Genomic DNA, 129,490 nt, shown 5'->3' on the forward strand with positions numbered 1-129,490 from the left:
GGGATACAGAAATGCTGAGGCATAGGAGCACATGTACCCCAATGTTCATAGCAGCACTCTCCACAATAGCTAAAACATGGAAAGAGCCTAAGTGTCCATCAACAGACGAATGGATCAAGAAGATGTGGTTTATCTATACCATGGAATACTACATGGCAATGAGAAACAATGAAATCTGGCCATGTGTAGCAACATGGATGGACCTTGAGGGTGTTATGCTGAGCGAAATAAGTCAGGCAGAGAAGGACAAATACCATATGTTTATTTACTTTTAAGAACCAACTTTTGGTTTCAATGATTTTCTCTGTTCTCCAATTCTCCATTTCATTGATCTCTTCTCCAATTTTCATTATTTCCTTCCTTCTTCTAGCTTTATTTTTAGTTTGTTCTTCTTTTTCTAGCTTCTTAAATAGAAGCTTAAGTTACTTAAATAGTAAATTTAAGTTGTTGACTTGAGATCCCTCTCGGTTTTCTAAATGTTATAGCTATAAATTTACCCCGTCCTGCCATGTTTACATTGTCTGATCCATTTTAATATGATGTATTTTCATTTTCCTTTATCTCTAAGTATTTTATCTTCCTTGTGATTTCTTCTTCAATCCACTGGTTGTTTAACATTGTGCTGTTAAAATTTTTAATTGCCTGGGTGGTTCAGCGGGTTAAGTGTCCAACTCTTGATTTCAGATCAGGTCATGATCTTGTGGTTCATGAGTTTGAGCCCTATGTCAGGTTCTGCGCTGACAATATGGAGCCTGCTTGGGATTCATTTTTCCTCTCTCCCTGCCTCTCCTCTGCTCATGTGTGTTCTCTCTAAAATATAGATAAATAAACATTTTAAAAAACAGTGTGCTATTAAATTTCCAAAATTTTCTGAGTTTTTCAGTTTGCTTTTTTTGTTAATTTCACATTCTTTAAGAACATCTTTAAGATAATTGTTTCATCTCATTGTGAACAGAGAAGATACATTGTACATTTAAAATTACATCTTTTAAAAATTTTGTTGAGACTTCATTTGTGACCTAACATATGGTCTATGCTGGAAAATGTCCTCTGTGCACTTGAGAAGAATGTATATATATACTGCTGTTATTGGGTGGAAAGTGTTCTATATATGTCTGTCAGCTACAGTTCGGTTAATGTGTTGTTTAAGTTCTCTATTTCCTTGCTTATCTTCTGTCCAAGTTTTCTACTCATTGGTATTGTGGGTGCAATATTGAAGTCTCTAACTATATTTGTAGAAATGTCCTTTTCCCCCTTCAGTTCTATCCATTTTTACTTCACATATTTTGATGGACTGTTATTAGGTGCATAGATGTTTATAATTGTTATATCTATTTCTATATTGAGTTTTACTAACATATAGTGTCCTTCTTTGTGTCTTACAAACTTTTTCCATTTAAATCCTATTTTATCTATTCGTGTAGTCACCTCTGCTTTTTTTAGTTACTATTTGTATGGAATATCTTTTTCTATCTTTTCACTTTCAACTTGTTTATATATTTGGATCTCAAGTGAGTCTCTTATAAATAGAATATAGTTGGATCATGTCTTTTTATCCATGTTACAATTTTTGTCTTTTGATTGGAGATTTTAATCCCTTTATATTTAAAGTAATTGTAAGCTAAAGAGGAAGTTGCTTTTGTCATTGTTCAATTCTTTTCCTGTATGCCTTATAGATTTTTGTCTCTCATTTCCCGCACTACTATCTTCTTTTGTGTTTAGTTGGGGTTTTTTGTTTGTTTGTTTGTTTGAAGTGAAATGTATAAATTATTTTCTCATTTCCTTTTGTGTATATTCTATAGCTATTTTCTTGGTGGTTACCATGGAGATTACATTTAGCACTTAAAGCTATAATACTCCAGTTTGAATTTATATCATCTTAACTTCAATAACATAAAAAGAAATCTCTGTTCTTTACAGCTCTGTATCTTTTGGTTGCTGATGTCACAAAATTACATTTTTATACATGTGTTTCCCTAAACATAAAGAAATAATTTTAAATTCATTAGTCTTTTAAATTATGTAGGAAATAAGATTTGAAATTACAAACAAAAGTTACAATAGCACTTGCTTTTACACATATAATTTTTTCTTTAAATGTAATCATCTCTTCAATCATGTAGAAAACAAAAAGTGCAGTTGCAAACTATTGTTATAATAATTTTTGGTTTTGGAATCCCTGATGTATTTTCCTTTATTGAGGTCTTTATTTCCCCATTCTGCTCACATTGCTATCTAATGCCCTTCCATTTTACCTTGCAAAGAATTCCTTGAGCACTTCTTGTAGCACAGATCTAGGGGTCACAAATTCTTTTGGCTTCTGTTTATATGGAAATGTCTTTTTTTTTTAAATATTTTTCATTTATTTCTAGGAGAGAGAGAGACAGCGTGAGCAGGGGAGGGTCAGAGAGAGAGGGAGACACAGACTCCGAAATTGGCTCCAGGCTCTGAGCTGGCAGTCAGCACAGAGCCCGACGCGGGGCTTGAACCCACAAACCGCGAGATCATGACCCAAGCGAAAGTCGGACGCTTAACCGACTAAGCCACCCAGGCGCCCCTATATGGAAATGTCTTAATTTCTCCCTCACTTTTAAAGGATAGTTTTGCTGGGCATAGCATTCTTGGTTGGCATATTTTTTTTCTTTTAGCACTTTGAATATATTGGTCCACTGTGTTCTGTCCTCCAGCATTTCTGATAAGAAATCTGTTGACAGTCTTATTGAGGATCCCTTATATATGACAATTCATTTCTCTCTTGCTGCTTTTAAGGTTCTCTGATCAAGATAGTAGTACAGGAAATGAGAGACAAAAATCTATAAGGCATACAGGAAAAGAATTGAACAATGACAAAAGCAACTTCCTCTTTAGCTTACAATTACTTTAAATATAAAGGGATTAAAATCTCCAATCAAAAGACAAAAATTGTAACATGGATAAAAAGACAAGATCCAAGGGACTTTTGAATGTTTGATTATAATGTGTCTCACTGCAATTCCCTTTGAGTTCATCTTACTTGGAGTTTGTTAAGCTTCTTTGATGTTTATATCCATGACTTTGATCAAATTTGGGAAGTTTTCAGTCATTATTTTAAAAAATATTCTCTCTTCTTCTTCTTCTAGGACTCCTACAATGCATATGTTAGTGATGTTAGTGAATTTTATGGTGTCCCACAGGTACCATAAGCTCTGTTCACTTTTCTTCAACTCTTTTTCTTCCAGTTCCTCAGATTCAATAATTTTCATTGTCCTGAGATCAAGTTTACAGGTTCTTTCTTCTGCCTACTCAAATCTGCCTGTGAACCTCTAGTGAACTTTTCATTTCAGTTATTATACCTTTCAGTTCCAGAATTTCTTTTTTTATTTTGTTTTTCTATTTCTTGATAATTTCTATCTCTTTATTGATATTTACATTTTGTTCACACATCATTTTCTTGATTCTCTCCACATCTTTCTTTATCTCTCTGAGCATCATTAAGATGTATTTATTTTAAAGTCTTTGTCTAGGGATGCCTGGCTGGCTCAGTTGGTAGAGGATGCAACTCTTGATCGTGGGGTTGTATGTTTGAGCCCCATAGAGGGTGTAGAGATTACTTAAAAATAAACTCTGTTTTTAAAAAAATACAAAAAAGTCTTTAAGACAAATAAATAAAGTCTGTCTAATAGGTCTGCCATTAGGACTTTTCAGGGACAGATTCTATTGACTTATGTTTTTTCTTTGAATGGGCCATACTTTCTTATTTCTTTGTATGTCTTATAACTTTTCGTTGAATTCTAGACATTTGAATCTAGTAATATGAAATTTACTGTGAATTTGAAAGCAAATTCTCCTCCTTCCACAGAGTTTGCTGTTTTTTATTACTGTTTTTGTATTTTTGTTTTATTGCTATAGGCTGTCTCTCTGAAGAGGAGCAGATTGAATTATAAACTTAAGATCTTCTCAGGTCTTTTCTGAGCCTCTAAATGGGCATGTGTGATCATTTTCTAATTTTCCTTTTATATGCAGTTGTTTTTGAATGTCCTAGTCTCTGATTTCTGGCTCCCAAAAGGGGAAAAAGCAAAAAATTAATAGAGTGAAAAGAGGACAGTAGCCCTTTAGGACCTTGGATGTCACTTTAGCCACATGAAGAGAAGCTTCCGATAATGGAGGGAGGTATAGCAACAATAGCTGCATGCCTCTTTGACTACATATCTGTGATCAGCAGTAGCAATCAGTGATCACAGATCCTTGGTATTTGGAGGACAGGAAGACAGTCTTTCTTGACCACCATGGCTCCTGTAAGCTGTATGCAAGCTGTTCTAGGAACACATGCACAGCTGCCTGCCACGTGGAAGATGGGTAGCTGCTACTGTGCTAAGAGCTGAAATTGACCAAAATTAACCAATTTTACCATCCAAGTATTTTAGTGGATGTTACAAGCCTTCAATAGACTCCAGATCTCCAAAATAGCTATATCAAACATATTCTTCCAGCACAATGGATGTTTAGGTAAGGAGACAGATTTTTGATGCTTCCTCCTCTGTCATCTTCCCAGGATCCTCCTCTAAACTCAGATTTTTAAAAAATGTTTATTTTAGTTTTTGAGAGAGAAACAGAATGCAAGCAGGGTGGGGCAGAGAGAGAGGGAGACACAGAATTCAAAGCAGGCTCCAGGCTCTGAGCTGTCATCATACAGCCCAATGCAGAGCTTGGACCCACAAACCACAAGATCAGGACCTGAGCCCAAGTTGGACACTTAACCAACTGATTCACCTAGGTGCCCTAAACTCAGATCTTTTAATAAAAGGTTAGAAAAAAGCTAAAGAAAGAATTTGGGAACTGGAAGTTAAGTTCATAGAAATTATTTAGAATGAAGCATTGAGATATATAAAAAATGGAAAATATGAAAGAAAGGTTAAGAGACATGAAACATGAATTTGAAGATACATATGTATTTAATTAATCAGAGGAAAGCACAGAAAGAATAAGGCAAAGTCAATATTTGTAAAGATAATGGCTAAACACTTTCAGAACTGATGAAAGTTTGGAATGTGTTTCTAGGTGGTGTTCCTCAGTAAATACATAACAAAACTTGCTCTTCTATTATATTGTTGTGGGTGTTAGAAGGACTTGGGAAATTTTTAAATTTTATTAAACCAAGATTACATCACACCACCCCCTGAGCTAAAATACGGTTTAAGTGTGATAATGCACTGCAAAATCAGCCTTCACTCTTAATAGGAATGATAATTTCCAGCCCAGCTGAAATGGAGCAGAGGAAGTTCTTTAGAACACTGATTTCAGGTTAAGATTCCTTTGAAATCTCCCAAAAGAGCCATGACATTTCATTTTTAAAAATCAGTATTATTGGTGAAAAAGCATAACTTCCTCAGAAGATGAAAAAGAAAATCCCACAAGGTTTTACATCAACAACCTAGGCTAAGGCGCCAGAAAAATTTCACATGCTGTCTTGTCATGAGTTACAATCATTGTTCTGGGAATTTTCTCAGGGCTTGGCGTTTTTCCTTATAAACAAAACCACATATCACTCTTGAAACTGTCTGATAACTGGAATGCAAGCAATTGCAGCATCTTCTTCAAGCCAAAGAATGATACCCAGTGCCTCCCATAAACCAGGAGTTTGTTTCATTCTTCATTTCCTAGTGGAGCTGCCTCCACTCCGGACACATATGGAGAGAAACATCCTCAGATATCTTCAATCTGGCCCCAGGCATCTCACACATGGACCTCAGCGGTCCTTCCTCCTTTACCCCACAGAGCCTGATCTCCACCTGGAGATCAAGGATAAGGTCTCTGAGGACCTATTAGTGTGGACATGAGTTCTTTAAGATCTCTGGATTAAGTACCCATGGCTTGTACAGCATGTCCCTTGTTTATAAGTTAATTCTGGGATAAAGTTTACAAGATAAAGTTTTGACCTCTTGGATAAAGGGATGTAAGCTCAGAGATAGTTTAAATAAATCAGGCCAAAACATAGAAGAAATTATCATTAGCAAGCCTCCCAGTCATCTTTTTTTTTCTTTCTAGTTTCTCTCTGTTAATATCAGCTTAGTGCATCTCTTCATTAAGTAGTTTTGATCTCTACATGCTCCGAACACAGAGCTTTCTGATTCCTCCGGACATAGATAAGGGACCATCCTACACTTTTGTCTTGTAACCACCACTCCTGGTTGTGGTGCTGGACCCTCTCTCACAGGTACACAAGAGAGACCACAGTAGGATAGGCAGTGGGTGGGGCGCCTGGGTGGCTTAGTCGGTTAAGCATCCGACTTTCGCTTAGGTCATGATCTCGCGGTTGGTGGGTTCAAGCCCCGCGTCGGGCTCTGTGCTGACTGCCAGCTCAGAGCCTGGAGCCTATTTCAGAGTTTGTATCTCCCTCTCTCTCTGACCCTCCCCTACTCACGCTGTCTCTCTCTCTCTCTCTCCTAGAAATAAATAAAAAAATAAATAAAATAAAATAAAAACATTTAAAAAACAAAAAAGGATAGGCAGTGGGTGACTCACAGGTATTCTTAGCTGCCTTGACAGTCTTCTCTCAGTTCAGTCTGGGATCTCCCTTTCCCCAAATTCTTCTCTACTCCAGCTTCCTTTACTTTCACAAATACTCTTCTTTTTTTAATTTTTAAAAATTTTTAATTTTTTAAAAAAAATTTATTTCTGAGGGAAAGAGAGAGAGAGACAGCATGAGCAGGGGAGGGTCAGAGATAGAGGGAAATACAGAATCTGAAGCAGGCTCCAGGCTTTGAGCTGGCTGTCAGCACAGAGCCCAACATGGGGCTCAAACCACCAACCTGAGCCAAAGTTGGACACTTAACAGACTAAGCCACCCAGGCTCCCCCACAAATACTCTCCTTTGTTCATAAACCTTCAGTGATTTCCCATTGTCTTAGTGATCAAGACCAAATTTGTTCCTTTGGTTTTCAAGGACTTCCTTAGTCTGAACTCAAATCCCACCCTGATTTCCAACTTGTTTGCTCTAGTGATTCTCAACAAGCAGTGCCCTACAGGGTTTTTGGAAATGCATGCCACAAGGATGGGGTGGTGACTGGCATTTAGTAGGAAGGGTCTATGCATATAAATTGCCCTTTAATGGGACTCCCAACAGTCCCACACAGTGAACAATTATCCCAACCTGATGCCAGCAGTGCCCCTATTGAGAAATGCTGCTTGATTCTGGCCAAACTTGTTCACTCTTCATCCATCAAACCAGTTATGTGTGTTTGTCCCTGCTGTTCCTTCCCACCTGGAATTTCCCTCCTTTCCTCCCAGCTTATCTGAGTTCTACTATTCATAAGGCCTGACTTTGCTTGAATACCCTCCTGAAGCCATCGCACCTTCTGAACCCTTGAAGCAACTGTCATCTACCATTGAGAGGCTAACAGTCATGTGAAGGACGTGGAATCTGGAGCCACACTGACCTGAGTTTGGTCTCATTCTGCCACTTTACCAATGTGGCCTGGGGAGAGTCACAGCTTCTAGCCAAGTCTCGTTTCCTCATGTCCAAAGTAAAGGTGATAACAGCATCTACCTTAACAGGTTTTATGAGGATGAGATGCTACATGGTACAGTAAAGTGCCCGGATTCACCTGGCATGTAGTAGTAATTCCACTAATGCTCTACAAGTTTTAACTTTTTTCAATGCAATATATGTATTCAATAAACATGTGTGGATATAACATTTTCCCCTAAGACTGTCTGTGGAGTTAAAGCACTAGGTCCCATCATTCTAGACAGAGATTGTGTAGGCAGAGACTCATTTTTAATCAGTCACATAAAATGACTTAGAACATGAGCCACTGGGAAATAACAAAAGAAGAGGAACCCCTGGGAGGCAGCATCCCCTGAATTTTGACTTTACGCTAATGCTGAGTATAAAACCAAAGCGCAGGCTTAAAGAAGTCCACTCTCTGAAGTATGTGCACAGCCCAAAGGAGACCTAAGAAGAGAAACAGGGACCCATTTGAGAGCAGTGCCTACTCAACTCATGGACACCACAGAATGGGAACAAGGCGCTGTCTCTCTGACACAGTATGTCATAGCCAAGCCACCTCCAGAGCTTCTCTTGGCCACTTCCTTCTTGCTCTATGCACTGTGAAAACCCTCAGTTACCTTGGAGTCTTTCCAGCTTGGCTTTGCTCATGGCCTGAGAAACATCATTGTCTCCTAGTCAAGGAATGGCAGATATGGTCAGAGAACAGCTTCACTGCATTTCCCTAATGACATAGAGCATCACAGATATTCAAGGAAGTGTGCAAGTGTAGACGCCAAGCAGACCCAGGTTCTCTGGCCTGATCAGAAGCCCAAGTCCCAACAAGCTGTGCACTGGCTCTTAGCAAGCACTCAGGGACTAAGTGATGAAGGCTGAGAATATGACTCACTCAGTAACCCTTAAGAAGTGAAAGTTGATGGAATTCCTAATAAGAGATGACTAAGAGAAATATTGTAAATCAGGGACCCTTATCCAATTCCTTCTTACAATTTCCTACTTTTAAAGCTAACCGCACTCCAAAACTCTACGATGACCCATCAAGAGTATTCTAGCCCACCTCCCTCCCACCCCCACAGAGAAACAGTTCAGGCATGAGGCACTGAATTTGTTGCAATTTGAAGACAAGGAAGTGGTCCCAAGCAGACCCAGGTCAATGGACTGATGGAGCACACTGTACCTTCCTGTGTGGGAGGAAAAAGGAGGAGGACAGGAACTGAGGCCTGGCTCTGCCACCAAGTGGCCAGAAGGTTCTGGGCACCTCACACAGCTTCTCTGGGTGTCTGTCTCTGTATTTATTCCATCAGAACATTGTCCTATAAAGATTACTTCTATGATCATGATGATTTAGTTAAATACCCAACTGACATTTTTACCTGAAGGATTGGTAAGTAGTTGGGGTGATTACGTTGTTCATTAGACTGTTGACTCTTCCCACCCACCATCCATAAAGGACCTTGAAGACATCACCCAGATACATCTGGGGGGCCTCAATACGACCAGGTTATATGCTTCTGGCTTCAAGTCCTGGCTCAAGCTCAGCTCCTGACACCTGTCATCTATCGTTTGCTCCCCTGGACTGTCTTTTCTTTGTGTGTCCACTGATTCTGCTCCCAGGCCTGGGACAAGGCAAGCTAAATCAGGGCTCTGGCCTGAGGAGAGGGATCAGATGGCATTTGTGATTCAAAGGCCAGACTCAAGAAGATGCAGTGACTCCACTACCCACAATCCATCAGCGGTGGATGGTGTTCAGTCAGAACACTCATGTGAGAAATGACAAACACCAACTCAGGTTCTTATTCTTAGAAGGAAGGTACAATGAGCGCCCTGAGCAGAGCTGGAACAGATAATGATTGTACAACACATGCTTGTAGACACCCCTTTCAATGCAGAGTCCCACCACAAGTTATGAACGGAGAGCCATGATCATTCGCGCTCTTGGGGAATCTGTCCAAAAGAACCAGGCTGAGGAGTCCTTCCTGGCCAAGGACAAACACAGCCTCTCTTCCTAGGAGCTGGAGAAGATTCAGTGTCAACATGGGGAAGAATGAGTCCTTCTCTAGCCCACCTCCAGCAATGCAGGCACACGTCAGGGGCCAGCTAGATGCCTCTTCCCGGCCGTCACACTTCTGGCCTCCTCAACTCAGAGGTTTTACTAGAGGACAAAAACCTTAATGAATTAGAGCATAGATCAACATTCTAAATTCCTCAGATCATTTTTGTAAGATTTTCGTGTAACAGAAAGAGAAATCATACAGTAAAGAGCACGTCTCTGGTGTCTCTTCCGCTTCTTATAGGGACTCTAATCCCATCTTGAGGACCTCACCCAGAGGACCTCATCTAAATCCAATTACCTCCCAAAATCCCAACTCCTGATACCATCACACTGGGGGATTGGGGCCTTAATATCTGAATTGGGAAGGGGGAGTTCACAAATGTTCGGATCATAGAAAACATTCAAGTTCTATGTCATCAGTATCACTGGGGCATGTAGAACATGTCTTTTTGCTGCTCAAAACCTTTTCTGGCCACAGCTCCCTCCCTATGCAATAGCCAAGGAAGCAAACCATGTGTAACCCCCTTTTCCTACTGGGTTCCTGGGCAGAGTCAGAAGGGTAAGGAGGTGGCAAGGGGGTGGTGAAGGGAGGCAGACCTTAATTTGGGGATTTGGTGGTTTTAGACATAGATCCTGAGCTTCCATCCCAACATTTGGTATATGGCTGGGGGTGCAGGCCTATACTCAGGCCTTCTAGAAGGCCTGTACTCTTCTGGACCAAAGAGTAGAGCAGGGACTGTTCCTGGGCCAGCACCTCTTTCCCTGCAGGAACACATAACTTGGCAGCATCTGAGGCCTATGGCAACAGATGAGCTAGTGCCCTGGCTGGGAGCCCTACAACATCAGCTAAGAGGGTTCAGAACTGAACCTCAGCCCGGGTTTATGGGGCTGGTTGCCTCTCCTTTACATCCGGCTCAGGGCTTTGCTTGATTTATTCTCAGGATATGTTTACAGCCAGAGGATCTTCGTTCCTCACCCATCCAGTGATTCTCACCTATTTCCTTGATCGCATCTCCCCTACGCCCCCTCCTCCACCACTGCTGTAACACTGGCTCCTGGGAACCTAGACAGCAGAAGAGATCATTTCTGCCAACCCGGCTGGCATGGGGGAGGAGCTGGAAGTTTCTGTCGGTAATAGGCTACCTTCTTCCCTTGCATCAGCTTGAAGAGGCTGCACAACCCACTTTTCCTGGAATTTGCTCATCTGCTCTTGTAATCCTGGGCTGAGTGATGTAATTAATGCCTCTCTGTCCCCCACTTCCTGTAATGATTTCTTTTACAGGCCCCGTTGAAGCCGGAGGCCCACCAGACGTTTCCATTTTGTTCCTTCCATTTCTCCCTTCACCATCGCCCTTACAATCCATCCTGAGACCTTCTGAATAAAGCCAGAACAGCACATTCTTGTTTTTGGCTCACACTTTTCTCTGGTTGAAAGCTCACTGTGTTTCCCTACAAACCGAGAAGCTTCATGTTGAGTATCTCTGAGAAACTCTTACTCAGTTGATTACAACATTGCTGAACTTTTGGCAGAACGTATGTTTATCCATTTAATTATCATTATTAAGTTTCTCTCCCACTCAAATTTTTGGCTTTACATATTATATCATTTTTGGCTGAGTGTCCATGGCTTGGGGGAGGGGGTCTATAGAAGGGTAAAAAGATACAATTACTCCTATTGACTATCATGCTGTGTACTTAAACCTTCATTTTCTCCCAAGGGTAAATAATTAAGAGCTATCCATGGAACTAAGCAAATATTCCTTTCTTTAAATCAATTTCCTTTTCTTCCCTTAGTTTCCCTTCCATTGTTTCTGTCCTCACCAACTCTTACTCATGCCTCAGTCACTTCCTACTTGGGTTAGAGATGGTTTTGTCTCACCACTGGTCTCAAATGATGTCTTTTGAATATTTCAGAAGCCAGACAGACAGCAGGACCATTGATTCTACGTTCTGGAAGATAAAATTTTAGTCATCTGCTTTACTCACTCATGAAGCACACTGAAGGATTAAAATCCTAAGCACTTATTCAGACTTCCAGGGTTTTGCTGTCCTAGTAATTACCATAATTCATACTTCACCTGTTATATATGCCTTTCTTTCCTTGGCGTATTTGTGGGTGACCATTTCTAAACCACTGGTCAGGGGAGACAATAGAGGAGCTATGAATAGCCCTCTGTGGGAGGCCCAGGCCTGCCTGCTTTCCCACCCAGATCCATGGCTCCCTTGCCCTTGAACCCACCTGTCTCCACGGCATGGTGCTATTGGAGGGACTCTCTGACACCCTGGGGTGCCTCAGCCTGAAAGGACCCCACATTTGGCTCTGCTCTAATGCCCATTGCCTAACAACTATCTGCTTCTTTTGCTCACCAACACGCCCCACCAAAGTTCCCTGTTCTAAGCCTGCTTCCTAGGACCAGCGCAGAAAGCTGGAGCCAGAGCTAGTCCACAGTTCTCAGGGAGCCATGTTCTCAATGGGTCTGGGCCCATGCAGGGACATGTCTTCTCATGACTGGGATCCGGAGAGTCTTTCCCTTCTCTTTCTCCTCTAGTAAGTGGACCTCAGAGAACCAGCCTTCTCTCACCACTTCTGTCTGGGCCTTGTCCCTACTGCCGCAGAGATGGCTACCTGAACACCAAGACTGTGTGTGCTCTCTGGCCAAATATGGGATGGTCCTGCCCCACCGGCACTACACTTCCCACCTCCCTGGTGTCCAGGAGAGGCCATGTGACTAGTTCTTGCCAATGGAATGTAAGCAGACATGCAGAGTCATGTCTAGGTTGGTATCTTCACAAAGCAGATATGACTTCCCCACACTCTGCTCTCCATTTGCTGGCTAGAGAAATAGCAGGTCAAGGGAAAGGCAGACGGCAGAGATACAAAATGGAAGGGCTCCAGCCCCTGACATAACATATGGAAGAAAGTCACCCATTGACCAAGAATGTCTGCCTTGGACCATTGCATGAGAGACACAAAGGCCAATTATGCTAAACCACTGAGAAGTGGGGGACCATTTTTTACAGTCTCTGGTATTACTTCCCCTTCTCCAGCGGCCATCTGTGGCTCCCTTTGCCTCTGGGGCTGCCGTCTATTTTCCCAAGGGGCTAATTTCCCCACAACAGCTGAGACCGCACCCTGAGGGCAGGCGGTAGAGCCAGTTTGGAGCCTCTACACCTTTGGGTGAGGTGACTTCCCCTATGCCTTTGGGGTTATTCCCAGTGTCTCTCTCCCCAAAGGGATGTCTAACAGGTATTGCTCTGGGTGCTGTGAGGAGGCTGGGGCTCATTCCCCTCTAGGGGTGAGGCTAGGCCATCTTAGGGTCAATTTCCCAGGTACACACCTGCACCCTGACTCCACGGTTGCCTGGCCTGTCTCTGTCTCATTCTTCTACCTGCTAAGTGGCATAATGACGCCTGCCCCACAGGGAAAGTGTGAGGCTTTCAGAGGATGAACCCCCAGAGTTCCAGGTAGTAGAGTGATGGCTCAGGAAATGTTAGCTCCCTTCCACATCCACCCCCTCTTTTCTGAGGAAGAAATCCAGATACAAAATCTTAACCGTATGGCTGCAGATCGCCCAGAGAAACAAAAGAGGGGAAAACCCCCTAAGAATCCACGATGGCCAAGCCAGACAGGGCAGGTCACTTCTGGCTGCTCCCTTCCTGCTTGGGGGTGAGCTCAGCAAGACTTGCAGCATTCCAGGGAAGTGAGCTGTCAGGGCCAGTTGTCCAAGCGGCCTGCGCCTTGTCAGGAGGGCCATCCCAGGCCCATCATGACTGCTCAGCAAACTCCCACACCCCGCCAGGAGCCTCAGGAGGGGCTGCAGGTGCTGGACGGCAGCCCGAGGGGCCCCTTCACAACACCCGCCTCGTGACAAGAAGGAAGCTGTCACCCTGGACAGCTCTTTAGAACAACTCCGTCACAAAGAAGGGCGCCCCCTGAGCTGTTGGCAGGAATGCAAACTGGTGCGGCCACTCTGGAAAACAGCAGGGAGACTGCCCCCCAAAATAAAAACTATTAACTGTTACAAGCTACAATTCACACTGCTGTCTAAAATCCGACCTCTGTACTCCGGAGCCGAAATATGTAGCTGGAAGACAGAATGTAGCTGGAAGACAGAGTTTCGTGGTAAAGAAGGAAGAGACTATCATTTTGCCAGGCAATAGGAGGCTGCAGTAGCTAATGCCTCCAAGACTGCAAGTTGTCCAGGGTAAAAGGCTGGGGGGTTCAATAGGAAAATACAGGATCTGGGCAGTTTCAAGAGGAATCTGCTATGTGCTGCCAGCCACGTTCTTGTGTATTGGAGGCGGTCTTGTGACTAGCCAGTGCTGCCATCAGAGTCTCATTACTAAGTATCAATATTGTATCAATTGATACTAAGTATCAATATTGAGGAACTAGTTCTTGGAACAGAGGACTGTGCAGGAAAGCAAGTGAGGGGTGGGGGAGGCTTCCTCAAGAATGAGGAAGAAATTTGTTCAGTTTGAAGTCAAGACTTGCTGAAGCATCAGTGTATCTGCCTTAATTTCCATTCATGTTTACATTTCTATAGGGGTTTCAGCACTACTAGACATTTACACGAAATATACAAAAACACTCATTCGAAGGGATACATGCACCCCAATATTTATAGCAACTTTATTTACAATAGCCAAATTATGGAAGCAGCCATGGACTGATGAATGGGTAAAGAAGATGTGGGATATATATATGTATATATATATTACTCAACCATCAAAAAGAATGAAATCTTGCCATTTGCAATGACATGGATGGAGCTAAAAAGTATTATGCTAAGAGAAATAAGTCAGAGAAAGACAAATATTATATGATTCCATAGTTGGAATTTAAGAAACAAAATGAGCAAAGAAAAAAGAGAGAGAGAGAAAGATAAACCAAGAAACAGACTCTCAACTATAGAGAACAAACTGATGGTTACCAGAGGGGAGGTGGGGGCGGGGGGTGGAGGAAATAGGTGATGGAGATTAAGGAGTGCACTTGTGATGAGCACCGGGTGATGCATGGAAGTGTTGAGTCACTTGAGCCTAATATAACACTGTAAGTTAACTATACTGGAATTAAAATAAAACATTTAATGAAAAAATAAAACCAACAGCCCCTTTAGGGCCCGCAGCTACCTCTTATCTTGGGTGCAGAATCAGCACTGGACTTCTGCTTAAGTGGGTACGGTCCACGGCTTGGCTCTGAGAACCCCACAGCTACTTTCCCACCAAATGTCTGACAAGGAGGGAACACACTGGCTCTTTTCCTGGACGGACTTCAGCTTGCCCATCCTCTAGGCTCGACCCTCCCCTTTTCCCACCTTGCCCCCCACATCTCTTTGAGCACCTGGGCAGCCCAACCGGGATACCCTAGGAAAGACACTTCATGCTCTGAGTTCAGGAAGAGTGTCCGCCAGAGCCCAGACAGAGATGCCTGCTTGTCATCTGTCATCTGTTCGAGCCTGTGACCTTGTGTGGAAATCCTTCCGCCTGAACGCTGCTTCCCGTAAGTCTGCTCTCTCCTCCAGAAGGGTCAGTGTCAGTGAGACACAGCCAAGGAACCAAAGTCCACTGGATGTTCCTGGTGACGCTGAACAGTGATTCAGGACCTCTCGTTGAAAATGCGGTCAAATACTGTACGATTAGGTTGGACCTCTTCCACCGAGTGCCGATAGCCTTAGAATATCAGCCAGGGGAAGTTCAATTTGGGAACAACGTTTTGCTCACAAGTGGAGTCACCATCTCCTTATATTCACGAGCATTTGGGGAGCTCAGGATGTCCATCATCCCCCCTTCCTGGCGGGAAGTTGGGAGGCTAAGAGTGAGGGGAGATGTAAAAAGCTCCATTCTTACTCTACAGGGATGCTTCACTGAGGCAGCTTTTCCCCAAAAGACTGGCCGGGATCCGAAAACCTCTTGAGGCCGGCTTCTAGGAGTGAAAGGGAGAAGCTAATTTCTGTTGGAGGGGCTAACTGCCCTCTTCTGGACTGATGAACCTAGATTCTCTTCCACATCTGCATGGCCATTTGCCATGTATGGAGAGAGGAAACCCTTCCTGTCCTGTCTTCTGTGAGGATGGAGAAACTTCTCCACACTTGGGCTCTAACACCTTCAAAGTGGCCCACACCCCAGCAAGGTCCCCCAAATTAAAAAGGATAGGTAGTCTTTTAAGCAGGGGAAAGGGACAGGAGAGAACATGTGAACTGCAGTTCTGCATGACAGAGGTGGATGGAAGCAGGACATCTGCTCCCCCAGGACCCCTTACTAAGTTTGGGGGCTATTAGTAAAATGTCAACCACAGCAGGGTCCACAGAAATCTGATCCCTGCCCACTCAGCTGGCCCCCAAGTGACTTACACGTTTATAAAAGACTCTGTCAGAATCTACAATAAAAGATTATCCAAATAAATAAGATTTGGAGTTTGAAGCTAGCGCAATACGTGGTCTGGAAATGCCAGCTGCTTCTCGAATGACAGACCCAACCCTTCCTTAAAACATCCTGCTCCACTTGACAATAAAATACTATATCAAGGATTTAAAGCACTCTTTAAAATTTTCTTTAACATTTATTCAATTTTAAGAGACAGAATGTGAGTGGGGGAGGGGCAGAGAGAGGGAGACAGACTCTAAAGCAGGCTTCAGGCTCTGAGCTGTCAGCACAGAGCCCCACATGGAGCTCAAACTCACCGACCAGTGAAGTCATGACCCGCTTAACTAACTGAGCCACCCAGGTGTCCCCCGGGTTTAAAGCATTCTTGATTTGTCGGTGCTGCAAAACCGTCAGGCTTCAGAGTTTTTTGACAAAGGCAAAATTTTCAGGTGGTACCTGGGTAAGTCAGTGACACCAATTGCTTTGTTACCAAAACAGCAGTGAACTTGAAGGAGCAGCCCCACTGCTGGTGATTCCAGAGGATCCTGGCTGCTCCTGCCCCCAGGAAGTGCACATTCACCCTGCAGACACGACACTTGGGTGGCAAAGGCTTACAGGCGGAGGAGGAGGAGGAATTTACACCCTAGGCAGCTCTTGGTGTTCCTGTGTGCAAGGCCTGGCCTTGTGCTTCAAGTTTCTTTGCAAGTGATACAGAGAGGACATTCAGAGAGGACATGCCATGTGGTTTGTGAGAGAGACTGGGACTGGATCCCACAAGCATCCACGTCATATGAGGCAAGGTCGTCCGAAGGAACGTGGGTGCAGTCTTTGGTGCCTGTAACCCCATCCTCACCCCCACTTCCTGGAGAATCTTTTCATCTCTGTCCCCTCCATAATCTGGTGAAGTGTGTGAGGGCTTTCAGGGAACGGACTGTATTGTGACCAGCTGCCTTCACATTTTAATCATCACGTACTCACCAAGTGTTGCAACACAATCGTCCTTATTCATCCATTCTCTTAAAAACTGCTAAAAAAAGAAACAGCAAACCCCAAATGAAGTCTTTTGCCACTCCACAACAGAAAAGGAGACTTAATTACGGTTTCAGCTGATCCCAGGAAATCACCAGGAATGTGACATTTTAACAGTCAATCTGTTAAAACTTCCTGATCAACACTAGTGAAGTTAAATGCATGATAGGAAAGGAAAGGAAAGGAAAGGAAAGGAAAGGAAAGGAAAGGAAAGGAAAGAAAGGAAAGGAAAGGAAAGGAAAGGAAAGGAAAGGAAAGGAAAGGAAAGGAAAGGAAAGGAAAGGAAAGGAAAGGAAAGGGAGGGGAGGGGAGGGGAGGGGAGGGGAGGGGAGGGAAAGGAAAGGGAAAGGGAAGAAAAGGAAAAGAAAAGGAAAGAAAGAAAAGGAAAGAAAAGAAAAGAATAGAATCCTGGTGTTCACTTCTTCCCCAAAGAAGATAATCTGGCCTGAAAGAAACCTTTCTTTTCTTTGGCTGACAACCCCTTGCCTTCCATTATGTACCATTCCTGGAAGCGTCTCTTTGTTTGCTAGATGGGATGTGGACAGATTAAGGAATCCCTTAATAAAGCCAATTAGATCTTCACATTTTCTGGTTGAATTTCATTTTTTTACAGAAATTTGCTGAGCACCAGGTGCTGAATGAACAAGACACACGGGGCTGGTGACCATGAAGTGCACAGTCTGAAGGCGGTAGAGTCCCGTAAGCAGGGAATAAAGACACCCCACCACAGCTGGGCAGCAGAGGAGGCTTCAGGTTGAATGGGAGGTCTCCACTGAGGCCTGCAGAATGTCCAGTATAAGATGGGGGCAGGGAGTCTGAAGTGGGGCGGGTGCCCAGGGCTTACCATGCCACCGTCACACCAACGGGGGGCTCAACACAGGCCAACAGAGTTTGACCTTCACCTCGGGGCACCATCAGAACACAGAATTTGCTTGCAAGTGCCAGGTGGGACAGCTACAGGGCTCATGGATTCTGAGAGACCATCAATTTTCTTTTCTTTTAAAAAAAGTTTATTTATTTTTGAGAGAGCATGAGTGGGGGATGGGCAGCGAGAGGGGGAGACACAGAGTCGGAAGCAGGCTCCAGGCTCTGAGCTGTCAGCATAGAGCCCCACGTGGGACTTGAACTCATGAGCAGTGAGATCATGACCTAAGCTGAAGTCAGATGCTTAACCAACTGAACCACTCAGGTGCCCCTGGGATACCATCCATTTTAAACCATAACCCATTTCAGAAATGTTAAAATATGGAGGTGTCTGGGTGGCTCAGCCAGTTAAGTGTCCAACTTTGGCTCAGGTCATGATCTCGTGGTCCATGGGTTCAAGCCCCATGTTGGGCTCTGTGCTGTCAGGTCAGAGCCTAAGCCTGCTTCAGATTCTGTCTCCCTTTCTCTCTGCCTTTCCCTCACTCATGCTGTCTTTCTTTCTCTCTCAAAAATAAATAACTGGGTGGTTTAGTCAGTTAAGTGTCCGACTTCAGCTCAGATCATGATCTCACGGTTCATGAATTTGAGCCCTGCATCGGTCTCAGTGCTGACAGCTCAGAGCCTGGAGCATGCTTCAGATTCTGTGTCTCCCTCTCTCTCTGACCCTCCCCTGCTCACACACTCTCTCTCTCTCTCTCTCAGAAATAAATAAAACATTAAAAAATTTAAAAAAATAAACATAAAAAAAGAAATGTCAAAATATGAAAAAATGTACATATTAAAATATGGTAAGTGGAAGTTTAGGCCACTGCATGAAGTAAAAATTATAATCAGTTCAAAGCCACCCAAGCATCTGAGGGGTGGGAAGCCCCAAGCAGGGGGCACAGGGCAGGGGTTGGGGAGAGAAGGCCCACATACAGCATCACTTGGGGGAGACAATCTTGGCTCCTTCATTCTCTTCCCTCAACACTTTTGTTCAGACCAAACCAGATAAGAGTAAGCCTCAAGAGCAGACTTAAAGTAAAATAAGTAAGTAAGTAAGTAAGTAAGTAAATAAATAAATAAATAAATAAATAATAAAAATAAAAAGTCCAGAAAAAGGCTCTCTGAACCGGGTGTGGAAACAAAGGGAAGCTTATGTATACGAGCCCTGTCCCCCGCACTCTCACCACAGAACTGCCTTTCTAACCCCCAACTCAACAGCACACCTGACCCCCCAAACCATCCCTTGCTCTGTCTCTTCCCCCCACTACACGTGGCCGCAGGGGTCCTGCTCGTCCCCTGGACACTCGGCATTCACACACTGTATTTCTCTGTGGACATTTTACCCAATTTTAATATTTCTGAAATCACGATGTCCCTTAGAACGGATGTGTACATTGAAGATGAGGGTGCTTTTTCCCCACTGAAAAGTCATTAAACTGATGGCATATCTCATAATTGTTTACAGTCTAGAGGCTTGGACTCTGGGATATTCAGTAATCCACAGGCCCAGCAGATCATGCCATAGCAACTCTGTGGTTTATTAAAAAAAAAAAAGGCACTTGGGCTTTTTTGTTTTTAAATACTGCTGTCTCCAACTGTCTCCCCTTTTTGCTTATGTGCAAAAAGAACCACTAATAAACAAATTCCAACCTCTATTGGGTAATTCCTGTTAAAAAGAAAAAAATTGAGGAGTATCTGAATGGTTACAGGAATAAGAGTCACAGATATTTTAGGGAGTGCCTTTGCACCCACATTTAACGATACAATTTTGGCAGAGTGAGGAATGACCACAGCAAAGCAAGGTTGGGCATTAGGCTGGTTGCAATTTGCTCTGCTTGCTGGCTGTCATTTGATGGTGTCTGTTGACACACAGCATCTTAGTTGTCTTCACAGTAGCCCTGTGACCACTGTCCAGATGTGGAAACTGAGTCTTGGGGATGGAGGGGGCTACCTGGGGCCACACGGCATGGAGGAGGTGTGCAGTAGGACTGAAACACAGGTGCATGTAATTCTGCAGGGCCACAGAGACTCCCCAGGGACACAGCACTCTCAGGGATTTAACCCAGATGCAAATCAGCTTTCCTTAACCCTCCTTCCCTGGGAGAAATTTGCATGTGTGTGTAGGGGATAAGGAAACTTCCTTCTCCCCTGCAAGGTTCTTCCAGCTGGTTTAGGAATTAAATTGACCTGAGCCAGATTAACAGGAGGAAAATTCAAAGTTTTATTATGTGCGCACAGAGGCACAGTAATAAAATTGAGACCCAAAGAAATAACCAGTGCAGGCAGTTTTTATACATTTTAGACAATATGCTTGTGAGGAATCAACAGAATAAAGAAAAAAAAGGTGTTTGGGAGCTTTAATTAGCAAGGAATTCTAAGTGGAATTTGAGCTGAGGTGGTAAATTAGAAAAAAAATAAGGTTTCTAAAATTTTCTCGGTTTTGAAGTCCCTATCTCTGGTGATGAAGTCTTTACTTCTTAGTACAAGAAGAGTACTTTTTACTATATTTGTTTATTTTTTGTTTTTTGAAGTTTGTCTATTTTGAGAAAGAGAGAGAGAGAGATAAAAGGAGTGGGGCAGAAAGAGCGGGCAGAGAGAGAATCTTAAGCAGGCTCCAAGATGTCAGTGCAGAGCCTGATGCAGGGCTTGAACTCACAAACCACGAGATCATGACCTGAATCAAAATCAAGAGTCAGACGCTCAATGGACTGAGGCACCCAGGCGCCCCAAGAAGGGTATTTTTTGTAGGGGATCTCTTTCCTGCTTTCAGGGGGATAGAGGAGGGTCTGAATGTCCTCATTCCAGCTGTTTTCCAAGTAGCTTCAATTCAAATAATCAATATGATGCCATTGTAGCACATTTGGGGGCAGGGTGCTCTGGGCCCCTGTCACTTCCTTGTGGCATAGCACTTCTGTATTCAAGAGGGGTCCCTGAGTGGAGGTCAGATCATGAGACTTTTCTTCCTCTCCATCTCTGCCACTGACTCTGTGCTGGGAATGGCCCCTTGGCAGAGCTCAACACTTTCTCATGCCTTCCAGATATTAAAGCAGCGAGGTCCATGCTGAAACATCAGCCTCTTATCTGGCTCGCTTCAGCCCAGCCCATCCAACACTTGCTTCCCTGGAGGTGGAGAGACCAGGAGCTGTCTTTCCTTCACCCCTCCCTCTGTCCACCTTCTCTAGCCCCTGAAGCTGGGGCTTGGGAGATGATCAGGGATGTGTCAGGACCACCCACTGCCTTGCTCTGGTTCTGCCCCATGCAAGAATGTGGAATGGAAGAGGGGTGGTGTCCACCTTTTCCTCAGCCCAGGGTGCCTGTAAGTCCTCCTGCAAATCTCAGGCAGGATCAGGTTCCAATATCTAGATCACATGCTCCCTGAACTCCACATCCTATGCCTTATGGGCTGGTGGTCCTATGGCTCAGCAAGCAGTCAGCTGAGCAGACAGGTCCAGGTCCCCTCTTTCGGGCACCCCAGACTCCTGGATGAATACCAACTACCATCTCCTTCACTTGGCTGGGTTGAGGAAAGGCACAAAGGCTGCCCCTCCCCACAAGGCTGCCAATGCAAACTTGACTTCCCTTCCTGCTCTCCAGTTCCCTCTTCTTACAGACAGAGGGGCAGGGAGGTCACAGTGCAAGGATGCTGATGGTGGCCCTGTGGTTCTGGAAGCTCTCAGGAAGCCCTCAGGGGGCTCCCTTTCCAATACAGAAAACTCAGACCTTCCATTTGTAGATGTGGCCTTGTGCCAGAGCCCAGCCAAGGCCTATGGGGAAAAGCCTCCTGACATGTTGTTACAAAGGAGAGGGTTAGGTAGCCAGGGATCAGAGCTCATGCTCCTTATGCACCAGCTTACTCATTCTAACCCTTCCATCTTCTTATCTCCCAAAGCCACAGGTAAGGCCTATTGCTAATACTGGGTCACAATTTTCTCATGGCCTCCTACTTTGATGAGCAAACTTTAAATGGTGAACCTCATCTTTCCACCTAAATCCAGTGTCCAAAGACATTGTAGAGCTTTACTAGACCAAGGAGGCCACAGATAGATGAGGTTCAATGGGCTGAACTGTGCCCCCCAAATTCCGAGGTCAAAGGCCTAACCCTCGTACCCTAGAATGTGCCCTTATTAAGAAATAGGGTTGGGGAACCTGGGTGGCTCAGTTGGTTAAGGGTCTGACTCTTGGTTTTGGCTCAGGTCATGATCTCACGGTTCTTGAATTTGAGTGCCACGTCAGGCTCTGTGCTGATGGTGTGGAGCCTGCTTGGGATGCTCTGTCTCCCTCTCTTCTGCACCTCCCTTGCTCATTTTCTCTTTCTTAAGAAATAACTTACTTAATTAAAAAAAAGAAATAGAGACTTTGCAGATTTAACCAAAGATCCTTAGGATAAGCCTTAATCTAATATGACTGGTGTCTTTATATGACAGGGAAATTTGGATGCAGAAAGACATACACACAAGGGAGAACACCATGCAAAAAGGAAGGCAGAGATGATGGTGATTCTTCAACAAGATAAAGAACGCCAAAGATTGCCAGCAAACCACCAGAAACTGGGAGAAAGGCCTGGAACAGATTCTCCCTCACGGCCCCCAGAAGGAAGCGATCCTACTGACACTTTGGGCTCAGACTTCCAGCACCCAGAACACTGAGACAATACACTTCTGTTGTTCACACCTCCTGAGTTGTGGTACTTTGTTACAGTGGCTCTAGAAAACTCATACAGTCACCAACATCCTGGATTCTCCAGAAAAGTCACAATCCCAAACGTTTTAAATCTCAGTCCTCAAAAGCTGTCAAAATGTTCCAGAAATTCAAATTCTTTCTCAGGCTGCTTCCAAGACTCCCAAACAGCATAAAAACTGACTGAGGGACAGGAAGTCTTGATGTAGGGTTCAGAAAATATTTCACCACATGTGTAGTTCCGTCCACAAAAGCCTGCCTCGTTAGGACTCACTCTACCTAGCAGGAGAGGCAACCATGCTTTCCTTTGCTTTCCAAACAAACATGACAGCATCGGGGCTGGGTTGACTCTGTGGGAAGGCCTAGAGAATCTCTGTGGCACCCCGAGACTTGGTCACCTCCTCGCGGACAGAAGGCTTAAAGCCCTGCAGGAGTGAGCCAGCACGCATACATGACACTCCCAACTTGGGGGACCAATTCTTGCTCTCAAACCCTGTCCTCCACATCAGTGCCTAAGTGCCCACAGGAGGCCAGCCCTATGTGAACCACACACACACATGTCACTGGGTGACTTCAGACCTCTGGACGGGTTCCTTATCATATGTCACTGCCTGTCTGTGCTTGAATATATCTCAGACTGGCTGGTTGTGATTCGATCCATCACAGTGACACAATTAGGATGGTTCTAATAAAACCAACAGCTCATTTTCCTTGGGAGTGTGGGGAAGACATTTCCAGAAAACTGAAATGCTGCTTTTATGCACCCTGAAGTTTCTCAAGCCAGAAGGCAATGTGTGTTTGGGTGGTGCTGCTTGGTGTAGGTGTGGAGGCTGGGCTCTCTGACTGTTGCCCACCTTCGGCTTGACAGGCTGACAAGGAACCCAACACCTCTACACTGTGAACATTGCTTAAGAGTCAACCCTGGTCTGAAGTGGAGAAAATGATTCACAGCGAAATGTGCCAAGACGGCTTCCATCAAAACCAAACCCACAGTGGTTTGTCTTTGGAGGAACATCACCTGGGCTCTGGGTGAGTTTTTGAAACACCACAATAATGTTGGCCAAGGGCTCAGTTAGACCTAACGTTGCACCATTTGGCCCACAGAGGAAACTCTGAGAGTGTCTCAGACAGACAGACAGACAGACAGACGTGGGCCACCATCCCACCTCCACCACTTCCCGACTATACGACTCTGCCTCAGTTTTCTCATCTTTACCCTGTGGTAATAGAGTACCACCTGATAGAGTCATTCTGAAGGGCTAAATGAAATAAAGGGTACACAGAAACACACAGGCATGCATCGATGCACTAGCATTGTGAATAGTTTTCAATAATCACAGCCTTCAAGCCGTTGGCAGCCTCATGGAATCATATAGTGCCAGGGAAGAAATGATGATCTGAGGGGAAGGCCACATTGCAAGGTCAGAACAAAGCAGATGCCAGCACTCAGGCCTCCATCCTGCACTCAGGGAGCTCTGCCCTCGTAAGGAGCTGGGAACACTACACATCCTCATGCTTTCTCCTTATTAGACCCCATAATTCTCCATGTCAGGAGGCATGATTTTCTTTAATATAGAAGCCTCTTATTTTACAGGAAGAAAATGATTTAAAAATACATCTAGGGATGCCTGGGTGGCTCAGTCGGTTAAGTGTCTGACTTCAACTCAGGTCATAATCTCATGGTTTGTGAGTTCAAGTCCTGCGTCGGGCTCTGTGCTGACAGCTCGGAGCCTTGAGCCTGCTTCGGATTCTGTGTCTCCCTCTCTGTCTGCCCCGCACCTGCTTATGCTCTCTCTTTCTCTCAAAAATAAATAAAACATGAAAAAAAATTAAAAATGGCATCTAGAAATGGCCACTTAGGTTAATTGGGAGCATAGACACATAATGGTTCTCTATCCTCCACTTTTCCCACCACATTTCTGAATGGGTTTGTGTGTGTGTGCATAGAAATGCAAACAAGTCTGAGTCACAGAGTTTAAAACCTGAGGCAGGGAATGTTCAAGAAAGTCTCCTTATTTCCAACTCTGTGGGACCAACCAACTTGAGCCATCTATTTATTTTGTTATTCAGCTGTTGGTCTGAAAGATGAAATATGGGATTGGAGACAGAGAGGGGGAAAAAAAAAGAAAAAACCACCATGTTGTAATGAAATAAAGAACAAAATCCTCCATGCAAATGAAAACAAACAGAGCTGGCCAGGCCTTACCCTCCAGCGGCGGCCGGTGGCCTCACCTCACTTCAACTGAAGTAAACATACAGGGAAGGAAATGCAAGTCGGTTAGAGTGCTGCTGTGCATCACCAAATACTGGCTGGTTCCTGGAAGGGACACCAGCATTTCCCAGCCTCTGCTAAGTAGCCAGATGTTTTCCTCATTAAGGCTTTCCTTGGGTAGAAACGATTCTTGCCTGTTTAATGCTCAAGTAGATAGCAGTCTTTCTGCAAGGCCTGGGAACTGTCTACTTTCAAGTGCCTTCAGAGATGAAACTGTTTAAATGTTATGCTAGTACACAGCATCATCTATGCAACACATTTACCGGGAATGCTTACCCTGAATCCAGCCTCCCTATAGGCTGGCTTCCAGCTTACAGGAAATACCAAAGGTAGATGAACAAGCTAAATGGCATCAGGAATAAATAGTCATGCAAATCCAGATTATAGGACAGTCTCCCAGGCAACTCTACTAGATTCTTCAATGTCATGAGATTAAAGATGAATAGATAAATCATAAGGGTAGGGCAAGGTAGGGCGTATTGTTCTAGACCCAAAGAGACCACAGGATCATGACCAAATGTAAATCTAGATTAGATCCATATTAAAAATGCTACCAAAATAGTTAAAACAGACATTCTTATGGCCATTTGGAGAAATTTGAATATGGACTGGATATTACATTAGATTATGGAATTACCATCATTTTCTTAGGAATGATATTGGCAGCATATTTCTATTGAAGAAAGTCTTTGTTCTTGCATGCAAGGTGAAGCACTTAGGGGTGAAGTGTCATGATGTCCACAACTTACTCTTAAATGGCTTAAAAAGATACGCATGTATATCCACATAGAGACAAAGCAATAGTGTTCAAATCTTCACAAGTGTTGTAGCTACATGGAGGTATTCATTGTATAATTTCTCAACTTTTTGTTTGAAAATGTATTTAAAGCCCGGGGAAAGAAAAAAACAAGCAGAAGAAAAATAAAGAGAAAACTAAAAAATATAAATAGAAGGAGAAATATTTTTTAAACAAAATAAATCTTTTCAAGTCAGGAAAAGGTCATCGTAATTGGAAGCCATGCTTTCCACTCCTTTGTCTTCTGAAAAGCAGAGTGGAAAATGTATGCACAAGAAAGTCACACCAACCAAGCAAGGAAATAAGAACATTATAAAACCCCAGGGCAAGGGCACTTGGTGGCTCAGTGGGGTGAACATCCGACTTCAGCCCAGGTCATGATCTCGCCATTCCTGAGTTCAAGCCCCGCGTCAGCTCTGTGCTGACAGTTCAGAGCCTGGAGTCTGCTTCAGATTCTGTGTCTCCCTCTCTCTCTCTGCCCTCCTCTGCTCGTGCTCTGTCTCCCTCTCTCTCAAAAATAAATAAACTTAAAAAAAAAAAACAAAACCCAAACCCAGGGCAGCCTCCTGCAACTTCGCAGGAGGACAGAGAAGCACAGATGCCCATGGAAAGTTCATGTCAGTATTCCAGTTTTTGTGTTGTATGGAGGCTTGTTGACTGGAACATATTAATAAATGAATAAATGAAATGGGAGCAGGTAATGCACAGAGTGATGATGACAGCTCAAATATCAAGTAAAATAAAATACCTCCCAGTGTATGTGAATGAATAGAAAATGCTCTCATGGTGGAGTCTCTGGTCCTCTGGACACCGAAGCAAACTAATCATACTCATCAATGATGACTATAATGATGATGGATGATGCTTCCATTTATTCATTTGTTTATTCATTCCACAAATATTTACTCATGGTCTGCTATATTCCAGGTATATAGTCTGTGTATATAGATAAATAAATATACATAGAAAAATATATACGTAGATAAATATATATATCTGTATCTAGACAAATGTCTATGCGTAAATATATATATTTGTGTGTATATAAATATGTACATATATATACATACACATATACACACAGACACTGAAGGTCTCCTATATTCCAGGTATATAGTATGTGTATGTATTTAATAAATATATTTAAGTAATAATATTTATAAATATATTAATAGATAAATATTTATAATTCCATATAAGTGTGTGTATATTTATTTTATATATGGATATATTTATATTTATATATATCACATATATTGCATATATATACTATACTACAGTGTATATATATAATATTACATATCACATATTAATATATAATTTATTGGGGATCTGCTATAGTCTAGGTATATAGTATGTACAGATATGATATATGCAAATAAATATTTACTGAGGATCTGCTATGCTTTTGGCATATACACATAGGTCAAATGCTATGAAGAAAATCATAAGGCATATAAAGGGGCTTGAGAACAGGGAACCTGACCTTTTCACCAGAGGGCTGACGATGAGCTCTCTGAGAAGATGTCTTTTGAGCAGGCCTGGAATGACCAAACAAGCTGCCCTGTGTTCTCAGAGGAAGACTATTCCTGGCGGAAGAACAGTAAGTGCAAAGGAAGGCTCTAGGGCAGGAGTGTGCTCCATGCGTCAAAGAACACAAGAGGTCAGAGCAGCTCCAGTGAAGCGATATGGATCAGAGAAGGTTTGAAAGTCATGATAAACACTTCAGAATTCTTGTCTTGGAAGCAATCAGTGGGTCTTGAGCAGGGAAGTGATCTCTCTGATTTGTGTTTTTAAAGGTTAAAGTGGAATGATTCTCCTGAACAGGTGAACCAAAACAGTGTTATGTCCATGAAGGCAGGGGTGATATTCAAAACACTAAGGGACTTTCAGGACCAGTGTGCTGACCAATCAGAACTGAGGCTGGTCCTGGCACACAAGAGGCAGGTGCTGGAGAGCCCCTGCTGGCCAGGTGGCCAGTTTTAGAGCTGCTAGATCTGGGTGAGGTCTCCAGGGATGAGGAGGCCTGGGCCAGTGGGTGCCGGGGACATTGGAGGTCTCAGAGAATGGCTATTTGTCCATCTGTTTGGAAGTAGTCCACATTTTAACAAAAGAATGGTAAATACACACTTGCATAAAGATCTAATGAACAGCAAGGATTGTAGTTTAAGGAAACCCAGTCAAGGTCATCAATGAGCAGATCTACTTCTCCCCTTTATCCATGGTAAATATAAGAATCATCCATCCATCCACCTGTGCATCCAGCTAGGCACAGCATCTGTAGATTTTGAACTACTGGTATATGTCAAATACTGTTTTAGTGCTGGGATCTATTGGCGAACAAGACAGGCAATGTCATCAATCGCATGAAGTTTGAACTTTAATGTAGACAGACAATAGACAAATACATGTCAAGCAAATTTCAGCCTGGGAAAATAAAAGCCCTTGATGATATAGTGGTTGGGAAGCAGGATGGATATTTTAGATTCAAGAAAGAAATGAGTAAGAAACGGACACATAAAAGAACTAGTTCCCACTATCTCCCCAACTCCTAAAAAAGTACCTGGTACATGAAAGTTGCTTGATATACATTGGTTGGAAGAAAAAAATGAATGTGGGATTTATGTAGCCATTAACAAGGATTACGCATAGTTACACATGATAACATGAAAGAGTCTCTGTGAGTAGAGATAAGGAAGCTGCAGAGAGATTATTTTGTAAAGCCAAATGCACAAGGTCTTGGAAGAATGCACACTGCATGACTGAGAGGGAAAAACAAGGGGCTTTCATTTTTTTAACATAATATGTTGGTTTATTGTTTGCATTTTAAGTGTATGTACCCATTTCGAAATAACAAGTTCTCTTCAAAGTATGAACACGATGATTCTGTGTATCAGAGGGGTGACCTGGAATGAGCCATGAACACTGGTGAACAGTTTGATCCAATCATGACACCTACATCAGACATAGTCACTTTACAGATGATGATCCTTCTTATATGTGGGCAAAGCACGTTTGCTCACACTCAATGGCATCAGCCAGGCTCCCTGATGCTCCCTAGGGCCTCTCCGTGTCCAAGAAAAACCATGCCTAGAATATGTTACAGCTTCTAATGTACCTGTGTGCTACCTCAGAAACAAGAGGCAGGATGAGTAAAAGCAGAAAATGAAAAAGAAAAAGTATTGCAAGTTTCAAAGTACAGCTTCCTGGTGGCATCATTCAATGTCGGGAGCTACTGGCATTTAAACAATCCAGATCTTTACCTTGAGCAATGCTGACACAATGATCTCTGAATCCAGGTGAATTCTGTCCCTGGTTTACAACAAAAAGAAGAACAGAAAAGAAGAGGAGGCAGTCCTTATTCCTCAGCCTGGAAAGACCTGTTGCATGTTGGGAATATCAAAACCTTGGCAACAAAGCCACCCTGTGCAGATTTTTGTGGAAGGATTAGAGAGCAAACAGGCATGCCCTCCCTAAATTCTCCTGGGCAGTGCTGGCCCAAGAGCCCCACCATGGACAGCTGCACACAAAACATGGGCAGGTGGGATGCCGGCACGAGAGCGTCCAGGGGTGAGGGCTCCCTGACCCTAGAGGCTGAGCAGGCAAATCACGTGGCTCCAACTCCTAAAAGACCCTGTAATTTCCAATTGACTAATGGGGGGAAAATCAACATGTGAATCACCTTTCAAGTACTTAATTTAATTAGACAAGGAAAATGAGGCTTCTTTAAAATTCTTACTTGGCATTAACTTCTGTCACAAAGCAGCCCAGCGTAATTGGTAAAAGCGAAAAAGTGATTACCGAGGCTTAAGCTTATTTATCACAGCTGCTGCACTTTTACAAAGTGAGTTTTATGGTGCTAAACCCTCCGCCAGGGCAGCGCAGACCCCGGAGCATGGATTCCAGTCTTTTCAGAAACCACCTCTAATAAGCCGCGGTAATAGGATGGGTGGGTGGGGAGGGGAGTATATTAAACAAACAACCCGGCTGGGGCTCACAGCTTGGTTTGCTGCTCTAGGTGCCCATTCTTTCCTCTCCTGTCTTCTCTGTAACTTTAGAATCACACAGTATGGCAGGTCAGGGAGCCCTTAGCGTATCTCCTCTAATCCTGGGCAAATGACTTGCCCGGAGTCACACTGCCAAGCATCAGCAGATAAGCCCAGACCGTGTGAGTCCCAAGTCATGGATCTATCTGTCTTTAGCAAGCTAATCAGAAAGAATGGGGAGCTGGACCTTGGGAGCCACAATTCAGGGTGTTCTGCAGCAGCCCTTTATCTCTTGTTCCGGGTCTTTCCTATTTCCCATCACATTAGTCATGTTCATTCACCGTCTCTTCTCTCTAAGGACCTAAACATTCGGAAGGTAGGTTCCTGATCCCTTGGATTATTGAAGGATGACTGCAGTGTACTGGATATAGGAGGCACTGGCTACAAGCCTGTAAAAGAAAGAAACCTCCCCACGTGAATAACCATGCTAATCGGTGAACGCTAAGTGTTTCCTCAGCTCAATAGGCTAAAACATGAATGGATGCCTGTGATGTGTCAGCTCTGTGTTGCAATCCAAGAACTGAGGAAAAACCAGGGTCAGCCCACACAGAACTTACAGTCAAACTGGAAAGAAGACAATTTCCCTTTGTGTTCTGGGGGAAATATTCACACGAAGACTCAGAGAATAATAGCACAAACACCCCTGCACTCATGAGTAAATATTGCATATCTAGGGGCGTCTGGGTGGTTCAGTGGGTTAAGCATCCGACTTCATCAGGTCATGATCTCGTGGTTAGTGAGTTCAGGCCCTGTGTCGGGCTCTGTGCTGACAGCTCAGAGCCTGGAGCCTGCTTCAGATCTGTGTCTCTCATTCTTTCTATGCCTTTCCCTGCTCATGCTCTCTCTCTCCTCTCTCTGAAAAATAAACAGGGAAAAAAGTTTAAATTTTGCCTTCTTAATTTTGTCATATTCACTTGGTCTCACAACCAAAACCAAACAAATAAAACCACTATGACAGCAGGACAGGATTATGTGTGTTCCTGGACCAGGAGACTAGGGATTCAGCTGCACTTTCCTTTAGAAAAATACTTAGGCAAAGAGAAGATACAGGGTTTGGAGAAGAGTACTGCTGAAATACTTCCAAGGCATCAGAGCCCTGAATATTTTATTAAGCACCTCTGCTTGATGAAGGACTTCTAGTGGCCCCCCTCCCCTCACATTTACATGGGCTGCATCACCATCAGGTGGAGGCTACATGGCTGATGGGCAGGACATGTCACCTGCAGCCACTGTCCCAAGACCCACTGAGGGCAGGCTTTGGGGCATGGGGTAGGCGGAGCCTCCCTCAGGGAGTTTACTCAGAACCGTTGGGAACATCACTAATGTCCTTGCCACATGTGTTCCAACCTGCTCACACAACCCCCAGGCCACCTGCACCTTGAGACTGGAACCTTAAGAGTGACACTCATTACTTTCCCAGGTCCCAAGTTGCATGCAGCAGCTTCTTGCACCGTGAGGACAAACTCTGGACACTGCCTTTCCTTTAAGCTGTCTGTTTTTCCAACTTTCCAATGGGAACGATCAAATCCGTCAGATTGTACACATTAAGTACTTGTACCTGTTTGTATAACAATTACAAAGTCAACTAAACTGTAAAAAACAAAACAAAACAAAAACACACATAGATAGGGAAGGAGGGAATAACAGACTCCTCACTTTAGCAGGTAGATTCCATATAGAGATGACTCCATTTTGGTGGCTCTCAGAGTGGCTCCTGAGGACCAGCCGTAGCAGCAGCCCATGCAAAGCTGTACTCATTTCCTGATGATTGTGTGTGTGTGTGTATGTGTGTATGTCTTAAAGTGGGTAATACCAGCTTAGTCCCCAAGAAGCTCACACTGCATCCCGGGACTATGACCGGATTTGTAGGTGCAATGGTTTCCTCAGACTACTCTGGGGAGCTCAGGCTGCACCCAGCCAGACCTGGCTTGGGCATCCCTGTTAATGCTTCTTTCCATCTTCGGGACACACCATTGGCAGCCTGCCTTGTGGGTAGGGCCAAAGCACATACTGGCTGTTGCTGGCTGAAGCAGGAGTCATTGTCTCCCCTACCCCAGAGCAGACTGGGACTGTCATTACCAATATTTGGCAGCCATATTATTTATGGGCAGCTGAACTAGGCTGAAGAATAAAAACAGCAGGGTAGAAGAACTACAGGCTACTGGTTTTGTCTGTGCCCAACATAAATTAAGTAGTTGCAAAAGATAATTGGAGACATAAAGGACCAGACATAGAGTCAGCTTGTAATGTGGTGGGGGAGATTTGTATTCTTTGTTAACACAACACATATAGAACCATTCAGGCTGGCCCATAAAGGGGACTCGTTTTACCTGTGGTTTCTGAGAATCACTAGATTTACTTTATTCACAACTTGTGGACAAGTAGGTAGGTGGTTTCTGTAACATCTCATAGTAACTGTTGGATTGTTGTCTTTTCTCCCTTTTGCCACGCAAAAGCTTGAATGTCTGCAGTGGTTTTAAGTGTGGTCTGCCGACCAGCAGCATCAGCATCTCATGGGCACTTGTTGGAAATGCCGATTCTTGGGTTCCCCCCACCCCGCCCCAGACGTGCTGCATCAGAAACTCTGGGAGTGGGGCTCAGTGATATTTTAACAAGCTCTCTAGGAGATCCTGATTCTCACTCAAGGTATACAGTGGAGTGCCATCATTCCACACTCCAGAAATGGTGTGCAGTTTGAATTGAAAACAAGGAGGTCCTTGAGCAGGCACATACCTACCTGCTTTCCACACAGCCTGGCCTCCCCACCTGCTGCTTCTCTCCCGCTACCCCCACTCCATTACATTACCTGGGCTCTGTCACTGGCTGGTTCCTTGAATGCTGGCACTATGCTGGCCCCTCAGCATAGGCACTAAAATATATACAAATATGTATGTATTGACTGAATGAGCCAGCAGTTCTCAAGTAGATTTCTCAACTTTCCCAGGACTTTGTGAACATGCTCAGTAAAGACAATAGGGGTGGGGTCTGTGGATGATGCATAAGGGATCTTCCAGGCAGAACTCAACTTGGGCTCCACTGTGTTAGGAAGACCAAGGACTCCTCTCGGGAAGGAACCTTCTCATACGGTTTTCCAGGGGCACAGTCCTACTGTGTATCTCAACTTCTATATCGTTGAGACAATGAGTTTCTACTAAGCAGGGATTTTATTATTATCCATTAAAACAAGGCGATTAAAGCACTTTTTAATTTTAAAAATTATTAAATGAGGAAGGAAGTAATAGTATCAGTTAATCTCAGGTCAGGTTTTTTTTTTTTTAAACCCTGTAATAAGTTCCTAAACATCAAGCATTTCCATGAAGCTAGCCACTTACTTAATTATAGGCTTAGTGAGTAAGTGCTTCTACAGAATTCTCAAAGGGATTGCCAGGATCCTCGTATAATATAGGGTTTAGATGTTCCACACTGGAGCCTATATACTAGCCCTTTTATCTTAACTCACAAAAGTGCCCAGGAGAGAATGCAACGCCAGGTTATACATTGCAGGGAGCCAGCCTAGCTCAAGGATGAGGCAAGCAACTGAAGGCTATGAACCAAGGTGCCAGCACCCCCACCACCCCCGCTTGCCATGGGCCACAGCAAGGCCCGCTCTGGCCACAGGGACCTTCCAGGGGTCTCTCAGAGCAGCAGTGCCATGGCTCATCATCCAGGAGAGTCAGTATTGCTGTTGTTCCCCTCGAAGCTCTGAGTTTCTCTCCAAGGTAACTGGGGAGCCTGCAGATGTCCGGTGGAGGGAAGCACAGTGGATGGCCATCGAGAAGGACCCGGAGCCTGGCTGGCACCATCATCTGCTGCGAGGCTGAGGGCAAGCCCTCCAGTCTCTTCTAGTCAGGTTGTTTTCTCCTCTCCCCAAATTACAGCATGGGGTCCCCTAGGTCCCTTCTTGCCCCAAAACTCTCTGCTGCCTAAGACCTTCTCACTGAAAATGGAGGTTTAGGATCCATGTGGAAATAGTTAAATGAGGAGATGAGAAGGTGGGGGAGGAAGGGAGACCAAGGCAGCTGACTCAGACCCCAGCCTAGTCAAGGCCAGATGGGGACTCTGGGCCCAGGAGGCAGGAGGAGGTGTGTGCATCATCACCCAGCTCAGCGCAGAGCACTCAGGACTTAGGCCAAGTACATGGGCAGGGCCTCAGAGGTGGGTCGAGGAGCTGCCCTTGGTACTGGGCTGGCAGGGAGACACAGTAGGGAACTACCACAGGGTCAGTGTGCCACTTCCTGACAACACTAGGGGAATGACAGAACCTTTTGACAATTTGACAGCACCCCAGACTCTCTTCCCTGGAAAACTCACATGTTCGCACACTTAGAGGGATTTCATAGGCTCTACATAAAGAACCCTTCGGAACACAAGTACACACATAGAACAAGGCGGTAGGTGATACCTGTGACAACAGTGGCAATAAAGATATCTGGAGGAGCCCGAGGAAGGGTGGGTAAGGCCTGTTTGGAGGCTTGGGAAGCATCCCTGGGGAGGAGGCTCCCTGGTGAGGTGGGTGGGCCAGGACCGGGCAGAGCTTGACAGGCAAACTGGAGTGCGAAGACCCAACTTCAGCTTCTTCATCTGTGAAAATGATCAAAGTACCTACCTTGCAGGGTGCTGGTGAGAAGCTATGGAGAATAAATGGTAGCTCAACGGAATCTACGTGAGCAAATTGAACATTGATTCCCCTCTGATTTTCTTGCCTGGTACCAGAGCTTTCGAGGGGCTGATATACCCACTCCTTCCCTTACTCACCATCTACAAGGCCCCATGAGTACAGCCAGGCAGTGTTCTGTTTGTTGGGCCACAAAGCCTAAGGCCAGATCCCTGTCTTCCAGGAGCTTCCATCATGGCAGGTGGAGACAAACCTACAAACGGGTCTCCCCCTTGGAAAGAGGAACTGTAGGAGAATCCCTCCAATCACAGCTTTCTAAAGGACATGGACCAGGCCAACGGAAGGGAGCAGAGGAGAAGGACACCTTCATCACTGGAACAGGAATGCCTTGGAGAAGCCATCCCAAGAGGCAATCCCAACCACTGTCCTGGGTTTTGGGCCCGGTGCCCAGTAGGATGGGACACCCCTGCCCTGCTCCCCCCACCACAGAACTCCCAGCTAACACTCACTCCTGAGCACCAGCCCCTTCATTGCCTCACTGCTTTAGGTTCCCTTACACTTCTAGACCTGACTAACTGGTTACTATAAATCCTCAGGCCCCTAACACAGAAGCCCTGCTCACGACACACAATCAGAGTTTATCTCTGCAGAGGCACACAGGACTGCCCTATCTCCCATGAGAGGAGAGCCAGTTTTCTGTCCAACAGTCTTCTTTGATTAGAATCCCAACCCTGTTCGTCTCAGGCTTTACTTTAATAACACACACACACACACACACACACACACACTTTTGAGGGGGGTGTTAACATACTTGTAACTTATACATTACAGGACAGATACACTGGAGGACAAGTTGAACAGGAATGAGAAGTCAAGGCAAGTGTGCATAACAGGCTATAGCAAAGTTGCTGCATCCCAGACCCACAGCTCCTACAGCTCAGGGGAGGCTGTCCCTTATTCTTTAAGGGACTCCAAGGTAAGGAAAAGACTGCTACCTGCTCTGCCTGTCTCAGTTCTAGGCTCCTGGTGGGTGAACCTTGGAGTTTGTTATGGGACCGTGGCTGTGTGTTGAGCCCATTCCTCCCAGGACCAGCTCTCCCCATGAGGAGAGGTGTGAGGCAAGGGATTTCAGCTCTCCACCACTGGTATTACCCTGGCAGGTGGAGGCCCTAATAGCCCTACAACTCATGCCTTAGAAACACCTGCCAGAAGGGGGAGTGATGGGCATGGAGGAGGGCTCTTGTGGGGATGAGCACTGGGTGTTATATGGAAACCAACTTGACAATAAACTATTAAAAAAAAAGAAAGAACTGCCCAGACTAGGGAGGTGGTGGTACTGACTTTCAAATTTACCCTAAATTGGGATTGACAGGAAATTGGAAGAGAAATGCCTGCCTTATTGACATATCTGCTGTGATTTTAACCATGGGACCTCCAAATGTTCCATGGATAGTACTGGAGTCATCAGTACTTTCTGGAATAAAGCATCATACACTTATGGATTGATGAATTAGGGTAAAATAATAGGACACCCTTCCTTTTAAAAAACATATTTCAATTCTAAGTAGTTAGCAAAAGTGCAATATTGGTTTCAGAATTCTGTGATTCATCACTTACATACAACACCCAGTGCTCATCACAAGTGCCCTTCTTAATACTCATCACCCATCTAGCCCATCCCCCACCCATTTCCCTCCATCAACACTGTTCTCTATTGTTAAGAGTCTCTTATAGTTTGTTTCCCTCCCCCCTTCCCGTATGTTCATCTGTTTTATTTCTTAAATCCCACGAGTGAAATCATATGGTATCTTTCTCCGACTTATTTCACTTAGCATAATATACTCTAACTCCATTCACGTTATTGCAAATGGCAAGATTTCATTCTTTTTAAATGTTTATTATTTTGAAAGAGTGAGAAAGAGTGGTGGGGGGATGGAGGGAGGAAGAAAAAGAGAGGGGGGAGAGAGAGAGAGAGAGAGAGAGAGAGAGAATCCTAAGCACACTCCACACTGCCAGTGTAGAGTCTGATGTGGGGCCTGATCCCATGACTACCAGATCATGACCTGGGCCCAAATCAAGAGTTGGATGCTCAAACAGTTGAGCCACCCAGATGCCCCAAGATTTCATTCTTTTTGATGGCATATCTTCTTTATCCATTCATTGATCAGGGACACTTGGGCTCTTTCCATAGTTTGCCTATTGTTGAGAATACTGCTATAAAGATCTGAGTGTATATACCCCCTCAAATCTGTATTTCAGTACCCTTTGGATAAATACCTAGTAGTGTAATTGCTGGGTTGTAGGGCAGTTCTATTTTTAACTTGTTGAGGAAACTCCATACTGTTTTCCAGAGTACTGGCTGCACTAGTTTCCATTCCCTCCAAAAATGCAAGAGGGCTCCCCTTTCTCCACATCCTTGCCAACACCTGTTGTTTCTTGGGTTGTTCATTTTAGCCATTCTGACAGGTGTGCTGTGGAATCTCATCATAGTTTTGCTTCATATTTTCCTGATAATGAGTGATGTTGAACATCTTTTCATGTGCCTGTTAGTCATCTGGAAGTCTTCTTTGGAAAAATGTCTATTCATGTCTTCTGCCCATTTCTTAACGGGGTTGTTTTTTGGGTGTTAAGTTTGATAAGTTCTTTATAGATTTTTGATACTAACCCTTTGTCAGATATGCCATTTGCAAATATCTTTTCCCATTCCATCAGCTGCCTTTTAGTTGTTTCCTTTGCTGTGCAGACGCTTTTTATCTTGATGAAGTCCCAATAGTTCATTTTTGTTTTTGTTTCCCTTACCTCTGGCAACATGTATAGTAAGAAACTGCTATTGCCTAGGTCAAACAGGTTGCAGCCTCTTGGATTTTGATGGCTTCCTGTCTTACTCTTAGGTCTTTCATTGAGTTTGGATTTACTTTTGTGTGTAGTCAAAGGAAGTGGTCCAGTTTCATTCTCCTGCATGTTCATGTCCATTTTTCCCAACTCCCATTTGTTGAAGGGACTATCTTTTTTTCCAGTGGTTATTTTTTCCTGCTTTGTCAAAGATTAGTTGGCCATATAGTTGTGGGTTAAAGTAACATGACACCTTCCATGTCAGCGGTGACACCTGGTCCCCCCACATCTAAATCTGGAAGTTTTACTTTTTAATTCCTTAAGGTAATTAAGCCCTAAAAAATTTATCTGCAGCCTATGTAAAAGCTTCAGAAACTTCCAGATAAGGAACAACTGTTTTATTTCTTATTCTATTTTTTAAAGAAGCATTTATTTTAAAGTGTACACAATAATTAGTTGCTATCTGATACAAGGATACTTATTTCAACTCAACCTTATTGCTAAGACAAAATATCCAAGTTCCTCCCTCTACTCCTTGGCGGGTCTCCTTCTCTCAATGGAAATGTATATTATGAATGTAAGAGATCATAAAATGTGATGGAAGGATGGGAGCATATCGATCTCTTAGTTGCCTGTATGAAAGATGAAAGGGGGGAAAAGCGGAGTTTGAACATCACAGGGGTCTCCTTGCAGGCTCACGTATCCAGTTACGGGAACCCATCTCGTAAACACGCAGTGCAAAACAGAAACACAGCTTGCTGAGAATTTCTCTTGCCACCCTCACAAGGCTGGCAGTGTACCTCCTAATGGCGTCTCCAAAATGGTAGCTGTTTCTCTTTAGTTCAAGAAGTTGTGGTGGAGGCTAAAACGGAATTCTCAGAAAACATTCTGTAGGAAATTACAGGCAGTGTCAGCTTTAAATCTAGGAGGTTGGTATAGAAAATCCTGAGCCTTGTCAACTCGTGCCAAAGTGTGTCTCATCCCATCATTGCTCTGAGAACAACAGGTCAATTGCTGCTCATGGGAAGCAACTGGTGCCAGCGAGAGCAGAGCCCACTAGTCCAGGAGAGCCAGGGAACGCAGGGGTTGAGGAAGCCTGGCTCTACACCCTACCTCCAGTCACTATGTGCATGGCCACAGCTACCAAATCACTTCCATTCTCAACTGCCAAGCTTTCCCACCTGGAAAAGGAAGGGTTTGGATGAAATTAAGTCATTTGAGAAATACTGACTGTAATAAATACTATGTGAGGCACTATGTCAAGTAGGCACTCAGGAGAAGAGAAGGTTAAAGAACATAAAGGGCCACCTATGCTGGTGCTTTCCTACTACAGAGAAAGTGATACGATTTGTGTTGTACATGCTGAGCACGGAGGGTGGTGATGGGCCAGGGGTTCTGCCTTGGTCCCCATCTAGCTACCCTGAGAACTGAGGAGAGCTCTCAGCATGGATGTAGCCCACAGAGACACACGGTGAGTTGGGGCTCCCTGTGTAGATGTGCTGAACTGGACATACATGGAGCGTCTACTGCCCCAATGGAAATGCTAATCCTTCGAGCTCAATGCGCTGTGCCAGCTCAGGCAGCAGTCTCCTGGTAGACAGAATTCCCCACAGCCAGGGTCCAGCGGTCTCTTTCTGGAAACTTGCCATCACAGGACCACACATGGTTGATCGTGTGACTCCACAGCCAGTGACAATGGTAGAGGGGAGGCCGGAGGGATGGGGATGGGGGGAGGAGGAAGGAGCAGCAAAAGGCAATAATGGCAGGAATGAGGACTCCACTTACCTGAGATCTGGAGCTGAGAAAAGTCGATGCTGTTATCTACTTGGCCCTGGTTTCCTTGGAGGCTTCAAGGAACTGTTTGAGGTTCAGGCAAGTCCCCCTGGAGACTCCAGGCAGTCCAGGGGTCTGTCCCCCAGGAGCTCACTGTGTAGTGAACTCACAGCAAATGGTTTCTTAAGATAAGCACTGGTATTAACCCAAGAAGAAATGCAATCTGCTCCTCTCTGGTGCTACCCAAGATGGTAGATGGACATAGCCATGACTAGTTTGCTAGGCATTCTTCCTAAATGGTGGCAAGCTAGAATTCTACCCAGGGAAGGCAGGAAAAACAAGCAATCTGGGAACTCTAAAGTCAGCACACAAAAGCAACCTGGTGTGGTCAAGGCCATACCTTGTGCACATGTATGTCTTCACTAAAGGGTAAAGTGGCCAGAACTAAGAGATGGAAAACCTAGAAAGCCCCTTGAGAAATACAAAATGGTCATGTACTAGAAGCCCATGCCCTACCCCTACAAATGTGTTTTTTTTTTTTTCCTTCAGTAAAGAAAAAGAGAACTGAGCAGTGACCTGACCCAACATTATCAGAGGAAGAAAAGCAACATTAGCTTCAAGCCTGAGCAGCAAGAAAAATAGGACTCCGTTTGCCAGATAAAATAGGAACTCCCTGCAGCTGGATTACCTCTGTGTCGGTCACAAAGGCACAGTCCACTCATCACATGACCAAATCTCTTAACTTCAACTATGTCCTGTTGTCCAAATTAAGCCACTTTTCTGATTCATAAAATACCATGTCATAGAAAAGTGAATCACTTCATTACTACTTAGTGTCACGTAAAAGAAGTCACACTTAACTCATGCGAAACAATTTCCTAATGAAAAGGAAACATAAAAAATGTTCTAAGTGTGACTTTTAAGATGCCGGAACATATTTACAGTAACCACAAACAATTATATGAATTTTCTTAAGGTCCTATCTGCAACATAAGGGAGTTAATTCCCTTGAATCTGATCCTCTACCCGTAATGGGACTTTAGAATTGATAAATCACTTGGTTTGTGGATGCGCAATGGAAACACAGTGCAAGACACTCTGGGCATCAGTGAATGAATGAAACAAAAGAGCACATCTCAGTACTGAGTGTGACACTCCTTCAGGACAAGACAGAGCACTAGAGCAGCAGCACTAGCTCAGGGTTTCATTCCGACACCGACCGTCTCTTGTAGGACCTTCCCACAGATCACCTCAGCCTTTCCAAATGGGACTCAGAATGTTAACTGTCGCTCAGGAATCAGAGAGTTCTTCTGGAAGGTAAAAAGATACCTATACAATGCATCATGATCCCTTACAGAAACAGATCACAAAAGTCTGAATACTATTTACCAGCAGCGTATGAGAAAAGTCATGAGATCCAGGAGCGCTATATACCAGCTTGATGCCTCAGTTATCTGAAGCATCAAGGCTGAAGACATCTCAATGGTAATAACCAAATAACTAACAACAGAATAAAGACCAATCACCTTTGTATCTTATCTTAGGAGTCTACAGCAACTCGGGCCTAAATATCTGGCAATGGATATTTAAAATCTTTATTGGTATTTAAGCTCATATAAATTCTAAAACCTAAATGTGTAAGACATGTTAAGAGAACACAGTTAGAATATGTTACATAAATACAGGCAGCAGACACAAATCCATTTCCTTTCTTCTCTGAAACCCAGCTACATGGGATGTGGAAATATTTTTTTATCAACTAGATAATCTGTTTTATCAATAGCTAGTAAGCCATTTTTGTAAATTGTCAGCTGAAAAAACAAAACACTACTTACATCATATTGGAAAAGGAATGACCTCAAGATTTCCAAGCAATGCAGCTATTTTTCACATCTGAACTCCCCTGCTGATCATTAGGAATGGTTTCAAATGTCCCATTCTTGGCCTTCTGCTGTGCCAAATCCTGGACAAGTCCTCAACAAAGTTTGTTGCGAGCTATGGGTTTTATCTGCATGGGGGCGCTCTGTCTCAACTGTCTGCCCTCCCTTCCCCTCAGCACACCATCACTCACAGTAGTGTGAACTCTCTCCTGAATCAAGCTGTGCTTATATTATATAAAGGAAGTGTGAAATCAGAGTTGTCTTGCCTCTATCTCCTGTGGGCTAATAAACTACCTCCAATTCATCGTTCTCCTGTCCTGTGCTTAGAAACAGTGTGGTCCAAACTCTGTGCTCAGTTAAGGTGGGGCAGGCATGAGGCAGAGGTGAATTCAGCCCCAAAGGACTCAGTGCTCAATCAACACACTCAAGGATGCGACAGTCTTTTGCGGTGGTAGATGCAGAATGTGGCAAAATACATGATTGGGGGAGGGGGCAAGAACTGCCTTCTCTGATCTAAAATGGTGCTGTTTTCTGGATCACGCTCTCAACACAACTCCCAGTGATCTAAAATGCAGATGGACAAAAGACAGCTCTTTGATTTTTATCAAACAGCCCGGAATATCAAAAAACTATGGCAGACTAGAAATAAAACACAATTCTGATAGGTTTTAAACCAGATTTAAGTTTTTTTTTTTTTTAATTCAAATTGACCCAAAGCAAAACTTACATTACAAAGGAAGAACAAAATACATTATGATATAACACTAGGAGTTACATGAAAGCTAAATTTGTGGGCGAAGGGCCTCATCCCAATCACATTCTGGGCTACTGAGCAATTCTGCAGGAAAGTTAGAATCTCTGTTTGCATACGGTCCACTCTGGTAATGAAACTATACATTCTTGTCTCTTAGGGTGTGCGTCTGACAAATCACTCTAGACTCCTCAGCCTCCAGATGTGGACTCTGTCTCCTGCCAGAACACTGAATTCTCTAGCGGAAATGCTGTTCCAAGCATGACTGATAATGAATTAAAAAAAAACAAAACAGTCAAGTCCTCCAAACTAACAAGCGTGGATTATTCTGTAGTAAATAGTTTAGAAATATGGGAATTAAATAATCTAAAAAACACTCTTAACTCTGCTGTACATTTATAAACACAAATATTTACACACAAAAAAAATCTTGTTTTTAAAAGATGAGGTTGGCAATTCATTAATGATCATAATCTTTTATGAGTTGGTTTCTTTGGTGTACTCGCCAAATATATTTTTATAAAGGTTTAGGAATAGGTTTAAACAATAAATTTCAAAAGGAACATAGAAGGCTCAGTGACAAATTTGATAATATTCGGAACATTGTGGTGAAGATTAGAAAAAAACCAATCAGTTGATCTTCTGAAAATACTTGTTCTCTCTACTCATGACGTGACCACAGAATGCTTCCCTGCCAATTGAATTCAAATGTGGACCTACATGTTCATCTCTATATTCTACTGCTTACCACCTTCGAGACTGAAGTTTTAGTTATGGTTGAATAGGATATGCGATTGGGATTTTACTAACAAAACCAAAACATTCTCTTTAAGCTTCCAGGTCAATTAAACCTCAAACAATAAATAATGGAATTATCCACTTCTTCATTAAATAGAAATTTCAATTCCAGGAAGAGCTCTCATAATTTTTTTCCAAAGTCGCAGCAGCAATACAGAACAAAGAATTTACCTTAATCTCATCTTTTTCCTTGGAACTCCCTGACTCAAACTCTGTGGCTAACTTAGTTTGGAAACCTCTGGATGGCTGGGAAAAGAAAGTTGTTTTAACCTACCTGAATAAATGAGTACACATGTTTCAGGAAAGAAGCCCTGTGTGAAGGTAATGTTAATATTACTGCTCAGAGTGCAGGGTCCTGGGCGCCCTCCCAGCTCCTCGTCTCCCTGAGCTGGGGGTTTGAAGGGAAAGTAACAGTTCATTTCTGGCCATGCCATGCCCCTGATGCTGTGAGTATGTGTCAGTGCTGACTTGGGCGCTGGTTGAAAGAATGAGAACACAGTTCAGTTCCACAGGGGACTCTCTTTTGGAAGATAACTTTCTGGAGATGGAGACCGCCCATTTCTATCCATCAGGTTCCAGTTAGTTTTGGAATGGTTGTAAAACTGGCCATGCTCTTACCAGCTCCCCACAAAAGTCTATGTAATCCCCCACCCACCATCAGCGATCCCCCAAATCATTGTTTCCAAAGCTGCCCATTCTTGTTCTTCAGAAACCTGTGCAATGCCTACAGCAGATCAGATACTCCCAACACCGAAGCTACTCCGTATCCAAGAGAACAGACTTTGTGCTTGAGAAAATGGTGCTGCTGGCTCTCTAAAAATGTAAATCCAGAGTAGACTCTTAATGCTGCTTATGCTTTCCAGGTGAAAACATTTTATACCGAATGACTTAAAACTAGAAATTCAGACCAGAGAGAAGCCCTTCATCTTGTAAACTTCTGATAACAAATTTATTACTAGCATGTAAATATTTTGAAATTTCCCAAAGCACTAAGAACAATACCGGGATATTTGAAAGGGTTCTTCTGAAACCAATATGATGACAGATCAAGCACAGAGCACATCTCCAAGGGCATCACCATAGATCCCTAATGCTTCTGGAACCTTTTCCATGGTTACACTTTGTCATAACTGTGTTTACACTGCAAACATATGCCCAATCAACCCAGAAAATAAAATGACCGTCCAGAAGAGTTTCACTGTGCATAACCTTAAAATGAATAGGAAATGTTTAATTAGCATAACAGGGATTAACCAGATTTACAACTGTGCACCCATTTGAAACTGTACCCTTTAGAAATCTTTTTTTTTTTTTTTTAACTGGGAAAAAGCAAAAAAAGAAAAGAAAAGACCATAAAACCACCCCAAATTATTGAACCATTAAAGTCAAATGGTTTGACAATATTTTGGGCTATTTGTAGGGAAGACTCTACCATCAGGATATGAAATTTTCTGCTTAAAGTGAATGACAAGGCTTACAATGGAAATTGCAACTGACACACCATGGTTCTGCAACTGAAATTAAAAGTAGCAGTTCCTGTCCTTGCGGGCATGTCGGAGCGGGCCGTGGAATGAGAAACATCAAGTGAAATAATGGATAAAATACACCAGAAAGAGTATTGCACGGAGGCACTGTTTTAAAAACAGAACACACTGGCTTTATAAAGTTATCTTCTTTTTCCATTAATTTTTCTTTTTAAAAGCACGATTCAACTAGAGACAGAAGTTGAGATCCAATGTCTCTGGGTAGTGTACTACAGTTGTTAAAAAAAAAAATAATTTAAAAAACAAGAGCACACCAACAGGAAAGCAGAGGTACTGGATTTATGTCATCTGAAAGCTACATTAATTAGGAAAGAACAGTTTGAAACCGCCAATTTGTACTCATTAAAAATGAAAGAGGTGACAGCATTACTTTAAAAATTTCTTCGGGCATCTTCCAGTAGAAGCCAGGACCCTCCCTGGGTGGAACTGTGCCCCCAAACCTTAACAAGTGCTCTGCTGGTCCATACTGTCGTGTGCGCCCATAAAACCATCAATTTGGAAAGGGTAAATCCCCCACTTCAGCCCTGCATGTGTCATTTTGGAAAAACAAGTTTTGTAAATGCAATATTGTATAGAAAGCTTGGACCTCTTAAACTTGGACCAAGAAACCAAATTAAGACCTTCAAGCATGTGGTGTGTGTGTGTGTTTATATATATATATATAAAAAAAAAAAAAATCCCTCCCCTACCAAGAAAACCAACCAAACAAACAAAAGAAAAACCTAAAAGTGTATACCTGCTTTCTGACTTCACAGCAAATCAGAAATTGCATAGGATATACTTTGTGCAAGGCCAAAAGCCTTTTAAGTATCTGGAATATAACTCCTAATCTTGCTCACAGGTCTGTGTACATCAGATATCGTCAAATTTGTGTTTTAAGTAGTCTTTCATGACCTTGGCAATTGGTAGTTCATCAAGTAGCTTTAGGTTTTGAAGGCCTATACATTGTCGAATTTTAATTCGGCACAGGTCCTGTAAGTTTCTGGGCTGTCCTAAAAAGACAGAAAAAAAGAAGAAACTGTTAACAAAGCTACAAAGTACAAGATTTAAGGCAGGCTTTTCTTTCTGAAAATAAGTGTTTATTTCAGGGGCGCGCCTCTCTGTGGACTTCACATGCAAAGGGTCAGACAGACTCTTACTGAGAGGACACATCCTGGGTACCTTCGTGGGAGGTCTTATTTGATGCTTTTCACAACCATGGGAGGATGGATATTTTCACTTCTGTGTTACAAATATAAGGACTCAAAGTCTTACGGATGGGAGTAAACTGGTCAATGTCAGATGACCAATGAAAGCTTTTTAGCAGACACTAAAACCAGTTCTTTGATTCTAAGGCTGGTATTCTTTCCATTACAAACCAGAACGCCAGTTTTCATCCTGGGATGAAAGGATGAGGGAGTCTGTGTGAACAAATCATCCCTCTGGGCCAAAGTTTCTCCATCTGAAAAGTGAGGTGGGGGGGGGTGTCAAATGAAATGCTGTCTAATGCAGCCCCTCCTTTCAGCTCACCGTCTAGGACACTGGAGCTTAGACATACAGCACGGTGTCCGGGAAGCTTTCCCAAACGAAATGCGCGCACCTGCTCACCATGATTCTGGACACGGCAAACCTTGGCTTGTGGGGATGGGGGCCTGGACTGCGAGGGCAGGAGGCAGGTGGAAAAAGCACCCCATGCTATTCTAAATCTGCGTATCTTCAAACCTCACATCCTGACCATGTGCCAATAACAACTGCTGCTGCTGCTCAAAAGAAAGATTACAAAATCCAATGTCTCTCACTTTGGAATACTGTATTTTACCAAAACGACTTAGATGACCACAAACACAGGCAAGAATTCAAAGCAATAGTGCCTCAGTCATGTTTGGATTCACATAGTTCTGTCTCCATATTAAATAGTAATAATAACAAAAGCTAACATGCTGAATGCTTACTCTGTGTCACGTACTCTTATAAGCTCTGGACATACCCTAACTCGTTTCATCCTTTTACGAGGGAAGTGCTTTGATCATCATTCCCATTTTACAGACTCCTTGCGTCTAAGAGAGATTAAGTAATATGCTAAAAGTCAGGTAGAATGCCATACTTCAGTGGTTCTCACAACTTCTTGGTCTCAAAACCTCTTGGCATTTTAAAACTTTATCAAGGACCCCAAAGAGCTTGTGTTTATGTGGGTTGTATCTATCACTAATTACCACATTAGGAGGTAAAGCAAATTTTAGAAATACTTATTTAAAAAAGATAAAAATAAGCTCATTATATGTTGCCATAAATAACACTGGCATAAAAATAACAATGCTTAAAAAAACAGTAAGAAGAATGACACTTTTTCACATTTTTGCAAAGTTCTTAAAGGGCTTAATAGATGATAGTGGAGTTCTCATACATGATTCTACATTCAATGTGCCGTGCTAAAATCACATCATCTCATGTCTGGAAAAGTCCACTTACACTCATGAAAGAAGGAATAGGTCAGAACATTTTTTCCTGAAAATCGTTCTGACCTCAGATGGGGAAGGGGTCTTGTGGTGCTCCAGGGGTCCTCAGCCCATACCTGGGAAACCGCTGCTATCCTTAGTACTATAACAACTGTCCTTGTTGTAGCAATCACCGTCATTCAAAATTAAGTAATTCTTCATAAATGAAAAAGGCTCCTTAAACTGCTCTGTAAAGCCTGTATGAACATGTGCTTTCCAAGAGTTACTTAACACGTGATCTCTTGACAGAACTGCAGAGGCTACTGCTTTCCTGGAAATGCCTGGAAAACAGGTGCATGGGTATCTACGGATATCTGCCCTGCCATCTATGTGAGGCTGTGATACATACACACTTCCATGGCCCTTGCCAAGATTTGTCTTCTCCATTGTCCAGATCTCTGCTAAAAAAACACTTCATTAGGGGTGACAAAGTCAGGTTCCCCATCAGATACTCTAGAGCTCCCTTCTACCACAGCACTTAATAAGGTTATGATTTTACATTTATTTGGTGACTATCTATTAATGCCCACTTTCTTCTCTCTGTGACCTGTTCCACGAAGGCAAGACCACTTCTGGCTGCCAGTGAAGCCCAGTGCCTGACACAATAATCAATAAATACTAGTTGAATGAATGAATACTTAACAGGCTTATCCATAAGGGACAGACCAGCTAACTCATTGCAAAACCCACCCATGTCAACAGCAAATCATTTTCTAACCTGTTTTGAATTATTTTTCACCACCCTTCATGGGCTACCATTAGGAAGGGAATAAATTATCATTGCCATTTTTCAATAAATGCTTGCAGTATTTGATCTGCAAATGCAAACCAGAATAGCAGTTAGATACGAACCTTCTTTTTTTCAAAATAAAGAATCTGATTTTCCTAATAGATGGCAGGTTCTTTTTAAATGGAGTATTAATGAAAAGAATAAGCTCAATGTATTCAGGCAAAAAAAACAGGTGAGGATAAGGTTGACATGTATGAGTATATATGCGCACTTAAATGAAAACATATCATCCAACAAAGTAGAAAAACTCCATTACTGGAATTTGCTTCGCTAAGGAAAAAAGAAGGGATGGAAACAAAGGATTCTGTAGGGGGAATCCTGTTTTGTGGCAGGCCATGTTTTGTGGCAGACCATGCTCTCCAAAAGTAACCACAACTTTGCCTATGCCTCATGCTTTTTGTACAGACTGAGAACTACCGCCATTATGGGTCCCTTTCCTTGAAACCATGGCAGAAGTGATGATATACGACTGCTGTGGCTAAGTCATAGAAGGGGACATGCTTTCACCTGGCCCTTGGGACATTCACTCTGCGAACACAGCTACCCCCATGCCATGAAGTCCGAGCAGTCTATAAAAAGGAACTGAGGTCACTCACTGCCCAACAGCCCTGGATGAGCTCCCAACTGCCAGCACCGAATTGCCAGCCATTGGAGTGAACCATTTTGAAAGAGGAGAGGAGCCAGTCATGGGACTCCAGAGCAGAGAAGGAAAATAATCCAGCACTACTGTGTTAAGGCACCACAATTTGTAGCATTAGATAACTGAGATCCTGGGACCTGGAGGTAGGGTGTTGCCATAAAAAAAAAAAATCTAAAATATGTGGCTTTATCACTGGGACCAGGTGGTGGGAAAGGGCTCTGAGGTGGCTATTAGGGCCTAAAAGAACATTTTTAAATGTTACTAGAAGCTGGAGGAAAAGAGAGCCTTTTATTAGTGGCAGAAAGTTTGGCAACACTGTCCCCTGCTGTAATGTGGGAAGTAGTAAATACCTTAATGATCTGGTTAAGAAGATTCTGCAGAGAGAATACTGGCTCTCCTCATTGTCTAAAATGCATGAAGGCAAAGATAAACTAGCAACTTTAATCCAAGGAACGCAGCTACAGAAACACTACCATCCTCAGAAGTTACCTCCACATGGGCCTTTCCCAGGGAGACATGTACTTTCTATGTCTAAATATCAGACAGTTTTACTCAATTTGCTACTGACTTTTCTTCTCCTTAGGCACTGTGTTGTGCTGTGGCAATCTTTGCCTATCTTGGGAGAATCTGATTTTTTAAGAAATTTCTTGACCATGTATAATCCCTGTCTGCAGAATGGCCTTTAATGGGAGAGGCTGATCTTAGTGGTTAAAAGCATCAGCTCTGGAACAAGATGGCCCAGGGCTGACTCCTGGCCCCACCACTTCCAGTCTGTGTGATCCTAGGCAAGCTACTTAGCCACCTGTTTCAGGTGCCTCATCCACGAACCAAGGATAGCAACACCTGCATCACAGGCTTTATACCGGCATAAAAAGTAAATTTTGCTAATGTGCATGGCATTGTAAGGGCTATTTAAGTATTCAGTAAGTAAATGTTAAAATAGTAATTTTTAAATACTTGTAAGGATAACGTTTGCTTCTCCTTCCCAGAAAAGAGGGCTCTTTGTGGAAGTTGAGGTCTCCATTGTCCCCTTGTTAAGATAGGAAGGCACCTAGCTCACAGCATGGGAGCAAGTGCTAATCCATTACGGGGAAACGATCCCGGGCAAAATGATGGAAATGACACTCTGGAAATCACTGCACGACTTCAGTCAAGCAGAGATGTAAGAACTTTAACTGTAAACAGCTGTGCGGAGATGAAGGGATGAATGTCATTCTACAACAGAGCCACAAATGTGCAGATCTGAACTCCTCTTGCTGTTACGAAGCGCTGGGTGAAAAGCAGGCTAAATAGTAAGGAGTGGTAAGGACTCCTTGTTGTAATTACTGCTATTTCTAAGACTAAGGAGCTATCTTTTCAGGAATATCATTTTAGGAATGGAAGGTCATGATGGAAAAAGAAGTACTTATTTCGTTGTCAACACATCCCTCTAAAGTACCTACGGAGCACCTACTATGTACTCAAAAATGCACCACCCCAAGGATCAGAGGGGTGAGGAGAGGGGAGGAGGCGGCAGAGGAAAAGAATAAAGGGAAAAATAAAAAAACAAACAAACCTCAACACACACGTGCACAGTGTTTACTAGGTGTTTCAGAAAATTATTCCTACCCTGCTAGATAACTACTGCCTTTTCCAAGGGGTTGTAACTGGGGAGACTGGGGGGGGGGGGGTGGATATCTCACAAAAGAGTATAATTTAAGGAATCATAAACACTTGGGGAGATGCAGAAACACTATAAGGTGTTCACACTAACAAACTACAATGGAATTGCATAACAGTTCAAAGGGCTATTAGTCTTTCCATTTGGTAAAGAAGCCCATCATTAGTAGTAATTGGGCTGGTCTAAAATAGGAAATCAGCTTTTGAAGGGTCTGGTCTAGGATAAATTACAAAAGCAGGGCAGCAGCATAACTCAGAAAATTAAATGTCCTAAGCCACCTCCTTTGGTATCACCATCACCACATTTATGATAGGATAAACTTATTTATTTAGGTAGACAGAGAGGCCAAACATTTTTGTATCACCTAAGTAAAGAAGTTGAAAGAACAAGGTTCCAGTCTTCTCTGGGAGGGAAGGGGAAGAGGCTGGATGTTTCAGAGGAGAGGGTGTAAAGAAACAGAAAGAAAGACTGAGCCTCCTTTGGACTGCTTTGTACAATCTGGCTTGTCCCATTAAGCACCTCCCCACCTCAGGTCAGTATCTGGATGGCCTCCCAATACCTCTTTGTTTTACTTCAGCCTCCCATTTTAAAATCCTACCATAAACACGTTTTATTCCTTTGCTCTTGTCTCTGAATTCCTTGCACACAGGGACTCAGTATGAAATGTGTTCAACAAATCGTACTTTATAGGACGATGGTAGTTTCTAGCTCATCTTAAAATAAAAATCATGGTATTGTAAAATAATCTAACTCTTAGAATCCAAATAATGTACAGTTATCAGGCTTGATGACATTTGTCCATTGGTTACATTTTTTCCCACAGGCTAAATGAGCTTTGACCTGCAGTCTTCATTTGCACTAAACAGAATCTTCCTTCCTAAAAAGTGACAAATCCCTAGAAACCTACATTAAAAACACAGTGCAATATAGGGCGCTCGGGTGGCTCAGTCGGTTAAGTGACTCTTGATTTCAGCTTAGGTCATGATCTTACAGTTCGTGAGTTCACACCCTGCACTGGGCTCTGCGCTGACAGTGTGGATCCTGCTTAGGATTCTCTTTCCCTCCTCCTGCTCGTGCACACATGTGCACAAACTCTCTCTCTCAAAATAAGTATTTTTTAAAAACCCAGAAAGCAGGGGCTCCTGGGTGGCTCAATCGGTTGAGCATCCAACTTCGGCTCAGGTCATGATCTCATGGTTTGTGGGTTCGAGCCCAGCATCGGGCTCTGTGCTGACAGCTAGTTCAGAGCCTAGAGCCTGCTTCGGATTCTGTGTCTCCCTCTCTCTCTGACCCTCCCCTGCTCACGCTGCCTCTCTCTCTCTCATAAATAAATAAGACATTAAAAAAAATTTTTTAAATAAAAATAAAAAATAAAAACCCAGAAAGCAGTAGAAATATCATGAAAAAAAGGTCAGAATAAGGTACTACTTTCTCTATCAAAGAACCTTAAACTTTATTATAAGTTGATTTAGAACTGTGTACTATTTATTTATTTCTAAAAGTGATTTTAGTAATTGGTACTGAAAAGCCTATCAAAACTACAATATAGATGTCTGGCAAATTCCCAATTTCTTATGGGAAAAAAAATCAATAATCAAAAATGACCTTAGGTAAAATGTGTCACACAAATGATTTCTCCAAAGAGTTATACTAGGTAATACTATTTTGATATCACCCTACCAAAAAAAAAAAAGTTAAAGAAATTGATTAATGAAGCATTTGAAAGAAACACAGAAATAAAGGCACCTCATACAGAGGTACTGTTTTATGTGATCATCTGCTTACATGCCTAACATATTAGATTTAGCAGAGAACACCACAGCCTAAATTTCACTTTCTTAAAATTAAAAAAAGTCATGACTTGTATTATTTTTTAAAGTTTGAAACTGTTTTTGAAGCTTAACTTTGCAGCTAAAACATAGTGTTTGACTATTTAAATAAAAACACACTTCAGATTACTGCAGTGTTTATAAAACAGTGTTCTTAAAATTTTAATGTTTATTTATTTTTGAGAGAGAGATTAACAGAGTGTGAGTGGAACGGGGAGCAAAGAGAGAGGGAGACAGAATCTAAAGCAGGCTCCAGGCTCTGAGCCATCAGCACAGAGCTGGGTGCAGGACTCAGACTCACAAACTGTGAGATCATGACCTGAGCCGAAGTCGGACGCTCAACTGACTGAGCCACCCAGGTGTCCCTAAAACAATGTTTTTAAATACCTGTGATGCTCTTCTAGAAAGCAACAAGCTTAAGTAACTGATAAAGTCTCCCCAAAACACTTTACCCAATTCATTTCCCTGCTCATCTCTTTTTCTCAGAAATCTATGTCATTTAATTTCTTAAAATACACAATCTGAAATACTGCCCAGTCCTACCTTTAACACACCACTGAGTGGTTGCTTCAGGCCTATGAACAGCATCTACTAGAAACAGAGATTGCTGCATCAACTCAGAGGACTCCTTAGGATAGTAAGCACCCAAAGAGCATATTCTTGGCCATAAGAAAAACTCTATACTGGAGCTTGCCACAGGAATAAAAGATGCTATGTAATTTTGTTCAGCTGTTTAGCAAACAAAATTAAATGGTTAATTTACTGGACTTCTAGCACCTTGGATCACTGCTCTCTAGAAGTGGGATCTAGAATCCAGGGTACTTACTAGTCCTCCAAATTAATCTGAATAATGAATCTGTACTCTCATACATCTGACACAACCACAATTTTATAGACACACTTCAGCAAACACAGATCTCCAGAGATCCTAAACTGAAAATATGCTGGCATAGGGCAAATTGTAATTTAAAGCATTTCACTTTATCCAGGCTGAAACTGCAAAGAGAAATATATGAGAGATTCACCAAATTCGAAAACACTAGGCTAACAAGGTGTCCTTAAATTTTGTATAGAGAGGTTGCACATCACTAGGTCTCAAAGTTTTTAAGTTTTATGGCCTTTTTGCACTCTTAAAAACTGGAGGGGCACCTGGGTGGCTCAGTCGGTTGACCATCCGACTTCGGTTCAGGTCATGATCTCACAATCTGTGGGTTCGAGCCCCATGTCGGGCTCTGTGCTGACAGCTCAGAGCCTGGAGCCTGCTTCGGATTCTGTGTCTCCCTCTCTCTCTCTGCCCCTCTCCTGCTCGCTCTTTGTCTCTGTCTCTCAAAATAAAGACGTTAAGAAAACAAAACAAAACTAGAGCACCTCAAAGAATTTTTGTTTCTGTGGGTTATACCTATCGGTATTTGCCATACTTAGACATGAAGATTGAGAAATTTAAAACATATTCATCGATTCATTTAAAAATAACAGTAATATTGGAGGGGGGGGCGCACCTGGCTGGCTCAGTCAGTGGAAGTTGTGACTCCTGATCTCGGGATTTTGATTTCAGGCCCCATGTGGAGTGTAGAGAGTACTTAATAAAATCTTTAAAAAAACATAATAAAATAACAGTAATATAAATTCATTATCACCTGAACTAAATTTTTGTGGGGAAAAAAAAGCTACGTTCTAAAATAAAAAAGGTTTCACATGAAGAGTGGTACTGTTTTACATGTTTTTGCAAGTTATCTCTTAAAGTCTGGCTTTACAGAAGACAGCTGGATCCAGAGTTCCGCTCCTGCATTCTGTTGGGATACACTGTCTCGACTGAAGTAACTGAAGAAAACCCAGCCTCACATCATTGGAAAAGGAAGGAATATTTTCATAGCCCTTTGAGATAATCATCATCTTTGATACTTCACCAAAACTCGACAAGTATTATTTTTTTAAAGGTTAGTTGCAATAGGAAATCTGAAACCAAATCAATGAACCTTTTGTACTCTTTCACATTTAAATCCATTGGTCTATCTTGCCCTTTGAATGGTTCACTAGGTTATGAGACCTTTCAAACGTTGACCCATTTCATTACAGAGTATCAAAATATCACTTTTGTTAGTATCACCGCTGATCTCAAAAAAGTCTACGTATAGGAAACTACCAAGTCACAGTAGCAAACACAAGCTTTTCAAAATTTTAGTTTTCACTTGAAAGCTCAAATTCTGACTTGCCATAAATACAGTCAGTTGTTTCCCTTAGGGTGACAACGAAATGTTAAGTCAAATACCCAAGGTGAAATAGCTATAGTTTGGCTGTGAGTGGATCTTCCAAGTGAAAATGGGTGTTTCATACACACACACACACACACACACACACACAAAAGCTGTTGGTTCAACTCAAACAACTCAAAGGAGTGTTTTCACAGTTCAATCATAGCACTCTGGAATGCAGGAAGAATATACTTTCCATCTGCATCCCACAGCATATTAAAAAGACATGCACTCAGAGGGATCAGATTTAATGGGATTAATTTTACTACTTCGTCAAAGACATCCCTAAATGGAACTGGAATCTTCTTTAGTGAGATTGCCTGGTGGTGAGGAACACAAGGACTACTTGTAAGCTTTGGGGCCCTGGCCTCAGCTTCGATTAAGAACACTGAGGAGCCGGCAGGTTTACCTGCCGTTGCTCTCACGCCCAGTCAAACGTCAGTGCAGTTAAAGAGGCAAATCACCTGGCGTTGCTATGAAACCAGTTTTGCCTGTGCAGGCTCCTAAAATGGTCTCGAGGACCCCCCAGGAGTCTGCACTATTCTACATAAATTGTAAAATAAAGTCTCAAGCAGAAGGAAAACATCCCCTTTACGAGTGGTTACTGGTAAGAATTTTAAAAAGGGAGAGACCCCAGAGACTACGGTCTGATCCCCCCATGGTTCAGAGGTGGGGCACTGAGAACCTGGGGGAGCGGGGAGGCCCAGCGGCTTGCCTAAGGTTTTTAGGCAGGTCAGACATGGGGTCAAGAACCCATCAGCCCCTCTCTCCACCACTGGATACACCTAATTTAACAGCACCTCTGACACAGGCAGAGCTGAGAGGTCTTCAGGATGGTGTATGGGTGAGATGTGCCTCTGAATTCCGGTGGGCAAAGCACTACTCAGCCCAAATGACCATGGATAGCGTATTTTTCACATTTCAGGTAAAAACGACAAAACTAACAAACAGGCTTCCAGTTTCAGCTCCTGAACATGTCAAGAGCATGGAAGTCATCACTCCCATCCTTGTAAGAAGGAAAAGCTGAACAAGCTCAAAAATCAGAGACTTCCCTTGGACCCACCCACCCGTGAAAAGAACTCATAGGGCAAACATCCACCACAAAATCGAGAGAGAGGGACAAATCCAGAGAGTTACTGCGGAGATGTGCGTACCTGGTGCAGAAGATGCTGGAGCCATGAACTGGTAGAATCGCTTAAATGGTAATTTTGACGAATTACTTGTGTGTGGACTGGCCTGACAGTAAGAGCCCCCACACGTTCTCAGTTTTACTCACAGGAACCCCATCAGGTTCTCACAGTGAACAGGTGATAAAAACCCCTTTGTGGCTCTGGCAAGGCAGGGTAAGAATGACCACGTGACCTATACCCAGAGCCTTCTCCAAAACAAAGGCCTGTTCTCTACAGGGAAAGACCTTACCAGAGTCTTAACCCACCTGGAGAAAACATTTCTCTGACTTGTCTCCACAGGCTTTCAGTCTCACCAAGGGGTGTGCATGTTAAGGGGAAGAAAGATGTGGGGGCATCTGAGGGCAAACTAAGAAACGCTTATGAAGGCCGCAGCCCAGGGACACAGGCCGCCTGAAACACTGAAATTTTATAGACTGCTGGCCTCCTCACACCCTGCCTCCATGGCAACAGGGCTCCGGTGTGAGGACAGTGGACTACAGATACATCTGAAAGAGCCACAAGATGCTGCAACTTCTGAGGAGGACTAAGTACTAAGAGAAGCCTAAAGGCATGAGGGGAGACAAAACCAAGGATGCAGGAAGGTTGGAAGCCTCCGGCGCCTATAGCTTTAGCAGACAAAGCACACAGCCCAGCTCCTAGCCAGCTTAACACAGAGCCTGATATTTAAAGGCCTATTTGCCTCAGTTCCTATTACCTGATCCATCATGTCTGGCTTCAATAAAAAATTACAAGACAGGCTAAAAGGCAAGAAGAAACAACAGTCGGAAGACACAAAGCCAAGCATCGGCAGACTCAGCTATGACACAGATGTTGGAATTATCAGACAGGCAATTTAACAATGATTGCTCTGTTAAAACTAACGAAAATATTTGATGGTGGTGGTAAAAGCTTGCCTCTCTAATGCCTTCATGAAATAGCAGCTCTGCAGAGGTAGATTCCACACAGTAAGTACTGACGTGGATGTCACTGGCAAAGGGAGGAATGGGTGACAAGCCTGACCCCTCCAATAGCCCTTGACCTTGCTGCTTGCACAAGTCTTTGATTCCACGTTGCCTCCAGAACATTTCTTTCTGTGTAGAAATGGTAAGCCTTACAATCGAAGGATTTCCTTAGTAGGCAGCACAACATGGAACCTGTTCTTCAAACAGTCCTGCCTATCAGACGTGGAGGCGGTCTCCTCTCAGGTGGCACTCTCCCGCGGGGAGCCATCTTGCTTACTGCCCTCTCTCCTCTGACCTGACTGTGTTCTCTAAAACCTTCCTCCAATTTCCACACCCTTGTGCACAAGGAGCTGCAGGTACCAGATCTGTTCAGTCCTGAGGCCTTCTCCTGCAGAGATGGCTGGCTGAAGATAGTCCATAGTGACCACATATGTGACTTGTGCCTGCGCATGAAGAAGTGGGCTTTCCCCTGAAACTAAGTTCTTTGCTACTTCTCTCCAAACAAAGTTCCAGCCATGCAGGTAATTAAAATCCTTTTTGTGTCCCCTCCCACCCCAATGAGTTTAAAAGTCCTTGCTGGTCAATGCTGGAGGTTAAGCTTTCTTGTGGAATTTCTCTCTTATAAAAGATTTTACATTCTGAATAACTCCTTCGTCCGTACATCGAGTAAGGGTGTTTACATTATGGCATGGGAAGATGATAAGGGGAAAAAACACTCGATTATAATCGAATTGCTCAGGCTGAGTTCGGTTATTATTTAACCATATCCTCAGGGTGAGCTTTACTGATGAAATAGTCTTTATCAACATTTTACTATTGTACCTGCTTTAACATTTTCTTGCGCTTGCCCTTTTCTTGTGCTAAATGTTTACTTTCTTTTTTGAATTGGGCAAACATTCCTACAACATTCTGCTCTTTACCTCTGGCTGGAGAATTTTAGACATTCCCATTGAGCTTCCAAGATCCTCTCAGCTCCGTAATGGTGTTTAACGCTATGTATAAATTATTCTCCTGTAATTACTTGTGTGCATTTGCATGACCCTGAGAATGAGTTTTTTCTTAAATTTTGTGCCCTAGGCACCCCACTTGCCTCACCTGAGCCTTGGCCCTGGTGCAAGGGGCTATTTAACTCCTTATCCAGGGCCTCAGTCCTAAATGGACCTCTCCTCTCTCCATCAACAAGTAGGTGTCTACCGCAAACTGTCCCTGCTACCACTTCTACCTGTGATCAGTTACACCTTCATTGTTCAGTTGTTCACTTTCTCATTTTTTTCTTTCAAGTAAAAGAACTATAAAGAACAGAAACTTGCTTCTCTATGCTGGAAACATCTTTCCTTCTGTAAGGTGACCCAAATTCTTCACGTACAATCTTCGGCTCTTAGCTGTGTGTACTGGTCCGGGGCACAAAGAAGCTGCTCCTTCACTTGACTGGCTTTCTGGAGGAGACCATGTCAGGTTTCAGCCATTCTAAGAAACAGAGGTTTCTAGAAGTCTGGTTGCAGGTGAACAGGACCAGCAGCTCTTTGTGGTTTCTGCCTTGATCCACAATCAACAGGGTCCAGCAGATACTACTTTATACCTAAGCCACTCAATCTGTTCTGTTTCTATACAGTGTGTATCAAAGTTTTTATGGCGATGTTTCTAAAAAGCCACAATAGTTTTTAGGTTCTAGGATTATAACTGTCTTGGGCTCTTTTAACTTAAATAAACTGCTTCTAGTCACAAGGGTGCAATGAACAGTAGAAGAGACCTGAGTAAAGACCACAAGTGGCACTTCTGCCATCCTTACACCTCAGGGGTCTCAGATTAGAAGCCAACAGCTTGGTGCCTGGTGCTCACTGGCATCGTGGAGGCCAGAGGGAGTGTGCAGATTTGACTTAATGCTCCCTGAACTACCCGACCTTCCTTTGCGCTGGCTTTCACGAGAGCTCAGTAGAGAGCTCCAAAAAGCATCAGTTACAGTTGGTCCTTCTAGCAGATAATTACTTACCAGGGAAAAGAAAATCTAATAAATGATGCACAGGTCAAGCAGAAACGTTAACTTTGCTTTTGGCAGGAAACCTCACTGGAGAGTCAACGAGGAATGGCCTAAGGTGAGGCACCTGAACGTAACGGATACTGCAGCCTTCAGAAGGCTGACAGCCCTTCACTCCTAAAAAACATACCAAGTTTGCTCGGCCACCAACCACCAGTCAACCAGCTGAACCACAGTTCCTAAAAAACATACCAAGTTTGCTCAGCCACCAACCACCAGTCAACCAGCTGACCCACATTTCCTGAGGGCCTACCAGGTACACAGCTCCGCTCTACATGCAGCGGGAAATCTCAAATACGAAGAGGCAGCCCCATCACTCTTTCCACATGCCCCTAATTTTAAAGGTACCTGTGAATTTTCTTGTAACTCAACAGTGTTGCCCCCCAGAAGCACTCTGTGCTGTAACTCAGCAGCTCTGAGGCTGATGGGAAAGGGCAGTGCTCCCCATCCCTCCTTGTGTCTCCATGTGCAGACTACGTAGGAGTCCACCGAGCTGAAATTGGGAGGCAAGAATTTGAGAGGCAAGGGGAGAACAGGAATCTAGGGGATTCGCTCTATTGGAAGCAAGCCAGCCTTTGCTGTTCATCCACTCCCGTTTCATTATTTCATTTAAAAAACACATATAGCTATTAAAATCTGCCAGGCACTGTTTTAGTGCGTTATAAATATTAACTCATTTAATCCACACGACAAGCCTACAAAACAGATATAATTATCCTAATGCTAACACTGGGGCACAGAACACTTGGGTAACCTGCCCGAGGTCACACGTAGCAAGCAGAGTTAGGACTTGAGCCTGGGCAGCCTAGCTCTAGCTGATGCTATTAACTGCTGAGCGAAATTTAAAAAAAGGAGCTGAGGCATTTATGCATGTAATAGGCCTTCCTGAAGGCAGTCACACAAATCTAACCAGGAGTCTCCAGTGAGAGGTAAGACAAAAATGATACAACAACTCAAAGACAGTCAAGATGTATAAAGAATAAAAGATACTTCACAGGCTATTTACCATGACAGAATCCTAAGCTCAAGTTCAAGAGTCATCTTGTCTCTATAACACCTATACCCCTCCCAGTCTACGCATGAAGACTGCTAGAAAACTTGCTGAGAGAATCAGCACTTGAAATTTCACAGCAAACTTTTCAGAAAATGTGGCCTGGATGTGAAGAGTCAGAGTAAACTGGTGAGGAACCAACATACACAACATCTCCCATCCTCTGTAGGTTGCGTGCCTCAAAAACTCTCTGGAAGGGACCATCTACCAGTCAGCCCAAAACACCTCTCCCAAGGCACAGACCTGTGTTGTGGAACACAGGAACCACCGGGCACATGTAATTTCAATTAATACAGTTAAATTAAAAATTCAGTTCCTTGGGGTGCCTGGGTGGCTCAGTGAGTTAAGCATTTGACTTCAGCTCAGGTCATGATCTTGCAGTTCATGCATTCAAGCCCCGCGTCAGGCTCTGTGCTGACAGCTCGGAGCCTACAGCCTGCTTCAGATTGTATCTCTCTCTCTCTCTGCCCTCCACCCCCCCCCACCCCAACTCAACCCTGCTCACGTTCTCTCTCTAAAAAAATGAATAAACATTAAAAAAAATTCAGTTCCTCAGGGGCATTAGCCATGTAACAAGTGTACAGCACCCACCATACTGGACAGCACAGATAGACCATTTCCATCACCAAAGAAAGACCCACTGGGCGCACCAGTTAGATCCTGAATGTGATTTCTTTTTATGCTTTAGTCTGCATACACCCTATGGTGACAATGTCTTCTTTGCTTTTTTATAAACACAAAATTCAAATTATACTTCATTTGTATATAAGATTTCTATTCCCAAGTTCAGTTCCAAACAGGGGAGTAGATTATCTACATGGTCAGGTCAACTCCTTACCCCTCAGTACCTGTTACCCTAACTTCTTCTTCCTTCTTAACGACTGAAAGGTAAAAATCAGGAGAGGAAAGGAAAAAGTGCCGTGGCTGGTAGATAGCAGTTAGCTTCCCGTTGGATGTTGAGCTCTGAGACACACACTCGATTAGTCACACAGGACACCCGGGCAAGAGAAGGAGGCTGTGTCCACATAAAAATGGAAAAATGATGCAAATATGCACACCACTATACGAGGCAGGTCACACGCCTCCAGGCTTTAAGAAGAAGTGCCCACACAAAACCAGGGCAGAAGTGGAAATCATGTGGGCCAGGGACAATGGCACCAAATTTCCCACTGACAAAAACAATCTTTTCTTACAACTCCTAGCATCCTTAACCTGCATTAGTAGGATCCCTAAATCAGGAACACTGTTGTTCAGCTCGTGTGGGGTCACATCAAGGGAAGCCAGAAAAACAACATTAAAATGATGAGCAACAGCTTAGCAATAAAGCACAAATTCTAGGATATTTCCACAGATATGAAACCTAAATTCCAAAACTCTCCTGTTCATTCCTCAATCTGAAGTCCATGAAAGCCTGAACGACTATGTGTGTGACCAGCAAGAACTGCCTTGTTCCAACACAGATGTTAATGAATTTAAAAATTTCTCTTCTCTCTGTCCTTTTCTCCATTTCCTCTCTCACCTATCTACCCCTGTTACTTTCAGTAACACAACCAATTTGTATGAAATCTTGTGATCTAGAAGTTTCTTTTTACTTCAGATGAATGAGGTAGAAAATTAATACTTATTAACAAGCAGGGCTAATAGGAATCATTAGTGTCTGGTCATTTTAAGTTGTGAAAACGTCTAAAGCCCCTAAGAAGATGAGCATTTTTTTTTTAAATGCAGTAACAGTAATAATGAAATTACATACTTGTGACTTCTTGTAAGAAATCCAAACACGGTCGACTACTTCCAGAAATGCTTATTGAAACAGCCAATGGGGTCTGTCCTTCATAGTTCCTTGTGTTTGTGTCCGCTCCATAATTATATAACATCCGTGCACAAAGCACATCATCCCTAAGGGCAGACAAATGTAAAGGAGTCTGTCCATCTTCTAAGCGACCCAAGTTTGTGTCTGCTCCTCTCTGAAGGAACATTCGGCAATAAGAATGATTGCTTTTGATCACAGCGTATCGCAGCAGGAAACCATTCTGGATGTCGATGTTGGCATTGTGGTCCAGGAGGATCTTCACACAGCTTGACCTCTCTCGGATAATGGCGAGCTGAAGTGGTGTTGTGCCTTTATCACTGAGCGGGTCGACCTCGGCCTTGAACTCCAGTAAGAGTCGGACAAAAGAGTCCCTCCCGTAGTGAGCAGCCACATGGAGGGGAGTCCAGCCATCATTGCTTTTGGCATTAATAATGTCGCTCCTGTATTCGGACTCTAACATCAGGCGTGCAATCCGGGCCCGGCCGTGCATAGCTGCATAATGAAGAGCAGTGAAGCCTCCAATCAAGTCCTTGACTGTGGGATCAGCTAGGGTTAAAACCAAAACAAAAACATTAGCAGACTTGAAGACAAAACAATGGATTCTACCATGGCACAGGGCATTTAAGACCATTTCCATAAAAAATGTGAAATGACTGAACATTATAATGAACATCAAGTACTTCTTTCCTCAATTTAGTTGAAGCATAGTTTTCATGGAAAATAAATTTTGGTAGAAAGTTATCAAACCTGGGTTAACAGAATGAAAATGACTGACAAAGTATTTAAAAGATAGATGGGTAAAACAGAGAGTTCAGACCACCACATCCCCTCTCTTGGCTAATTTAATCAATTGCTTTTGGCTACTCGACTCTCTCATCTCTGCATTGTTTCATGTTTCTCTTCTGTTTTGAACTTTTCGTTTTATTTTCTCTTGTGTTTCTTGGTCTTAAAGAGAAGCATGTGTAGCAACATCTGCTGCTCTAAATTACGGATGTACTGTGGTCTGGCAGGCTGTGTTGTTTTAGGGTGTATTAGGTAAAAAAAAAAAAAGAAAAAAAAAAGGAAAGAAAAAAAAAGATTTTCTGTGGTCTGTAAAAATTCCAAAGCATGTAAGATATATGTTAAGTGATCTTGATAAATCATGTTTTCATAAGATAAAAGACTATTCTAGATTCTTTGTTTTACAAGAATTTTGGAGTTTATAAGAATTAAGCACCACATTGTGTAAAAAATTTGGAGAAACCTCAGCACTGTATAAATATTATTTTCTAAAACAGTTCTAAAACTCTCCTAAATGGATTGATTTATGGAAAGAGAGAGAAAGAGACAGAGAGAGAGGCGGGAGGAGAGGGAGAAAGGAGAAGGGAAGGGAGAAAGAATGAAAGAAGAAAGAAAAACGATAATAATCTATCTGCTGTGTGATTCTTCAAGTCACAGACTTGTCACCTGCCCCCAATCTCCCCGGAAGCCAACGGTCAGTTCTATATAACCCTCCTTCCATGACCTTCTGGCGCTATGGGTAGAAAATGGGCTTCGAGAAGTACTCTTATCTACTATGTAGGTAACTTCCTGGAGGCTAGCAATTTCACATGAAGATAAATTGGCCAGACCTAACTACCTAGGATTGAAATGTTTTCTTCTTATAAATGACACCCTTAATTTCTGGTTTGTTCATAAAACAAAGAAATTCATGAACATTTTTCAAACAAACAAAAAATATCCAAAGTCATATGATTAAAACTTCAAGTTTTGCTTACTGAAATGTTATTTAGTTCCAAACTATAACAGCTGTGTCCCTCAGGGAAAATGTGAGGCAGAAAACTATATATAAAATATTAATAATACTATGGAGAATACAAATGACAATTAAGAAGTAGTTGCTAAAAAAACCTGTAAAAAGTTAATATTTTTATGTAAGCTGTATCAGTTGAATTTCTAAAACCATTTAGTATAAACTGACAGTACTCAAAGGTAGTTATTACCATTTAAAGAGAATAAGAGTATTCCACCTGCCTTAGGCTTTGCTAAAAGAAAAAGATACAGTACCTATATACTGTGTGACTTAAAAAAATAATCATGAAAGCAAGAACACTTAAACAAAGCATTCTGCTGCCATCTGCTGGCAAGGCACAAACTTTGGCTACTAATGTTTTCATTTTGACAGCTTGACACTGAGCCTTCACATCTGATACTTACCTCCCTTATATATGGACACCAACTGAAGACAGGCATAAAGTCTAAAAGAATCCCTTTTATTCAAATGAAACAATGAATCTTGTGAAGACTTACATTTCTAATCTGTATCTAATGAGCTGCTTCTGACATTCTTTCTTAACTTGTCAGATTTAAGAATATCTTCTTTGATTTCTCCCACCTTTTATCTACCAGGGTGTCTGTACAGGGGTCAGCACACAGTCTTATGCGCGTCTTATACTCACTCTATTTGACAGCAAGAGTGAAGTTAGGTTACGTGAAATTGCACTAGTATCTTTGGTTTCCCACCTTAATACAGCTTTTTAGGTGCTACTTACAGTTTGGTGCTATACTGAGCTAGGAAAAACAAAGACTGATAGATACAACAAGGATCTGCTTAGTCTCAGTAAAAACCATGAAAATGCATTAAGTAAGCACATCCTGTAAACATAGCACAGAAGGAAGAGACGTAAATTAACAACACATAGAATTGCATACTTAACTGTCCTCAAGGAATTAACAAATGGGAGATATAAGACCACTGAAAATGCAAACAAAGATTAATTTAAGGATTATTATTGGCCAATGCAACAGATAAGAAAAATAGCTCATTTGTAATAGTAACAGAAACTACAGAACACATAGATATAAATTAAGAGATGCCCAAGGCACGCGTGAAGATATTTCTTTGAACTCAATTCAGCTCATCTGTATCTGCTCAAATCTTCCTTCTGAGAAAAGCTTTCCCTGAACACGAACAGAGCAGCCCTACCCACCGCCTTACTTTGTCCACTTATAGCAAGCCTCCCTCCCTCCCAAATGCAGCTTATTTTTTTATTTTTTTCAGGTTCAACTTATTTTTAAAAAGTTATAGTATAGTCTCAAGAAATCCTCTTAAATCTACTGAAAAAAAATTTTAAAGTATATGTAAATAAATGTTTCCCACCAACAGGATTTTTTTCCCAACAGCTTGACTTAGGTACAATAAAATTCATCCATTTTAAGTGTAGAGGTTGATGAACTTTGATGGATGATATACAGCCATGTAACCACCACCACCACAACCAAAATATTTCCATCAACTCAACAAGTTCCTTCCTGCCTCTCTATAGTCAATTTCCCACCCAGACCCTGGGTCCCAGGAAACCACTAAAGTTTTGCCCTTCCAGAATTTCATATAAGGGAAATCATTTAGTGTGTAGACTTTGGTGTTTGGATTGTTTCCCTCAGCAAGGTGTTTTTGAAATCCACCCATGTTGTCAGTGTGTATCAAAGGTTCATTCCTTTGTACTGCTGAATAGTATTACATAATATGGATATATATTTATTTACAATTCACCAGCAGGTGGACAATTGTATTTCCAGTTTGAAGCTACTATGAAGGCAGCTACTGTGAACATTCACACCTAAGTCTGTAAGTGTGTATCATTTCATTTCACTTGGGTAAATACCTAGGAAAGAACTGTTGGGTTACATGTTAAGTGCAGGTTTAACTTTCCAAGAAACTGCTACATTATTTTACCAAGTGGCTATATTTCTCATTACTGAGTTTATAATTAGTTGTGTGTATATTCTGGATACAAGCCTTTGTCAGGTACGTTTTATAAACGTTTTCTCCTAGTCTCATGTCTTTTCATGTTCTATACTGTTTTGTGGGGTTTTTTGAAGAGCAGAAGTTTTAAATTTTGATGAAGTTGACTTTTTTAAATTGCTTTTGCTTTGTGTGTCCCATTTAAGAAATCTTTGCCCAACACAATGACACATAGAATTTCTATGTTTTGTTCAAGAAGTGTTATACCTTTTTTTAAGAGAGAGAAAGTGTGTGTGTGTCTGAGTGGGAGAGGGGCAGGGCAAGAGGGAGAGACAGAATCCCAAGCAGGCTCCATGCTGTTAGCACAGAGCCTGACGTGGGGCTTGAACTCACACGAACCACGAGATCATGACCTTAGGTGAAATCAAGAGTCAGACGCTTAACTGACTGAGCCACGCAGGTGCCCCCTAGAAGTGTTAAGACTTTCAATTCATATTTAGGAGAATGACTTATTGCTAGTTGATTTCTGTGTACAGTGAGATCAGATCAAGGTTCATTATTTTCCCCCTAGGTATCTAGTTGTCTAGTACAATTTGTTGTAAAAACTATCTTTTTCCCAGTGATTTATCCTTGTGCCACTACTGAAAACCAAGTTACTATACACAAGTGTGGGTCTATTTCCAAACTCTATTCTGTTCTATTGACCTAAAAGTGTATCCATACACTAATACTGGCTTGTCTTGATTACTGTAGCTTTACAGTAAGTTTGGATAGCAGGTAGTATATATCCTCAAACCTTTTCAAAAATTGTTTTAGCCAATAAATTTTGGAATCAATTTGACAATTTTCTTCAAACAAACCTGCAGGATTTTGATTAGAACTTCATCACCCCTACAAATGGAAACTATCACCAAGTACTTCAAATAATACTGATTCTTCCAAATATGAACATTAAATATCTGTTTATTTAGGTCTTCTTTGATTTCCCTCAGGAATGTTTTGTACTTTTCAGTGTATAGGTCTTGCACATCGTTCATTACATTTATTGCTAAAATTTATTTTAAGTTTTGTTTGTATAATAATGCATTGTTTTGATATTTCATTTTCCAAGTACTACTAACTGCTGACATAGAGAAATAAGGTTCGCTATATATTGACCTGTGTATTGGCTAAATTAGCATTTTAGTTTAAGCATATTCTTGTATATTTATGTTATTCTATGTACACAATTACATTCTGTGCAAAGAAAGACAGCTTCACTTCTTCCTTGTCAATCCATAGGCCTCTTACTTAAACAAGTGTTGAATAAAAGTGGTAAAAGCATATACTCTTGCCTTGTTCCTGATCTCTGAGGGAAAGCCTTCGGCAATTCACCATTTACTATGATGAATATTATAGTTTTTCCTAGGTGTCTTTCCTTAAGGTTTTAGAAGTTATCTTCTGTTTCTTGTTTGCTGAGTCTTTATGATGAATGAGTATTTCATATTGTCACATGTGTTTACTGCATCTTTTGAAATGATCACTTGGTATTCAATTCTATTGATAGTGGAAGTTACCATGTTTTACGTATCTTAAACCTTGTATTCCTGGGTTAAACAGTACTTGGCCATGATGTAATATTCTTTTTTTGTACACTGATAAGATCTGCTAGTATTTTGTCCAGGATTTTTTTTTAATCTATTGTCACCAAGGATACTGGTATATAGATTTCATTTCTTTCAGTGTCTATTTGGTTTTATATCAGGGCACTGCAAGCCTTGTACAGTAAGTTTGGAAGTGTTCCCTCAAAGAGTTTGGGGAGTGCTGTTAATTGTTTATTTTTTTTAACTGAACTCAACTTTAGTTGAAATAATTCAACAGAGAAGGCAGCTGGGCCTGAAGTTTCCTTAGTGCAAAGTTTTAATTATAAACTAAATTTCTCTGGTATAGGGCTATTAAACTGTTCTATTTTCCCTTGGGTCAGTTTTGACAATTTGCGTCTTTCAAAGTTTTGGTCCATTTCTTCTGAACAGCAAAAGGTGTCCACTATATTCCTTATTACCCTTTTAATGTCTGTAGGATCTGTCCATACATAATACTGGCTATATGTCTTTTGTTTTCTTCAGTTTGGCTGCAGATTTATCAATTTTATTGATCTATTTAAAGACCCATTTTTTGCTTTTTTTGTTTCATCAGTTTTCCCCATAATTTTGCCCATTTTCTATCCCAATGATTTCTCTTCTCTTGATCATTCACTCCTATTCTTACTTTGGGTTTAATTCCAGCAGTACAGAGAAACTGTTCCAATACAGCCCCTTTTCCTCTCCCCCTCCTTTGTACTACCACTTCACATATATTACATTTCTACATAAGCCTAACAGCAGTTTTATACTTGTTTTATGTTGTTGTCTTTAAGAGATGAAAATGAGGAAACACATTTATACTGTTTACAGCAGAATGATTCTAAGGGGGCCCCTCCCATAATCTCTGCCTCTTCATTTCCCATGCCTTTCTGTACTCCTCTTCCCTCAAGTTGTAAGCAGAAGCTAGAACTTCCTTCTAACCCAAGAATTTGGCAAAGGTGATGGGCTGTCAACTACTGTAATTGTGGTATATTATATGAGGATTCCATCTTATTGGGAGACTCGCTCTAACGACTCTCCTTGCTGACGTGATGAGGTAAGGAGTGCTGGTGAGAAAGCTTAAAGACAAGAATCTGCAGCAACCACAGGAACCTCCAGGCAGCAGCCAGTAAGGAGTTTGAAGCCCTCAGTCTTAGGGAACTACCCTGGTAACAACCTGAATGAGTTTGGAAGCAAATTCTTCTCTAGTCAAGCCTACAGATGAGAACATTCTGGCCAACACTTTAAAACTGTAGGGTAATAAATGTGTGCTGTATTAAGCCTTATGTTTGTGTTGTTTGTTACACAGCAATAGAAATGAATATACTGTTTGTCAGATGTACCGCAGTGGTTACCTTTACCAGTGATCTTTGTTTTTTTTTTGGTATGAAAAACAAAGGACAGTTTTGCTAGGCATAAAATTCCTGATTGGCAGTTTGTTTTCAGCAGTAAGAATATGCCATCCCACTGCCTTCTGGCCACTGTTGTTTCTTAAGAGAAATTAAGTGTTAATCTTATCAAGGAATTCTTGTATATAACGAGTTACTTCTCTAGCCCCTTTTAAGATTTCCTCTTTGGTTCTGACTTTACACAATTTGACTACTATGCGTATAGATGAGTTTATCCTACTTGGAATTTGCCAAACTTCTCAGATGTATAGTTTACTATTTTCCATCAAATGTGGGAAGCTGCAGCTATTATTTCTTTAAATATCTTTTTCCACCTCTTTCTCTCTCTCCTCTCTTTTCTGGCTCTCCCATTATGCCTCATGCATACATCAGTATTCTTTTTTTTTTTTTTTTTAAATATTTTTATTTATTTCTAGGAGAGAGAGAGAGAGACAGCGTGAGTAGGGGAGGGTCAGAGAGAGAGAGGGAGACACAGACTCTGAAATAGGCTCCAGGCTCTGACCTGGCAGTCAGCACAGAGCCCGACGTGGGGCTCGAACCCACGAACCGCGAGATCATGACCTAAGCGAAAGTCGGACGCTTAACCAACTAAGCCACCCAGGCACCCCCATACATCAGTATTCTTGATAATGTCCCACAGATATGTGGGGCTCTATTTTTGTTGTTCTTTTTTTAATATGTTCCTCAAACTGAAATAATGTCTGTTGATCAATTTTCAAGGTCACTGATTCCTTCTTCTGCCAGTTCAAATCTGCTGTTAATTACTCTAATGAATCCTTTATTTTAGTTATTATACTTTCAGCTCAAGAATTCTTATTTGGGGACACACATGTATATTCACATATACGTAAATTCTCTCTCAGTATTGCTAGTGTCTATTTGATGAGCCACTGTCATCACATTTTCCTTTAGTTCTTTGAATGTAGTATCTGCCCTTAGTTCTTCGAACACATTTATAATGGCTGCTCTGAAGTTTTGTTAACTAAGTATAGCATCGGGGCCCCTCCAGAGACACCTTCTATTAACAGGCTTTATTTATTGTGTAGGAGCTATACATTCCTGTTTCTTAAGCATGTCTCACAATTTTTCTGAAAACTGAAGATTTTAGACTGTATTGTAAGCACCCCTTGATTGTGGTCTTCATCTATTCCAGGTGGGATGGTGCTGCTGTTTGTTTTAGCGAAATGGCCAGCCTAATTACACAAACTCGGTCTTCTCTGCAGCACGCAGCCACTTACATCTCTGCTTAGTTATTATTAAATTCTGGCTTCTAGGGGCCACTCCCAAGAATAATTTATGTTTGGCAAAAATAACTACCAATGACTGGTTAGAGGTTGTACTTAAACATCTCGAATAAGCAAGGCTCTCACACTTTTTGCCAAGGTGGTATGCAGCATGCAGGCTGAGGCACACATTCAATATTCAGCGAAGTTACAAGTGTGCCCTAGCTCTGATCTTCTGGTCTCAAGTTCAGCCAGGGTTGAGTACGTAACAAGGGTTCTATGTGGCCTTTCTTCAGCATGCATGTAGCCTTCCAATTCCTTCCCAGGAACATACAGAAGCTCAACAAAGCTCAACAAAGCCCAAGTGGCTGTCTCATTCTCCAGGTCTCCTATTAAATGTGAGGGTACTGTGTTGCTCGCTCCAACCAATATCACAGCCTGAGGCAGCTGTGCTGCTGGACTTTGTAGATTGTTGGCCACCTAATTTGAGGCCAGTGTTATTTTCAACAATGCTCCAGGCATGGGGCATCTCTGCTGAGCTCCAAAAGCAGGTCTGCCCACTGGCAGCAAGGGGACTGCCAGCCCTCATGATAATGTGCCACAGAAATTGTTGGGAGACAGAAAGGGCTGTCCCCACAGCCACTTTGGGTTCATTTTCTTATGGAAAAAACTTAGATAACTGATCTAAGATGGTTCTTTTCTACTATAAGCATTGAAAGTTATAAATTTCTCTCTAAGCACCAAATACATCCCATAAATTTTGATATACTGTATTTTCATTAGCATTCAGTTCAGAACTCTGTTTAATTTCCAAACATCTAAGGCTGTCCCAGATATCGTATTGTTGTTGCTTTCTAATAAAATTCCACCGTAGTCAGAGAACATATTCTTACAATTTCATCAACTTTATCCTGGTATCCTATCACGTACACATGAAAAAAATGTAAATTCTGAAAGAGCTGAGTGCAGTTTTCAAAAATATCAATTAAGTCAATGTGTTTGATGTGTTTCAGATTTTCTCTAGTTATTGATTTCTTTCTAGGCATTCCATCAATTGCTGCAAGATGCTATAATTTTCAACTGTGATTGTGAAACTGTCCATTTTTCCCTTTAACTATCAATTTTTTGTCTCATGTATTTTGGGCTCTCTTCCTGTGTACACATCCTATGATCTTTATTCCTCCTGATGAACTGTCACATTTCTTCAGTTCTGCTAAGAGTTTATGTCTTAAAATAGATTTTCTATGTTAGCTACAGCCACTTTTGTGTTCACTTAAATACCATTTACATGGTATATCTTTATCCATTTATCTACTTTCGACCTATCTGTATCTCTATTCTTAAAGTGTATCTCTTGCAGGCAACATTTCATGGAGTCTTATCTACTTCTCCTTTGTGACAATTTCTAGCATCTTACTGGGAGTGTTTAGTTCATTAATGTTTAATATAATTATTGATATAATTGAATTTAGATCTACCATTTTATTCGTTTTCCATTTGTCTCCTCTACTGTTCCCCTTCTTCCCTTTACTGTCTTTTTTGTACTATTAGACCATGTTTTAGCATTCTATTTTCTCTATTGACTTTTTAGCTATACAATAAAACCTTGGTTTGCGAGCATAATTCATTCTGGGAACATGCTTGTAAATCAAAGCACTTATATATCAAAGCAATTTCCCCATAAGAAATAATGGAAACTCAGATGATTCGTTCTGCAACCCGAAAATATTCATACTGTAATCAAATACTGTAATACAATATAAAATAATAAAGAAAATAGAAAATATAAAGAAAAATAAACAAATTAACCTGCACTTACCTTTGAAAACCTTCGTGGCTGGTGTGAGGGAGACAACAGAGAGGAGGGTTACTGTGTCGGATAGCTTTTGCTATCATTAATAGAATCACAGCTATCTATTGACTCAATGGAATCTTTTCTTACAACTTTAACAGAGAACTTATCGATTGACAATTGTTTTTGCCTCCTTTTGAGGATTTTGCAGAAATGTAACACTGAATTGATGACCACCCACAATCCCAGAGAGAGAGAGAGAGAGAGAGAGAGAACCACTGGCCTCAGTTGTGATCATGTGACATTCAGCAACACGTACAACTCGTATTGCAAGACATCACTCATTTTATCAAGTTAAAATTTATTGCTTGCTCGTCCTGAGGAACACTCGCAAAATTTCACAATCCAAGGTTTTACTACTGTACACCTTTGTTTTTGTTTTTTAGTAGTTGGTCTAAAGATTGGAAAAATATACATTAACCTGGTCAAAGTCATAACCAGGATTTGTACAGATGTACTATTATATGCATCTCATTTGTATTTAAAAGCAAAATCCTAAGGGGGCTCCTGGGTGGCTTAGTCGGTTAAGCGTCCGACTTTCGCTTAGGTCATGATCTCGCGGTTCGTGGGTTCGAGCCCCGCGTCGGGCTCTGTGCTGACTGCCAGCTCAGAGCCTGGAGCCTGTTTCAGTCTGTGTCTCCCTCTCTCTCTGACCCTCCCCTGTTCACGCTGTCTCTTTCTCTCCTAGAAATAAATAAAAGCAAAATCCTAAAATCAGGAAAATATGCATATAAGCACCATACCCTAGTTCACTATACATGTGATTACTCTTTAAAAAAAGTTTTTGTAGCACCGAATGCAATTAGCTAAGTTACACAGGAACAGGCATTGCGTGGGGATCTAAAACAGTTATACACTGAGCTGTATTAACACAGGATAGAAAGGCAACACTGATGGGAGGAAAACAATCTAAACAAACACCTAAAACTTTACTAATAATTCACCACAAAATACAAAGTTGAAAAATCAGATGGTATAATGTCTCTAAACAGGATTTCTCCCAGACACAAATTTTTTTCATTAATGAAAAACTGAAAATTTAGAGAAGCACAAAAAAACCATCATTCCCTGATAATTACTCTCAACACCAACAGTAGACTTGCAGTTTTCTTGTATACCTTTTAAAAAATTACACATACTATGATCACAATCTACCAATTTAATCTTTTCTCTATATTTGGGCATGAGAATTTTAAAAATTATATGAAAATGAAGGGTGAAATTTCCAGACACAAAAAAAATTCCTTCATTTAGGATGGATTTCTTAGAATAAATTAATTAGAAGTAAATTTACTGGACAAAAAGATCTCCCAGTTCTAAGGCACTAATACATACTTCCAAACTGCTTTCTACAACTGCTTTCATAAATTCCTACCATTAATGTCTCTGTTTTATCACAATTGGGATAATAATTTGCAAAAATCTTTCTTTTTTGAAAACCAAAAATTAATTTCTACACTGCTATGGATTTCTTTGATTCATCCCTTGCCTCCCTAACTTATTTTCATGTGTTTCACCATGAGGATTTTACCTACTGTATCAAGAGGAACTCTGAGATTCTTTCTTCAGGTTCCTATGGTGGTTTACTTTATGGACTTAACTTTTAGAGTTTCTGTTGACTGCCTACAAAGTCAGTTACATGAACCCAATCTAAAGATAAACACATCTAAGACAGGGTCTCTTAGTGTTACTTTCATAAAATGTCCAACATGATCTCAGAAATTTTAGAGAGATTCCTAATGGGACAATCTTTATTTTAATACCCATGATAATAATAATGGGTTTCTTATACTTCCCACTATCATAATACAGACTCCTCTGCATAACTTCAACAGCACACTAATCTGAACAGAAGGATTACCAAGGATTTGTAACGTACTATTACTAATTATTAGTTATTATATTGCTAATATACTATACTTCTCTTATATGCATCATATTTGTGTTTCATATTTGATGTTACTATTATAACGGTTTGGGGGCACCATGAACTGCACCCACATAAGATGGGAAATGTAAGCAATAGCAAACGGCCATTACCCCATCTCTCTATCTCCCCTCCCTGTTCCCTGAGACAGAACAATACTGAAATTAGGCTAATTTATGGCCTATAATGGCCTCTAAGTGTTCAAGTGAAAAGGAAGAGCCATGTGTCTCCCACTTTAAATCAAAAGCTAGAAATGATTAAGTTTAATGAGGAAGGCGTGTCGAAAGCCAAGAGGAGCTGAAAGCTAAGCCTCTGGTGCCAGCTAGCCAAGCTGTGAATGCAAAGGAAAGTTCCTGAAGGAAATGAAAAGTGCTCCTCCAGTGAATACACAAATGATCAGAAAGCAAAACAACCTTATTGCTGATACAGAGAAAGTTTTAGTGGTCTGGACAGAAGATCAAACCAGCCACAACTTTCTCTTAAGCCAAAGCCTAGTCTAGAGAGCCAGGCCCTCACTCTCTTCTGTGAAGAGTTCAGAGTGGGGAGGAAGCTGCAGAGGAAGAATTTGAAGCTAGGAGATTGGTTCATGAAGTTTAAGGAAAGAAGCTGTCTGCATAACATAAAAGTGCAAGGTGAGCATCAAGTCAAGTGCTGACATAGAAGCCGCAGCAAGTTACCCAGAAGATCTAGCTAAGATTGTTAATGATGGTGAATACACCAAACAATAGATTTTCAATGTACACAAAACAGCCTTCTATTGGAAGAAGCTGGATGCCATGTAGGACTTTCATAGCTAGAGAGGAGAAGTCAATGCCTGGTTTTAAAGCTTCAAAGGTCACGCTGACTCTCTTGTTAGGGGCTAATGCGGCTGGTGACTTGAGTTGAAGCCAGTGCTTATTTACCATTTCTAAAATCTTAGAGCCCTTAAAAATCATGCTAAATCGACTTTGCCTATGCTCTGTAAAGAGAAAAAACAAAACCTGGATAACAGCACATGTGTTTACAACATGGTGTACAGACCAGACCATTCTAAGCTTACTGTTGAGACTTACTGCTCAGAAAAAAAGAGTCCTTTCAAAATGTGACTGTTGACAATGCACCTGGCCACACAAGAGCTCCGATGGAGGTGTACAGTGAGATAATGTTGTTTTCATGCCTGCGAACACAACATCCATTCTGCAGCGAATAGATCAAGCAGTAATTTCGACTTTTAAATCTTATTGCTTAAGAAATCTATTTTCTGGGGCGCCTGGGTGGCTTAGTCAGTTAAGCGTCAGACTTTCGCTTAGGTCATGATCTCACGGTTCGTGGGTTCGAGCCCCGCGTCGGGTTCTGTGCTGACTGCCGGCTCAGAGCCTGGAGCCTATTTCAGAGTCTGTATCTCCCTCTCTCTCTGACCCTTCCCTGCTCACGCTGTCTCTCTCTCTCTCTCTCCTAGAAATAAATAAAACATTTAAAAAAAAAAAAAGAAAAAAGAAATCTATTTTCTTAAGTCAGGCAGAGAAGGACAGATACCATATGTTTTCACGTATAGGTGGATTAGGAGGAACTTAACGGAGGACCATGGAGGAGGAAGGGGGAAAAAATAGTTGGGGAGAGGGAGGGAGGCAAACCATGAGAGGCTCTTGAATGCTGAGAACAAACAAGGCTGATGGTGGTTGGGGAAAGGGGAAGTGGGGTGATGGGCACAGAGGAGGGCACCTGTTGGGATGAGTACTGGGTGTTACATGGAAACCAACTTGACAATAAACTATTTTAGAAAAAAAAAAAAAAAAAAGAAATATATTTTCTAAGGCTCCAGCTGCCATTACAGTGATTCTTCTGTTGGATCCAGGCAAAGAAAATTAAATATCTTCTGGAAACAATCCACCTTTCTAATTGTCATTAAGGACATTTGTGATTTGCAGGAACAGGTTAACATATCAACGTGAACAAGAGTTTGGAACAAGCTGATTCCAACCCGCACGGATGATTTCAAGGGTTCAAGACCTCAGAGGAGGAAGGGACTGCAGATGTGATGGAAACAGCAGGAGAATTAGGATTAGAAGTGGAGCCTGAAAGGAAAGCCTGGGTGGCACTGTTGGTTGAGCATCCAACTTCAGATCAGGTCATGATCTCTCAGTCTATGAGTTCAAGCTACATGTCAGGCTCTGTACTGACAATTCAGTGCCTGGAGCCTGCTTCAGATTCTGTGTGTGTGCGTGTGTGTATACGTGTGTGTGTGTCTCTCTCTCTCACATACACACACACACACACAAATAAACTCACACTCTGTCTCCCACTCACACTCTTTCTCTCTCTCTCAAAAATAAATAAAGATCAAAAAAAAAAAAAGGAGTGGAGCCTGAAGATGAACCTGAACTGCTACCATCTCATGATCAAACTGGAACAGTGAGAAATTGCTTCTTACAGGTAAGAACATAGTTACTTGAGATGGAATCTATTCCTGGTGAAGACACTGTAAAGGTTATTGAAATAACAAAGGACTTAGAATGGAACCTAAACTTGATAAAGCAGCAGCAGGGTTTGAGAGGTGACTCCAATTTCGAAAGAAGTTGTGGGCAGCAGGCTATCAAGCAGCATCGCGTGCTAAAGAGCAATGTTCATGAAAGGAAGAGGCAACCGATGTGGCAAACTTCACTGTCATTTGAAGAGATTGCCACAGCCACCACACCCTTCAGCAGCCATCACCCTGATCAGCCAGCAGCCATCAACATCCACCAGCAAAAGGATTAGGAGTGGCTGAAAGCTCAGATGATGGTCAGCATTTAGCACTTAAGTATTTTTTAATTAGGACATGTATATATATTTTTAAACATAATGCACACTTAACAGGTTATAGTATAGTGTCAACATAATCCTTATGTGTGCTGGAAGAACAAAGATTCATTGACTTGCTTTACTGTGATAGTCACTCTACTGCCATTGTCTGGAACCCAACCTGTTGGATGTCCAAGGAATGCCGACAAAGAGGCAAAGTGTAATTTTTCTGCACAAGCCAATGTTTTATATCCATGAGGTCTAACATGGCAGCTACTAAGCACATGAAACATGGCTACTCTGACTGCAGAACTAGATTTTTAAAATTTCATTTAGGTGTGCCTGAGTGGCTCAGTCGGTTAAGTGTCCGCTTCAGCTCGGGTCATGATCTCACAGTCCGTGGGTTCAAGCCCCACATCAGGCTGTGCTGATAGCTCAGAGCCTGGAGCCTGCTTCAGATTCTGTGTGTGTGTGTGTCTCTCTCTCTCTGCCCCTCCCCCGCTTGCTCTCTGTCTCGGTTTCTCAAAATAAAGACATGAAAAAAAATTTTTTTAATAAAATAAAATTTCACTAAAAAATTTTTAATCTCATTTAAAATTTCACTTAAATGTAAATAGCCATGCCTGCTAGGTACGGCCTAGGTTTAAACAAGAAAGGGAGCTTCACTTTTGTTTCTACCTTCTGAAATAGAGGCACCATTAGCTAACCAAGTCAAACTCGCTCATTTTCTCAATGAAACTGGATTCCTCCCACAGTACCAACAAGTATGGCTTCACACAGCCACTCCCTGACCAGGCTTCCCTGGCGGCCACATCGCTGGCATCCCAGTATGGTCCCAGAAAGCCTGTCATCTATGAGTTTTGCTTAGAGCTGTCATCATTCACTGGTGGTTTTACTGTGCAGGTGAACAGATTTTACAGTAGTGAGTGGTTTGTATTAAGCATCTATATCCCATTTTTCTTTTTTTATTACTTTTTAAAAATATTTATTTATTTTTAAGACAGAGAAACAGAGTGTGAGTGGCGGAGAACAGAGAGAGAGGGAGACACAAAATCCAAAGCAGGTGCCAGGCTGAGCTCAGCACAGAGCTTGACATGAGGTTCGAAGTCACGAACCACGGGATCATGACCTGAGCCGACGTTGGACACTTAACCAACTGAGCCACTCAGGCGCCCCACGTCCCGTTTTTCTTAATTGCATTTGGTTAACTTTCCCCTGCTCATTCACCAAATGGCAATCCTTTTCTCCCCCAGGCCCCGACCTCGGTTATCTTCATTTCTTTCCACTGCCACCACATAGCCAACCATTCTTATCAGCAAAGCCTGCTGGCTCCACTTTCAAAACCTCTCCAGAATCTGACCACTTTTCAACACAGGACTGCTCTTGTCTAGGCTGAGTCGCTAGCATCTCCTGCCTCAACTATTCCAAAGCTTCCCAATAGGTGTTCCCCTTTATCTTTTGCTCCTCTACAATCCATCTTCCTCAAGCCAGAGTGAGCCCTTCAGTAAGGTCTTCTCATTCTTCAGTTGAGAAACCTTTGATGGTTTTCCATTCTCAGTTGGAACAAAGTCCAAAACCTTTGGAACCATCAAGGACCTATGGAATATGTCAGCTCATCATCTCTTTAGCCTGGTCGGCCCCCTCTCTCCCATCGTTCTGCTCTTGCTGTAGTCTTTCTGGCTTTGTCTTCAAAGTGCTACTTTATGTTCCCTTCCCAGAATTTGTGCAGCACTTGCTTGTTCCCTTTATCTCTTTTTAAAAAAATTTTTTTAAATGTCTACTTCTATTTGAGAGAGAGAGTGAGTGAGTGTGAGCAGAGGAGGAACAGAGAGAGACGGAGGCAGGATCTGAAGCAGGCTCCAGGCTCCGAGCTGTCAACACAGAGCCTGACACAAGGCTTGAACTCATACCTGAGCCTAAGTCGGCAGCTCAACTGACTGAGCCACCCAAGTGCCCCAGTGTTCCCTTTAACTTTAACATTTTTCTGCCAGATTTTCTCATGGTCTGGTTTTCATTTCTTCCAAGATTCCATTCAAATGGCACACTGGAGGCCTTCCCTAATACTTAATTTAAAACAAAAGCCTGTACTTCTTTATCCCTTCTCTGCTTCATCTTTCTTCACCGTGCTGATCACCACCTGGCATTGTACATTTCACGGTCAACTTCCTTCATTCAGAAATGCTTAAGTGCTGGGGTGCCTGGGAAACTCAGTCGGTTAAGCGACTGACTCTTGATTTTGGCTCAGGTCATGATCTCACTGTTTGTAAGTTTGAGCCCCTCATCGGGCTCCACGCCGATAGTGCAGGGCCTGCTTGGGTTCTCTCTCCATCCCCCTACCCCATTTGCACACACTCGCTCTCTCTAAAAAAATGTAAGTGCCATGACAGCAGGGACCTTACTCTGTTGCTATATTCCCACTACATTCAGAACAGTGCCTGACACAGAGCAGGTGGTCAATAAACTTACGGTGGGGTGCAGGGAAATGAGATCACAATTCTGATCAAGAAATACGCACCCACCTGCTCTTGCTGAGATTTCGGGCCCTTTCACTAAGTTCACATACTATCACCAGTGAATTTGCTAAAACGCAAATCTGTTTCTGCCACTCCTCTCTGTCAAATGTCAGATGGCTGATACAAGTCCATAGAACAAATTATTGGATATGCTCTAATCATACTGACCTTTTCTCAGTTTTTAAAATCAAACACGCCCCTTTCCTTCTCCTACCCTTCACACTCAGTGTCCTACGTGTTTCAGATAATCCCATATCTCTGTCCTTCCACTGTCTCATCCCTGCCCCACCTTTCAAGATCTCAAGTCAAACCAAGTTTTCTCTAGTAAATCTCCTTTGCTGTGGCCCCCACACCCACCCCTGCAACAGTGGGGACCTTTTATACCCGGCACTTAGCTCGTGCTGTTGGAACTGCATTGTATCCTTATAGGCAGGCCATACAGATTCATAGTTAAGACAGTGGGTTTGAACCCTAGCTCCACCATTTATAGGGTGAATGGCCTTGGGCAAATTATTTTCCATTCTGTGGCTCAGTTTCCTCAATGGAAAAACTACTACTCACCCTCACAGAACTGCTGTGAAGCATTAGGCTGGTAATAACTGCTCAATAAACGTTGGCCCTAAATCTATCCACCCACTTGACTGTGAAGGACCAGACGGCTAGCAGTGTCTGCTCATTCTGCATCTCGGTGCCTGGCCCAGAGCCTGGCATATGTTAGCTGCCCAATGAATATCTGCTGAATAAATACATGAATAAGTGGTTTATGGAGGACCAACTGGCCACCCCATCTAACTATCTTTATGAATCCTCTCCCCACTCTCATGGGATTGGGGGGCAGGAGGAGGAGAAGGGGGAGAGAAATGAACCTTTGTTTCTTGTGGGTTATTTGGCTCACTTACCCACACCTGAATTGGACTTCAGTTCACCTTAATTTGCATCACAAAAGGTAGGTATTAACAGGAGGGGGCCAATCTGGAAATTTTCAAGCTCTTAAAGGAACTAATGTTTTAGGAAAAAAGCAGGTATGACGAATTCAAACACCCTTCTAATCCCACCCCAAGGCTAGCCCATTTTCAATCACTATCTTTTAAGAAAGGATTAGTCTTATCTCTGTATGGCCCGGGACCAATTCTGTTAGATAGCTGGTTATGTTTCCTCTCTCTCCTTGAGAACAAAGCAGATATGGGTGCTACCCTCAGGAAGCTTCAGACTAACAGGAAATACGTATATATTTAATAGAACAGTACACAAATAAATCATTACGCTTGTGATAGAACAATGCAGACAATAATATCATGCAACAGAAGGATCTGCCCAAGTCTGGATGATAAACATGAAAGCTGACGGAGAAGCAGGCATGAAGGAGGTGAAGGTGGCAGCAGTGGGGTGACAAGGGGGAGGCAGGGAGACTCAGCGGGTCCTGTGCAAAGGCCTCTGGGCTCAGGGGATGTGAACACAGAAGGGCTGCGGCTCAAAGATGAAGCTGGAAAGATACTGCAGGGGAGTCAGACATCACAGGCTCATACAGGTCACATTAAGGACTTTGACTACTACCCTAAGAGAGGGAAAACTTTCAATGATTTTAAAAAGGAAATTATTTTTATTATCATTTTTATCACAGATCATTCTGTGTGGACACTGGCCAGGAGGGGGCAAGACTGGAAGCAGGGATGAGGGAGAACATCATCTCAGTCCCGGCGAGGAACAAGGTTTCTTTGCCCAAGGAGGGGCAGGGGCGGGGGGCAGTGCCTCCAATGAAGAGAAATGCGAAGATCTGGCAACTATTTAAGAAGGAAGAATGTCAAGGGTGGTTTCTAGGTTGCTGCGTAGCAGGCTGTAGGGCACTGCCACCTGTGAAAGAACACATCCACGCAGCAGCCTGTGCTGTGCGTGAGCCATGAACAAGCAGAGGCTTAACATGAAGCTGGACATGCTGGACTAGAGGTCAGAAGGAGGCTTGGACTAAACACACAGCACCGCGAAGCATTACCTGTGGCCAAGGGCACAGGGGAGGAGGAAAGTTCTTCTCCTGTTACTATTTCCAAATTGATACATAACGTGCTAGGAAAAAAATATTTCCCAAGCCTTCTAATTCTGCTAGGGTAATAGGAATGAGTAAAAGGTGTTATATAAAAACAATTGAAGGGCTTCTCCAAAATATTTAGTTCTGTTGTTTTAAAATTTTATAAGAAAACATAAAGGGCTTAGAGTGGGCAAGGCATCCTTAAAGAACAAGGAGATTTGCCGTACTCGCCTCCTCCTGCAAATCGAAACTTTAATTATAGAGTGATATTAATTACAACAGTATTATACTGACTCAGGGTTATACCAACAGACACTAGATTTAATGGAACCATGCGTACATTAAAACTTAATATCTGAGCCAGAAAGGCATAGCAATGAGGACAGAAGCGATGGTTTAGGCTACCCTTATGGGGAAAAAATGTGAGATTGTACCTGACCATCTCATACAATACACCAAAATCAAAACTGGATAGATAAAGGACCTAAATGCCATAAAACTTTTTTTTAGAAGAAAATACAGGCAAATAAATGACCCATCGGTATGGTGGACAAGACACAAAAAAGCACACAACCTAAGGCAAATGAAAAATAAAATTCAACTACAATCAAATGCAAACTTCAGCCTAACGAAAATAAACATGATATCAAGACTGTGATAAAGCTAAAACTGGAGAGAAGACTGATAGAACATATATCTAACAAAGAAGAATATATGAATAATTCCTATAAGTCAGTGAGAAAAGGATCAGCAAAGCAGCCCAGTCTTGCAAATGCTTTGTTACTCAAGTGTCATTTCTGGAGAAGAAGCAGCGGGGTGGGAAGGGAAAGGGGAGGAGAAGAAGAAGAAAGAATGAGAGAGAGAGAGAGAGAGAGAGAGAGAGAGAGAAGCAAATCACACAGAGGAAGAGCAAACCATCTTGTGATGGATGACTGGCAAAGGTGGGGAACAGGCAAGATCCCCACCTGGTCAGTAAGGACAGGGCCACCCTAACCTTCTCTGGAGGGCAATTTGTCAAAACTCTATTGAAACAAAATTTAACATCCTCTTGATTTGGCAACTGCACTTCTAGGAATTATCCAACAGATAAATCCTCACAGATGTTGAAGAAAAAAAAAAAAAATCAGCCAAGGACATTCTCTGTAATTCTCTGTTTCCAGTAGTAGAAAAATGAAAAATCAAAATGTCTAACAATGGGGGATAAGTTTAAGTAAATTACTTGTGCAACAGAATCTGAGATAGTGTCAACAGTGATAAGAACTATTGCTTAGGTAAACTATTAAGTGGAAAAAGCAAGATGTGGAATAGACTATTAACAAAAAAAAGAAGCAGGCTAGAAGGTGGAGGATGGAAAATTATATGCACCTAGATGCACAGATTATCTCTGCAGGAACACAAAAGAAACCAGTAAGAGTGACTGCCTCTGGAAAGCGATGTCAGCGACAGGTATTAGAGAGGTGTTTTCCCCTCACTGAACAGTCCAGAATACCTACCGTTTGGTTTTTAACAACGTATGTTACGTTCTCAACAAATAAAATCTGCTGAGAAAATTTTAGCCATTCTCAAATAATAACCAATAAAGAATGGTTTAGACAAATGACAGTATGTCCATACTAACACATATTATAATTAGCAGCTAAAAAGAACAGAGTAAATCTATGCATATTATAAAACACACACAAGTATTTTCAGGGGTAATGAAAATGTTCTAAAATTACTTGTGGTGATGGATATCCAACTCTATAAATACGCTAAAGGGCGCTGAACTGTATGTACACTTTAAATGAATGAATTGTAAGGTATGTGGATTCTACCGCAATAAAAGCTGTTAAAAATATCTATACACACACACACACACACACACACACACACACATGCACAGAGGGGAGGGTGAGTGAGGAAACAGGTTCAGCAAACTGTGGCCCACAGGCCAACTGTGGCCCACCATTGGACTTTAAAAAGTTTTATTAGCACACAGGCACATTCATCCACTTCAAATTGTCTATGGCAGCTTTCACGCTAGCTACAAAGGCAGAGTAGAGTACTTATGACTGAAACAGCAGGGTCTTCAAACCCTAAAATATTTCCTACCTGGTCTTTTACAGAAGAAGTTTGCCAACCCCTTATTTTTTTAAAAAAATCTTAAGTTGTATAGTTCAGCATAAAACAACAGCTGCAGCATAGGATAACATGGTCAGCATGATATTACTTATGCTCTAAAACTACACACAACACAATATGACATATTTTCTGTAAGTGTAAGTAACAGTATGAGGAAGTTATCCCAAACTCCTATCTATGGTTACTCCTGAGAGGGAGCAGGCAGAAAGGATTGGGAGTTGGGCCAAAGGGGTCTTTGGCTTTATTTGCGATTTATTTGAAAATTGTTTCATTTAAGGAGACACAGTAATATTATTTATTACCTGGGTAATTGACTTTTTTTTTTTTTTTAGTTAATTGTTTAAAAGCAGGCTGACAGAAGCAGAAAGTAACGGGACTAGGTAGTAAACTCTGGGCGTGCCTGGGTGGCTCAGCTGACCAAGCGTCTGACTTTGGCTCAGGTCATGATCTTGCAGTTCGTGAGTTTGAGCCCCACGTCAGGCTCTGTGCTGACAGCTTGGAGCTTGGGGCCTGGAGCCTCTTTTAGATTCTGTGTCTCCCTCTCTCTCTGCCTTTCCCCGCTTGCACTCTGTCTCCCTCCCTCTCAAAACTAAATACACGTTAAAAAAAAAATGTCAACTCTGAACTTGATAAGCACTGCCAGAATTTTTAAATGTTCTGATCCTATGGCTTTCAACTTCCCAGATCTTTCTCTTGTTCCTCGTCCGTATTTCCCCTTCATTAACTTCAGGACTGAGGTTTCCAAAGCGCAAGGTGCGATGAGGGAAGAGCCAGGGTGGCAGAAGGGAGGGAGGACAACTACAAATGAGGCATGGACAGCGAATGACTGGGCCCTGTCCACGGTCCACTGTTTCAGGGATTTAGTTCCTATTTATTACGGGGCCCCGCGGGGGGGTGGGGAGGGGGGGAGGGTGAAGACTCGAGAGTCTCAGGCTTCGCATGGCTCTGCAGTTAGTTCCCACTCACAGCCTTTCACGTAATTCACACGACCTTCAAGAGAGCCCTGGGACTTCTAAAGTTTTCTGTACTTCAGGTAGGTTTACAAGTTTGACTAGTCTCGTAACACAGTACACCTTAAAAATGAAACCAAATGGTTGTCAAAGAGCAATTCAGGCCCTGAGAGGGGCACGTGTGGAACCGGAGCCCCAACTAAGCTGCTTTACACCATAATTTACAAAGATAACATGGGTACGGATACAAAATACATCTAGCCCATCTTTGGAACATTAAGTAGAAATTCAACAGGGAAAAAAGTAAACTAGTCTGGGACAATTGTTAGTTCTTATTAGTTACGGAAACTGTTAACTATGGGAATGGACAGTTTTTCAAAGCAGAAGCATTAAATGTCAGATGTCGTTTCCAACTGTGTATATTTATACACAACGAGACCTCAGATAATCTACCTTCTAACCTACAGACTATGTACAGTTCTGGAAAAGGCAGGAACTCTAAAACAGTAATAAAAGACATCATCCAAAAGTTTTTTTTTTTAAAGAGGTTAACTTCAAAAGATAGGACTTCATTAAGGGCATGACACTTAAAGAGACCTGTGCTAGGTCTGTTTCCATGAGCAATCATCAAACGGGAAACTTGTGCAACTCTCTAATTGTGGGTCCCACAACCACTTCTGCTTCCGAAACAGAAGCAACCGGACAGCATGGAGGGTTGCTTTTACTTGAGGTGCCCTGGGAAAATATGGCTGTGTATAAACTACAGTCACGGCGGGAAAAAGAGCACATTACATTCACCAAACTGCTCTTTATAAACAATCTGGTTTCAAACAAAACGCAGCACACTTGCAACAAATCTTCACGAAGGAGAGAATAAGAAGGTGGGCAGCAACCAAAGAGAAGCATTAAACATTATATACACGTACACATATATTTAAACTATATCTAATTTAAGTTTCTCCTTGACAAAAAAGGCTTGCTTCCAGAAAACTCACCTCCATGTTCTAGAAATACTCGAACACATCTTTCCTTCCCTCTCGCTGCAGAGAAGTGAAGCAGGGTCCAGCCATTGGCATCCCGGCCGTTTGGAGAATAGCCTTGTTCTAACATCTTCCGTACTGTGTGAACATCCCCGGCCGCCACTGCAGCCTGGATCTGCAATTCTTCCTGGAGTTCAGGGTTCCTTCGGCAATGGTGGTGTAACATCCTAGCTGAGTCCACTGTTTACCAAGGATTCATTAGGTCACAGGGAACAGCCTTTAAGGGGAGGGAGAAGACGTGAAATTAAGAACAGCCAGCTCTTCACAGTGTGTCCATTAAATAGCACAGAATTTTCCATTGTTAAATCACATAAGTCTTACTTATGAGTTCATCCTACAACTAATAAACATGGACCTCTTAAAACCAACACTTTGGTAGCTTCCTGAAGATGATAAAAGATTTCAAACAAAAAGCCAGGCACAAAGCCCTAAACTGCAGTTACAGGAAATTTCTCCTGTAGTCTTTTGAAAACTCGAAGCAAACATCCTATGAACACAGCGGCATTATTTTAGGGATAATGGAAGGTGATGCTGGGCAGCTAGAAAATGGGAGACAACAGGAGTCAGATGAGTGCTTGTCTTAAGAGTTTGATTTCCCTGCGGTGCCATGGGGCTTAGTCGGTTAAGCGTCCAACTTCGGCTCTAGTCACAGGCTCGCGATCCTTGAGTCTGAGCCCCACGTCAGGCTCGGCTCAGCTCAGAGCCTGGAGCCTGCTCGGGATTCGGTGTCTCCCTCTCTCTCTCTCTGCCCCTCCCCCACTCAGGCTCTGCCCCCTCTCTTTCTCTCAAAAATAAACATTAAAAAAATTTTTTAAAAAAAGAGTGATTTCCCCAATGTACCCAGTTATAAACCACTCAAGATTTCGATCGCAGATCAGTGAGTGGATACAGGTATGAAATGGCCAATTCATAGCCTATGAAGATTAAAGACTCTGAGAAGCAGTTTAAAAAAAAAGGAAAAGAAAAACTTTTAGATGTCTCCCCTAAAGTATTTCAATATTTTCTTTTTAGCCCCAAAGGGTGAAAGGTTTGGGGGAAAAGAAGTGGGTGGGGTAAAGTAAAATGCATAGAGAGTATGCATTTTCCTTTTATTTGTTTCTTTCTATCCTCCCCACTTTGTTATTTGATGCATGCATGATTTACCACCCCTCTTTTTCTGCCACATTATCTTTTCCACTTTTCTAATTTCAGTTTTCTAAAAGTTTTACTTTCATTGGCAAAGTACCAAGATCACACATAATATTTAAAACCTGTAAGAATTGGGGCACGTGGGTGGCTTAGTCAGTTAAGCATCTGACTTTGGCTCAGGTCATGATCTCGAGGTTTATGAGTTTGAGTCCCTTGTCAGCCTCTCTGCTTGTCAGTGCAGAGCCGGCTTCAGATCCTCTGTCTGCGAACCTCCCCGCCCCCCCCAAAATAAATAAATTAAAAAAAAAGAAAACATACAGAATCCAAGTGAGATAAAAAAAAAAAAAAACCTGTAAGAGTTGAAACCTGTTGATTCACCACATGAAAAAAGTCATTTAAAAAAAAAAGTAGCATCCTGGGACTTCTGCACTCTCTAATAGGTCATAAAAGAAGTGTGCACTCAGGCTCAATGTAAAATGAGATCTCCTTCATGCAAAGGGGAAAAAGTCCAAATTGAACTGTGAAAAGTAGCATCTTACATGTGTGTACAAAAACTTTTTCAGTACATTTTTAAGCTTTCCAGAAGCTTACAGAAGCTTAAACTAATGTGCTTCTAAGTAGCCATTCCATCTGGGCTAATTTTAAGGACTAGATTAGACTCATCTCCTAATTAGGTGGCTTCCATTTCTAAAAATAAAAAATTATGTGATAAAGTCCTTTAAAGACACTTTGGTCGCCTATGTAGGTTAGACATCTTGGGATAATCTTGTTACGAATAATAATTTATCTTGTAAAACCTCTTGCTATAGATTGTGCAAAGGTAAACTTAAGCCTGACCTAGGTCAAATCATCACAGCTTAAGAGTACAATCAAATATCCTATGTTGTTTTATAAACTGAAAATGGTTATTTCAAATTCAAAAATATTACTATTAAGTAATACAATTTAAAAATATCAGGCTACTGCTACAAAGAGCTATTTCCTAAGAGAAAATTTGGAAATGAGGAATTTCCTGAATTCTTTTCCTTAATAAACATGATTTCCCCCTTATCTCTTCACTTAACTACTTTTTTAATCAACACCATAAAACTAAGTCTCTTGTCCTAAAAATGTTAAAACCAAGAACGCTTTTAAATAGGTTTTTGTGTATTTTTAGAGTTATAAGAGAAGATGTTGAAGATCATTGGAAGAAATTAATGAATACTACTATATGCTCAAATCAACTTTAACAGATTTTTTTTAAAAAATGAGACCATTACCTTGGCTCTCAAATGAGGTCTACCGTGTAAGATTCAAACAGTACCAAAAAATAAATAAATAAACCTGGATTTTCTTGTGTTTAGTGTATTCGGTTGCTTTGAAGGGAAAAGTAAAAGCTATATGGATTTTCTTCCTCAGGGTTGCACAGATGACCAATGACCCTGAGTCACTTACCTTACGGAAGAATGTCCCTTCTCCTGATACGTGGATTGCCTAATAACCATTGTGCACATACAGCATTGTGAGAAGGAGGCTCGGAGTGTGTCCAGATTGCGGCGTGAATGAGCTTTCTTAACCTAAAAACAAATACCAATTATGGGAAGATTCCTAAAAATAATAAGGAATCAGAGCTGCCTACACACTCTACCTTTCGATGAGCTTAAATTTTAGCGCTTTACAACAAACATCCAGAGCTGAGAAAGAACACAGGTCAGTTCTTAGAGAAAATGATCTTGAGACTTAAATTAATCTCTAAACTGATCCAGGATATGGTATATTTTCAGGGATTTTTTTTCTTAAAAGGACAGTTTTTTGAAAAAGAGTAAATTTAAAAAAAAATCACACATTTGAAATTCAGATGCAAGCACAGGTTCCTTTTATCTTATCTTTTGCTCTTTTCAGAGTATATTTTCAGACTTGCTTCATCTGAATTACTTTTTAACTGACGCTGTTAGGCGCTTGCAATTTCTAAACAGGACAAAAAGGAAAGTATGTATTCATTCAATACAGTAGGTGGCCAGGGCCAAAATGGAATCTATGACAACCAAAAGGAGAGTGTGTCTTTAAATGCTGGCTCTTCATATATATGCCCCAAAAAACATTATGTTAATCATTTCGAAATGGTTATTCCTTTATATATACATCAAACTGCGTAAAAGATGAACAACATTCTTGCCAGCTTCCCTATATGAATTCTGGAAAAATCCTCTCTACAACTGAAAGAAAAAAGGATCTTTCTTCATATGGAGTAAATCCTAGGTCTGTGAACTCCATTAAGGAGAGGAGCACATGCTAAGTGACTTCCACACTTTATGCTCAAATCACTCTACAAATTATTCACTGGGAGAACTACTACCCCATCCCAGTAGGGTGGGTATGCTGAGCCCTCTACCACTTAAACAGGAAAGACTGACAACCTGATATACTACGGGGAAGAGTGACGGTCACAGGTGCCACTGGTTTACACCAGAATTTTCAACCAATCCACATCAGTATATAGTCCACTTTCACCCTTTCCTTTTTCCACACCTTTTTCCCCCTTGTCAAACTCATTCAAGAAAGGACAAAGACTTGGCCAACATGCACTTGGAAATAATACTTAACTTAAAACTGCCGATCATTTCTTAAAAAATGAATTCAAGAATTAGACATGATCAGAACAACTCCTACAAGGCAAGCTGCAAAAAATGCAGAACTATCCTTACAGAAATGCGCTCAATTCTGAGAGTGGGGCAGGGATTATACAAGATGAGCCTGGAGTGCCTCACTGTGCCAAAAAGGAAGTGCTCAAAGAGAAATGCAGTGATGGGAGAATGTCACAGGAACATGGGAGCCAGCCACAAGAGCTCTGAGTGGCCAAGATAGAACGATTTGAACAAGATAATGTAAGCAGTATGGATTCTAACCCAAAGTCTAGAATAAATACCAATAGGCCCATAATGCTCTGATTGAATTAAGGGCGGAGGAGACACAAATCTCCTGTGCAGAATTCCATGTTAAGTGTATGGATCCCCCCTACTCAGGGAGGTAGCACAACTCCCTTCTCCTTTACTGTGGGCCATGTAGACACTTCCTTCCCATGAGGACAGCATGGAAAAGGAGGGCAAGAGCAACTTTAACAGCGAGAAACCGGAAAAACACTGCCTCAGCCAGGTGACCACCATTAACAGCCAGCTATGCCAAGTCATGTGACTAGTATGCTATGAGGAGAATGGCAATTTACCTTGGTGATCTTTCTCTCCAAAGCCCATAACCCCCACCTAATCATGAGAAAAATACCACACAAATTCTAGTTGAGGGGCATTCTAAAAAATACCTGCCCAGTATCCTCAAAATGTCAAGGCCATCAAAAACAAGGAAGTCTGAGAAACTATCATGGCCAAGAAGAGCCTAAGGAAACAGGATGACTAAATGCAATGTGGTATCCTTGATGAGATCCTGGAACAGAAAAAGGGTATTAGGTAAAAGCTAAAAAAAAGTCTGAACACAGTATGGTTTTTAATTAATAATCACGTTCATTGTTGGTTCATTAAATGTGACAAATCCATCTATTAATATAAGCTGTTGGTGGAAACCAGGTGTGGAGTATACGGGAATTCTGAACTATCTGTGCAATTTTTCTGTAAATCTACCACTATACTAAAATTAAAAATTTGTTTAAAAAATGGGAACAGAGGTCTCCAATGATGAGCCTCCAGCATTTTCCACAAATGAACAGGCGATTGCTTTCCACACGCGCTACATTTCAAAAATCTGCATTTCAAAAATCAATGCTGCAGGATGCCTTACTTCTAAGAGTGTCCTTGGTATCTGCTGCCTCCCAAGAGAAGCAGAGATGGGCCTCAATGGTTTCAAGCCTTTTAGGAATCTGTTTCTTATGCATTCTATCTACCCCATCTCTACTTCAGGGAGGCAGAGGGGCTAAGTGGGGAGGAGGGCATGCAAGGTGGGGGGCTTAGGGGAGTATGAAATGGTACCAATTTAATAATAATAAGAAGAAAAGGCTTTGTGTTAAAGGATGAAGTGACTATCTCTCCGAAAAAGAAAGATGCACAAACCGCAGTAACTTGCAGTAATGCCTTATGAGCTACTTCAATCAGACAAATAAAGTCCTCAGGTCCCCTGACAGTGTGTTTGGCATACTGGTAGGCCTTGGCCCCGGGTGTTGCCCCCGGTAGAACTTTACTAGAGAATTCTGCATTCTTAAAATAAATCAGATATATCTAAAAATGTTAAGATCATTTTTCCCTTCTGACAATACCAAGCGCTATAAACAATAACTATAGGTTTCGACCAAAAAAGCACTCTTTACATGCAACAGTTTTTACTGGAGAAAACATAAGACACGCATACACCACGCACACACTGTCCCTTGTCAGCTGCATGCCTTAAGTTATGAAGGGCAATGACTTATCACCATTACCAAAATATCCTCACAGTCCAAAGCACCAGACAAGTAATTTATTTTATCTTGGTGTTATTTTAGGAGAGTTTGCACTGAATAGACTATAGTTATCCACATATGAATACATTTTTAAAAAAGGCTACTTAACTTAAAAAGTAAATACAACATCTAGTACTAAACGTACTATTAAAAAAAAATCAGAGAGAAGTTGGGGTGCCTGGGTAGCTCAGTCAGTTAAGCATCTGATTTTGGCTCAGGTCATGATCTCACAGTTTTTAAGTTCAAAGCCCTGCATCGAGCTCTCTACTGTCAGTGCGGAGCCTACTTCAGATCCTCTGTACCCCACTCTCTCTGCCCTTCCCCTGCATGGGTTCTTTCTCTCTCTCAAAAATAAATACTTTAAAAAATATATCACAGAGAAGTACAGACATGAGATAGGAAAAAAGTCTATTTTCCCTCAAGGAGTGCAGGTCTGAAAATCTGATAGTTCATGAAGACGTCACCAATAAAATAACAGAATATGGCCAAGGAGGCTATTTCCTAGAGAAATAAATATACAATGTAAGCTGTTTTAAATTAATGACTCAGAATGACTAAAATTCTGAGGGTAAATCTTTAGAAATTCCATTCCAGGTTTCAGTCAGAAAAGAAAAAAAAAAAAAAAAAAGACAGACAAGACTTCAGAATTATGTATCAAAATGAACCACTTCCCCAATGTGTCTCATTTTTATATGAGGTTTTACTGCATGACAGTGTGTTGAATAGTGTTGTTTAAATTTTATGAATCCATCTCTTCTAATCTACATCAGGTCCAAAGGAAATCATGTAGGCCTCTGAGCTTTTACACTGTTGACCATACCAGAAACTATACATTTAGGAAATAAAATGTTAACACTGGGGTGCCTGGGTGGCTCAGTCGGTTGAGCTTCCCACTTGAGCTCAGTTAGGATCTTGCAGTTCACGAGTTTGAGCCCTGCACTCTGTACTGACAGCTCAGAGGCTAGAGCCTGCTATGGATCCTGTGTCTCCCTCTTTCTCTCTCTGCCCCTCCCCACTTCTGCTCTCTCTCTCTCTTTCAAAAATAAATAAATAAATAAATAAAATGTTAACACTAAATTCCATAAAGATGCCAAAGGAATTTCATTAAGTTAAAACTAAACTTCTTGCTTCACATAATTAAAAGAAGTTTATATTCACAGAACAGAGTGAAGAGTAAAACAACTATAAAATAAAATATATTTAAGACCGGTCTAAAATTGTCTAAAACTTTCACCAGATTTGCCACATGTCCCCGATTTCCTCTGGCATAAATGATTAGCCACTAATGGCTCTTTGCATATTATTTTCACTAAAAGTCCACACATTTTTGGATTAGGTGATACAAATTAGAACTGTTCTTTCAGATTTCACACCAACTAGAAACAAGATAACAGCTTGCTACTCAAAAAAGGAAATAAGCATTTCTTTGTAGAGCAGAGAGAGATACAGGCTGGTAAGAAAATAAAATCAGCAACTCCAAGCATATTGGCTCTGAGAAAAAAAAAAAAACACCATTGGGTCCCAAGCTCTAGGAGGGAAGACAGCTGCAGAAACACTATGAAGCCCAAGTGTGCAACATGGCTAAGGTCTATGCTGACCAGCACTATTTGTACGATCAAGAGCCTGGAACCCAAATTAAAGTAGAGTGTTTTTTAGTATCACTCCACATGGTTAGCATGGTGTTGATGTTCTAAAAGAAGTAAGGGTATTCATATTCCCTCCAAATTACTGGGCCTCCGTGTAACACAAGGATGTGTTATCATGCACAACTTATCTATAATTCTCAAATGTTCCAGCAGAAAAACCAACCATTTTCACGGAATGTGAAGGAGGCAAGAGAAGAAATTGTATAATTCACTTATCCAGACTCAAGACAAGGATAAAATCACAAGTGCTGTAAATGAGGAGGTCTTGTCAATATTATCTTATTAACCCTTGTCTGGCTTCCTCATCTTAGCAGCCTTACATCAGTACCTAGAAGGTTTGCGAGAAAAGAGACAATCGCTCTCCTTAGGTAATATCTTCAGCTGAGAATGAAATAAAAGGCTGTAAGTCAGATATTTGGTAATATATAAACCTTATCTGACCTTAGTAGACTTTTTAGGAATAGTATGAACTTCTGTGTTACCAAAGTTAAATGTGGAGAAAATACATACATGTAAAATATAATATTAAATAATCATGCATGGTATTACTTCAGGTATAAAGAATACAAGTTTAAAGCCACAGCATACTTAAAATGCATCACTGTACATCTTCAGCTAAAATCAGTTATTCTCTCCATGTGACTCTAAAACTATATTTAGTTATCAGATAAATCAGGCTGTTTCCATTTTTTTCTCTAAAAACCTGTATACCCGGCAATTGAATTAACACCAAGTTAACTACCAGTCCGAAAAACATAAACTACCTAACTGTCCACACTGGTAAATAATTACCCATATTAAATGTTTTAAATATTCGACATAGTCTAGACCAAACACTCTCAAATCATTCTAATACTAGGAATAGATGCCAAGGATTTATAAATATATTCCCTAATCGTAGAAAAACCGTTAAAAGCTGAGAGGAGCAATGAAATATTATTTAAGCAATGAGAATGACCTGGTTGGCAACCAGAAGAAAGCAGTGTTCTCTCTGTTACCTTACATGCCTGATTTGCCACAGACCTACACCCTTAACCATCTCAGGTGGTAACACCCCTTGCAAATGAAAACATGCTAGAGTCCTCTCTAAAGTAGAAAAAATATGCAAGTGGGAAGGCCAGAGTAGAAACCACATCATTCATCTTTACCTTAAAAGCATACTTCAACTATTTTAGCATTTAAAAAACAAAAATTCCTAGAGTAATTATTGGGGATGTCTCTGGTGATCTGCATATTTGCATAATGAAAATTGCATTTGACTTTACAGGCTTCTGCCTAGCTTTTACTGAAGAGAAGTGGACCCTATATGCACGTAAAGGCTGCCCTAAATGTTCACCATGGAACAGTCACTGGAAGATACTGACTTTCAATTCCATTCAGTAGCACACACTCTCCCTTTGGAGTCCAGTTCCATGTCTCATGAATATGCAAACCCTCAGAGCACTTAAAAGTATCTTTAGCAACGTCTTCACAATTCAAAGAATGAGGAAAGGCATTAATTTCTTTTGGGGGAAGGCAGAAAGTCCAGTGGAACAAAGTAAATCAAAGATTTCCTAACAACTTCTGCTATTTTAAGTACTTCTTTGTACCTGAAATTCCCTAAACAATCTGAGATATTAAAATAACTCTGAGATTAAGAAGTCACTTTATACTCCTGTTATTGGATGTTAGAAAAGTCATTCACTTGACTAATTTGTGAATTAACTCTTATATAATTTCCCTGATCATATTCCCTCTTTAGGAATTACATGCATGTCCTAAACTTACCTTTGGTGCATTTTTCTGAGGCAGCAACAAAATACAGAAATGTGACCACATGAATTAGATGCTGAAATTTCAATCTAACAACTTATCTGTAAGGATTCTGAAATAAGAAACCTTATCTATGAAGAGTGCATGAATAAAGCCCTAGATTCTAAATACACAAAAACATTCCGTTGTTTTCAAATTCTTGAGTGTCAAATGATTAACAAAATATTGTATGAAGTTTTTTAAGTTCTTCTAGAAAATCCAAGGTGTCACAAATGTTACTCCTTATCATTTTATAACAGTTTCAGAACCCATTCCCATCTGTCACACAAAAACACATAAAAGCGGGAAGAGTTAGTTATACGCAAGTGCTTCAGGAACAAATATTGCTTTCATACTATCCACGCTGTTAAGGTACACAGACTCACTTTTCACTAGAAAAAAGCCAAGTTATTTTCTGAAACTCATAAATTTCAAGCCATTACTGTGTCTTCCTCTACCAAACCCCTGTCAGTTAGTTTACTCAAAAGATTTTCTGACAGATTTAGAGGAGAGGTGATAGGAAAACATAAGGGGAAAACAGAAAATCGTGGTTTAATTAAAAAGCAGAGTCATTCAGAATTAACAAGCAATTAACAAGGAATTGAGGAATTCCTCAGAGAGTAAGGTGGGGGGGAGCTACAGAAAGGTCCCAAAGTCTCAGAGCAGGGTAAATGGTACAGTGTACCAAAAGATAATGCAAAAGAAAAGAAAAAGAAAGAAAACACAATGTACAGAAAAGGGAAAATACGTTTCTGGGAGAGAGAAGTTATTGTTAATTAAAATCTTAACGATGAGACACCAACAATGTTTTATTTTTGCTGGGAAACTGGATGCCAGGAAAGAGTTGCATTTCCACGTAACCACGCTGAAAATAAAGCAATGCTTAATGAGGTAGGGGCTAGAAATAAACAATGGGGGAGGGGAGGTCTGGTTTATTACCTTTACAGAAGATGCTGGTCAGAGGCTCGCGGCGGCTTCTCTGGTGGGTGGCTTGACCCCTTCCTGCTCGCTCTCGTCTCCTCTAGTCAGCTCAAACCTGGAAAGCAGAAACCAGTGAGTGGTGCAGGGACCCAGGGGCGAGGAGGAGGGGGCTCTGAGAAGGGGCAGCAGAAGGAAGAGTGATAAGGGCAGGCAGGAAGAAGCAGGGATTCTTCTTCCCGGCCAGCCCCCTTCCCCTCAGGGGAGGTAACTGACTTTACCTGTCTCCTCAGCTGCTGCTTCTCTTCCTCCTTTCAGCCTTCTCCACACTCACCAACTTCTCCATTGAACAAACACCCCAGGCAGGGCCGGACACGGGTGTTCCTGATCCTTCTCGGTGCCTCACGGCCCCAGCCCGCTGAGCATCAAGACAGCCGAGCAGAATGAGGGCGACTATCCTGACCGCCGGGCAGCCTCGGGGCAGGGGTGCGGGGAGGAAGTCCCGGCTCGGGTGGGGGGGGCAGTCCCGGTCTGAGGGCTCGGAGCAGGGGGCTGCCGCGCTCCGGGCCGGAGGCTCCCAGCTACGGAGGCACACGGGAGGTCTCGGGGCAGCGAGGTCCCGGGTCATACAGGGTCCGAAGTGCCAGCCGCGGGGGCTCCAAGCAAGGGGCTTTCGGGATGCACTTTGCACTGGGCCACCCCCGCCCCCTCCCTCCAGCACTTTGGGGTCACTGGGATGGGACCAAGCCTTCAGCAGCCAATCAGCGTCCGCACTGGAGCCTGAGCCCGGAGCCGTAAACCAGGTCCGGGGTGGGTGGGGGTGGGGGGTGGGGGCGACTTGGTTGGTTGGTTGCTTCCTTCTCTCCTCCTTACCCCCAGCTGCCCCCACCCCTTGCCTGCCGTAAAGCCATCTGCGCATTCGCGACAGTTAGAGGAGGCGTGCCGATCGAGGCTGGGACTCGTCTCGGATTGGCCTCACTCACTTCCCCCTCGGCTTCCCCCCTGTGGCTTCCGATGCTCCGCCCCTGGCGGAGGGACTCGAAGCCGTTGCTAAGAGACACTGTACGCCGAACGGGACCTTTGCGCATGCGGAAGGAGAGCTCAGCGTCTACTTTCCGCGAACTACGGTGGCTCGGAGGGCGCTGCTGTTTGTTGGGATGGCGGTGGCAAGGCTGAGTCTCCCAAGCCAGATCCCCGGCAGGTAACTGGGAGCGGCCGCGGAGCTCGGCGGCGGGGGGAGGAGTGTGTGCTGCCGACTGAGAGACAGGTCAGAGGGTCTAAGGTTGGGGAAGCGGCGGTCCGCAGGAAGCGTGGAGAGGGGCGCCCTGTGCCGCCGCCCCTCCTCAGCGCTTTTCAGAGGCGGGTGCCGGGTCTGTGGCTCGTCTTTCGGTCCCCAAGGCACCGTTACCTACCAGGCTGGGCTTACGTCGCGCGGAGAGAAGAGGACTCTCTTTGGAACGGCGGCAACGCTTCAAGAGCTTTCCTGCAAGGATAGCGACCCTCACGGATTTCTAACAATGGAGGGGAAAGGAGAATGGAAAAAATAACGCGAGATGGACGGATTTGCTGAGTGCATGTTTAGTAAGGGTTTACCGGCCAGGCACTGTTCTAGCCGGTAGGGCGACCACAGTGAACAAGAGAGGTGCTGTCACTTGTCCTCACGGAGCGTACGCTTGACACAAAATTATCACATAGGGACAGGTTATATAGAGAAAGTGAGGCAAATAATGAGATCGAGTTTAACTAAGATGTGACGACTATTTTAGATAAGCGGTCAGGAAAGGTCTCTGAGGAGGTGACACATGAGCCGAGATCTGAAATGAGGAGAGGGGCCAGCCGTGCCGAGATCTGGGGCGGGGAGTGGGGGTAATTTTGCAGGCTCTGATGCTGGAGTAACCTTTGCTGTTTAGCAGCAACCGCAAGAAAGACCCCCGTAGTCAAGCAGAGTGAGTTAAGAGGGAGAATAACTGGTAGTAAGGTTGGGGGTGTGGGGCAAGCTGCGGATCTTTGCAGGACCTTGTAAGCCACGTAGGGAGGTCATGTAGGGGAGTCACAATTATCTTACGTTTTGAAAAGACCCCTGGCTGCTCAGTGGAAAAGACTGTTGCTGGGAGCGGGGTGACTGCAAATGTGGAAGGCTACTATGGTGATCTAAAGCGTTGATGTTATTTTAAACTAAGCCATCCGATATACCAAACATTTGGCTACTACCGATGTCCACATAGAAAGGCCTATCTGATCATATAAAGGAAGTAATTTAACGTCAGTTACTTTTAAGTAATAAGATAAATTAAGGTGTTGTGTTTCAGGTGGGAGTCGCTGCAAACACTTTAAATTTGCCCCCACCCCCATGTTTTCTTTTATACTATTCTTCATTCAAGAGTACATGTTTTGGTGCTTTCCTCATGCGCTGCCTTTTGGCCTATGTAAGCAAACAGCTCAATCCTGCCCAGGGAAGCCCATAGTCAAGGTCTGAGTAAACCAAACCAGAAAATATTTATAGACTATGCAGTGAGATAAATAGTGTAGTACAGGCTGAGGGAGCACTTGCAGGGCTTCCTACTTCTGAGTTGGATATGTGAAAGGCTTCCCCTGAACTGCAGGTTTCCACATTAAAAGTTGAGAGTGGTTTAGTCAGAAGGTGCCAGGCAAAGTTTGGGAACCCTCAAAGTGCACGGTTTTTGAGGACCGTAGAGAAATCCTGTAGCTTAGTTTGTGGGTCAGAAAGGTGAGGAAATTCCAAGAGGCAGATCTTGAAGGACCTGCTAAGCCCTGTCCAGGGGTTTGGACTTTTTCTTAAGGAGGGTGGAGAGGTTTTCCAGAGGCAAATGGGTATAAGATGGGCTAGGAAACAACCACGTAGCAAAAAATCTGTTGCAGTTTGTCGGGGGCAGAAGTGTTGTACTATAGTAGTGGCCGTGGGAATGGAGAGAAGTAGGGTGTGGAAGGGTTCCAGGTAGATGTCCAGGTTTCTAGCTTGGGTGACTCGGAGATACCATAAACTGAGATGTAGGAGAAAACAAATTTGAGGGACCATAAAAGTTGAGTTGAATTTGCTGAAGGTGCCTTTCGGACCTCGAAGCGGAACTCTGATGGCACTTTGAGTCTGGAGCCCAGAACTCTGGGCATACTTGGGTACAGCACCCAGAAGACAACTGTAGACTCTAACTGTGGATTCTGGAGTTGTTAACATGGAGATAATAATTGAACACATTGAAAATCCATGAAATTGCTCTAAGAAGAAAGAGGCTATAGAGGACTGAACACTTAAAGATCCCAACTATTTTCCCTCTATTTTATTGAAAAATGATTGGCCTACATCATTGTATCTGTTTAAGGCATATGGCATGATGGTGTGATTTTTATAAATTGTGAAATGGTTGCCACAGCAGGTTCAGCTAACACCCATCTTCTCATATAGATACAATAGAAAGAAATGAAAGAAAAATAAATTTTTCTTGTGATGAAAACTCTTAGGACTTACTCTTTCAGCATCTTTCCTGTATGTCATATAGCAGTGTTAGCTATAGTCATGGTGCACCTTACATCCCTAGTATTTATTGAACTAATAACTGGAAGTTTGTACCTTTCGGCCACCTTCCTCCAATGCTCCTCCACCCCATCATCTGCCTTAATAACCACAAGTCTGATCTCTTTTTCTATGGGTTTGAGTTGTTTTTTGTTTCGATTCCACATATGAGTGAGATTATACAGTATTTTTCTTAGCATAATGCCTCCAAGGTCCATGCATGTTGTTGCAAATGGATTTCCTCATTGTTTATGGCAGAATAATTTTCCATTGTATATATAGTACACAACTTTTTCATCCATTGGTGGACACTTAGGTCATTTCCATGCCTTGGCTATTGTAAATAATGTTGTTAGGAATACAGGGGTGCAGATGTGTTTTCAGGTTGGTTTTTTTGATGCTTTCGGATATATTCCCAGAAGTGGAATTGTTGCATCATGTGGTAGTTGTATTCTTAATTTTTTAAGGATCCTCCATACTGCTTTCAATAGTGGTTGCCCATTTTATGTTCCCAACAGCAGCGCACAAAGGTTCCCTTTTCTCCACCCCTTGCCAGCATTTGTTAACTCTTTTTCATCATGACCATTCTTAACAGGTGTGAGGTGATATCTCATTGTAGTTTTAATTTGTATTTCCCTAACGAGTGGTGAGGTTGAGCATCTTTTCACATAGCTGTCTGCCTTTTGTATATCTTCTTTGGAAAATGTCTAGATAGCTCCCTTGCCCATTTTTATTTTTTTAAATTATTTTCATTATTTTTATTTTTTAATATACATCCAAGTTAGTTAGTATATAATGCAGTAATAATTTCAGTAGTAGAATCCAGTGATTCATCCCATACATATACCTATAATAATAATGCTCATCCCAACAAGTGTCTTCCTTGATATCCCTTACCCATTTAGCCATCCCCCTCGCCCACAACCCCTCCAGCATCCCTTAGTTCTCTATACTTTAGAGTCTCTTGGGGTGCCTGGGTGGCTCAATCTGTTGAGAGTCTGACTTCAGCTCAGGTCCTGATCTCACAGTTTGTGAGTTTGAGCTCGGCGTTGTGCTCTGTGCTGATGGCTCGGAGCCTGGAGCCTGCTTCGGATTCTGTGTCTCCTTCTCTCTCTGCCCCTCCCCTGCTTTTGCTTTGTCTCTCTCTGTCTCTCAAAAATAAACAAATGTAAAAAAAAAAAAATTTAAAAAAAGTCTCTTTTGTTTTGCCCCTCTCCCTGTTTTTACATTATTTTTGCCTCCCTCCCCCTATGTTCATCTGTTTTGTATCTTAAATTCCACATATAAGTGAAGTCATATGACTTTTATTTTTCTCTGACTAATTTTGCTTAGCATAATACCCTCTAGTTCCATCCATGTTGTTGCAGATGGCAATATTTCATTCTTTTTTGGTTGTCAAATAATACTCCATTGTGTGTATATATATATATATATATATATATATACCACATCTTCTTTATCCATTCATCTGTCGATGGACATTTGGGCTCTTTCCATACTTTGGCTGTTGCTGATAGCACTGGTATAAACATTGGGGTGCATGTGTCCCTTCGAAACAGCACACCTGTATCCTTTGGCTAAATACCTAGTAGTGCATTTGCTGGGTCATAGGGTAGTTCTATTTTTAATTTTTTGAGGACCCTCCATACCATTTTCCAGAGTAGCTGCACCAGCTTGCATTCCCACCAGCAGTACAGAAGAGTCCCCCTTGCTCCGCATCTCACTAACATCTGTTGTTTCCTGAGTTGTTAATTTTAGCCATTCTGACTGGTGTGAGATGATATCTCATTGTGGTTTTGATTTGTATTCCCCTGATGATGAGTGATCTTGAGCATCTTTTCATATGTCTGTTAACTGGTTGTCTTCCTTTGAAAAGTGTCTATTCTCATGTCTTTTGCCCATTTCTTCATTGGATTATTTGTTTTTGGGGTTTGAGAAGTTCTTTATAGATTTCGGATACTAACCCTTTATCTGATACATCATTTGCAGATATCTTCTCCTATTCCATTTAATTTTGCTGATTCCTTCACTGTGCAGAAGCTTTTTATCTTGGTGAGGTCCCAATAGTTCATTTTTGCTTTTGTTTCCCTTCGTTTGCCCATTTTTAAATTGGATTACATGTGGTTTTTTGGTTGAGTTGTACAAGTTCTTTATGTATTTTGGATATCAGATGTGTGGTTTGCAAATTTTTTTTCCATCCCATAAGCTTTCTTTTCACTTTGCTGATGATTTATTCAGCTGTGCAGAAGCTTGTTAGTGGGACATAGTTACACTTGTTTATTTTGTTGCTTCTGCTTAGGTTTCATCCAAAAAATTACCAACAGCCATATCAAGGAGCTTATTCCTGTGTTTTCTTCTAGGAGTTTCATGGTTTCAAGTCTTACATCTAAGTCTTTAATTAATTCTGAGTTAACTTTTTTGTAAGTGTAAGATATGGATCCAATTTCATTCTTTTACATGTGAATATCCAGGTATCTCAGCACTATTTATTGAAAAAACTGTCTTTTCTCCATTGAATGTTCTTGAGTCCCTTGTTAGATATTAATTGGCTGTATACGTGGGGATTTATTTCTGAGCTCTCAATTCTGTTCCGTTGGTCTCACTGTTTTTATGCCAGTTTTGATGACTATAGCTTTATAGTATAGCTTGAAATCAAGAACTGTGATGTCTCCTGCTTTGTTCTTTCTCAGGAATTTTTCTGGCTTTTTGGGGTCTTTTGTGGTTCCATGTAAACATTAGATAGTGTTTTTTCTTCTTCTGTAAAAAATACCTTTGGAATCTTAATAGGGATGGCATTGAATCTATAGATGACTTTTGGTAGTATTGACATTTTAACAATATTAATTCTTCTAATACGTGAACATGGATACCTTTCCATTTAGTTTGTCTTTGAATTCTTTTATCAGTGCATTGTGGTTTTCAGAGATCTTTCACCTCCTTAGTTACATTTATCCATAAGTGTTTTGTTTTGTTTTTAATGATACCACATATGGGATCAATTTCTTTATATCTTTTTCAGAAAATTTGTTAGTGTACCAAAATGCTACTCATTCTCATTTAATTTTATATCTTGCAGCTTCACTGAATTCTTTGATTAGATCCAACATTTTTTTGGTTGAGTCTTTAGGATTTCCTTTATGTAAAGTCAAGTCCTCTGCAAATAGAGATAGTTTTACTTCTTCCTTTCTAATTCTGATACCTTTATTTCATTTTCTTGCCTGATTGCTCTACCTAGGACTTCCAATATTGGAGAATACCAGGGCATGGAGAAAGTTGAAAAGTAGAACTAGGAGGGCAAAGGGAAGATGCCCAGCACATGACATGCTGTTGGAAGATATCCCTTCCCCATCCATCTTTTATAGGGGAGGGAGGGCCTCTTGAAATCACAGTTTACCTGCTGTCTTCCTTTTGTCTTCCAGGCCTTGTCAGTGCCTTAGCCATCCCATCAGCCTTCCCTAACTTTGGCACCACCCTTGAAGTTTCTATAGACTCTAACTAACTCATTTTATTTATTTGTTCGTTCATTCGTTTGTTTAGACATAATGATTGCTGTCTTAGGACAGAAACCAGAATCATGGAAGGATAGCCTTTGTTTAGAGTGCCTCAAACTCTGCCTCCAGAATCACAGCGTCTTCAGTAATGGGGCAGTGGAGAATTAGTGACCTGTCAAGCTGTGATCAGATTTGAACTTACTGTTAAGTTAGGCCAAAGCCCAGTTTTGAGTTTCCCAGTCAATTGACAAACTATAGTAGCTTTTATATAAAGAAACACATTTTTTCATTATAATATTGACCATGAAAGTAATTATTTTTCTGCATTCTGAATTTAAATATATAGGTTATCAAAAGAAAATCTCCTAAAAGAGATAGTGGCATCTTTTTTTATTGTTGTTGTTGTTTTCTGCATACAAAAAAAAAAAAGATTAAATTACTAGCAGTTTGTTTTTTGACCATTTTGAAAATGGGTGATGGCAGAATGTTTTCTAATGAATAGACTGTGCACTTAAAATTTCTACCTATTTTTTCCTAAGAATACTATAAATTTTTTTAATGTTTATTTCTGAGAGAGAAAGAGAGACAGCGTGTGAGCAGTGGAGGGGCAGAAAGAGAGGGAGACACAGAATCAGAAGCAGCTTCCAGGCTCTGACACAGAGCCCAGGATGGGGCTTGAACCCATGAACAGAGAGATCATTACCTGAGCCAAAATCAGATGCTTCACCTACTGAGCCACCTAGGCACCCCTTACTTAGGACTATTTTTCAAGAAAACACTTTATAGCATTTTAAAATGCCATTCTGCTCAGTTTTCAGTCTAGGAATTTTCAGAATCAAAGTTCTAATGTGTTTACATTTAGATATAGTTGATATTAATGAAATTCTATGTATATTAATGCTTGGGATCAAAAGGCTGAGGTCTATAGCTGATGTCATGATGTTATCTTTTTTTTTTTTTTTTTTTAGGCTTCATGCTCAGCATGGAGCCCAGTATGGGGCTTGAACTAAGGACCCTGAGATCAAGACCTAAGCTAATTTCAAGAGTTGGATTCTTAACTGACTGAGCCACCCAGGCGCCCCTGAAATTATGATATTTTTAATTGAATTGTTAACTTTGGGAAATTGTAGATTCACATGCAATTGTAAAGAAATCGTAAAGATCTTGTGTACCCTTTGCCTGGTTTTCTCCAATGGTATCATCTTTCACAACTATCGTACAATATCAGAACCTGGATATTGACTTTAGTACAATCACTGATCTTATTCAGATTTCCTGTTTTACCTCTGTTTGTTTATCTGTATGTATATTTAGTTCTATGCAACGTTTAAATGTTTATTTTTTATTGAAACAGAAACAGCATGAGTGGGGGAGGGGCAGAGAGAGAGAGGAAGACCCAGAATCCAAAGCAGGCTCCAGGCTCTGAGCTGTCAGCACAGAACCCAAAGTGGGGTTCAGACCCATAAACCGTCAGATCATGACCTGAGCCGAAGTTGACACTTAACCGACTGAGCCACCCCGGCACCCCAGTTCTGTACTAGTTTTATCACATATGTAAGTTAGTGTTGCTCTCACCAGTTCCGTGGTCACAAGGATCCCTTGTGTTGGCCTTTTAACCTTACCCACCAAGTGGGAGGAGCCCTCCCTAACGCTGGCAACCTCTTATCTCTTCCCCATCTCTCTAATTTTGTCATTTTAAGAGTGGAACCATACAATGTAACCCTCTGAGACTGGCTTTTTTCTCTTAGCATAATTACCTAAGAGCTAACCAAGTTATTGTCTGTGTCATTAGTTCTTTCCTTATTGCTGAGTAGTTTTCCAGTACAGTACGGCTGTACCACAGTACAACCATTCGTCTATTGAAGGACATCTGGGTTATTTCCAGTTTTGGGGTATTATCAATAAACCTGTGAACTTTCATGTACAGGTTTTTGTGTAAATGTAAGTCTTCATTTTGTTGGAATAAATGACCAGGTGTGTAATTACTAGGTCATGTAGTTAGTTGCATATTTAGTTTCTTACTTTGTTTTAAAGATTTTTTATTTTAGAGCAAAATAGGTTTTAGGTTCACAGCAAAACTGATCAGAAAGTACAGAGATTTCCTGTGTACAAACTTCCTACCCCTTGCACATGCACAGCCCTTCCCTGCATTATCAACACCCCCCCCACCAGAGTGGTACATTTGCTACAACTGATGAACCTAGGTTGACACATCATTATTATCCCAAGTCCATAGTTCACACCAGGGTTCACACTTGGTGGCGTACGTTCTCTGGGTTTGGGCAAAGATATAATGATACGTATCTACCATTATAGGATCATACAGAGTATTTTCACTGCCCTAAATAGGGATGCTCCCCTATTCATCCCTTCCCTCCACCCCAACCTGTGGCAACCACTGATCTTTATATTGTCTCCATAGCTTTACTTTTTCTAGAATGTCATATAGTTGGAATCATACAGTATATAGCCTTTCAGATTGACTTTTTTTTATATACTTAATAGTATACATTTAAGGTTCCTTTGTGTCTTCATGGCTCAGTAGCTCTTCCTTTTTAGCATTGAGTAACATGCCATTGTCTGACTGTACTGCAGTTCATTTATTCCTTCACCCACTGAAGCATATCTTGATTGCTTCCAAGTTTTGGAAATTATGAATAAAGCTGCTATGGACACCTGTGTGCAGGTGTTTGTGTTGACATAAGTTTTCAACTCCTAGTAAATACCAAGGAGCACAATTGGTGGAACATATGGTCAAGAGTATGTTTAGATTTTTTAAAGAAGCTACCAGACTGTTTTCCAGAGTGACTGTACCATTTCATAATCTCACCAGCACCTCAAGAGTAGCCTGGTTCTCCATTATCCTCTCCAGAATTTGGTACCACTAATTTTATTTCAGTCATAATGATAGTGGTATTTACCATTATTTTAATTGACATTTCCCCGGTGGCTGATGTGGTTGAAATCTTTTGGTGTACTTATTTGCCATCTGTATATCCTCTTCAGGGAAAGGTGTGTTCATGTTTCTTCCCATTTTCTAATTATTATTTTTTAAAATACTGAGTTTTGACAATTCTTCATAGATTTTTAGATACTCGTCCCATGTTCGGCATGTGAGTAGGAAATATTTTCTCTCAGTCTATAGCTTGTCTTTTCATACTCATAATGGGGTCTTTCACAGAGCAAAAATTTTTAGTTTCGTTGAGGTCCAGTTTATCAATTTTTATTTTTATAGATTGTGCTTTTGGAGCCAAGTTTAAGAACTTTATGCCTAACCGTGAATCCCGAAGATTTTTCTCCTGCTTTTTTCTTTTTTTCCTAAAATCTTATTTTAAGTCTTAAGCCCATGATCTGAAGAGCCTAAAATTAAGTCCTCCATTAAGAGCAACCTCGGGCTGCACGTAGCCCCAGTCCCAGTTCCAGGAAAAGCCTCAGATTGTTCAAGGCTAAAGCCATCCTCGGACCGCCCTCAGTTCAGCTAATCAAAAAGAAAAAAGAAACACTCCTATGGTCTGAGTCAAGGCTGGGAACTGCAGATACAAACTAGCCAATTTCTCACCACTTTCCTGAACCCCACATGGGCCCTTTGAACTCACCTCATAACTGGTCATTTTCAAAGGATTCTCAAAAGTCATGATTGGGTCCCACCAAAAGTAATGAACACCTCACAGATACTGAATGGTCAAAGCTGTAATTGTAATTGGTGCTTATGTGATGATGCTATGCGTACTGTAACGCCCCCATCCCTTACTCCTTAAAAACCCTGTTCGCTATTGTTCTTCGCTTCACCTTACTGCCACGACACCGGTAGGCTGGTGAGCCCCTGCTCGAGCTTGTAATAAAGACCCTTTTGTATTTGCATCAGTGCCAGCTCCTTGGAGGTCTCTGGGACTCACGATTCGGGCACAACAGATCCATTTTGAGTTAGTTTTTGTGAAAGGTTGAAATTATTTTAAGTGAAGTAAAATCAAGCTCTTGGTCACTTGTATTTATACTGCCTTTAAACTGTTGATGTGCTGATATTGATGAATGATGTGTGGATAGTTTGGCTCCTCATCCTGGGTTTGATGTAGCCTCTGAAAGTAATTTAATATAAAAATTCAATCAGATGGATGTCCCGATTAGTGTTTTGACCTTAGGCTGCTGAGTGTCTTTTGAAAAAATAACCTTGGTTTGCATTGGGAAGTTGTTTGGTAATTGACCTTGAGTTTAGATTTTATGCAGCATGTGACAGTGATTCTAAGGATGGGTGTTCTGCTTTATGGTATTATGGGAGAAAATCTAGAAAATGTTAGAGATTAGTCTGTGTGAGTTTTCACTCACAAAGTTTTCACTTTGGAAGCATATTAGAGCTCCTTTGTTTATCCATTGTCCTGAGACTTGGAGCATCAGACAAAATTTGAGGAGGACCCCAGGCTTTGAAATCAGACTTTGTGTCAGTTCACATCCTGACTCTGCCACTTAACTCTTTAACTTTATTTCTCCTTGCCTTAATTTACATATTTTTAAAATGTGTATGATAATGATCCACCTCATAAAGCTGTTGTGAAGCTGTCACTCACATAGAACAGTGTCTGGTACATAGTAGATACTCAGTAAACTTTAACAATTATTATTCCTGAAGCATCAACTTTATGTGAAGATGAGTGGGAACGTACTGCTTTTATATTAAGACATGCACAGTTTATTAAGACTGGAATACACACTTCAAATCATTTATAACACCTCAACAGTAAGAGAGACTTGAGGCAAATTTTATGCTTGTGCTGGGTGTCCCCTAGGACATCTGGTGGTGGAGTTTGCTCTCCTTTGCCTGGAGGCTTTTTCTGAAACAAACTCTTTAAAAGACACCACCCATTTACTCTCCTCATCAGACCTTTGCTAATATTTGTTTCCTTCTCAGGCTGGACAGACCTCTCCTGCATATCTAGTATAGCTGGCCCAAAAGCTCTTCTAAGGTGTACGCCTTTCTCCAGACCAGCAGGGCAATGAGCTTGAGATGCACCAGCCTTGGATGCACTTTTCAGGGGAAAAAGTGTAGTTCGTTTTTTCAGGATTTGTCCTTTCCTTTAATACTATCCTAACTTTAACAACAACAAAAGTCACAGTTCTCAATAGGCCACTCACAGCCATTTGTTTCAGTGCAGGTTTTGTTGGCCAACATCGATACTTTAAAAGACACTGTAATGAGGAAAGATTGATGCTTAGTCACAGAAGACCCAGCCTAGCATCCATCCTCTTTATTTATTTGGTGCCTGTGAAGGGAAGGAAAAATTCTTCCCCCACCCTTCAAGGCCTTCCAGGGGACTAAGTTTACATGAGACGGATTTTAGGAGAAAAAAAGTTTTATCACGTGTGCACAGAGGCCCAGTAATGACCCGGTCACCTAAAGAAATGACCAAGATAGGCAGTTTTTATAGTTTTTAGACAACGAGCCAATAAACCTATAAGGAGTTGAGAGGACAGAGAAAACATCGGGAGCTTTATTAGTAAGGAATTCTAAAGAGAATTTGGGGGGTAGTAAATTAGTAAAAAGTCACAAGGGTTGTTTATACAGCCCCTCTTGGCTCTAAATTCCCTACCTCTGGAGATACGGACTTCTTTCCCTCCCAATACAGGGAGGATACCTCTCACAGGGGAGGTTTATTTCCTGCTTTGGTGAGGGGAGGGGGGGAGTCAGTGGAGGAGGGCCGGAGTGTTCTTGACAGGCCATCTCTTAAGTAACTTTTATTTGAAATAATCAATATGCCAAAGCGGCACCTCTCAGGCAGCCTGTCAGCCTGTCCCAAGCCCCCTTCACCTGCCTGACATGTGTGGGCCCCCATTGGTACCTTTGTTGTTTCCTCTTTCTGTAGAGTCGTTTTGAATCTGTTTCTTCTTGATTGAAAGTTTATAACTTTTCAGTGTGGTTTCTCACAACCACGCGTATCAGAGAACCTAGGTCCCACCAAGACAGAAAATAGCCTATATTCCCCCTGCCCCAAATGCTCACTTGCTCTTTTGTTTGTTTATTTATCTGTTTATTCATTTACTGGTATCCACTTCGGTTTTGAATGCCGAAATAGAACTTTTCATAGGTCAAAAATGGTTGAATAGCAGCAATGTTATTCTCATTCATGGTAAAAACTTAAGGACTTAAGATTTATAGAAATATTACCGGAAGTGATTTTACTGCTGTAGCATTGAAAGAAAAATAATTTCTTTTGTGGCTAAAAATTATAAGAATACACTCACATATGTGCCATTAGTTAAAACCTGAAATATTCCATTATCATAGGATATTTGACATACAAAAATGCCAGTAGTTTGTGTCAACTTCAGTAAAAGATGTCTTTGGTTTTATTGGAAAGAAATGTTACTATCATAACTATAATATAAAGTAAAGTAAGTACAATGGAAATGGACTTTGAACTAGAATATGAAGACCAGTATCTGATTTGTGGCAGACAGAACTCACCAGAGAATTAAGAAGAAAATTTTATGCAGGCTATTGCAGAAGGGAGAATGTTCATTAATGGAATACGTTTCATAGAAGAAGGGGAAAATGTGAGTTTTTACGAAACAAGGGAGTCAATGAAGAAACAAAGAGGTGAGTCCAGTCTGGGAACGTGGTGAGCACTTTCCTGGAACATTAACCATTTTTGCTTCCTGGGAGCACGGTGTTCAGGGTAACAGATAACATTGAACTTTGTCAGAACAAGGTTACCGATCATTACTTATGTTTCCAAATGATGTGGGATGTATGCCACAGTTTGAAAAGAGGATTCAGAGAAACTTTTGAGTTTCATTCATAACTTCACATTAAAATCTGTAGGTTTCTTAATACTTACAGGACAAAAACAAGGCAGTTTCATGTTGGTGGAGGAGGGGGTCGGAATCAGGAATTGAAATGCCTTAGCAGCTAAGCAAGGGGAAGAAACCAATAGTGAAGGGAGGTTTAATGACCAGGCAGGACCAGGTCAGCAGGCCACTCTGTAGGAGTGAGACCGACCCAATGTAAGGGACTTGCCTCCTAGGTTTCCTCCAGGGAGGACTGGGATTAAAGATGGGCAGGGCGTTTATAAATGGGCTGGAGTAGATGAGCCAGGTCCCTGGAGTTTATTAAAGGATAGATCTTCCTACAACAAAAATCATCACCAGTACACAATGAGCTTTATTGGCGATTGTATTTAACTCCTTAACTAATGAAAGAGCTAGGGAAATGTCAGAACCATTTAAGCCGGAAAAGTTAAAGAGCCAGGTTACTTTCTATGGAGTAAGGAATGTAGAAATCGGTTTACAAATAGAAAGCAAAATTGGCTTTTCCCATTGAGGGGAGGGTTGTCCCTCCACCAGATAATTATTTGTGTGTTTGGGTTTTCCACAACCCCCCCCCCCCATTTTAGTGTCGGGTTTTTTTTTTAATTCTTTTTTTTTTCCTGCCATTCCTCTCAAGTTAGTTAACATACAGTAGAGTCTTGTATTTGCATGTTGATAGACAACAATTATTTGCATTGCTATCAGTAATCTGCAGTTTATGAAGGTGTGAAATAGCTCAAAGGCTCTGAAAGGACTGAGTCCCAGAGGATCAGATAATTCCCTGAGGCTCAGCATTCCATTTGAAAGGATGTTCAGTAATCTCTAGCTTCTGCCAAGAATTTTTCCTCACCACTACTTACTCTTTAGTAACTACATTAATACTCCTGTTACACTCATAATATTTTCTCTTCTATTCATCTAGTGGTGATTGTCCATATTCTCTGCTTTATAAACCATACCTGACTCCTTCTCGCCACTCTTGCTGGTAGTCTCTATTGTGTCAGAGTCGGGGACACCCAAATGTCTAAAGTTGTTTGCAGCTACAAGTACAGTGTGCTCCCGTTTGGATTACGTTTGCTTATTAACATCTTATGTTTTTCTTGGGATGGCATTTTTAAATTTTTTATTTAACGTTGAAAGTGGTGACTTAATTTGAAGTTGGGAATTAATCCTCATAACCACAGTAGTTTGACCACATAATTGTCTAACTAGGTTTTCATCTATACATTGAAGGTGAAGGGTTTTTTTTCTTAGTTTATTTATTTATTTTTTGAGAGAGTATCCCAAGTAAGCTCCACACTGTCGTCACAGAGCCCGATGCAGGGCCCAGTCCCATGATCCGTGGGATCATGATCTGAGCTAAGATCAGGAGTTGGACGCATAACCAACTGAGCCACCACGGTACCCCTGAGATGAAGGTTAATGAATTGGAGGTGGCCCTGTGGGTCTCAGCCTGAGTGGGCGCTAGAGGCATCTAGTGGATAGAGGCCAAGAATGCTGCTATGCCGCCTACAAGGCCCAGGCCAGCTTCCCCATAACAAAGTTATCCTGTCCCGAGTGTCACTGCCAAGGTTGCAAAGTCCTCATGGACCAATGAAAAATGTTACAGGGAAGGTGACGTTTCTGCTCTGATCAAATTAAAAATAATTTTATGGCCTTAAATCTTACGGAAAGCATGTGTTTCGTTTTTATGGTCTTAAAACTAGTCTTATTACCAGTTTTCCATTTCAGAAATTAAGCAGTCGATCTTACCTTTAACTTCACTACTGATTAAGTGGAAACAGATGCCTTTCCTTTGTACTACGATGTATATCACACTTGTAATTTTACAATTATTTTTTCCTATTTTAGGTTTTACTGAAGAAACCTCTTAGAGATTCATCGCATTTCTAACATTACTATTTACAGTTTGGAGTTGTCAGCTTTCTCATGAGATCTATTCTGACAGTCAAAATGAAAGCTTTCTTTGAGGTGTTAGAACAGTTATACAAGAAGGTACTTCTGGGAGCCACACTTGAAAATGAGAGCCACGATTACATCTTTTATCTCAACCCAGCATTTTTAGATCAAGATTGCTCTACAACCCCTTCTTCAGAATGCCACCACTGCCGTGGTGTCCAAGGCAGGCACCAGCCACTCAGTGCCAAGTTGGCTACCATTTCTGTAGCATCTGTGTGTTTGAAGAGACACTCTGTGATGTGCAGCGCCCGGGAAATAAAGCTCCTTCAGTTAACCGTAATCAAAGTGATGATAACCAGAATATTGTCTGTTGAAACTGACTTCCACGCAAAGGAAAAATACAGAGATATAATTAAAATTCTTTTAGAATCATCCATCGATTCTACATTAGTAAGCCATTTGTTTTTTGTGGATTTTTTTTTCTTTAGATGCATATTTTTAGGACAAACATTTTAACAACATTTGGCAATCATGGATAAACTTACTTGTTTTCCTATAGACCTGTATGTTCCAAAACTCGGATAAATTGTTATGTCACGTGGCTGCAAAGTGCCTTGCACTGCTTCTGTATTTCCAAGTGAGAGAAGAGGTAAGATAAGTAATCAAATTATGTTATTTCTTTTATAGTTTCTTTAAAATCGATCTTAGACATTCAGTTTTCCCCTTCAGATGTTTGTACCAATAAAATGTTTGCTCATATAAGAGCATTTAAGTCCACAAAAGTGTAAGAATGGAGTAATCTAATAGTGACTTGTATCAAAGATTAGAGTCTTAGATATGTTGTAAATCATTATAAATCAGATTCTTCACCTGAAGGATGGGTTTCAAGTCAGTCCATAACTTTCTTCAGCCTCCCAGAGGAGTGGGCAGGCCTGGTTCCTTTTCTCCAAAAAAAGATCTAGGAGCCCCTACTGAAGACCAAGACCATTTTCATAGGTTTAATATAAATAAATTCTAAGAATGATCCTCAGCATAATATTTTAAAAAATAATACAAAAAAAACTGAGCATCAGATTTTTCTTCTCTGAATTCATTAATAAATATAAGTACCTACCAATTTATTTCAGCTATAATTCCTTGTTCCTTTCTCAAAGTAACATTTTTTTCCCCTAAATACATAAAGGTGATATTTGTAGTAGAAAATCTGGAAAGTGAGGGAAAGTATAAAGAACAAAATAAGGGGCGCCTGGGTGGCTCAGTCGGTTAAACGTCTGACTTCAGCTCAGGTCATGACCTCATGGTTCGTGGGTTCGAGCCCCGTGTCCGGCTCTGTGCTGACAGCTAGCTCAGAGCCTGGAGCCTGCTTCAGATTCTGTATCTTCCTCTCTCTCTGACCGTTCCCTGCTCACACTGTCTGTCTCTCTCTCTCAGAAATAAATGGAACATTAAAAAAAAAAAAGAACAAAATAAAAACCACACATTAACCACATGTTGTTCTACCACCTAGAAGTAATCACTGCTAATATTTTCATGTTCCCTGTTGAACTTTTATTTCTATGGCATACTGAATGTTTTTACTTAAAGAATATTAGGATATTTGTGTCCTTGTTTTTCAGATAGTGTGGGGTTTGTTGTTGTTTTTGCAAGGGAGTAAGAAATGTTATATGGCGTTGTATTATATATAGTAGATAATTTGTAATTATAAAGAAAATTTTATATTATAACTTAACTACTTTTTGTTTTCTCACTTACAGATAGCATTAAGTAATTCCTGGATTGCTTTTTGTCAAACAAATCTTTCTGAATACCCTGAAAATGAGAAAGCAGTGCACTGCCTTTGGACCCTTACTTTTATACTAAAAGAAGTCTTTAAAGACACACATTCACAAAAAGCAGGTACAAATTATGGTCTCCCATAAATGCCATTCTTTTGCTCCCAAGGGGCGTGCGTGATGTTTACAATGAAGATTAAAACTTCCTTTATAGCATCTGATCTGTCCTCATGTATGAAAAACTAAAGACTCTCCCTCCATATTTTTTGATTGAAGATACCTTTTTAAAATAAAACATCTTAAGACAAAAATTAAACTTCTTTATTTTATATCCCTTTCATAATCCGATTCTGTTGATATTTATAAAAAGGATAATTAACCATTGTTATTAACTGTTATTCTTTTGTTTGTTAGTTTCAAGTTTTTATTTAAATTCCAGTTGGTCAACAAATAGTGTAATATTGGCTTCAGGAGTAGAATTCAGGGATTCATCACTTACGCACAACACCCAGTGCCCTTCCCAGCAAGTGTCGTTCTTAATGTCCATCATCCATTTAATCCTTCTTCTGGCCACCTCCCTCCCAACGACCCTCAGTTTGTTCTCTATAGTTAAGTCTGTGTTTTGGTTTGCCTCCCTTTCCTTTTTTTCCCCTGTGTTCATCTGTCCTGTTTCTTGAATTCCACATATGAGTGCAGTCCTGTGGTATTTGTCTCACTGACTTATTTTGCTTAGCGTAATTCACTCTAGGCCCATCCACGTCAATGCAAATAGCAAGATTTCTTTTTGATGGCTGGGTAGTATTCCATTGTATATAAAGACCTCCTTTTCTTATTAGCTATTATCTTGTATATCTTCACTTGTTCACATGAGCGAAATAATCCAAATCCATTTTTTCATCTTGTAAAGTGATAATGTTTATAAAAACTGAATTGTAGGGGCACTTGGGTGGCTCAGTCAGTTAAGCTTCCAACTTCGGCTCAGGTCATAATCCCACAGTCCATGGGTTCAAGCCCTGCATCAGGCTCTATGCTGACAGCCAGCTCAGAGCCTGGAGCCTGTTTCAGATTCTGTATCTCCCTTTCTCTCTGACCCTCCCCTGCTCACGCTGTCTCTCTCTCAGAAATAAATAAACATTAAAAAAAAATTGAATTGTAAATTGTGTTTTAAGAAGCCTTTGTTTTCTGGTTGTTTATATCACTGTTTTTATCATTGCAGAAATTTTAAAGCAGTTCCTGACTCCTTTTGACACTGCTTTTGAAGTTTTTTACAATTCCTTATTTTCTCAGCATTTTGAAAGCTGCCAAGATACCTCAAAAATAATAAACAGCTTGATAGGTTCCCTGGAATTGCTCGAACTTCTTACAGCTTCCAGAATCCATCTGAAGCTACATTTCACTTGCCAGAGGATTTTCTTTTTGAAACCTTCTCATGTGCTGGCTGTTATCACCTGGCCTGTTCAGGCTTTTGTCAAAAGGAAGTTCATCGTATTCATCAAAAAGTGCCTTCTCTGGAAAGTGGGTGAAGATCTGTGTCGGGGGTCTGGCCCTGCTCTCGTGCCACCAGATCAGCATTTTGATGTAGACATGTTGGCCGTAGCTGATGCAGTATTGCACGCTGTGAATTTGGGCTTATTGAGGACCTTGTCTGTCCGTGGAAAACCTCCCTGCTTCGGTGGAGATGAAGTTCAACCAGCACATGAGCGAGTCCCTGGTCCAGATCATGTAATCCTCAGAGCAGCAAGCCTACTTATCATTAAATCCTTAGAAATCAAGTTTCAAGGCTGTGCTTCAGCAAATGAAATGAAAGGTAATTTTCTGAACTCCTTTGGTGTGGAAAGTAATGAGTAATTGTTTAGTGATATAAAAGAATTCATAATTAATCAAATCTCAGGACTGTAACTCCACTAATTTAATCTACATGTTATCATAGTTATAATTTATTAAATTTTCTTTAAAAAAAGAAGAATTAGAATTCCCTTAAGAAACGTCACCTTTGGGGCACCCGGGTGGCTCAGTTGGTTAAGCATACAACCTCCACTCAGGTCATGAACTCACAATTCATGAGTTTGAGCCCCACACTGACAGTGCAGAGCCTGCTTGTGGTTCTTTCTCCCTCTGTCTCTCTCTCTCTGCCTCTCTCTCTCTCTCTCAAAATAAATAAACTTTAAAAAGGAAGAAACATGTCAACGTTTTGTGGACTAAACTGAATTTGTATAGCATAATCAATGACGAAGGTTAAAAACAAAAAGTTGTTGTTGAGTCATTTCAAGGCAGATGATGTAAATCTGTTCAATTCAGATATGATTCATATTTTGGTTCATAAAATTGGGGTAACTACTAGTGTAGATTATTGATAACTAAGAAATGAGTTAAAACTAACATGTGAGGAGTTACATTGATTAAGAAATTGTTGCATATAATATTCAGGATCTTAACTCAGCCCAAAGACTTCTGCTTATGTAGAATATTTAATTTAGGGAAGACATGTCCTCCATTTCATGTGATAAAAAAGAATAGTAGACGTCTCTAAACAAGTAGCATACAGTTTTAGTGAAAGGTTTGAATTGTAAGCAGTGACTTTCCTGTATTGCTTTGAATGGATACCATTTACCTTGTAATTAGATATCATTCTGTGCAGTTATAATTTACAACACTAGGTGGCATATGTTCTACAATTCAGAGTTAAATTGCAGTTACAACTCTAAAACTTTTTTGGTTTCTGTGCTTAATAGTAGTCTTTCTTTTAATACTTTAAACATTTAAACATTTTTTCCTGTTATTTTGAAGGCAAAGTGATTTTTGCTTGGTTGCATTATTGCCTCTAGTAACAGATGTGGCTTCCAGTGAAGTGGTTCCTTTTGTCTACTGCTCCTTCATTTATATGTTTTTAGCAAGAGTTCACGTAACTCTTGCTTCTCAGAGAGAATCCATTATTTGGCTCTTGCAGCAAGCAAATGATCTGGTTGTACATTTTAATTGTGTCTTCTTGAATGAATCACTTTTTTTCCTCTGATGTTCAGTTTCCTAATTTGCAAAAGAGAGATCATCCCTCACAGGAATTTTGAAAAATGTGAATTTTGATGATCATGCATGCTGGAATACGTGAAATGTTATAATTTTATATGTAAGCAAGATACAAATGCATTCTTAAGCTGTTGCCTACTCTGAAATTTGCATTTTTTTGAAGTTGATTTACAGAATTTCATGGCTGACTTACTGACCTTCTTAAAGCCTCACCTTCAGCCCTCCCTTCACCCACACAATCCATGTGAGTGGATCTCCAGGGTCTTCATAGAACAAGATGACGACATGCTGGAGGCTGCCAGAGCATCGTTGGGCATCTACCTAAAGTTGATCGGGTTAGTATATTTTAAAGTAATTGTAGTAACTACATGCCAGGAAAGTAGAAAACATTTTTAATAATGTGCTGGACATACTGTTTACTTTCCATCATTAAGGGGGGAAAAAAAACCCTAACAATCTTGTGGTTTCCTTATAAGTTCCAATTCCTTTCTTTAACCCTGCCCTGCATGAAAATGAGATTACATTTGAGTTCTCATTATGAAAACTTGGCCGGATAGGCAGAGCTAGAGTAGTAGAACCAGCCCAGGGTCCTGGAAAACACAGGTTCTGGTTAAGCTTCCTCAGTTTCACCTGTGCGATCAGGAGTAAGTCAGTGCCATTGTCCGAACCTTAATTTAATCAAAAACGCTTTTCGCCCCCAAGATGAACTTTCCCATAAGGAGAAAGTTCTATGACCTTCACCTTTTTAAACCTAAGTACAGACCTGTAAGTAACCACAACAGCAGCTCAGAATTTTTCATTTCCGTATACTGCGGACCTGGGGCTGATACCAGCTCGACGCAGATGTCTGAAATTGGTCACGAAGGTTGGTTCCTGAGGACAGGCTAGGCTGCTGGTGTTCCTGCTTTGTTTGAGCAGCTCTACATGGGTCATGTCATCCTGTGGCAAATATCTGTAATTGGTTATGAAGTTAATAACTGATGACCTTTTACACTATTTCTGCTCCACTTTATTAAAGCCCTAAAGTATTTGCTTTATTTCCATTTCTTTCTTGGCTTCAGAGAAAGGGATTTCTTACTAATGACCAGCGGTGCCGTGTTCTGCCGCCAGTTCTGACGTGCATTATGGCACCGCTGGCGGTGGCTGCCTTCAGACTGTAAGTGTTTGGGGCCAGTTTTCAAAAGGTTCTAATCAAGAACACAGAATTCCTGCATGTGATTTGAGTTAGGCTCCAAAACGGTGAGACACAAATTCAGTCTGAAAATGCACATGCCTATTAGAGTAGATCTTAGTTGTACTCAAAGCTGACTTCTTCCTCCTGAGGAAAGAGGAAACCTCTGAATTAAATTTCTAACTTTCTTCAGTAATGTCCGGAGAGGCATGTGCTCATGGCCTATGTAGTTTTCCTAATGTCTTTGTATTAGTTAAGATTGTTTGGCTGTAAAAGGACCAACACAAAAACAGAAACTGGTCTAAGCAAAAAGAAAAGGAATTTATTAGCTCAGAAATTCCAAGGGGTCATGTTGGCATCAGACATCACTGTGTATACGGGGATTCAATCACGTCATTGATCATTGCTCTTTTTCTCTGCGTTCATTCTTGGGCAGGGCTGCCAGCAGTCCGGCTTATACCAGCCTTACAGTTAACATCTTTAATGGCTCTAGCAAAAGTCCCAGTGTGGGGAAGGGTGATCTGATTATCCTGCATGGGGCACAGATTCATGTAAGGAAGCAGTCACTGTAGCCAGGAGCATGAGGCACTCTGCTGGTGGTCTAGGTCACGTACCCACCCCTATTGAGGAGAGCCTGGAAGGAAAGGAAGGAGGTCAGTCTCCAGCCCCTGCCTTACTCCATGCAAGTAGTTACCGGTAGGCATGAGGAACTCTGATGTCAAGAGACAGGAAGATATGGACCCCTGGGTGGCTCAGTCAGTTAAGCTTCTGGCTTCAGCTTAGGTCCTGATCTCACAGTTTGTGGGTTCGAGCCCTATGTCGAGCTCTGTGCTGACAGCTAGCTCAGAGCCTGGAGCCTGTTTCAGATTCTGTGTCTCCCTCTCTCTCTGACCCTCCCCTGCTCACACTGTCTCTCTCTCAGAAGTAAATAAAACATTAAAAAAAATTTTAAAGAAAAGAGAAAGAGAGGACTTTGTTTGGCAGACAATGACTAGTACTACCAATGTCCCTGGATTTTATTCATTTTGTCGAGTTGGGTTATTATTTAGAGTTTGTAGAGGAAGAGATTGTTTTGTTTTTTTTCTTTTAAGATTATGCCTAGATTAAGAGATAATCTGATGGGCAAATTTGTGGTGTGTGAATTATATCTGTTAAAACTTATTTTTGTAAAAAGCCATTAATCTGAGGTCTCCATTACCTATATTTTCAGAGAATGTAAAGCTACTGAAAGCTTGACCCAAGAAAAAGAAATGTGGAGCCATCACACACATGAATATGGCTATAACCCACACTGTGTTTTCTTATTATTACTGAAAAATACAGGATTTGATCCTTCAGTTCTTCTTGACTTTTTGATTTCTTCGGAAACCTGTTTCCTTGAGTATTTTGTTAGATATTTAAAATTACTACAGAAAGACTGGACTAACTTTTTCACGATCTGCAAGTATTTTGATGTAACCGAATCTAAAGAAAACATAAATATTTATGTGTGTAGCCCCTCACTTGTCCAGGACAGAAGCAGCAGGCAGGCAGAACTGAGCCCTTCGGCTGCTCTTGGTAGTCACAGAAATGCTCGTGCTTCCACCTCCTGGGCTTCCGATGCCTCTTCCAAACCTCTGAACCAGCTTGTGATGTCCAAGGAGACCGTGGCTATGCTCCAAGCTGATAGCCCACCTCCCCCACAAGCTTCTCGAAGTCTGGTAGATTATGAGAGCTCTGAGGATTCTGAGGTAGAAGACACAGACCAGCATTCAGCAAACAGTAAAGAAGTATCTTTACACCAAGAAGCAATGAAGAAATTTCAGGACACTGTTGGAACAAGTGGGAATAAAACAGAACTGAGCCTGGAGCCTGAGTCAAAACCTCTGGTTCCCAAACAATCTAATACTCCCTTCTCCATTGATTGTGATACAGCCCCAAATAACGTCTGTGAAGTGGGCATGTGTTACAGAACACTGAAGTGCTTTGAAGAGCTGCAAGGTGCCATTGACCGCTTGCAGAAGAAAAATCTTTTCCCATATAATCCCACAGCACTTTTAAAGTTGTTAAAAGGTACAGAGACAATATATAATGAGAGTTTGAACGCTTTCTAAAACGGTAGCATTTTATTTCCAGGAGCTGTTTCTCCTTAATATAAATTGTGCCTTAATGAGAGGATAGTAAAAAAACAACAAACAAACAAAACACCCTCACAGGCATTCTCTACATCAAGCCTGTTCTTTTTGACCTTTCGAAGTAACCTAGTGACTGACAAATATACATCAGATGACAAGTTACCTGCTACAGTTGTACATCACTTGAAATTTACAGGGTTTGAATTTGGGATGGTTATTCTGTTAGTTTGCTAGGGCTGCTGTAACAAAGTGCCACAAAACTTGGTGGTCCAAACGACAGAAATCTATTCTCTCATATAGTTCTAGAGACCAGAAGTCCATTATCAAGGACTCAACAGGGCCATGCTTTCCCTCAAAGCTCTAGGGAAGCCTTCCACGCCCCTTCCTGTCTTCTGGCGATTAATGGCGGTCCATGGTGTTCTTCAGCCTGGAACTGTGTCCCTCCAGTCTCTTCCCCTGTTGTCACATGAGGTTTGCCTTCTATGTGTCTGTACCAGTCTCCCTCTTATAAGGACACCAGTCATTGGATTAGGGTCCCCTGTCATCTAGTATGAGCTCATATTAACTTACTACATCAGCAAAGACCCTTTTTCCAAATAAGGTCACACCCACAGGTTCTGAGTAGATGTGACTTTTGGAATTGACACTATTTAATCCAGTATTATTTACCATTTCCCTCCGAGGTATTTACATGTAATGTGATGTATAAAACCTTACAATCTCAGTGATTATCTCTGTGTATGTGTAGGTCTGTAGTCTGTTCTGTGAAAATGAAATCTCTTTAAAACAGATTTTTCGATCACTAGATAATATTCCTATTTAAAATTGTTGTGAGGTGCACCTGGGTGCCTCAGTTGGCTAAGCGTCCAACTCGATTTCAGCTCAGATCATGATCTCACAGTCATGAGATCGAGCCCCATCTCAGGCTTAGTACTAATTCAGGTGGAAATGGAAAGATCAGTGAGACTAAATAGAGGATTGCTAAGTGAGACAGCAGTGAGATGCTAATGTTAATCAGATAGAATGCAGAGGTCAAGGGGTGCCAAGGTGGCTCAGTCGGTTAAGCATCTGACTTGGTTTCACCCCAGGTCATGATCTCATGGTTCATGGATTTGAGCCACATTTCGGGCCCCATGCTGTCTTTGTGGAGCCTGCTTAGGATTCTCTCCCTCTCTCTCTGCCCCTACCCTGCTTTCACCCTCTCTCTCAAAATAAATAAATTTTTAAAAAGAGGAAAGAAATGCAGAGGTCAAAAAGTTTGCTAACCATTGGTATACATTAGGGCAGTTTTTACATAATTTAAGAAGCACATTAAAGAGTGTATATTCAGAGATGTTCAATGCCCATTGTTTGTAAAGAAAAAAGCAGAAATACCTGGCTAATTAATATATATACTCTACAGAATACTTTATACTTGTGCAGAGTGGGCTGTATCCATGTTAACAGAGATGAAGTATCTGCAGGAAAAATCAAGTGAATATATGGGGCTCCCATCTGTTTAAGAAAAGAAGCCTATAGAAGTAATACACTTATACATTTATATATGCTTTTGTGTGTTTATGAAATATTTATATAAGAATATATAAGAGAGTCCTGGGGTGCCTGGTTGGCTCAGTCGGTGAAGCGTCCAACTTCGGCTCACGACTCGTGGGTTCGAGCCCCGCATTGGGCTCTGTGCTGATGAGCCTACTTCGGATTCTATGTCTCCCTCGCTCTCTGCCCCTCCCCTGCTCATGCTGCCTCTCTCTCAAAAATAAATAAAACATTAAAAATTTTTTTAAAAAAAGAATATGTAAGAGAGTCCTAACTGGTTGCTGTGCGAAACCGATCTAAAGGAGATTTGACTTCTCATTGTTTATCTTTTTTTACTCTTTATTTGTTTTTAACTGGGTACATAGGTTTGTTTTTGTGTTTGTGGGTTTTTTAGTGAAAGTAACTTTTTTTTAAGAAAGCAAGAAAACAAACCAAAATCTTTATGCTCCTAAGGGTACATACATGTTGAATGCCTTAAAAGTCATGCTTACACTGTTGTGGTTTTGAGCTACCTTTGTTTCTCTATAGAGTTAATAAGGAACCATCAGCCCCTTGTTAGATCTAAAATGAGGTAAAAGGCCATCTTATACGTATGCTAAGTGTTGGTATTTCAGTCTCTGACCTCTGGGTGTAAGTCAATTTGCCACACACTTGTGAAGTTTTATTAGTGGTCAAGGTGACTGATGTTGGCTATCCTTGGCCGTTCAGAGTATCCAGTAGCTCTTCTGAGTTAGTCCATAAAAGAACACCAGACTAGTGATAATTGCATGGTGAGTTCCCAGCCTGTAGCTCCGCCTCTTCTTCAAGTGAACACATATGCGTATCCAAGTAAGCACAAAATCCCCTTCTGGTCACTATCCACTTGTAAAACCATCCCTAATTGGGACAACATAGACTAATTTGGACAGTTTTGTCTTTTATATAAATGGAATCATAAAGTATGTGTTGTTCTATGTCTGGCTTCTTGAACATTATTTGGGAAGGTGTTCAAATTTGTTTTTTAAATAATTGCCAATGAATCGCCTTTCAGCTATTATTAGTAACAAAATACTTTTAACACCAAAATAATCTTGGCATTCCCAGCATGCTAGGATGGTGAAATTGACAAACTAGTTGAAACAAAGTACAGACTCAAAACAGGTTATGCAGGCCCTTGTGCAACTGGCCCCAACCTGCCTCTCCAGCCTCACCTGTCAGGTCTCCCCCCACCCACTGTCTTAGTAGCACAACCTTTCATCGTATATATTCGTTCATCAAGCCCCATCTTAAATGTCAGGGCTGTGAAGCCTTCCCCTCCTGTTCTGAACCATTAGATCTCAAAATGCTTCATATCCTCTTTACTGTGCTCTTTCCTGTATTGTAGGATTTGTCCCATTATATGTTAATCCTTAGTCTCATTTGCTGAGCTCTTTTTACAGAGTCCCTTGTGGATAGCATCATGTCTGTGCCATTATAATGACCCACAAACACTGACAGAATGGGATAGAGCCCTCTCCAAGGACTTGATAATCTCCGGGAGGAGACAGGTGCGCAGAGGCTTATATTTAACCCATGGCACTTCCTGTATGCCAGCCACTATTTTAAGGGCTCTAATAATCCTCGCCATTATGTTGAAGGGCAAGGTACTATTATAATCCCTGTGTTGCTGATGAGCTGAAGTAACTTGGCCAAGATTACCCAACTAGTAAAGTGGCAGAGCTCAGAGAATGGATTGAGGCAGTTTGGTTCCAACATCCTCTCATGCTGTTCTCCATGATCTCATGCTTGAAAGAGATATTGGGGTCAGATCATCCAGGACCTTCGGGGCTATGCTAAGGAGTTTTGACTGTTTTATAGGCAATGGATAGCTAATGAGGTTTTTGAGTAAATGACTGGTGTGTTTGAAAAAAAAAAAAAGTGACTTCCATAGCAATATAGTAGCTGGCCAGACAGGCAGCAAGATTAGAAAGTCCTGCGGGAGTCCCCCTGGAGTCAAGGGCAGTGGAAATGGAAATGAGGCAGCAAGTGCTGGCTGAATGCCTGCTTCCAGCTCTCTCCTTCCAGAGACCCACTACAAGAGTAAAGGCAATGAGATACAAGGACTGACTCAGCAAACCTAAAGAAACCAAATTCTTGGCTACAATGGAGAAAGTTGACATCCTGATTACCGGGTACATCCCCCTGAAGACAGGAGTATCAAGCACTACACTGTGTACCAAGGGATGGTCGATCGAAAGTCTATTTGAGAATTACCTCTAGATTCTCTGCCCAATTTTGTGTCGCTAAACCATTGTGCTCTGTCTGACTCATGTATATAAGGGCCTTATTTCCCAGAGAGAGTGAAACAGGGTCTTTGGACTAGGGAATGCCAAGCACAGCTGAGGATAGGCATGTCACCCTGAAAATGGATTAAGTGGACACATACTGCATGTTGAGAACCACTGTGGTCCCCAGCCTTCTCCCCCAGGAGACCAGATGTCACTTTCCTGATCAACCCAATAAAAAGATCTAAAGCTGTATTGGATGGTTCCCCAAAGAAATTTCTTATCAAGTCACCCTCTGAAGCCCACAGTCACAAACCTCATCCATATGCATAGACCTTCTGATGGGCATTTAAATGTCCAACTCTCAAGTATGAGTGAACAGCCAAGGATCATCAGGCATTTGGGCAAAGTCTCTAATGTGTAAGAGAGGCCAAAACAAACTAGACAGATTAAGCCAGGAGGAAGTTAGTCTGTGAATACCCTCAGAGATAAATGGTTATAAAAAGATACTACATTAGAAAATTTTTTCATACAAATGAATAATAATGATAGAAATGAGGGGTGCCTGGGTGGCCCAGTTGCTTAAGCTCCTGATTCTTGATTTCAGTTCAGGTCATATTACAGTTCATGGGTTCAAGCCCTGCATCAGGCTCTGTGCTGACAGCATGGAGCCTGCTGGGATTCTCTCCCTCTCTCTCTGCCACTCCCCACTTACTCTCTCTCAGAATAAATTAAAAAATGTTTAATATGATAGCAGAAATGACAAACTCAACAGAAATGTAGTTAAATTAATTTGAGGAAATCTAGAAAGTATAGCAACACAACAAAGAAAATGGAAAACAAAACTGTTAAGAAAACTTGAGGTCCTTAAGTTTCAACAACTGGGTAATGGAAGTTCCAGAAAGAGGGAGACAGTACTAAAGAAATTCAAGAAAATATCTCAGAACTAAAAGACATGTCTTGAAACAATATTTGCATATATACCTGAGAAGAAAAAAGTCAAAATTTAAAGGGGAGACGGACCAACCAGAGACAAGTGCCATTTTTTCATTTGCGTGGGTGAAGATGCTGCTGTTCATGGAAATAAGGAAGTAGAAAGTCTTGTGAGGGAGGAAACAAATTCAGTTTCCCCTGAGCAACTTCAGACACTGTCACCCACATGTGTTGATGTCCAGCAGACAAAGTCCTACGTTGAACGTTAGGATGCCACTCAGGCAGACATGGAAGACAGTTGCATACAGGTCTGATCAAAATCACAGGGCAAAAAGTGTGATTGCCCTGAGACTCAAGTGAGGCTGGAAAAAAGCCTGATAGAAGAAGAAAAGTGAAAGTCCAAGGACAGGAGAGTGAGAAATACTCTGAGGAAACTCTGAGGTTTTAGGCAGAGCTTTGAGAAAGAAAATGCATATGGTGCTGAGTATCACTGAGAAGAAGCCAATGGGCACTTTGACCATTAGGAGGCTGTTGGTGAAGTCAGAGAGAGGGATTTGGTTGGGCCAAGTATGCACAGGAGAGGACGAAGGAGAAACCTCAAGGACAGTGGTTTTCAACACATTTGTACCATCTCAGTAGTTGAAATTTTTGGTGGCATCTTTGAAGTGGTACAAAGGCTGAAAAGCCAAGTTTCTGAGTTAACAACAATTTGAACACCATCCCCAGAGGCAGTGTTCTTGTTACCAAGCATCTCCTCAGGCTCAGGTCTGACCTGCTGCTCCTCCTACCTCTTTTTGACTGCAGCCGACTCGGACTCCCAGGTGTTGGGAAACTTGACCTAAATACTGAACTTTAATGGGTCTTGTCATTGATGACAATACAAAGTTGTCTTGCTCTATTTAAATGTCTATTTTAAAACGGGTTGATAAAATGCCTTTCCTGCATATATCATCATAGCCCAGACTAATAAACCAAGTCTAAGTTTTTCTTGATTATGGAGCTGAACAACATGGATCAAAGACCTTAAAAACGCCATGTATCCCGTCCTAATTACAAAACTCACTAGAATGTGTTTTTTAAGATCTGGGAAAAACAGTGATCCCTCTCTAAGTTTCCCATTGATAGTGAGCTATACCAAGTAGTTTGAACCAAACTGTAGTATAGTTACTTCACACACTGGGTAAAATACATGTTTATGTACCGCCAATATTGCTTGCACTTTTCTGTTTGGAACTTTAGCTTTGTCTGCAAAGAGGGTACAGTTGTTTTATATATATATATATAAAATCTAAATATTATTTAGATTAAATTAAATATATAAATATATATAAATATCTAAATATATATATATATTTAGAAGGACTGAGAAATGGGATGTGATCAGGGTATGATTTCCTTCCTGGTGAGAAAAGTTCAGGTATTTTTAGTCTGGTTTCAGACAAGAGTATACCCAGTCATTGAAAGCCGTAGCATTTAAAACATGTATCTACATTAAAGATATCTTCTAGGACTGGTGCTCGAGATTGTCTGTGGCTTCATGACAGCACTTGTGTTTTTGTAAGTGCTCTACATCTTCTGTCAGGCATATTTCTCCCTTGAGTTCCATAAGATGAACACACCAGCAGCACATTTATGATTCCTTATGACTTTGTTTTTTAAAGGTATTCAGTAAATTGTAATAAGGACTGGCAGGTTTCCCAGGAGCTAAACTATGTTTATTTGCTAAGAAGAGAAAAGTATATTTTCTATCTCTAAATTGCTAGGTGTTTTTGTTTGTTCATTTCTGAACAAATAAAACAAAATAAAAGAGTAATATAGCTTTCTTGCATAGAATTGGAATTTTGACTGTCAATTCTCTTGTAAGTTACAAAATTCTTTCTGATTTTGCCCTCTTTCTACAATAAAGATATTTCCCTTACTCTCTAGATTGTTGACAAATAAATTACTTTTGATGTCATGTGGCATCTTTTGCTTGAATATGGCATATGCCCTCCTGTGTGTCAGTTTTGATATGTATAAGGAGTGATTTGATGATTACATGGAAGGGAAGAAAACTGGTAACTTGAAAATGAGATTAATTGACAAAAGTTTTTCTACCATATGGGTGAGTCTCATTACAAACTAATAGTAGAATCAAAGTAACATTTGAGAGTATTCACAAAGAGCCCAATTATCTCCATCATCGGCATGGACAAGAAAAGAACGTCAGGGGGCACCTCGGTGGCTCAGTCGGCTAAGCGGGCTGACTTCGGCTCAGGTCATGATCTCATGGTTCATGGGTTTGAGCCCCGCGTCGGGCTCTGTGCTGACAGCTAGCTCCGAGCCTGGAGGACGCTTCTGATTCTGTGTCTCCCTCTCTCTCTGACCCTCCCCTGCCCACGCTGCCCCCCCCCCTCTCTCTCTCTCTCTCTCAGAAATAAATAAAACATCAAAAAAAAAAAAAAAAGAACGTCAGCACATCTTCAGATGGAGACTTGGAAATGGATCTTGAACAGTGCTCTGCACGTCCTAGTTTGGCATGGAAAGAAGAAGCCATTGGGATTCCATCAGAAGCATTTCTTTTAATAGCATTGCAAAAAGTAAATGAACTTCACTGCTTATTTTGTTCTTTAATGGTCTGTTGCGGGGGATGGCAAAGGCCCATCTCCAGTGAAGATGTGTCATTGCAATTGTTATAGGTCAGTGATGACATATCTACAGTGGGAGGCTGGGCTCACAAACACGGTGACATGGCATTTGAAATAGTGATTATGTAGAACAGATGACTCTGGAACCCATGTGCAGTGTACATTGTCTACCTGGACCCTGCAAATTGAGCTGGGAAACAGCCGGTGAGAAAAACCACTGTAGTATCTAAAGAAAAGTGCATTGGGATCATCCAAGACCAGGGGTTGAGGTTCCGCACCTCTATTATGTGACCTTGACAGCTAACCTTTTTGGAATGATTTATTTGGTCTGACCATGTACAGTTGACTCTTGAACAATACAGGTTTGAACTGCAGAGGACCACTTCTATTTGGAATTTAAAAAAATATATAGTACAGTACTGTGAATGTATTTCCCCATCCTTAAAATTTTCTTAATAACATTTTCCTTTCCCTAGCCCACTTTATTATAAGAATACAGTATATAAGACATATGACATACAAATATGTGTTAATTGACTGTTTATGGTATCAGGAAGATATCCAGTCAAGAGTAGACTACGAACAAAGTTTTGGGGGAGTCAAAAGTTATACATGGATTTTTCTACTGCACAAGAGTCAGCATCTCAAACCCCCAGATTTTTCAAGAGTCAACCATATAAGCAGCAGATAAATAAATCCATTTTATAAACACAATCAAAAAGTTTTTCCTTTTTAATAATTGAAAAGTTATTCCTTTTTATTGAAGTATAACATACATAGTTTTAACCTTCCAGATGATTTTTCTTGTCATAAAGTACATCTTTGCCATTTCAGTTTATTCCTCCTTGATGTTTTGTCTTTTCTTGGGTTGCATATGGGTTGTTAGTAATTTGTATTTATTTATTCAAATAATTTGTATTTATGTCTTATAGTTACCTAGAAAACATACCTACTATTTTTAACTATACAAATCATTATCTTTTTATGCTTTCAAAAAGGATGTTTGAAAATTCCTTTTTCTAGTCATCAAAGCCAAGACCAAAGCGATAAGCATAGACTCCATTCTGTGTAACATTTCGTTCACTTTCACTTCCCTGCCCCCTCACCTCTCTGGCCATTGCTAATGTCATTTGAACTCATAAACCAGGTGGCTAGTCCCAATAAATTTGTACCCTATGTATCTTCTCCAAATTTTACTTATGCTTTTTAATTCCACTTTACTATCATTACTATGTTTATTACTATTTTATATTTATCACTTAATCTTTATTCTCCTTTCCTCTTATGTCACAATGTGTCCAATGAGCTAATCTTGATTTTGATTCCTCTCCAGGTAAAGTTTCCAAGAAAGATGACTGATGTTGCCTTTCAGCAACTTTCCTAGGAAGATGAGTATATTTTCTGAGACCTTGCATATTAGACTGTGTCTTTTGGTTGCCATTCCTTTTCTTGACCTAAATGACTTAGCTGGGAATAGTTTTTTGTGTTGCAACTTTTCTTAAACTGTTGCCATTTTGCTTCATTTTCTATCCTTAGTTGTTCTGGCAGAGAAAAGTGAGACCATCCTCAACTGGTTATTTTAACTGGGTTAACTGTGATTTTTGAATGGGTGCATCCCAAATAATTTCTTGTCCTCAAAATGTAAAAATTTCCTGAAATTCTGTCTAGATTTGGTTCTCTTTTGAGTTCTCTTGCCTAGAACATGCGTCTTAGATAACATCCTAGAGATTCTTTACATCAACATTTGTAGGTTGAGTTTCTGCTTTCTTATCTCCATATTTATCTTCCTCTCTTAGCACCTTGATCTTTGTTCTTCTGCATATTCTGAAGAAAACATCTAAATTTTTACTTCTTTGTACCTGATTTTATTTTCTCCAATGTCAGTTCAACTCATTATCATCTCCAAAGCAGGTGTTAAATCTGTGATTACTTTTCCACTTCCTTGAAATCTTTCATCCATCTCTATACATATATTGCCTGTATCCCAACTCCTTGCTTGCCATTTTATCTCACCCCAAGCTCTCCTTGATGTCTTTTTATTTGTATTTCATGGAAAACATACTAAGACCTAACAAAACTTAATAATTAAGTTACTTATTATTAAGAACATACATTTTCTAAAAGTTTTTGTGTACTTAAAATAGCAAAAGCAGCTATCATTTTCTGAGCACTCAATTTTTACCAGATATTATGCTAAATACTTTATTGACTTTTTATCATATGATTCTTAGGACACCCTGCAAGGAGGAATTACTACCCTCATTTTACTCATGAGGAAATTTGCATTTTAAAAGGCTATAAAAAAGCATTTAAAAGCCTGAGGTCACATATCCCAAAGTTAGTAAATTGAAGAGTCAGAAGTTGAACCCAGGGCTGCCTGGCTCCAAAGCTTTTTTTTTCTAACTACTACACTATCTCCTGTATAGATGATTTTCACAGGTTTATATTTTAATCAAATATTCAAAGATATAATATTCCTTCTCTTTTGCTGGACATTTTTCATTGCTCCATTTTATCTATATGCTATTTGTTGATCTCTGTTAATTCAACCTTGTAACGAGAGATCACTGCCTACCTGGGCTTACAGAATTATTCTAGAACTGCTTCCAGCTTCCTCTCCCTGCACCCAGAAGTTGTGAACAGTCTTGTAGACCAGCTGCAGTGTTACCTTCTGGGAAGGTTGTGTAGTGGAGTAACAAGGGCCCCGGGTTTGGAATTATTAGAAACCCAGATTAGAACCCCAGCTGAGCTATGTACCAGCCGGACAGCTTGGGCAAGTCACTCAGCCCATGGTACAGGTCTGTGTTACCAGGTCGGTGTGCCCATTAACAAAGTCCAGCCCAGGGACAGTACCTGCCGTAAACCTGGGGCCCACACAGGAAGCTGTTGTTGGAAGCGATTGTCATTCCCTTTGCAGTATTCTGATGGCCTGTTGGGGCTCCCCACCCCCACCCTGGCTCCCGCCCCCCGCCACGACGCCCCCAGGCCTGGAGGGGCCCTCGTCCCAGGATGCACCGCTGTGCTGACCCCTGGCCCCTGGCTCTGCGCACTGGAGTCCCGACCTCTGAGCAGAGGAGAAAGGTGCGAGGGGAAGGATGTGTCTCCGGGGCCCTGGGGGTGGGGGCGTACGCGGGGCCGGCTGACATCCCTGCCAGAGCAGATGCTGCACAGGCTGAGCCAGGCCCCTGTCCCCACGCAGGCCGAGGCCATGTCCTGGGTCCCTGTCCCCGCGCAGGCCGAGGCCCTGTCCATTTCCCCTCGCAGGCCGAGGACGTGCCCTGTGTCCCTGTCCCCTCTCGGGTCCGAGGCCGTTCCCTTAGTCCCTGTCTCCGCCCAGGCCTTGTCCCCGGTCCGTATCTCCACGCAGGCCGAGGCCCTGCCCCTGTACCTGCGCAGGCCCAGGCTATGTCCCGGGCTGAGTCGCCTCCCCATCTTCCTGCAGCCCACTGGTACTGGCCTTGCAAAGTCGGTTAGGCGCATCCCAGGGCTGGAGTGCCAAGCTTTTTCTCATCTTCGTCTTTGGCTTTGTGGGTTTTTGTGAATCGCTAGGTTGGCTCCATCTATTCTGGGTATTAACCCCACCCAGGTGAATAGATCTGGCCCAGGTCACTGCTGTTTTCTATGGTAGGGGCCTCAACAGGGAGCTGCCAACATTGCCCAGAAATGAACTTGAGAGCCTAGACTTGATCCCACAAGCCTATGGCCTTTGTACCTCTGGCCGGGAAGCCTCTTTGAGTGGGCTTTGTTTTGGTCAGGTAAAAGTTACTATACCTACTTTCAAAACAGTACTGAAAATACACCTTTATTTACTCTAAAATTCAAGAAAATATATCAAGGGTTCAGCATGTGCTTACACTCAATAGTAGGATTCTCTTCCTTGTAGTCATAGTTTGGAGACCAAAATTACCCTCTGAAATATGAGGCTTATCCAAATAAAATGTCTTTAAATTAACTGAAATGAGAAAAAATGTAAATAGTACGTGGAATTACAGAAAGGGTAAAGCAATCCATTTAGGTAGTTTTGGGCCCTATAAATTATGTTCTATCATCCATAATGGGTCAGTATATTAGGTCTAGACCAGCATTTTTAAAAGTGTCAATATTAGACTAGAATAGACAATAGAATAAATCACAAATAATATGAGTAAGTATTGTGAAACTTTGATTTCAGTTGTATATATTTGTAGGTATATTTGTACTAGGTCATGATATAAAACGTATGTATTGTGGATTACATTTAAAAAATTAAGTTACTAGTTTAGACCAGGAGAAATAAGTTACCTATACAGAAAGTACACTTGCAGTAGTGATAACCTATCTTAATAACAATTGTTTACATGATTGGAACTGTGGAAGAATCAAATGGTATTTCTGTCCTCATTAGCTCCGTGTTTTACATTTACTTTGCATGTATTAGGATGGCATGTATCTGGGTATCTGATCCGTCACATTCAGTATAGATCGTTACTGATATGTAAGGAATGGAATGACAGAATTGCTTTACTGTATGAGATCAGCCACTGGTGATTAGCAATTATGAGAGCGATAAGCCATCATCGTCACTGTGAAATTATGCATGATTTACACATGCTTCTGTTCCTATTGTGTGACTATTTGAAGATCTTTGCTTTACATCATCCTGCTCAAACCCAGTAATGACCTGTAGTAACAGTCCAAGAGTTGTCTGTCTGTTCTGGTTATTACATTACCATCTTGGAAAACTTAGGACCTTGATACAGAGCATATCTGAGGCCAAAGTTTTGCTGTTGACAGTCAGGTGGTCTTCTTCTCAGCTTTGAAAAAAGATT

General features: G+C 41.5%; 2 protein-coding genes across 4 annotated transcripts; one reads left to right on the forward strand and one right to left on the reverse strand.

Annotated features, from left to right (window-relative positions):
* Positions 1-41,396: 41,396 nt before the first annotated feature.
* Positions 41,397-94,336, reverse strand: ASB7 (ankyrin repeat and SOCS box containing 7). The gene is made up of 6 exons (XM_039235070.1): positions 93,830-94,336; positions 93,570-93,666; positions 86,205-86,326; positions 83,598-83,859; positions 60,440-61,045; positions 41,397-44,819 (listed from the first exon to the last, which is right to left on the reverse strand). The coding sequence occupies exons 4-6, from the start codon at positions 83,806-83,808 to the stop codon at positions 44,680-44,682; spliced, it is 957 nt and encodes a 318-aa protein (XP_039091001.1). The 5' UTR covers positions 83,809-83,859; positions 86,205-86,326; positions 93,570-93,666; positions 93,830-94,336; the 3' UTR covers positions 41,397-44,679.
* A 345-nt stretch (positions 94,337-94,681) lies between these two features.
* LINS1 (lines homolog 1) lies at positions 94,682-118,454 on the forward strand. Of its 3 annotated transcripts, XM_039235073.1 has the most exons (8): positions 94,686-94,749; positions 107,015-107,157; positions 109,218-109,715; positions 109,825-109,914; positions 111,020-111,161; positions 112,254-112,844; positions 114,225-114,396; positions 116,443-118,454. In XM_039235073.1, the coding sequence occupies exons 3-8, from the start codon at positions 109,296-109,298 to the stop codon at positions 117,323-117,325; spliced, it is 2,298 nt and encodes a 765-aa protein (XP_039091004.1). In that variant the 5' UTR covers positions 94,686-94,749; positions 107,015-107,157; positions 109,218-109,295; the 3' UTR covers positions 117,326-118,454. The 3 variants fall into 3 exon arrangements, with proteins under 3 accessions (XP_039091007.1, XP_039091004.1, XP_039091006.1); XM_039235076.1 differs by lacking the exon at positions 107,015-107,157 and having other exon boundaries at positions 94,682-94,749; XM_039235075.1 differs by lacking the exon at positions 107,015-107,157 and having other exon boundaries at positions 94,699-94,815.
* Positions 118,455-129,490: the final 11,036 nt, after the last annotated feature.

The sequence above is a fragment of the Hyaena hyaena genome, unplaced genomic scaffold, assembly GCF_003009895.1.
Source record: "Hyaena hyaena isolate Hyena2069 unplaced genomic scaffold, ASM300989v1 scaffold_95, whole genome shotgun sequence".
Classification (NCBI taxonomy): Eukaryota; Metazoa; Chordata; class Mammalia; order Carnivora; family Hyaenidae; genus Hyaena; species Hyaena hyaena.

Coding starts and splice junctions, on each gene's coding strand:
- ASB7 (XM_039235070.1), bottom strand. CDS start 83,808: ATGTTACACCACCATTGCCGAAGGAACCCTGAACTCCAGGAAGAATTG. Junction 61,046..83,597: donor AGTATTTCTAGAACATGGAG/GTGAGTTTTCTG, acceptor TTTTAACCCTAG/CTGATCCCACAGTCAAGGAC. Junction 44,820..60,439: donor TTTCTTACAAGAAGTCACAA/GTATGTAATTTC, acceptor CTGTCTTTTTAG/GACAGCCCAGAAACTTACAG.
- LINS1 (XM_039235076.1), top strand. CDS start 109,296: ATGAGATCTATTCTGACAGTCAAAATGAAAGCTTTCTTTGAGGTGTTA. Junction 109,716..109,824: donor CATCCATCGATTCTACATTA/GTAAGCCATTTG, acceptor GTTTTCCTATAG/ACCTGTATGTTCCAAAACTC. Junction 114,397..116,442: donor ATCTACCTAAAGTTGATCGG/GTTAGTATATTT, acceptor CTATATTTTCAG/AGAATGTAAAGCTACTGAAA.